This window comes from Aegilops tauschii, chromosome 2 (genome assembly GCF_002575655.3).
Source record: "Aegilops tauschii subsp. strangulata cultivar AL8/78 chromosome 2, Aet v6.0, whole genome shotgun sequence".
Taxonomy (NCBI): Eukaryota; Viridiplantae; Streptophyta; class Magnoliopsida; order Poales; family Poaceae; genus Aegilops; species Aegilops tauschii.
In genome coordinates, this window is record NC_053036.3 from 297,433,644 (window position 1) to 297,577,822 (window position 144,179).

Here is a 144,179-nt window from a genome sequence, read left to right on the forward strand (position 1 = left end):
AACAACTAGCAGTGGAATAAGTACTCAGGTGCAAGCGTAACAGAGAAGTAACACAGTCATCATGATGAAATGAAACAAGCACAGAGCACAAGTAGTGTGTAAATAGGATAAGCAGGTTGAAGACAAAGTGACTGAAGAATTAGCATTGAGGAAATTGAGAAAGTCTTCAGTCAAAGTCTTCAAACAGTAACAGACAAGTTCATCAACACATGAACGAGGAATGAAAGGCTTGTGGAAATAGAACCAATAGCTTGGTGAAGCCGATGATTTGGCAGACCAGTTCCAACTACTGTGACAGTCGTACGTCTGGTTGGAGCGGCTAGGTATTTAAACCTAAGGACACACGGTCCTCACTGTATTCTCCTTGAGCTAAGATCACACGGACCTCGCCCAATCACTCGTGGTAAGTCTTCAAGTGACTTCCAAACCTTCACAAACTTGGTCACTCGGCGATCCACAATTCCTCTTGCATGCTCTAGACCATGACGCCTAACCGTCTGGAGGATGCACAGTCCTCAAAGGTAACAAGCGTCGGTTCCACACAGGAACAATCTCTTCAGTGATGCTCAATCACTTTGGATTTGTAGGTGTTTGGGTTTGGGTTTTCCTCACTGATGATTTTCGCTCAAAGTCCTCGAAGGATGGGATGCTTGCAATGACAAGTGTCAGTTTCTCTCGGAGCAGCCAACCATCTAGTGGTTGTAGGGGGCGTCTATTTATAGCCAAGGGAGCACCCCGACATGATAAGACATAAATGCCCTTCAATGATATGACCGTTAGGTGGGTAGATATTTTGGGACAGCTGGCGCGTAGCATAGCAACGGTCGGAAATTTGAGTATCAAATTCCTCAGGGCTATCATGTTCCTCACTTGTAGGCAATCCGCACTGGCAAATTCCTAACTCCTCAATCAGAACAAATTCCTCAGAGAACAGTAGATCTTCGTCTCTGTCATTGAAGAAATTGACTGAACTGTATGAGGTTTCCAATGGCTTCACTCGAAAGGATTGGGTAGGTGTAGGATTTTGAGATAAGCATCACTTGGAAACTTTTCCTTAGTTTTACCTCGACCCCCTTTAACAATACTATGTTTCCTATGACTCAAGAAAGAGAAAATGAAACTACAAAAACAAAAGTCTTCACGCTTCATAATCCTCGCATCAATATCAAAGTCATCAAGGTCACACCAATTTCCTCACTTTCAAAGTCTTCATGAAAACCAAAGCCTTCAACTGAAGACATTCATTTTTAGGGGTCAAGTTTCATCGTAAATATCAAACTCCTCATAGACTTATAGACCTGTGCACACTCACAAACACATTAGTCCCTTAACCTATAAGTCTTAAATACACCAAAATCACTAAGGGACACTAGATGCTCTTACAATAATTCTCAAGTTATGGACCCAGTCTGTGTAGTTGCTACCATAATCTTTCAACTTAGCTTTCTCTAGGAACGCATTAAAATTCAGGGGAACGGTAGCACGAGCCATTGATCTACAACATAGATATGCAAATACTATCAGGACTAAGTTCATGATAAATTAAGTTCAGTTAATCAAATTACTTAAGAACTCCCACTTAGATAGACATCCCTCAAGTCATCTAAATCATACGTGATCCAAATCAACTAATCCATGTCCGATCATCACGTGAGATGGAGTAGTCATCAATGGTGAACATCTCTATGTTGATCATATCTACTATATGATTCACGTTCGACCTTTCGGTCTCCAGTGTTTCGAGGCCATGTCTGTACATGCTAGGCTCGTCAAGTTTAACCCAAGTATTCCGCATGTGCAAAACTGTCTTGCACCCGTTGTATGTGAACATAGAGTCTATCACACCCGATCATCATGTGGTGTCTCAACACGACGAACTGTAGCAATAGTGCATACTCGTGGAGAACACTTTTACCTCAAAATTTAGTTAAGGAATCATCTTATAATGCTATCGCCGTACTAAGAAAAATAAGATGCATAAAAAGATCAACATCACATGCAATCAAAATATGTGACATGATATGGCCATCATCATCTTGTGCTTTTGATCTCCATCTCCAAAGCATCATCATGATCTCCATCGTCACAAGCTCGACACATTGATCTCCATCGTTGCGCCGTGGTCGTCTCGCCAAATATTACTTCTACAACTATCGCTAACGCATAGTGATAAAGTAAAGCAATTACATGGCGTTTGCCTTTCATACAATAAAGAGACAACCATAAGGGTCATGCCGGTTGCCGATAACTTCTACAAAACATGATCATCTCATACAATAACATATATCACATCATGTCTTGACCATATCCCATCACAACATGCCCTGCAAAAACAAGTTAGACGTCCTCTACTTTGTTGTTGCAAATTTTACGTGGCTGCTACAGGCTTCTAGCAAGAACCGTTCTTACCTACGCATCAAACCACAATGGTGTTTCATCAAGTTTGCTGTTTTAACCTTCTTCAAGGACTGGCCATAGTCAAATTTGATACAACTAAAGTAGGAGAAACAGACACCCGCCAGCCACCTTTATGCAAAACTAGTTGCATGTCTGTCGATCGAACCGGGTCTCATGTGCGTGGACATGTAAGGTTGGTCTGGGCCGCTTCATCCCACAATACCGCTGAATCGAAATAATACGTTGGTGGTAAGCAGTATGACTATCACCACTGTGACGCCCCCGATTTGACCGTACACTATCATGCACGCAAATGTGTACGATCAAGATCAGGGACTCACGGGAAGATATCACAACACAACTCTACAACATAAATAAGTCATACAAGCATCATAATACAAGCCAGGGGCCTCGAGGGCTCGAATACAAGTGCTCGATCACAGACGAGTCAGCGGAAGCAACAATATCTGAGTACAGACATAAGTTAAACAAGTTTGCCTTAAGAAGGCTAGCACAAACTGGGATACAGATCGAACGAGGCGCAGGCCTCCTGCCTGGGATCCTCCTAACTACTCCTGTCGTCGTCAGCGGCCTGCACGTAGTAGTAGGCACCTCCAGTGTCGTAGGTGTCGTCGTCGACGGTGGCGTCTGGCTCCTGGACTCCAGCATCTGGTTGCGACAACCAGATAGAAAAGAAAGGGGGAAAAGAGGGAGAGAAGCAACCGTGAGTACTCATCCAAAGTACTCGCAAGCAAGGAGCTACACTACATATGCATGGGTATATGTGTAAAGGGCCATATCAGTGGACTGAACTGCAGAATGCCAGAATAAGAGGGGGATAGCTAGTCCTGTCGAAGACTACGCTTCTGGTCATCTCCATCTTGCAGCATGTAGAAGAGAGTAGATTGAAGTCCTCCAAGTAGCATCGCATAGCATAATCCTACCCGGCGATCCCCTCCTCGTCGCCCTGTTAGAGAGCGATCACCGGGTTGTATCTGGCACTTGGAAGGGTGTATTTTATTCAGTATCCAGTTCTAGTTGTCATAAGGTCAAGGTACAACTCCGGGTCGTCCTTTTACCAAGGGACACGGCTATTCGAATAGATAAACTTCCCTGCAGGGGTGCACCACATAACCCAACACACTCGATCCCATTTGGCTGGACACACTTTTCTGGGTCATGCCCGGCCTCGTAAGATCAACACGTCGCAGCCCCACCTAAGCACAACAGAGAGGTCAGCACGCCGGTCTAACCCTATGCGCGCAGGGGTCTGGGCCCATCGCCCTATGCACACCTGCACGTTGCGTACGCGGCCGAAAGCAGACCTAGCCTAGTGGCGTTCCAGTCCAATCCGGCGCGCGCCACTCAGTCGCTGACGTCAAGAAGGCTTCGGCTGATACCACGACGCCGGGATACCCATAACTACTCCCACGTAGATGGTTAGTGCGTATAGACCAAATGGCCAGACTCAGATCAAATACCAAGAACTCGTTAAGCGTGTTAAGTATCCGCGAACGCCGACCAGGGCCAGGCCCACCTCTCACCTAGGCGGTCTCAACCTGCCCTGTCGCTCCGCCACAAAGATCCACTTGCGGGTACTCCTACGAGCCGACCCGACTTTAGTCATCACATGTGTCATGTATATAGTATATAAGTATATACCCGTGATCACCGCCCAGGTGATCACGGCCCGATAGTATAGCACAGCAGACGGACAAGAATGTAGGGCCACTGATGGAAATCTAGCATCCTATACTAAGCATGTAGGATTGCAGGTAAAGGTATCAACAGTAGTAGCAAGGATAGGCTATGCATCAGGATAGGATATCGAAAAGCAGTAACATGCTACACTACTCTAATGCAAGCAGTATAGCAAGAATAGGCGATATCTGGTGATCAAGGGAGGGGCTTGCCTGGTTGCTCTGGCAAGTAGGAGGGGTCGTCGACTCCGTAGTCGAACTGGGCAGCGGCAGGGTCGGTCTCGTAGTCTACCGGAGAGAAGAGGGGGAAGAAACAGTAAATACAATGCAAACATAAGCATGACGATGCGTGACATGACAATGAACAGTGCGAGGTGTGTCCTAACGCGACAGTAGGTGGTACCGGCGAAGGGGGGGGAACATCCGGGAAGGTATTCCCGATGTTTTGCGTTTTCGGACAGACGGACCGGAGGGGGAAAGTTGCTAGTTCGATAGGTTAGGGAGGTGTGGTGGACGAACGGACTGCGTATTCGGATTCGTCTCGTCGTTCTGAGCAACTTTCATGTTGAAAATATTTTAATCCGAGTTACGGATTAAAAGATATGATTTTCTAAAGATTTTATTAATTTCTGGAATTTAATTAATTATTTAATTTAATTAGAAAATGGATTTATGACATCAGCATGATGTCATGCTGACATCAGCAGTCAACAGGGGTTGACTAAGTCAAACTGACATGTGGGTCCAGTGGGACCCACCTGTCATTCCCTGTTTAGGTTAATTAGGGTTTAGATAAATAATTACTGTTTAATTAATTTAAACATGATTAATTAACTTAATTAATTAAAATTATTTTTAATTTTATTTTCTTTATTTATTTATTTATTAATTTTTATTAATTAATTTATTATTATTATTATTATTATTTATTTTTACTTTATTTTTATTTTCTTTATTTATTTATTAATTTTTCTTAATTAATTTACTATTATTATTATTATTTATTTTTATTTTCTTTTATAAAACGTTCCAGTGGGCTGGGCCCCGTTGTCCAGTGGCCTAGGTGGGGCGAGGCCCACCTGGCAGCGGCCCAGAGGGGGCGATGCGGGTGCGGTTACGGGCGCGGGCGCGGGCGCCCGTTAGTGTGCGCCGCGGCACCCAGAGGGGCGCCGGCGGGCAGGGCGCCGGCCGGGGTAGGGCGAGGGCGACGGTAGTGCCGCGCGGGCACGGTAGTAACGCGCGCGGGGGCGGGAGGTACCGCGCGGGCGTCGTCCGGGGCGAGGCTAGAGGCCAACGCCGGTGGGAGGCAACGGTGGTGCGGTGCGCGCGGAGGAGCGGGGCCGCGGGGCGTAGCCACGGCGTGAGCGCGTGCGCGCGGGGGAGAGAGGAGGAGGGGGGGCCTCACAGGGGGTCGCAGGGATTCAGGGCAGCGGGGCGCGAGGTGGTCGACGGGGACGACGTGCGACGCGGAAGCAGGCCGGCGGGGAGGGCGTCCGACGAGGCGGCAGCGTCTAGGTGCGGGGTGAGGACGACGCAGGGGAGGATGACGGCGAGGCGGCGACCTGGCGCGGGGGAGGCGACGGGTGATCCGAGCGGCGGTGGCGGCGGGGTCGGGGAGGCGACGAGCACGGCGTCGGGGCGGGTCCGACGAGCGGCGGGGTCCAGGCCAGCGAGGAGGCGAGGGCAGGCCGGCGGGGCAGCGCTCCGGCGAGGCGAGGACGAGGCCGGCGGGGGCGGTCGGCGACGGGGTCGAGCGCCTCCTCCTCGATCCCGATCGGGGGAGGCAGAGGAGATATTTCGGGGGGGTGGAAGGGGGCTGTCGGTGGGGGGGGGGACTGGGGAGTGGATAAGGGGAGAGGGGGGGCAGGGTGGGCCGGCCCATTCGGGCGGCTGGGGGTTGGCCCAGTTGGGCCAGGGCCAGTGGGGTGGGGGGGCTCCCCTTTATGTTTTTTTGTTTTTCTCTTTTCTTTTTGTAATTTCTTTTTCTTTTTTGTTTGTTTTAGTTTTAGTTCTTTTTCCTTTTCTGTTTTATTTTAGTTACACTTTATTCTTAGTTCAGTAAAATATGACAATAGCTCCAAATTAGTGTTCCAAAACAAACCACTACCCTAAAAAGTTTTACCTCAAGATAAAATAGTTTATGAGTTTATAAAATATCAAAGGCATTTATTTAATAGTTTTACCTACTGTTTTAATCATTTAAGTGCATTTAAACTTTTTATAAAAATGTTGTTTCTTCACCATAACTACCTACGCAATATTTGTCACGATCCGAACATTTTAGTTTTAACATCTGAAAACTTTTGTTGTTTGCTTTTATTTAAATTTTGAATTTGTTTCGGTTTTGAACCATCGAGAGTTTATCAACAGTAACGGGGTGACGTGGCATCGTTAACGAGGGATTACTGTAGCTTAATTATCCGGGCGTCACAATTCTCCTCCACTACAAGAAATCTCGTCCCGAGATTTAGGAGGTGGGGTAAGGGGGAAAGTTCTGGTTACGAAATTATAACGGATCTTCTCGAAGAAGTTAATCCCTTTCATTGATGTCTTCAATTCTTTATTCCTATGCATCATGATGATGTTGTCGTCCTTTCTTCGGGGAACTCCATCGTACTTACGAATAGGTAAGGGGCAGCTCTTCAACGATAGGATGTTATAAGGGAAAATCATCTGGGGGGTATCCCAAGAATGAACATATGAGTATCTCTCGAGTTGAACAAATGAAACACTTCGAGAGCAGAGTAGGACAGTGCAATAAGAAGTTTCGAGCGGATAGGCAATCGTTCATTGCCTGAAACGGAGTGAAAAGGGGTTCAGAGCAACGGGAATAAGTATTGTGTCCGATACCAGAATTAATCACTTGGGACGGTGGCCCGTGAATTACATACGAGGCCACGCGCGATGAATAAATTTGGGAACAGGGGGTGCACAGGAGAGTCAGGTTTCGATCCTGTGGAACTGTGGGTTATGGGCCCACCATGTGGGTTAAAAGTAGGAAGGGCGGTGATATCTTGCACGATCATGATAGCAAGGCATGGCAGAGGGTAGCCTGTCAGTTATATGTCAGCAACATCGTCGGTACCAAGGGCGAGGGACGAAGAGAACCATTTTCCTGCTCGTTGAAATGAGGCGGACCATTAGGCAAAGTTCTCGTCCATCGGTGGTTACCGAATGTCACCAACAATAATAACAGGGTCTTACTGACAGAGTTGTACACCGAGGTGTTTACATAAGCAGGAGAATATTACTGCTTAGATCATATAGTTCACCAGAAAGGTTAAACCACACAATGGAAAGGAAAATATGATTATCGGATTAAACAGAAGAATGGAAAGGAAAATGTGTTTAAACACATATTTCAAGGTTATATCCTTCCCAAGGACAAGCTGAGCATGATATTCATGACAGGATATAATGTAGAAAACTCTTTAGGTAGGGGAGAGAAATTTCATGGCATTACCCATACAACGGTGTTTGGATAATTGAGCAGGAAACATTTAGCATTGGGCTTCAAATGTTCCTGTTGAAAATCGGAGTACCATAGACATGCTTCGAGATAGCATTGACATGGTCAACAGGTGAAGATCAGACTTTGGAAACAAAAATGATCCATCAGGAACAACTTATAGAATAAGTCTTACAATTTCCTCATGGAACAACAGCTAACCTTGCTAAAAAGGAAAACTTATAGCAATAGGTCCTCCCGCCAGGTGTGCTGGGTATCATCACCTTACCGGGTCATAAATAGGCCAATGTTATAACTCTTGGAAATATGTTCCAACCATCATATCCGACCGAGATTCAGATCTAATTGGTGTCAGGATAACTCAGACTCAGGATGCCTGAGAAGAAAGGTGCAACACAAATTGTCGAAACGACATCGAAGATTCTCGGGAGATGAACTATGGAAGCGAGTTCCGAACAAGGGTTCATTTCATCAAGGAGAGGTGAGGAGGTGACTGATTGACTCAGCGACAATCCATTGAGATTTCCAAAAGATGGATTTCCACCACTATGTGAACAAGGAGATAACATTAGCTAGATCGAATGACTTAATGATGTATGCTCGAGGAAAACATACACAGTTAAACATTGGTTGTTAGGTGCACCCGAATATGGGCTTAGGTAGAATGATCAATGTTAGAACGGTGATTCGATAACCAATGGTCTAAGAATGAAATATCGACCATAAACTTCAAAGCAATAGGGTTGCTAGAAGTTTTGAAGTCGCACATCATAGTTCAATTGTTGGTAATCAGGTTAGAAACAACACGGGGATCATAAAACAAATGGAGATGGCGAGAAGTATTACTATATCAAGAATTCTCAAGAGGTGGAGAAATTCTCACAATATCCTTGACATGAAGGACAGTAATACTTCAATGTAGAACATAACATAAGCTAGATAGGAAAGAGCTCCATATCATGATCAAGTCTGAATTGGAGTGGGGGGCAATAACGTTGCCGATGATAACACAAATCATCGAGGGGCAAGGATGGTATTTCTCATCCTGAATTTCGACTGATATCCTGGAAGAGCTCAAAATGTTGGTGCTGATCACGACACATTTGTCGAGAGATTTCATGAAGATGTAATCTATCGGCGATGACATCAAGTCAGAGGAATGATGAAAGCGATAGGTTAATGGAACCAAGGGTACGGCACAAACTTGAAATCAAGCTTGTTGTTCAAGGCGAACTAATATGACGAGGAAGATCGACGTAAGCTTAGCTCATCATCGAAAGTTGTGTTCCGGGAAGGACCGGGTAGCACAGTTAAAAAGTTTTCACGATAAGGATATAGCCGATAAGGCTAGTAATGACTTGAAGGATTATTAAAATCGTAAGCAACAAGAATTACTTAGAGTTATTGAATCGGCGTGCGGAATCGATTCACTTATCGGTGTTCTCGAGTGACTAATAACTCAGAGCCCGTGGAAAATTGGAATCAGTGAGAATGTAGCACTTGATGAAGAACTCATAAGAAGTTATGCAGTTCCATGATAATCTCGAGATACCAGGGGTAATACTCGACGACAGATCAAGGTAGAGGCTGGACTAGGGTATTGCTCTGCAGAAGACAAGTGCTCAACTTGTATGAGAAATGGTATTTAAAAGAGAACATGGTCGGAACCATGATTGAAAAAGGCCAGATCCCAGATATAAGATGAACTTATACCAATGGAACAATTTAATTTAAGAAAAGCTTTAATGATAAGATCTTCATCGGGTCCATGGGCATGAACGCAAAGTTCAAGGTCGACTCCCACTTCTTCAATGCATAACCTTTCATTCACTTCTCGCGTTCGATGAAGTTGTATGGTAGAAAATTATCTGGTAAAATACCAGAAGGGTATGGCTTGTGAAAACCTTCGGGTTCATACGGTTTTTAGGGAAGGTATAGGTTCAACCCATCAAGGCATCTTAGAAACATATACCACAAACTTCGGACTAAATATTACAAGCTCGAAAGAAGAGCATTGTTCAAAAACAGATGATACAATTTACCAAAGGCATTATATACCCATGGAAAGGCTCACAAGGTTATTCATTATGAAGGACACTGTCGGATAAAATCCAACAAAGGAACCGATAGTCCACAAGGGATCTGATGTGAGCATCGGTACTCAACCAGAGGAAGGAGAATGCAAGGAGATCTGATTATAGAAGCAACTGATTAACTCAAAGTTCAAATGCAAAAGAATTATGATTTCCAAATCATGGGGTCAGAAGCAACGCTCTGATCAAGGATGGATAAGTTGAGTAGGCTTAGGGGTACAATCGATGGCAATTTGAAGGTCGAGATCCAGCTCACGTTTAAAATGTCGTCTGAGCCGGAAGAATGAATTCTAGGATATGATTGAGGATTGCGAGCATTCGCAACAAATTGAATCAACGGACTCAAAATGATAATGACAAGAGATGCCAACAAGATTACGAGACTTATGGGATTAACCATAATGCAAGCAAACAAGAATTTCAAGAGCAATAGGCTCTTGAGGATTTCTGGAAGATCGAATAGTATTTTGAAGACTATTGTGAAATACTTGAATCAACTGGGGATGACCGGATACTGGGTAAGTGCGAGAATTATCCGTAGGGGTATTCAGGTGACAAAGAACAGCAAGGCAGTAAGCTCAAAGGATTTTTGGAACAACAGAGAGAATTTCGGGGTATCTTGTAATAACAAGATCAACTGAGAAACGTTGTATGAGTGGCGAGTATACGTGGTTATCCATAGGAGTTTATCGATGAAAGGGAATTGCAAAAGCGATGAACACAAGTTCTCGGGTTATCAGCGGAGAGTATCTTCAGGGTCTTCACGTGCAGCAGACGATCATCAGTAATAAGGGGCTCTCCGGGTGAAAGTGATAACGAGATCCTAATGTTAGATTTAGTAAAATCATTTAACCCGAATAGAAGAGAGATCAGAGTCCCAGAGTATAGGCAGGGAGTAAAATATCCTAATACCACCCAATGGCGACGTGGGCCCGTAAGACACACAGCCATGTTAGTAAAAGTTTTGTAATGTCTAGACTCGACTTCGGCCAAGGAGTGTGGAAAGGGGGATTCCTACAGGCAGTCGGCTCTGATACCAACTTGTGACGCCCCCGATTTGACCGTACACTAATCATGCACGCAAATGTGTACGATCAAGATCAGGGACTCACGGGAAGATATCACAACACAACTCTACAACATAAATAAGTCATACAAGCATCATAATACAAGCCAGGGGCCTCGAGGGCTCGAATACAAGTGCTCGATCACAGACGAGTCAGCGGAAGCAACAATATCTGAGTACAGACATAAGTTAAACAAGTTTGCCTTAAGAAGGCTAGCACAAACTGGGATACAGATCGAACGAGGCGCAGGCCTCCTGCCTGGGATCCTCCTAACTACTCCTGTCGTCGTCAGCGGCCTGCACGTAGTAGTAGGCACCTCCAGTGTCGTAGGTGTCGTCGTCGACGGTGGCGTCTGGCTCCTGGACTCCAGCATCTGGTTGCGACAACCAGATAGAAAAGAAAGCGGGAAAAGAGGGAGAGAAGCAACCGTGAGTACTCATCCAAAGTACTCGCAAGCAAGGAGCTACACTACATATGCATGGGTATATGTGTAAAGGGCCATATCAGTGGACTAAACTGCAGAATGCCAGAATAAGAGGGGGATAGCTAGTCCTGTCGAAGACTACGCTTCTGGTCATCTCCATCTTGCAGCATGTAGAAGAGAGTAGATTGAAGTCCTCCAAGTAGCATCGCATAGCATAATCCTACCCGGCGATCCCCTCCTCGTTGCCCTGTTAGAGAGCGATCACCGGGTTGTATCTGGCACTTGGAAGGGTGTATTTTATTCAGTATCCAGTTCTAGTTGTCATAAGGTCAAGGTACAACTCCGGGTCGTCCTTTTACCGAGGGACACGGCTATTCGAATAGATAAACTTCCCTGCAGGGGTGCACCACATAACCCAACACGCTCGATCCCATTTGGCCGGACACACTTTTCTGGGTCATGCCCGGCCTCGTAAGATCAACACGTCGCAGCCCCACCTAAGCACAACAGAGAGGTCAGCACGCCGGTCTAACCCTATGCGCAGGGGTCTGGGCCCATCGCCCTATGCACACCTGCACGTTGCGTACGCGGCCGAAAGCAGACCTAGCCTAGTGGCGTTCCAGTCCAATCCGGCGCGCGCCACTCAGTCGCTGACGTCAAGAAGGCTTCGGCTGATACCACGACGCCGGGATACCCATAACTACTCCCACGTAGATGGTTAGTGCGTATAGACCAAATGGCCAGACTTAGATCAAATACCAAGAACTCGTTAAGCGTGTTAAGTATCCGCGAATGCCGACCAGGGCCAGGCCCACCTCTCACCTAGGCGGTCTCAACCTGCCCTGTCGCTCCGCCACAAAGATCCACTTGCGGGTACTCCTACGAGCCGACCCGACTTTAGTCATCACATGTGTCATGTATATAGTATATAAGTATATACCCGTGATCACCGCCCAGGTGATCACGGCCCGATAGTATAGCACAGCAGACGGACAAGAATGTAGGGCCACTGATGGAAATCTAGCATCCTATACTAAGCATGTAGGATTGCAGGTAAAGGTATCAACAGTAGTAGCAAGGATAGGCTATGCATCAGGATAGGATATCGAAAAGCAGTAACATGCTACACTACTCTAATGCAAGCAGTATAGCAAGAATAGGCGATATCTGGTGATCAAGGGAGGGGCTTGCCTGGTTGCTCTGGCAAGTAGGAGGGGTCGTCGACTCCGTAGTCGAACTGGGCAGAGGCAGGGTCGGTCTCGTAGTCTACCGGAGAGAAGAGGGGGAAGAAACAGTAAATACAATGCAAACATAAGCATGACAATGCGTGACATGACAATGAACAGTGCGAGGTGTGTCCTAACGCGACAGTAGGTGGTACCGGCGAAGGGGGGAACATCCGGGAAGGTATTCCCGATGTTTTGCGTTTTCGGACAGACGGATCGGAGGGGGAAAGTTGCTAGTTCGATAGGTTAGGGAGGTGTGGTGGACGAACGGACTGCGTATTCGAATTCGTCTCGTCGTTCTGAGCAACTTTCATGTTGAAAATATTTTAATCCGAGTTACGGATTAAAAGATATGATTTTCTAAAGATTTTATTAATTTCTGGAATTTAATTAATTATTTAATTTAATTAGAAAATGGATTTATGACATCAGCATGATGTCATGCTGACATCAGCAGTCAACAGGGGTTGACTAAGTCAAACTGACATGTGGGTCCAGTGGGACCCACCTGTCATTCCCTGTTTAGGTTAATTAGGGTTTAGCTAAATAATTATTGTTTAATTAATTTAAACAGGATTAATTAACTTAATTAGTTTAGTTAATTAATTAATTAAAAATATTTTTATTTTTATTTTCTTTATTTATTAATTTTTTTAATTAATTTATTATTTTTATTATTATTATTATTTATTTTTACTTTATTATTATTTTCTTTATTTATTAATTTTTATTAATTAATTTATTATTATTATTTTATTATTATTATTTTTATTATTTATTTATTTTTATTTTATTTTTATTTTCTTTTATAAAACGTTCCAGTGGGCTGGGCCCCGTTGTCCAGTGGCCCAGGTGGGGCGAGGCCCACCTGGCAGCGGCCCAAAGGGGGCGATGCGGGTGCGGTTACGGGTGCGGGCGCCCGTTAGTGTGCGCCGCGGCATCCAGAGGGGCGCCGGCAGGAAGGGCGCCGGCCGGGGTAGGGCGAGGGCGACGGTAGTGCCGCGCGGGCACGGTAGTAACGCGCGCGCGGGCGGGAGGTACCGCGCGGGCGTCGTCCGGGGCGAGGCCAGAGGCCAACGCCGGTGGGAGGCAACGGCGGTGCGGTGCGCGCGGAGGAGCGGGGCCGCGGGGCGTAGCCACGGCGTGAGCGCGTGCGCACGGGGGAGAGAGGAGGAGAGGGTGGGGCCTCACAGGGGGTCGCAGGGATTCAGGGAAGCGGGGCGCGAGGTGGTCGACGGGGACGACGTGCGACGCGGAAGCAGGCCGGCGGGGAGGGCATCCGACTAGGCGGCAACGTCCAGGTGCGGGGTGAGGACGACGCAGGGGAGGACGACGGCGAGGCGGCGACCTGGCGCGGGGGAGGCGACGGGTGATCCGAGCGGCGGTGGCGGCGGGGTCGGGGAGGCGACGAGCACGGCGTCGGGGCGGGTCCGACGAGCGGCGGGGTCCAGGCCAGCGAGGAGGCGAGGGCAGGCCGGCGGGGCAGCGCTCCGGCGAGGCGAGGGCGAGGCCGGCGGGGGCGGTCGGCGACGGGGTCGAGCGCCTCCTCCTCGATCCCGATCGGGGGAGGCAGAGGACATATTTCGGGGGGGTGGAAGGTGGCTGTCGGTGGGGGGACTGGGGAGTGGATAAGGGGAGAGGGGGGCGCGGGGTGGGCCGGCCCATTCGGGCGGCTGGGGGTTGGCCCAGTTGGGCCAGGTCAAGTGGTGTGGGGGGGCTCCCCTTTTTGTTTTTTTGTTTTTCTCTTTTCTTTTTGTAATTTCTTTTTTTGTTTGTTTTAGTTTTAGTTCTTTTTCCTTTTCTGTTTTATTTTAGTTACACTTTATTCTTAGTTCAGTAAAATATGACAATAGCTCCAAATTAGTGTTCCAAAACAAACCACTACCCTAAAAAGTTTTACCTCAAGATAAAATAGTTTATGAGTTTATAAAATATCAAAGGCATTTATTTAATAGTTTTACCTACTGTTTTAATCATTTAAGTGCATTTAAACTTTTTATAAAAATGTTGTTTCTTCACCATAACTACCTACGCAATATTTGTCACGATCCGAACATTTTAGTTTTAACATCTGAAAACTTTTGTTGTTTGCTTTTATTTAAATTTTGAATTTGTTTCGGTTTTGAACCATCGAGAGTTTATCAACAGTAACGGGGTGACGTGGCATCGTTAACGAGGGATTACTGTAGCTTAATTATCCGGGCGTCACAATTCTCCTCCACTACAAGAAATCTCGTCCCGAGATTTAGGAGGTGGGGTAAGGGGGAAAGTTCTGGTTACGAAATTATAACGGATCTTCTCGAAGAAGTTAATCCCTTTCATTGATGTCTTCAATTCTTTATTCCTATGCATCATGATGATGTTGTCGTCCTTTCTTCGGGGAACTCCATCGTACTTACGAATAGGTAAGGGGCAGCTCTTCAACGATAGGATGTTATAAGGGAAAATCATCTGGGGGGTATCCCAAGAATGAACATATGAGTATCTCTCGAGTTGAACAAATGAAACACTTCGAGAGCAGAGTAGGACAGTGCAATAAGAAGTTTCGAGCGGATAGGCAATCGTTCATTGCCTGAAACGGAGTGAAAAGGGGTTCAGAGCAACGGGAATAAGTATTGTGTCCGATACCAGAATTAATCACTTGGGACGGTGGCCCGTGAATTACATACGAGGCCACGCGCGATGAATAAATTTGGGAACAGGGGGTGCACAGGAGAGTCAGGTTTCGATCCTGTGGAACTGTGGGTTATGGGCCCACCATGTGGGTTAAAAGTAGGAAGGGCGGTGATATCTTGCACGATCATGATAGCAAGGCATGGCAGAGGGTAGCCTGTCAGTTATATGTCAGCAACATCGTCGGTACCAAGGGCGAGGGACGAAGAGAACCATTTTCCTGCTCGTTGAAATGAGGCGGACCATTAGGCAAAGTTCTCGTCCATCGGTGGTTACCGAATGTCACCAACAATAATAACAGGGTCTTACTGACAGAGTTGTACACCGAGGTGTTTACATAAGCAGGAGAATATTACTGCTTAGATCATATAGTTCACCAGAAAGGTTAAACCACACAATGGAAAGGAAAATATGATTATCGGATTAAACAGAAGAATGGAAAGGAAAATGTGTTTAAACACATATTTCAAGGTTATATCCTTCCCAAGGACAAGCTGAGCATGATATTCATGACAGGATATAATGTAGAAAACTCTTTAGGTAGGGGAGAGAAATTTCATGGCATTACCCATACAACGGTGTTTGGATAATTGAGCAGGAAACATTTAGCATTGGGCTTCAAATGTTCCTGTTGAAAATCGGAGTACCATAGACATGCTTCGAGATAGCATTGACATGGTCAACAGGTGAAGATCAGACTTTGGAAACAAAAATGATCCATCAGGAACAACTTATAGAATAAGTCTTACAATTTCCTCATGGAACAACAGCTAACCTTGCTAAAAAGGAAAACTTATAGCAATAGGTCCTCCCGCCAGGTGTGCTGGGTATCATCACCTTACCGGGTCATAAATAGGCCAATGTTATAACTCTTGGAAATATGTTCCAACCATCATATCCGACCGAGATTCAGATCTAATTGGTGTCAGGATAACTCAGACTCAGGATGCCTGAGAAGAAAGGTGCAACACAAATTGTCGAAACGACATCGAAGATTCTCGGGAGATGAACTATGGAAGCGAGTTCCGAACAAGGGTTCATTTCATCAAGGAGAGGTGAGGAGGTGACTGATTGACTCAGCGACAATCCATTGAGATTTCCAAAAGATGGATTTCCACCACTATGTGAACAAGGAGATAACATTAGCTAGATCGAATGACTTAATGATGTATGCTCGAGGAAAACATACACAGTTAAACATTGGTTGTTAGGTGCACCCGAATATGGGCTTAGGTAGAATGATCAATGTTAGAACGGTGATTCGATAACCAATGGTCTAAGAATGAAATATCGACCATAAACTTCAAAGCAATAGGGTTGCTAGAAGTTTTGAAGTCGCACATCATAGTTCAATTGTTGGTAATCAGGTTAGAAACAACACGGGGATCATAAAACAAATGGAGATGGCGAGAAGTATTACTATATCAAGAATTCTCAAGAGGTGGAGAAATTCTCACAATATCCTTGACATGAAGGACAGTAATACTTCAATGTAGAACATAACATAAGCTAGATAGGAAAGAGCTCCATATCATGATCAAGTCTGAATTGGAGTGGGGGGCAATAACGTTGCCGATGATAACACAAATCATCGAGGGGCAAGGATGGTATTTCTCATCCTGAATTTCGACTGATATCCTGGAAGAGCTCAAAATGTTGGTGCTGATCACGACACATTTGTCGAGAGATTTCATGAAGATGTAATCTATCGGCGATGACATCAAGTCAGAGGAATGATGAAAGCGATAGGTTAATGGAACCAAGGGTACGGCACAAACTTGAAATCAAGCTTGTTGTTCAAGGCGAACTAATATGACGAGGAAGATCGACGTAAGCTTAGCTCATCATCGAAAGTTGTGTTCCGGGAAGGACCGGGTAGCACAGTTAAAAAGTTTTCACGATAAGGATATAGCCGATAAGGCTAGTAATGACTTGAAGGATTATTAAAATCGTAAGCAACAAGAATTACTTAGAGTTATTGAATCGGCGTGCGGAATCGATTCACTTATCGGTGTTCTCGAGTGACTAATAACTCAGAGCCCGTGGAAAATTGGAATCAGTGAGAATGTAGCACTTGATGAAGAACTCATAAGAAGTTATGCAGTTCCATGATAATCTCGAGATACCAGGGGTAATACTCGACGACAGATCAAGGTAGAGGCTGGACTAGGGTATTGCTCTGCAGAAGACAAGTGCTCAACTTGTATGAGAAATGGTATTTAAAAGAGAACATGGTCGGAACCATGATTGAAAAAGGCCAGATCCCAGATATAAGATGAACTTATACCAATGGAACAATTTAATTTAAGAAAAGCTTTAATGATAAGATCTTCATCGGGTCCATGGGCATGAACGCAAAGTTCAAGGTCGACTCCCACTTCTTCAATGCATAACCTTTCATTCACTTCTCGCGTTCGATGAAGTTGTATGGTAGAAAATTATCTGGTAAAATACCAGAAGGGTATGGCTTGTGAAAACCTTCGGGTTCATACGGTTTTTAGGGAAGGTATAGGTTCAACCCATCAAGGCATCTTAGAAACATATACCACAAACTTCGGACTAAATATTACAAGCTCGAAAGAAGAGCATTGTTCAAAAACAGATGATACAATTTACCAAAGGCATTATATACCCATGGAAAGGCTCACAAGGTTATTCATTATGAAGGACACTGTCGGATAAAATCCAACAAAGGAACCGATAGTCCACAAGGGATCTGATGTGAGCATCGGTACTCAACCAGAGGAAGGAGAATGCAAGGAGATCTGATTATAGAAGCAACTGATTAACTCAAAGTTCAAATGCAAAAGAATTATGATTTCCAAATCATGGGGTCAGAAGCAACGCTCTGATCAAGGATGGATAAGTTGAGTAGGCTTAGGGGTACAATCGATGGCAATTTGAAGGTCGAGATCCAGCTCACGTTTAAAATGTCGTCTGAGCCGGAAGAATGAATTCTAGGATATGATTGAGGATTGCGAGCATTCGCAACAAATTGAATCAACGGACTCAAAATGATAATGACAAGAGATGCCAACAAGATTACGAGACTTATGGGATTAACCATAATGCAAGCAAACAAGAATTTCAAGAGCAATAGGCTCTTGAGGATTTCTGGAAGATCGAATAGTATTTTGAAGACTATTGTGAAATACTTGAATCAACTGGGGATGACCGGATACTGGGTAAGTGCGAGAATTATCCGTAGGGGTATTCAGGTGACAAAGAACAGCAAGGCAGTAAGCTCAAAGGATTTTTGGAACAACAGAGAGAATTTCGGGGTATCTTGTAATAACAAGATCAACTGAGAAACGTTGTATGAGTGGCGAGTATACGTGGTTATCCATAGGAGTTTATCGATGAAAGGGAATTGCAAAAGCGATGAACACAAGTTCTCGGGTTATCAGCGGAGAGTATCTTCAGGGTCTTCACGTGCAGCAGACGATCATCAGTAATAAGGGGCTCTCCGGGTGAAAGTGATAACGAGATCCTAATGTTAGATTTAGTAAAATCATTTAACCCGAATAGAAGAGAGATCAGAGTCCCAGAGTATAGGCAGGGAGTAAAATATCCTAATACCACCCAATGGCGACGTGGGCCCGTAAGACACACAGCCATGTTAGTAAAAGTTTTGTAATGTCTAGACTCGACTTCGGCCAAGGAGTGTGGAAAGGGGGATTCCTACAGGCAGTCGGCTCTGATACCAACTTGTGACGCCCCCGATTTGACCGTACACTAATCATGCACGCAAATGTGTACGATCAAGATCAGGGACTCACGGGAAGATATCACAACACAACTCTACAACATAAATAAGTCATACAAGCATCATAATACAAGCCAGGGGCCTCGAGGGCTCGAATACAAGTGCTCGATCACAGACGAGTCAGCGGAAGCAACAATATCTGAGTACAGACATAAGTTAAACAAGTTTGCCTTAAGAAGGCTAGCACAAACTGGGATACAGATCGAACGAGGCGCAGGCCTCCTGCCTGGGATCCTCCTAACTACTCCTGTCGTCGTCAGCGGCCTGCACGTAGTAGTAGGCACCTCCAGTGTCGTAGGTGTCGTCGTCGACGGTGGCGTCTGGCTCCTGGACTCCAGCATCTGGTTGCGACAACCAGATAGAAAAGAAAGCGGGAAAAGAGGGAGAGAAGCAACCGTGAGTACTCATCCAAAGTACTCGCAAGCAAGGAGCTACACTACATATGCATGGGTATATGTGTAAAGGGCCATATCAGTGGACTAAACTGCAGAATGCCAGAATAAGAGGGGGATAGCTAGTCCTGTCGAAGACTACGCTTCTGGTCATCTCCATCTTGCAGCATGTAGAAGAGAGTAGATTGAAGTCCTCCAAGTAGCATCGCATAGCATAATCCTACCCGGCGATCCCCTCCTCGTTGCCCTGTTAGAGAGCGATCACCGGGTTGTATCTGGCACTTGGAAGGGTGTATTTTATTCAGTATCCAGTTCTAGTTGTCATAAGGTCAAGGTACAACTCCGGGTCGTCCTTTTACCGAGGGACACGGCTATTCGAATAGATAAACTTCCCTGCAGGGGTGCACCACATAACCCAACACGCTCGATCCCATTTGGCCGGACACACTTTTCTGGGTCATGCCCGGCCTCGTAAGATCAACACGTCGCAGCCCCACCTAAGCACAACAGAGAGGTCAGCACGCCGGTCTAACCCTATGCGCAGGGGTCTGGGCCCATCGCCCTATGCACACCTGCACGTTGCGTACGCGGCCGAAAGCAGACCTAGCCTAGTGGCGTTCCAGTCCAATCCGGCGCGCGCCACTCAGTCGCTGACGTCAAGAAGGCTTCGGCTGATACCACGACGCCGGGATACCCATAACTACTCCCACGTAGATGGTTAGTGCGTATAGACCAAATGGCCAGACTTAGATCAAATACCAAGAACTCGTTAAGCGTGTTAAGTATCCGCGAATGCCGACCAGGGCCAGGCCCACCTCTCACCTAGGCGGTCTCAACCTGCCCTGTCGCTCCGCCACAAAGATCCACTTGCGGGTACTCCTACGAGCCGACCCGACTTTAGTCATCACATGTGTCATGTATATAGTATATAAGTATATACCCGTGATCACCGCCCAGGTGATCACGGCCCGATAGTATAGCACAGCAGACGGACAAGAATGTAGGGCCACTGATGGAAATCTAGCATCCTATACTAAGCATGTAGGATTGCAGGTAAAGGTATCAACAGTAGTAGCAAGGATAGGCTATGCATCAGGATAGGATATCGAAAAGCAGTAACATGCTACACTACTCTAATGCAAGCAGTATAGCAAGAATAGGCGATATCTGGTGATCAAGGGAGGGGCTTGCCTGGTTGCTCTGGCAAGTAGGAGGGGTCGTCGACTCCGTAGTCGAACTGGGCAGAGGCAGGGTCGGTCTCGTAGTCTACCGGAGAGAAGAGGGGGAAGAAACAGTAAATACAATGCAAACATAAGCATGACAATGCGTGACATGACAATGAACAGTGCGAGGTGTGTCCTAACGCGACAGTAGGTGGTACCGGCGAAGGGGGGAACATCCGGGAAGGTATTCCCGATGTTTTGCGTTTTCGGACAGACGGATCGGAGGGGGAAAGTTGCTAGTTCGATAGGTTAGGGAGGTGTGGTGGACGAACGGACTGCGTATTCGAATTCGTCTCGTCGTTCTGAGCAACTTTCATGTTGAAAATATTTTAATCCGAGTTACGGATTAAAAGATATGATTTTCTAAAGATTTTATTAATTTCTGGAATTTAATTAATTATTTAATTTAATTAGAAAATGGATTTATGACATCAGCATGATGTCATGCTGACATCAGCAGTCAACAGGGGTTGACTAAGTCAAACTGACATGTGGGTCCAGTGGGACCCACCTGTCATTCCCTGTTTAGGTTAATTAGGGTTTAGCTAAATAATTATTGTTTAATTAATTTAAACAGGATTAATTAACTTAATTAGTTTAGTTAATTAATTAATTAAAAATATTTTTATTTTTATTTTCTTTATTTATTAATTTTTTTAATTAATTTATTATTTTTATTATTATTATTATTTATTTTTACTTTATTATTATTTTCTTTATTTATTAATTTTTATTAATTAATTTATTATTATTATTTTATTATTATTATTTTTATTATTTATTTATTTTTATTTTATTTTTATTTTCTTTTATAAAACGTTCCAGTGGGCTGGGCCCCGTTGTCCAGTGGCCCAGGTGGGGCGAGGCCCACCTGGCAGCGGCCCAAAGGGGGCGATGCGGGTGCGGTTACGGGTGCGGGCGCCCGTTAGTGTGCGCCGCGGCATCCAGAGGGGCGCCGGCAGGAAGGGCGCCGGCCGGGGTAGGGCGAGGGCGACGGTAGTGCCGCGCGGGCACGGTAGTAACGCGCGCGCGGGCGGGAGGTACCGCGCGGGCGTCGTCCGGGGCGAGGCCAGAGGCCAACGCCGGTGGGAGGCAACGGCGGTGCGGTGCGCGCGGAGGAGCGGGGCCGCGGGGCGTAGCCACGGCGTGAGCGCGTGCGCACGGGGGAGAGAGGAGGAGAGGGTGGGGCCTCACAGGGGGTCGCAGGGATTCAGGGAAGCGGGGCGCGAGGTGGTCGACGGGGACGACGTGCGACGCGGAAGCAGGCCGGCGGGGAGGGCATCCGACTAGGCGGCAACGTCCAGGTGCGGGGTGAGGACGACGCAGGGGAGGACGACGGCGAGGCGGCGACCTGGCGCGGGGGAGGCGACGGGTGATCCGAGCGGCGGTGGCGGCGGGGTCGGGGAGGCGACGAGCACGGCGTCGGGGCGGGTCCGACGAGCGGCGGGGTCCAGGCCAGCGAGGAGGCGAGGGCAGGCCGGCGGGGCAGCGCTCCGGCGAGGCGAGGGCGAGGCCGGCGGGGGCGGTCGGCGACGGGGTCGAGCGCCTCCTCCTCGATCCCGATCGGGGGAGGCAGAGGACATATTTCGGGGGGGTGGAAGGTGGCTGTCGGTGGGGGGACTGGGGAGTGGATAAGGGGAGAGGGGGGCGCGGGGTGGGCCGGCCCATTCGGGCGGCTGGGGGTTGGCCCAGTTGGGCCAGGTCAAGTGGTGTGGGGGGGCTCCCCTTTTTGTTTTTTTGTTTTTCTCTTTTCTTTTTGTAATTTCTTTTTTTGTTTGTTTTAGTTTTAGTTCTTTTTCCTTTTCTGTTTTATTTTAGTTACACTTTATTCTTAGTTCAGTAAAATATGACAATAGCTCCAAATTAGTGTTCCAAAACAAACCACTACCCTAAAAAGTTTTACCTCAAGATAAAATAGTTTATGAGTTTATAAAATATCAAAGGCATTTATTTAATAGTTTTACCTACTGTTTTAATCATTTAAGTGCATTTAAACTTTTTATAAAAATGTTGTTTCTTCACCATAACTACCTACGCAATATTTGTCACGATCCGAACATTTTAGTTTTAACATCTGAAAACTTTTGTTGTTTGCTTTTATTTAAATTTTGAATTTGCTTCGGTTCTGAACCATCGAGAGTTTATCAACAGTAACGGGGTGACGTGGCATCGTTAATGAGGGATTACTGTAGCTTAATTATCCGGGCGTCACAACTACCCACAACTCTTTGTGTTCTACTCGTGCATATCATCTACGCATAGACTTGGCTCATGATGCCATTGTTGGGAATCGTTGCATGGAAAACAAAAAAAATTATATGCACACGCAATAATCTATCCATGGAGGTGCATAGCAACGAGGGGGAGAGTGTGTCTACGTACCCTCATAGACTGTAAGCGGAAGCGTTTCTCAACGCGGTTGATGTAGTCGAACTTCTTCGCGCTTCAACTGATCAAGTACCGAACGCACGACACCTCCGTGTTCTGCACACGTTCAGCTCGGTGACGTCCCTCGCCTTCTTGATCCAGCAAGACGTCGAGGTAGTAGATGAGTTCCGTCAGCATGACGGCGTGGTGACGGTGATGGTGAAGTGATCCTCGCAGGTCTTCGCCTAATCACTATGAAAATATGACCGAGGGTGTAAACGGTGCAGGGGGCGCCGCACACGGCTAGGCAATTGTCTGGTGTGTGCTAGCCCCCCCCCACCCCCCCCCCCCCACACATATATATATATATAGGTGGGAGGGGGATGGGAGAGGCCAGGAGGCCCCCCAAGTAGGACCGAATCCTACTTGGGTTCCTCCTTGGCCGCGCGCCCCCTGCCATATATGTCGGAGGGGGGAGGAAAGAGGAGGGGCGAGAAAGGGAAGGGGAGGCCGGATCCCCCTTTCCTTTCTCTTCCCCTCTTTCCTTCCCCCCTGGTTCGGCCCATATGGGGGGCGCACCAGCCCCTGGTGGCTGGTGCATTTCCCCTGTTGGCCCATAAGGCCCATATCTTTGTCGCGGGGTGCCCGGAACCCCTTCCGGTGACCCGATATGTACCAGGTACCCTCCGGAACACTTCCGGTGTCCGAATACTATCATCCTATATATCGATCTTTACCTCTCAACCATTTCGAGACTCCTCGTCATGTCCGTGATCTCATCCGGGACTCTGAACATCATTCGGTCACCAAATCACATAACTCATATAATACAATATCGTCATCGAACGTTAAGCGTGCGGACCCTCCGGGTTCGAGAACTATGTAGACATGACCGAGACACATCTGCGGTCAATAACCAATAGCGGAACCTAGATGCCCATATTGGCTCCTACATATTCTACGAAGATCTTTATCGGTCGAATCGTTATGACAACGTACGCAATTCCTTTAGTCCATCGGTATGTTACTTGCCCGAGATTCGATCGTCAGTATCTTCATACCTAGTTCAATCTCGTTACCGGCAAGTCTCTTTACTCGTTCTGTAATACATCACCTCATGACCAACTCCTTACTCGTTTGCTTGCAAGCTTATGATGTGTATTACCAAGAGGGCCCAGAGATACCTCTCCGATACTCGGAGTGACAAATCCTAATCTCGATCTATGCCAACTCAACAAACACCTTTGGAGGTACCTGTAGAGCATCTTTATAATCACCCAGTTATGTTGTGACATTTAATAGCACATAAGGCATTCCTTCGGTATCCAGGAGTTGCATAATCTCATAAGGAACATGTATTTGACATGAAGAAAGCAATAGCAATCAAACTGAACGATCATAATGCTAAGCTAACAGATGGGTCTTGTCCATCACATCATTCTCCTAATGATGTGATCCTATTATCAAATGACAACTCATGCCCATGGTCAGGAAACCTTAACCATCTTTGGTCAATGAGCTAGTCAAGTAAAGGCTCACTAGGGATGCAGTGTTTGTTTATATATTCACACATGTATTTAGGTTTCCGATCAATACAATTCTAGCATGAATAATAAACCTTTATCATGAATAAGGAAATATAAAATAACAACTTTATTATTGCCTCTAGGGCATATTTCCTTCAGGATATACCTGTAGAGCATCTTTATGATCACCCAGTTATGTTGTGACATTTGATAGCACATAAGGTATTCCTCCGGTATCCGGGAGTTGCATGATCTCATGGTCAAAGGAATATGTATTTCACATTAATAAAGCAGTAGCAATAAACTGAACGATCATATGCTAAGGTAACGGATGGGTCTTGTCCATCACATCATTCTCCTAATGATGTGATCCCGTTATCAAGTGACAACACATGTCTATGGTTAGGAAACCTTAACCATCTCTTGATCAACGAGCTAGTCTAGTAGAGGCTCACTAGGGGCACGGTATTTGTTTATGTATCCACACATGTATTTAAGTTTTCGGTCAATACAATTCTAGCATGAATAATAAACCTTTATCATGATTAAGGAAATATAATAATAACCACTTTATTATTGCCTCTAGGGCATATTTCCAACAGTACCCTCAAATGTTGGCCAGCCCATCCCTCTATTCCCCCACACATCCTATTATTCTTCGACAACGTCGGCCCCAACCCGCACCCGCACCCAAACAAGTCAACCCTCGTACTCCCCTCCGCCTGTGACTAGATTGTTGCATCTTCCACGACTCCTGTTCGTTGCCGTCCGAGGCCTCGTCATCGTCCTCTGCCTTGGTTCGCTCGCCGTGCGTGGTGCGCCGTCGTCTGGCATTGTCAACGTGGTCAATAATCAAGAGGAATTAGTAGGTGACTGTACGTGGAGAGAATGACAGTAGGGACCGACTAGGGTCATGACGGTATGCAAGCAAGTGCCTCGTTATTACAAGCTAAAAAATGCTTCCTCCTAATGATTTGAAATCTGGGTCCCACACCATTATCAACGTATTGTCAATAAATGAGAGAATTACACAACGAGTGGCTGACACCAGGGACACAGCAGCTCGCGTGGTTGGTTTTTTAGTTTTAGAGATGGAGCAGGGTATCAACGGGGTTGTGCAGGGCTATGGTCCGTCTAGCCCAGGCTTTTATTATATGTTTACCACATGACGAGCCCATTTTTTTCTTTCTGAAAATGGCTAGCCCAGCTCTATTTTTTATAGAATACCCAACCAAGGCCTACTTGCTTTTCTCAGCCCTATTGGGCTGCAAATCTTTCAAGATGGTGAGGGATGTATACGCTTGCCCAGAAAATGGGCTATAAGTAGTAAGAAATGGGCTGTAAATTTTAAAAACACAACAAACTGGCAATTAGCTTCAAATATATTTTTTTAGGATTTTGAGATTTTAAATTTCAATGATTTTTTGCGAGGAAAATTATGTTGGATTTTAAATTGATATAAATTTAATTTTCAAATTAGTTTGAATGTGACTCAAAATTTCACGATTAAAAATAGTTGAGACCGCACCGAAATATGCAAAATTTTGTTGTATTTTTTAATCGTGGTCAGAATATGGAATGTAATGCTACAAGAAGAATATGGGCTCCAAAAAAATCCTTAAGAATTAGCAAATGGGTTGTAAAGTACTAGAAATAATGGCAGATGAGTCGTATGTTGTTTTCCACATATTTGAGAAAGACTTGTGGCTTGTGGGCCTACTAGGTTAACGTGTACACTTTCCTAAAAAACAGGTTGATGTCTACGCAAGTCTGTGTCAACTGAGTCAACACACGAGAGCGGTGACTATTGGATGTCCATGCAACAGCCGTCACGCTTCTTCATTCTCTGATCTTCCTGCCCCAGCCACCCAAACCAGCGCTGGCGGGACTGCCTGCTCCCTCCCCCCATGGCAGGCTGTGCTACCGCTAATGCCTCACCGACCCACCCTACTCCCACCGCATCTCCTGTTATTTTCCGGCGACGGCAGCCTCACCCGGCAGCCGAACTAGTCAGCCCTCGTACTCCCCTCAGCATGGGCATCCATTGTTGTGGCTTCACTGACTCCGGCTCATTCCCTTCCTGGGCCTCGCCGTCGTCCACCATGTTGATGTTGTCGGCGCGACATGGTTAACAAACGACAGCCATCGGAAGAGGGATGTAAGTGGAGAGGCTGGCAGTAGGGGCCCACATGGTCCAAGGTTGCACGCAAGCAAGTGCCTCCTTATTATGCGAACAAAAATGATTGCTCCTCTTGATAGCTGGGACCCACCAGCTACATCTTCGCACGAAAGGAAGTGCCTCCTTATTACGCAGGAAAAACGTTTTCTCCACCTGACAGCTGAGACCGACCAGCTACATCTTCGCATGCAAGGAAGTGCCTCATTATTACGCGCAAGGAAAATGATTCCTCCCACCGCTAGCTAGGACCCACCAGCTTTGGTGGCTGACTTGTGGGCCTACTAAGTTGACGCGTACGCAGAGCTTTGTTAAGTTAGTCAAAAAATGATTCTAGCAACAGTGACCATTGGATGTTAATCCAACGGCCATGACGCTTTTTCAACCTCTAATCTTCTTGCTCGAGCCGCCCAAACCAGCAACGGCTATACCGCCTGCTCGTGCCTCCCATGGCAGGCTGTGCACGCAGGCCTCATCGCCCCACCCTACTCCCACCACTGGCCAGGCCTTCCCTTTACTCACCCACACCCCCTGTCATTTTCTGGCGACGGCAGCCTCACACCGTAGCTGAACCAGTCAACCCTAATACTCCCCTCCGCATGGGCAACCACTGCCAAGTATTCCCCAGCTCCGGGTCGTTCCCTTCCTAGGCCTCACCATCGTGCATCGCGTTTGTGCTCTCGGTGCGGCCTGGTCAATGAACAACAACCATCGGAAGAGGAATGTACATGGTGAGGCTGACAGGTGGACCCACCGGCTACATCTTCGCACACAAGGAAGTGCCTCCTTATTACGGGGGGAAAAGGATTCTTCCCCCTGACAACTGGGACCCACCGGCTATATCTTCGGGCGCAAGGAAGAGCATCCTTATCCTCCCTGACAGCTCGGACCCACCCGGTCAAAGCGTACATAGCATTGTATGTCTGGTCACAAATGTGTACGTACATACTGGTCATTCGGTCTGTCTACCACGATGAACCGTGGCCGAGTAAGGAGCAGTAGCAATACAAGCAGTCTCGTCTAAATCGTGTACATATACGTACACCCACGCTGCAAAAAAGACGGCAATGTACGTACATACGGGAGTGGTCTCGAACACGTATAGCGATGGCATCCTGTTCATCGGCAGCCAACCGGCTGGTTCAGAAAGGAGAAACAACATCTGGTTCATCGGGAGGCACCCGACTGGGTCTGAATGCGTCCTGTTCAATGGGAGCTAACCGGCTTGGACGGAATAGCCGAAATGGGTTCTGGCGTACCACAGAACGGAGGAAACATCATTTTGTTCGACCGGCTACGGTCGAAACGGGATGATGTTGATGGGGAGGGGTGTGGCATACCACAAAATGGAGGAAACAAACTTCTCTCCAACCGCCCACGGTCGAAACTAGGTCTTGTCGATTGGGAGGGGTGTGACCTACCGCGAAATGAAGGAAACGGACTTCTATTCGTGCGCCTATGGTCGAAACAGGGTCATGTTCATCAGAAGGGGTGTGGCGTACCAAAAAACGGGACTCAACGGGCTACTGTTCATCCACCATCTACTGCCTCACTCCAGCCTCCACGGGCTACTGTTCATCCACCGTCGACTTCCTCTAGCCTCCACCGGCTACTGTTCATCCAGCCTCCATGGAGTCATGTTGATTCACCCCCAATAGGCTGGGCTGTGGCGGCCTCCTGGGGGTCATGTTCATCCAGCGGCAACCACGAGGTCATGTTCATCCAACCCCCATCGGGAACTGTTCACCCATAGCCAACTAACCGGCTTGACTCACATGTCTCGACTCATTCCATGTACCGCGTGCGTGGTTGCAATGGCTGTCGGTGTCAAAACCGGCGGATCTCGGGTAGGGGGTCCCGAACTGTGCGTCTAAGATCGATGGTAACAGGAGACAGGGGACACGATGTTTACCCAGGTTCTGGCCCTCTCTATTGGAGGTAATACCCTACTTCCTGCTTGATTGATCTTGATGAATATAAGTATTACAAGAGTTGATCTACCTCGAGATCATATGTTATGGTCTAAGACCTAAGGGTGTGATGAGTAATGTCATAATGATCTAGCGACTAGCCTGGCCTTGGCTTATATAATGTACCAGAGGCCCGGGATAACAAGAGTCCTAGTCGAATACGCCGGTGGAGAGGAGTCCTTGTCTTGATCACCAAGTCTTGTGGAATCTTCCTCATGTATACTTTGGCTGTCCGAACTGGCCCATGAGTAAATGGCCATGGGGGTCCTCGGCCCAATCCAACTGATCGGGAGACGACGTGGTGAGTACCCCCTGGTCCAGGACACCGTCAGTAGCCCCCTGAACCGGTCTTCAAGTTGGGGAAGCTCCTCGGTTCTTCCGAACTGTTCTTCGTCTTCGGTCGTCGGTCTTGAAAACTGGTTCAACAAATCTTCCCATCTTTGATCTTGAGGATTGCCGAGCTAAACCCGAAGAGTGCACACGTCGGGCATCCGAGGAGACCTTTAAGTTTTCGGTCTTTATCAATGCCTTGTTATTCTTCACGCCACACCTCGTGTTCGAAGTTGTTCCCGTGTGGCGGTGTCTTCTTGCGTCCGAGCTCCAATGCTGGACTGCATCCGAGCTCCAACGCCGGGCTATATCCGAGCTCCAACGCCGGCCTATATCCGAAGTCCAATGTCGGACTGTATCCGAGCTCCAATGCCGGACTGTGTCCAAGCTCCAACGCCGGACCGTATCCGAGCTCCAACGCCGGACAATGTCCAAGCTCCAACGCTGGACTGTATCCGAGCTCCAACGCCGGACTATATCCGAGGTGTCATAGATCACCTTGGTTCAAAAAAGTTGAAGGAGTTTAGCCGAGCTTAATGCCGGAAATTCCCTCTATGGAGCTAGCCTCTGGCGCCCGAGCTTTATGCTGGACTGCTTCCGAGGTGGTGCACTACCCCGACCGCGGGCTGATTTTTTTAATATTTTTTACTGGTGCAATTTATTCTCTGCCGAGATATATAGCCAGTATATGTATATCCAGTAGCCCTCAAGGTGTGTGTCAGTCTAAAACCCGAGATGCACCTGAAGGAAAACATGAAACCGTTGATCCTAGTAGCCCCTGAGACTCAGGTCGATGCGCGAAATCGGCCTGAGGATCAACTCCTAGCTCGGCAGCATACGTAGGAATAGAAACGCGGTGTAATATATTAGAGATAATAGTGATCGGCGAACGGGCCCTTGAGAGAGGGTCTTGAGAAGTTGTCGCAATGTATTAGCTTTACGCCAGATAGGTCCAGATGGTACCTATTGTTGTCCGAAGACGAGTTTGCCCATAGTTCGGTCAAGCCGAACACTAAGCACTCTTAATTTTCCGCATTGAACAGGCAACGCAGTAGCCCACGAGACATTGGTCGGGTGGCAACACCAGATCAGTGGATCGATGTGCCCCTTTAATATTCGTAAATAACAAGCCCGAAGCCTAATAGCCCCCAAGCCTTAATGCGGGCACGGGTGGCCGAATTAAGGATCGATATCCATAGTAAAATCATAAATTATGTGTAATGATTCTATGTATCCAAGTACTCTACATCATTAATGCTCGAATCCATATTGTACAAAACCTTTTTGACCGACCATCGGCTTCAACCTCTTCGGCCAGTAGCCGAGGAGTGTTTTCCTACTTTATAAAGCCGTTATAAGGGCAAAGATTTATGGAAAACAAGGCAATCCGGTCATACGATTTTATAAACAAAGGTACACGGAGAGATATTTTTACGTTTTAACGTAAGAAACATCTTCCAAAGAAAATAGTGCCGCTATCGGTTCCTTTCTTTGGGTCGTCATGCTTATCATGATCATGAAACCTCACCTCCAATCCGATCAATGTGGGAGGAAAATATTGAGGATTTAGTTTGAGGAAAGTTCCCGAACTCTATGGTATTAATGAACCAAAATTTTCACTTCCGTCATTGCCGACCAATGTGATCCTTTAAGACTGCTAGCTTTCGGCTTCACCCAGTTTGAGGTACTAGATCGGATGATCCGGTAGTAACAATCACAGAGGTTCTCCCTTTACCGCCTAGCCGAACAATCGGGGACGTAGGGGTAAGCATAGGAGCCAGGCAACCCAGCTTGGCCAAAATCTTAAGTCAAATCGATGCATATTTATGGCTTTATAATGATGATTACGGAAAGCAGCCCTCGTATATTAAATACAAACACTGATGGTATGTTTATTTTGACTCCATTGCGACCGTTTATCATTTGAAAGTGGCCCATCGTCGGCTTCCACCCCCTTGTAGATGCTACGTAGGGTGTTTTCGCAATAACAAAGCAACCCTTAGCCGACGTCTCGGTGCCCGAAGGCGGTTGTGTTAGCGGAAACAAGGCAATCAGATATGCGGGCCTTATAACTTTCACTTAGTCATAGGAGCTTAAAGTTGGGAGGCCAGTAACTAGCCCCCAGTTAGTGTTCGGCGACAGTCGAGGTCAAGCCATAAACACTTCGGCCAATGTTATGAATGCCATCATTTAACACGGGGTGACCTCTATCGATCTTATAGTTTAATACAGTCATCGGATCGCTGACCAGTTTACGCTTATTGTGACAGTCAGTTTTCGGCTTTCTCCACTGAGGCGCTTAACCATGCTAGCTGGAAGCACAATCGCAGTGGTTCTCCCTTTGCGCACCTAGCCGAACAAAGCAGAACGTAGGAGGCAAGCACAGGAGACGGGCAACCCAACTATTGACCAAAGACACAATTCGAAACCGATGCATATATAACAATATCCGGGAATGTTTTTGCCGAATCTCTAAAGGTGTCCGGCGTTGCACTGCGAGACTTATGCTGGAAACACACAAATAGTTTAAAAGTGCCATAGGCTTGGAAAACCAAAAAACTTCAGTAAAAACTTGACGTCCGAACTAGATCAAGTGTTCGGTGCCAATCCGAAAATTGGTCTTAAAAAATTGTGCTTTTGTCGTGCTTTAACATGACACATCCGATCTCAAGACTTCAAGCGGGTCAGCCTACGACTTCAAGCTCCTTATCCCAAAGGCGGAGTACTTCTCCGAGGCCAGTTTAGCAAACTAAACTCGAGGGCTTTTAGAGAGAAGATAGGCTATCCGGCTATTGACCATACACTCGAGTCGAAAAAGGAGCGGTAGAAAAAGACTTTGCAACGACCAAGAAGAAAACACATTTACTATAAAATAGCTCATATAAATTTTAAGAGCCCCAAGTGACTTGGGTAAAAGAATTTTATGTATAATGATTGTATGCACCGAAGTACTTATATCATATCTGTGTTCACCCGAACTTTAAACACGTCTTAACCGACCGTCGGCTTCTCCCTCTTCGGTCAAGGGCTAAAAAGTGTTATGTACTCCACCTATCGAGAATATCTATGGTGTTTCCGATAACCAGGCAATCAGGCCATAAGGCTGTAACACACAAAGCGCGCTCAGGGAACTTATGCTATATTACTGATGAAGTGTAAGAAGCATCTTCGAAGAAAATAGTACCCCCACCGATACCTTTCTTCGGCTGCTCATTGTTACTATGAGACTTGTGCAATAGATTTTTTTGTACTCATGAGTTCCGTTGTGTGCCGACCATGATTGAAAACAATAAGAGCACTAGCTTTCGGCTTCACCTAGTCTGTGGTCCGAGCTCGGATGACCCGATCGTGACAATCGCAGAGGTGCTCCCTTTACTCCCTAGCCGAACAATCGGGAACGTAGGGGTAAACACAGGAGCAAGGCAACCCAGCTTGCGGAACACTTAAGTCAACATGGTGCATATTGTGGTGTAATACACGAACAAGGAATGAAGCCATACAAGTATAATCATATGCAAGAGGAAAGGCTTCATAAAGGAAGCCCCTAAGTAAACGGGGTATTTGAATTTGTGTGTCACAAACAAAGTTTTGACACGGAACTTTGTCACAAGCAACTTTTTTCCAAAGAGTATAATGCTTGGCGAACCGAACAAAATTTAAAACTGAAAGTTTTTGAGCATGAAAGCGACTTAGCTGGTTAATGTGCTCGGTGTTGATGACGTGATTCGGGCTTGTGGCGGGACAAAGAAGCCCATTGATCTGTGACAGATCCGACAAGGTTCGCAGTCCTCGGCATGGCCGAGGTCCCGGCCTCCAAGCCCGAGGTGTCCGAGCAAGGATTTCGGCACTCCGAGGTAGTGACACGGCTCGACCAATGCAAGCCAGCAGAGTGACGCCGAAGTACCCGGTGTGGGTTAATGAAGTGATGACGAAGCCTCCAATCCAGCCGAGGTGACGTGGTATGTCAGTACGCCGAGGAGACAACACTGCCCGACCCGGATCATTTACCTGTGCACAGAAAATAGTGCAAACCGGAGATAATAGTAATAATAATAAATTAAAAAAAGGGGAGCATGATAAATAATTTATGCGAAGTAAATAATTAAAGAAATATGGCCCGTGCGCCGAACACCCGATGAGGTAGAACCCTCTCGATGATGCCGAAGTCCCCGAGGCAACCGAACAAGTCGGTATGGAAATGACCAACAAGGTGATCATGCGAGCCGATTTATGCCGATTGGGACGACGACGTCGGCTTGCCGGAGTGACCGCGTGATGAAGTCGAAGTCGATTACCTACACACATGAAATAGTGCGGTCCAAATAATAATAATAATAATAATAATAATAATATATACAATCCTTGCATAATTGCTTTAAGCAAAAATAATTTATTTAAAGAGATGTGGCCTGGCGCCGAAGCCAATGTCGATGCAGGGTGTCGGCGTAACGCGGTGAAGGCGTGAGAAAGCCTGAATTTGCAGGGCGATCCGTGCTCTAGATGCGGCGTTCGCCGAACTGCGGACAGGAAACTGACCGAACCATCATGCAGCCATCGTTAATGCGGCCATCATTGGACATACCTGTGTAGAGATGATGGAACAAACCACCGTACTAATTCCTCGGGAAAAATAAACCCAAGCAAGAAAAAATTACTAGGATTAATAGCACTTGGTTTATCTGTTGTAGCAATCTGAAGAAAGGTTACTCCCAAAATTGGGACTTGGTCCGCACACCCATTGCCTGATGGGCGATGAAGTGATGGCATGGCGATGCTGGCAAAGGTTGGCTTGCCGTGCCAAAGCCCCTGGTCCAACTAACGTGACGAAGCTGGTCGGCTAGTGACGCCGAAGTCACCAGAGTAGGTTGATGAAGAGATGGCGAAGCCCCCAGTCGAGGTGACGGGGCAGGTCGGTAGTGTGACGTTTGCAGCACCATACCAGCCGAGGTGTCGAAGCAGGTCGGCGTGGTGGACGTCGGCTTGGTTAGCCAGATTAGTATCTGGGATTTCTTCAGAGTCGTCCTCTGGTACGATGGTGCGAGGGGCGAGTCCAGCCAGGGTTGACTCCTCGTGTTCGGACGCCGAAGTCGCGTGCGGACTTGAAGCTGGATTCAGGATAAGAGAGGCAGGTCCGGCCGGAATTGACTCCGGATCTTTGGACGCGATGGTCGCATCCTAGCTTGAAGAAGCAATAATGCGGTGATGCCGATGCAGGGCGCATCATGTGACGCGGTCAATGCGTACTTGTTGAAGTGACCATGCAGCGATGTCTGGCGATGATGTTGGTGATGATTTAGCCTCCACGATCCCGAACTCTTGTTCGGCTTGCCGAGATGATGATCCGATAAGGTTGGGCTCGGTCGATGAGGCGACGATCCGTCTGGCGCAGGTCGGCAGCCACGCAGCAATGTTAGCGGACTGGTTTGACACTAGCGTGATGGTGAAGATTACCTCAGAGGAGGCATAAAATTTTATGGGCACGTGTTTAAAAACAACGCACAATACCCTAGAAGAAAAAAAATCTTTCAAAAAGGTTCTCCAATATCCCGTTCATGAAGAAACATGGAGTCACGCCGGATCCGGATTCGCGCAGAAAACAGATAGAAAAATTGGTCCACTCATCGGAAGGTTCCTGGAGTTTGAACCGTCAGATCGAGCTGAAATTTGGAGGGGTGGTAGATATTGGAATTCCGCAGCAGATGAACGGTTGGATCTTCCAAAGAACCTCTGAGCTTGGCTCTGGAGACCATGCCCTAAACTCGTCCATATTCCCGTCCAGATTTGACAGGGCTCTGGTATATCGTAGATTGCCGGAGATTCCTCCTTCGGAACTCGACGAAATTTTGCATGGTTGTTGTAGGCTTAATTCTGCACAATTCCACGAAAGGAATCATCAAAGCGATGCGCAAGGAGGTGGTGGCAGCGGATACAAGTTCGCTGTTCGAAAAAAAATAGCACGGTCGCCCAAGGGAAATGTTGATGTTGAGCCTCTGAGCTCCGAGGATAATTCCTCCATGATCTTGATAGAGATCGGAGTTGATGTTGATGAAGGCCCTCGACCAAACATGATGATCGGAGGCAGGGCACAGTCCTCGGTCAAGCCAAGGTGACCGGTCGAGCCGGTGACGAAGATGTCGACGTTGCAGTTGATCTGCAGGCGAGCCATCGATCATTTGCCGATCACACAGCGGAACTCTCAATGAAAGCACAAATGTCGGTGTCAAAACCGGCAGATCTCGGGTAGGGGGTCTCGAACTGTGCGTCTAAGATCGATGGTAGCAGGAGACAGGGGACACGATGTTTACCCAGGTTCGGGCCCTCTCTATTGGAGGTAATACCCTACTTCCTGCTTGATAGATCTTGATGAATATGAGTATTACGAGAGTTGATCTACCTCGAGATCATATGTTGTGGTCTAAGACCTAAGGGTATGATGAATAATGTCATAATGATCTAGCGACTAGCCTGGCCTTGGCTTATATAATGTACCAGAGGCCCGGGATAACAAGAGTCCTAGTCGAATACGCTGGTGGAGAGGAGTCCTTGTCTTGATCACCAAGTCTTGTGGAATCTTCCTCGTGTATACTTTGGCTGTCCGAACTGGCCCATGAGTAAACGGCCATGGGGGTCCTCGGCCCAATCCAACTGATCGGGAGACGACGTGGTGAGTACCCCCTGGTCCAGGACACCGTCAATGGCCACTGTTCACCGAGAGGCAACCCAACACCGGCTGGCTACGTCTCTCACGGGGGCTCGATCGGCTTTAGTAAGCAGCAACAGCGGTCGACCAGTCGGGTTCAATTAGCAGCAGTAGGGAAGGAATTGCTCGGGTTCAGTCAGCAGGAAAGGAATCGCTCGGATTTAGGTACCAGCCAAGGGATCGATCGCTCAGGTTCAGTAACGTAGGCAGTGCAATCGCTTGGCTTCAGTAAGCGAACACCTCGCTCGGGTTCAGTTAGCCAACGCCTCGCACACACGCGCGTACGAGAGAAACAAACAAACCATAGTGCATCGCTCGGCCCCGACCACCCAACGTAACCGGGAACTCCCCGATATTTTCCTCGCCCTTGCTTCTACCATGATTTTTTTTGTCATGGCGCATTTTCTGTCATGATTTTTTGTCATAGAAGTAGGAGCCCACCACATCTATTGTGATACGTGTTTTTATCACAATTATCGTCATAGAAGTGTCATAAGCATGACAGGAAAAGTTTTCGTTCGGGCCATAATGTCACGGATTTCACTTTTTTGTAGTGTATGCTTGAACAAAATAGTTCTCAAGGGTTACTGGAAAATATGTAAACATAGCATTGTTTTAGAAGAAGGGTTGGATACTAAAAACTTGGGCAGCACCACACTACAGAATATAGAGCTAATAGTCATAGTTGTATTGATATAATACTGAGGGTTTTTTATTTCTGTGCCCCTGGTTCCTTAGCTCTAGTCATTCATCCCACTCTGTTAACTTTTGCTCACTTTTCCCCACTCCCTTGCCCGAAACCCTCAGAACAGGTTACAACGGACGTTGTCGTCAGGTCAATGCCTTTAACCGTTAACTCTAACGAGTGGGGCCGCGTAGGGCCGAGTACACCTTTGACCGTTACCCGTATAGTTGTTTTGTATGCTGACCGTATAGGTATTCATATACGTGGGCGAATGCAACTGACCGCGGTCGTGGGGTAGCACGTGTCCATGCGACATGCCCGAAATGTCCCATCGTATAAATGAGAGGGAACCACCTCGCGGCGCATCGCCCTACCATTTCCCCCAGGGTTTTCCCCCAAATCCACTCGCTGCCGCATCATCTTTCTCTCCCCCACCGACGTCGTCTCGCTCTCCTCAACTGCCTCCACCGCACTGTCTCGCTCTCCCCCACCGCATCCTCTTCCTCACCTTCATCGCCTCCATCTGCCCGGAGATGGCCGAAGTGTTGGGGAACGTAGTATTTCAAAAATTTCCTACGATCACACAAGATCTATCTAGGAGAAGCATAAAAACGAGCGGGGAGAGTGTGTCCACGTACCCTCGTAGACCGAAAGCGGAAGCGTTTAGTAACGCGTTGATGTAGTCGAACGTCTTCGTGATCCAACCGATCAAGTACCGAACACACTGCACCTCCGTGATCTGCATACGTTTAGCTCGGTGACATCCCTCGAACTCTAGATCCAGCTGAGGCCGAGGGAGAGTTTTGTCAGCACGACAGCGTGGTGACGGTGATGATGAAGTTACCGACGCAGGGCTTTGCCTAAGCACTACGACAATATGACCGAGGTGGAAAACTGTGGAGGGGGGCACCGCACACGGCTAAAGATCAACTTGTGTGTCTATGGGGTGCCCCCTCCCCCGTATATAAAGGAGGGGAGGAGGGGGGCCGGCCAGCCTCAAGGGGTGCGCCCAAGGGGGGAATCCAACTCCTACTAGGAGTAGGTTCCCCCCTTTCCTAGTCCAGCAAGGAGGGGAAGGAAGGAGGAAGGGGAGAGCAGGAAGGAGGGGGGCACCGCCCCCACCCCTTGTCCAATTTGGACTGGGGGGCCTGCGCCACCTCCTGGCCGGCCCTCTCTCCTCTAAGGCCCATGGTGGCCCATTAACTTCTTGGGGGGGGGGTCTGGTAACCCTCCGGCACTCCGTTTTTATCCGAAACTCTCCGGAACACTTCTAGTGTCCGAACAACATGGTCCAATATATCAATGTTTATGTCTCAACCATTTCGAGACTCCTTGTCATGTCCGTGATCTCATCCGGGACTCCGAAAAACCTTCGGTACATCAAATCACATAAACTCATAATACCAATCATCATCGAACGTTAAGCGTGCGGACCCTACGGGTTTGAGAACTATGTAGACATGACCGAGACACTGCTCCGGTCAATAACAAACAGCGGAACCTGGATGCTCATATTGGTTCCTACATATTCTACGAAGATCTTTATCGGTCAAACCGCACAACAACATACGTTGTTCCCTTTGTCATCGGTATGTTACTTGCCCGAGATTCGATCGTCGATATCATCATACCTAGTTCAATCTCGTTACCGGCAAGTCTCTTTACTCATTCTGTAGTGCATCATCCCGCAACTAACTCATTAGTCCCATTGCTTGCAAGGCTTATAGTGATGTGCATTACCGAGAGGGCCCCGAGATACCTCTCTGACATTTCGAGTGACAAATCCTAATCTCGATCTATGCCAACTCAACAAACACCATCGGAGACACCTGTAGAGCATCTTTATAATCACCCAGTTATGTTGTCATGTTTGATAGCACACTAAGTGTTGGGGATATAATTATTAGTATGACCCGCCCAGGAGGGGCCGGTTTATACTCATGACGACTCATGAAGCCCAAGACAACTCCTGGAGACGGCGGGTTAGTTAAGGGCCCAAGGCCCAAAAGGCGACTTAAGGCCCATAGAGATAAACCGCCATATATGTGTAAACTTGTACTATAAGGCAGGAATAAAGAGAAACCGAGCCGGACACTATTTATGAGCCGGCCGGGACTCTATGAGCCCCTGGGCATCGACCTCTGTATATAAAGGGATGACGCGACGGCGGTTCAGGGCAAGTAACATCAAATCGAGAGGTAGGTCAAGCGGATTCGCTCCCTGGTTATCGAGACATACATAATCCCACTCAAAACTGGATCGTAGGCTTTTACCTTCACCGCAAGGGGCCGAACTAGTATAAACCTCGTGTCCTTTGTCCCGATTAACCCCTTCTTGCTTCCTAGTTGCGATGGCTCCACGACTAAGTCCTTTCACTAGGGCATCTGCCGTGACAATTCCACGACAGTTGGCGCCCACCGTGGGGCCAGCGCACGGTGGGTTTGAGTTCTTGAAGGGCAGCTTTGAAGGGCTCAGGGGACACGCTGTGGGACGGATGACCAAGAGTCGTCGCGGCAAGCTCTACATCGACGATGCAGGCTGGGGCCCCAACGCCGGCTCAATTGAGTACGGGTACCGGGTCCCCTTCGGCGGAATTCACGTCTTCATCGGCCGGATCGGCGAGCCAGGCCCTGAGCCGGACATCTGCACCGACATCGTCGACACGGCTTAGCGTGCGAGACCCGCCCAGGCTCCGCCCGCCATGAAGCGTGCCTTCATGGGATGCATCCATGGAGGAGAACTTCTTGAAGGATCCGTATCTGGCGGTGAGACAGCCATCTATTCTGACGGTGTGTCGTCCATGGGTGAGACGGATTCGTTGTATCAATTACAAGACGGCGGGCTTGGGGGCTGTTCCGATGGCAGCAGTATTCCGGACTCCTTTGAGCCGCCAAGCAGAGTAGGGATCTTCATGGCTGGCACTCAACCAGGTCAAAACTCTACAGCTGTGGCAGCAATAACCTCCGGGTCAGCGGCAGCCGGGGCAGGAGGCCCTGTGCGCCCACCGGCTAAGGTGCTGATTGATCTCACGGATAGGCTGACAACCGTGTTAACCGCCACAGTTAATCCGGCGGATCAGGCGGAACATGATGCAGAGGTGGCTCAATTGCTTCAGGAGATAGCGCAAGCTAAGGAAAATCTAGCAGCTGAGGGCGCCAGATTGGCCACAGAACGGGCAGCTTTGGATGCTCGAGCTCAACAGCTTCAATCAGAAGCGTTCCAGCTTATGATGGATTTAAACGCATCAAATGAGGTCATGAGGAGAAGGCACCAGAAGTCCCAATCCCGTCTGCCTTTGATTTACGATCCTAGAAATCTTTTTTCGCACACCCGGTGCAGGTCCCAGTAATCCACCAGAGGTAAACCCGGCTGCGACACCCGGAGCTGGGGCGCCGGTTCAACCACGGGTGACGGAACCTCCCTGAGTGAACACTGCTCCGCCTCAGTACGTGCCAACCCCACCGGGTCATTATTCTAACCCGCTGGAGAACATGATCGTTGCGGCGGCTCGATTGGCGGCTCTCCCGGTGGAGGGCGACTCTCCGACGGCGGTTGAAACACGAAGGGTCAGAGAACTTCTTCAGACGGCTCTGGTGCAGCAGGAGGCATACTCTTACAGTCAAGACAGGATTCATTCGATCCCTCGTCCAAGCCGGAGCCCGAGTTACAGCAGGCATATGGGCTCGGCGGCAGTTTCAAGCAACGTTCGGCGCCGTGATCAGCCAGGCGGACGAGACCCGGCGCGAGATGGAGCCCCTAACTTGGCTAACGAGGATAGAGCACGCCAAGAGGCTGAGCGGGCGGCTCAGCAGGCGATGGAGCAGGCGACTTACCAACCTTTTCCGGTTTATCCAACGACTTCTATTGAGGCAGGCACGACCACGAGAACCGGAGGTGTCCCTTGCTTAGTACCTGCACTGCGTAATGAACATTTGCCCAAGGATTTTAAGGGCCTCGGAAGGTGCCTAACTACACGGCCGACTTACAGCCCGGGGCGTGGATTGAAAGTTATGAGATGGCCATGGAATTGCTGGTGGTCAGTGACGTGGCAATGGCCAAGTACTTCACTATGATGCTGGATGGAACGGCCCGCACTTGGTTAAAGGGACTGCCACCTAATTCCATTGGTTCCTGGGCTGAGTTAAAGGCCCGATTCATTCAGAACTTTAAGGACACATGCAAGCAGCCCATGTCGATTGTGGACTTGACTAATTGCAAGCAAGAGGAAGGTGAGTCCACGACCCATTGGGTGCGCCGGGTGAAGGAAATAATACATTCATCTGATAAGATGGATGCCGGCTCTGCAGTCTTAATGTTGGAGAAAAATTGCCGTTTTGAACCTCTGAAATAGAAGCTGGGGCGGCTCAAGCGTGATTGTAATGACATCGGCCAGCTGATTGCGGCTCTGGTTAAATACGCCGATTCTGATAGTACCAGGATCCTACGTCTGATGAAGAGAAGACAGGGAAGGGAAAGAAGAACGGTAACGCTAAGGGTCTTCAGCATAACCCGCCAAATCAAGGAGGCAATAATAAACGTAAGGCTGATGGTAGCTCGGAGTTTGTGGCGAATACACAGGGCAACAATCAACGACGGAAGGGGAGGCCACCTCCTCGGTCTGGCGGGTCAGGTCCCACCCTTGAGCAGTTGCTGAATGAGCCTTGTCCAAGGCACGGCACCCGGGAGAAGCCGGCCACTCATATGTGGAAAGACTGTACGATTATGAAGGCTTTCAAGAATTCTAACATGTTCGACGGCAATCACGGGCCGGGCGGTGGCTCAGGCGGCAGCGGTTTTCATGGCCCGAGCGGCGGCTCAGGTGGTGGCGGCTTTCATGGCCAGGGCCCCCAAGGTCACCAAGGTGGTTATAATCAACAATCTAGACAGGGAGGTCAGCAGCAGCAGCAATCCGGGTATCAGAGTAACCCGAAGCAACTGAATAGTGGACAATATCTTATGTTCACCACCAGTCTGTGCAAAAGGGACCAAAAACTTCATAAGAGGGCCATGAACGCTGTCGAGCCGGCGGTCCCTCGTTATCTGAGATGGTCTAAGCAGCCTATCACATGGAGTAGAGAGGATCACCCTCCCCGGGTTGACAACCCGGATCACTTGGCCTTAGTGGTGGCAGCTCAAGTTGGTGGATACAAATTCACAGAAGTGCTCATGGATGGAGGCAGTAGCATCAACACAGTCTATTATGAGACCTTTCGTCGCATGGGATGGACTGATAAAAATCTCAAGACATCCAACACTGTTTTCCATGGAGTAGTGCCTGGTAAGTCGGCGTACCCAGTGGGTAAGATTGAGCTGGAAGTAGCCTTTGGGGATGAGCATGATTCCAGGGCTGAGAAGTTGACCTTTGAGGTGGTCAAAATCCGGAGTCCATATCACGCATTGTTTGGGCGGCCGGCTTACGCAAAGTTCATGGCACGGCCGTGTTATGTTTACCTGCAGCTCAAGATGCTGGGTCACAAGGGCACCATCACAGTGCATGGGAGCCGGAAGATAGCCTTGGAATGCGAGGAAGGTGATGCTGCTTATGCTGAATCTGTTTGTGCAACAGAGGAGTTGAAGTTCTATAAGGACAATGTTGACCCGGCGAACATGACGTCCTTGAAGAAGCCAACCACGGAACACGAGTCGGTAATGAAATGTAAGTCGGCCGATGACACCGAGCTTGTTGATTTTGTTCCAGGCGACTCATCTAAACAGTTTAGTATCAGTGCCAATCTGGATCCCAAATAGGAAAGCACGCTCATCGAGTTCATCCATGAGAACTGGGACATCTTTGCATGGAAACCTTCTGACATGCTGGGTGTACCAGGAGAACTCGTTGAGCACACTCTTAATATTGATCCAAAATTTAAGCCGGTCAGGCAGTTTCTTTGGCGGTTTAATGAGGAGAGGCATAAAGCTATTGGTGAGGATGTGGCTCGGCTCTTGGCGGCCGGGTTTATTGTTGAAGTTTTTCACCCAAAGTGGTTGGCTAACCCGATGCTTGTTCTCAAAAAGAACGGCACCTGGCGTATGTGTGTGGATTACACGGACTTAAACAAGGCTTGCCCAGCTGATCCTTTCGCTCTCCCTTGTATTGATCAAATCATTGATGCTACGGCAGGTTGTGAGCGTTTGAGCTTCTTGGATGCTTATTCTGGATATCATCAGATCAAAATGGCAGTTAAGGACCAGGAGAAGACGGCCTTCATCATTCCGTTTGGAGCCTTCTGTTATGTGTCTATGCCTTTTGGGCTTAAGAGTGCCCAGGCGACTTATCAGCGATGTGTACAGAACTGTCTCCACAATCAGATTGGGTGCAACGTTCATGCTTATGTGGATAACATTGTGGTGAAGTCCAGAGAGAAGGAGACCTTGATAGATGATCTGAAGGAAACCTTTGATAATCTCCGGGTCTACAAGATGATGCTTAACCCGGCAAAGTGCGTTTTTGGAGTGCCAGCTGGCAAGCTTTTGGGTTTTCTGGTCTCTAACAGAGGCATTGAGGCTAACCCGGAGAAGATCAAGGCAATCACCTCTTTGGCTAACCCGGCGTGTATCAATGACGTTCAGCGTCTGGCGGGCCGTATTGCTGCTTTAAGCCGGTTCATAAGCCGGTTAGGTGAGAAGGACATACCACTGTACCAGATGATGAAGAAGACAGACAATTTCGTCTGGAGTGATGCTGCTAATGCTGCCTTTGAAGATTTGAAGAGACAGTTGTCTGAGCCGCCGGTCCTTGCTGCTCCTATTGATAAGGAGCCCTTATTGCTGTATGTGGCTGCTAACACACGTGCCGTCAGCGTGGCCATTGTGGTGGAGCGCAAGGAGGCTGGAAAGGAGCATCCGGTTCAAAGGCTGGTTTATTATATCAGTGAGGTGCTAATTGAGTCCAAGCAAAGGTATCCACATTGGCAGAAACTTGTTTATGGGGTATTCATGGCAAGTTGGAAGCTTAAGCAGTATTTCCAGGGTCACCCCATCACTGTGGTCTGTTCTGCTCCTATGGGCGATATCATTCAAAACAGAGAGGCCACGGGACGAGTCGCCAAGTGGGCCATTGAACTTGGGCCTCATGGTTTGAAGTATGTGTCGTGCACTGCTATTAAATCTCAAGCACTGGTGGATTTCATCAATGATTGGACAGAGCTGCAGATGCCTGAGGAAAAGTCGGACAACACATATTGGACTATTCATTTTGATGGGTCCAGGCAATTGGAAGGCTCGGGGGCTGGAGTTGTTTTAGCTTCCCCTCGAGGTGACAAATTTTGTTATGTGCTCCGGTTGATGTTTCCGTGTACTAACAATACAGCTGAGTATGAGGCCTTTCTCCATGGCCTTTGGATGGCTAAAGAGATGAGCTTAAGCCGGGTAAGGTGCTTTGGCGACTCAGATTTAGTGGCTCAACAAGTATCAGGCAAGTGGGATTCTAAGGCTCCCCTTATGGCGGCTTATCGCCATGAAGTTGATGCCATTGCTGGACACTTCAAGGGTTACCAGGTGGAACACATTGATCGAAGAAAGAACGAGGCAGCCGATGCTTTAAGCCGGCTGGTCTCAGCGTAAGCCGGTACCACCTAACACCTTTTTAGATGTTTTGCATAACCCTTCTGTCAAGTTACCTACAGAGGTAGACTTGGTTGTTCCTGACCCGGAAGCACAACTGGTGGTGACTCTTCACGTTGTCCCAGACTGGACAGTGCCATATTTGGCTTACATGACTCGGGGCGTGTTGCCTGAGGACGAAACCTTGGCCAGGCAGATAACCCGGCGGTCTAAGTAAATGACGATTGTCAATGGGGAGTTACATCATCGTAGTGTCACTGGAGCGTTTCAACGTTGTGTCTCTCCTGAGGAGGGTCAAGAAATTCTTCGTGAGATTCATGAGGGAGATTGTGGCCATCATGCCGGTTCAAAATCTCTTGTGGCAAAAGCTTTCCGCCATGGTTTTTATTGGCTGACGGCTCATGCTGATGCGGAGGATCTAGTCAGTAAATGTGATGGTTGCCAGAAATTCTCACGACGGGCTCATGTGTCGTCTCAAGAATTGAGGATGATTCCAATTACTTGGCCGTTTGCAGTCTGGGGACTTGACATGGTTGGGCCTTTCAAAGGGTCCAAAGATAAAAAGACCCACCTCTTGGTGGCGGTTGACAAGTTCACAAAGTGGGTTGAGGCAGAGCCAGTCAGTAAGTGTGATGCAGCCATGGCGGTTCATTTCATGAAAAAGGTGATATTTCGCTTTGCTTTTCCACACAGTATTATAACTGACAATGGTACTAATCTGTCTAAGGGTGCCATGGAAGAATTATGTCAACGTGAGCATTTCCGGCTTGATGTTTCATCAATAGCTCACCCCCAATCCAATGGGCAGGCTGAAAGAGCCAATCAGGAAATCTTGAAAGGCATCAGACCCCGGCTTATGGTTCCTTTGCAGCGGATGCTGGGTTGTTGGGTGGAGGAGTTGCCTTCTGTGATATGGAGCATCAATACTACACCTAACAGATCCATGGGTTATACGCCTTTCTTCATGGTTTACGGTGCAGAGGCGGTTCTACCGAGTGACATCCGTCCTGACTCGCCTCGTGTGGCGGCTTATGTTGAAGCTGATAATGAACAAGCCCGTCAGGATGCACTTGACCTGTTGGATGAGAAGCGTGACTTAGCAGTAGCCCGCTCGGCGATTTATCAACAGGACCTGCGTCGTTATCATAGCCGTCGGGTTAAGTCCAGAACCTTTCAAGAAGGTGACTTGGTGCTCCGGCTCATCCAGGAACAGTCTGATGCGCACAAGCTATCCCCACCTTGGGAAGGACCCTTTGTGGTCAACAAGAACCTGAACAACGGGTCATACTACCTTATCGATGTTCGAGAGCACAAAGACTCACGTAAGTCGGAGGAGGAGACCCGCCGGCCATGGAACATTGCTTATCTTCGGCCTTATTACACTTGAGCCACCGGCTCTCATGATGTACATATTTTGCGATGTATATATTATGATAAATAATAAAGCAGGACCTCTGTCCTTTTCATCCTCAATGATCATATGTTCTTATCATTCTAACCATAAACGACCAATTGGGGGCTGAACGTATCTGAATCTAGCTTAACTCTCTTGGTCTGGCTCATGATCGTATTCGAATCTAGCCGTTAAACCTCATGGTCACTAGGGGGCTTCCTGTTCAAACATAGGTCGTATTTGAACCAAAGAGAACATAGCTGTCGATACCCTTTTGATCGGCACACTGCCAAACTCACTAGGGGTCTTCTTGATCGTATCCGAATCATAGCTCAACCCCTTTTTGGGTCCGACGTTGATCGTATTCGAATCAGCGTCGTTAAAAAACTCTCAAGGTCATTTGGGGGCTTCCTGTTCAAACATAGGTCGTACTCGAACCAAAGAGAACATAGCTGTCGGTACCCTCTTGATCGGCGCAACGCCAAAGCCACTGGGGGCTACATGATCGTATTCAAATCCTAGCTTAACCCCTTTGGAATGGTTTACTGATCGTATCCGAATCAGAAGCCTCAAAATTTTGTTTATTTCTTCTGACGTTTTCTACAAACAGTCTTTTTTGAGTTTGTCTTAAGAGTTTTTTGATCCTGTAGAAAGCGTATAATGGGTAGCTTCTATTTAACCCGGCTTGGCCTTAATCAATAAGTCGCCAGCATATAATAGTAATGATATGTGTGGAAGTACCGGCTTTTACAGGATTGGGTTGTCACCCTTAAACTGTTTGGGTCACATAAACCAGCAGTATTAAATCAAAGGATCGCAGGTATGATATTATAGTTATATTTCAAAGCTATAATTGATAACCGGCTTATCTATGACTCTTTTTCATATTCTGGGTTCTATGTAAGATATATGACCCGCCCTGAGGTAAGCCGCCAAGGGAATTGTGATTTATTTTGTATGTAGGACAGTTTAAAAGCTTTCTTAAAGCATAAGGAAAACAGATGATAAGCATAATATGGATGAATATAAGATGGCGGCTTAACAGTATTGAGCACCAAACACGTGCACGAAGGCACGGCAAAACCAAGTTATGTCTATCCTATTACATGACTCCCCGAGTCCAAATGATTAACATTGTTTTTTCAGCAAAGTATAAATATGACCCGCCCGCCGGATCAATTGTGTTGTTGGCCTGAAGCTTCCAGATCATCCCTTTCCGCTCCTCCATCCTGTTCCCTGTCCTGGAAGGTTGATGATGACCAGTCAATGCCAGCTTCATCATAAATTAATCTGGCCGGGTCAACTTCAGGGGCAAAGGTATGCTTACGAATTGGAGGGATCAGGCTGATCACTTCATAATGCGGCGTTGGAATCCTTCAATTTTTAGCGTCATAACCTGGATGACACTTGGTAAGATCCGTGTCATCAGCAATCAGGGTCGCCACAGGGTGTATTTCCTTAACACAAGTGGTGAAGTCCTCCTGTCCAAAAGGTGTGCCGTCCTCCTTTAAGCTTGGATACCCAATGGCGATGTCAGCCGGGTCTAGCTCCGGTAGCCACGCCTTGGCCCGGCTTAATGCAGCTACGGCTCCGGCTCTCGCAGAAGATCGCCCTAATTCCTTAAACTCTGAGGTAGCACAGCAAGCCGCTTTAATACATCTGACAGGAGAGTGGGAACTTCATTTGACAGGGCCACTGCGGCTAAAGCACGCTGAGACCTGGTGTAGAGTTGCTCCACCAGCGTATAAACCGCCTTCAGCTTTATCAACATGCTTTGGTTCAGATTGAAACTCCTGGGCCCTACATTACAATGTTAGGTGAGTTGATGACAATATTATGCTCATTTGACAGACTCACATATCTAACACTAGCAGAATAGCTTACCAAAGATTGCTGAGACCATCTGAGATATATGGCGTTTTAAACCGGATAGTTCGGCGGTCGATTCTGCAAGAGCCGCCTCTGCCTTCTCAGCTCGGTTGATCAAGGCGCTCTTTTCATCAGCCCAGGCCTTCCTCTCCACTTGAAAGCCTTTTTTTAGTTTTTCTTGTTCAGATACGCTGAACTCAAATTTGGAGTTGGCTTTTTGAGTTCCAATCTCCTGAGCTTCTAGGCGGTTCTTCAAGTCATATATTTCCAATTCAAATTGACTATTGGTGGCCTGTACAAATACCGGGTCAAAATCAGGATTTTCATGAGGCAATATTAAGTCCCAAGTCTTTTGCAAGTAATAAGACTTGGCACTTGGGGACTAATGTATACTGAAGAATTTTTGCTTACAGTGGCGGTTCATAATAGTAAGTCCCAAGCACTTTGCAAGCAAAGATACTTGGCACTTGGGGGATAATGCATATTGCGGTTACAAAGCGTTTCATTTACTTCAAGCATGATAAGGACCGGCTCAAACATGTTGTTTAAGCCGGCCCTTGGGGACTACAGAATAAGCCGGGTTTTTTTCCGTATCTTAAATTCACACAAGTTACTAATATTGCTAAATTTGTTTCTAAAGTCTACAACATATTCATCATAAGCAATAGACTTGGGGGCTGGCATGGTAAGGATAAATGAATGTGGAGAAAAGGTTGTACCTCAAATTTCTGATACATTTGCTTCACCATATCAATTTCGGTGTCACGACTGTTGTGCACTTGGCTCATATAGCCAGAAAAGACTTCGCCAATACTCATGTGAGTATACTCAGTGACGTCAAATTTAACCCGGCGGCGTTCCAGAAGTTCATCCTTGGCAGAACATTTGGCCAGCACGGTTGGTCTCCCGGGCTCAGTAAAGCCGGTCTGATTTCAACATCAGCATCTTGAGGATCATCCGTCCTGGCAAGGCTAGGGACTTCCGGGTTTTCAGAACCATCGACGGCTTGCTCGACAGGTGGGTCAGCAGTGGGCGTCGGTATATCATGAGCTGGCTCAGGCGGCGGCTCATGAGTGGAGGCTTCAGGGGCGGCCGTTCCAAGTTCCGGCTCATTTAAGATCGGTTCTTCAGCCGGCTTGTTCTTCTTCGCCCTCTTGCTGGGCTTTGCTTGGCCACTGCATAAAATCAAAAGGTCAGTACAAGTGTAGCAAATTGAAATGAATACAGGATAAGCAGGTTATCATTACCCTGGAGCGGTTTTAAAAGCCGGCATATTGGACTGCATTGATTCGCCGGAAGAAGGTGAAGTTTCCTGATAATTTGAGTCAGAAGAATTGAGTGGTTGACGAGTGAGACCCGCCAAAGGATAAAAGGGATATAAATCGGAGGTGACCTCGTTCCGAGGCTTTCTTGGTGCATTGGGTAAGCCGGAGGAGAGTTCTGCATCTTTACTGGTCCGGGTCTGCCTCCGGCTCTCATGAATCTGCCGCTTCGAAAGAAATTGAGGATCGTGATAAGCTAAGGGATGTGAAAATCTTACTTTCCGGGCTACTCTTCGGATTTTCTGTCTTGGCAAAGGCTCGGAGTCGGAAGAAATGATAGTTACCTCTTCAGCTTTTCCATGACTGGTTCCCATGTCTTCCTGCTGATAATCAGTGTCAATAAGGTAATTAAAAAAGGAGCCAAGAGAGTCAAGGGCTACCTCTGACTCAGAGGTATCTTCTAAATGGAGCAAATCTGAGGCGCTGGGCTTGTTCCCCTTCTTGCAGCGGCTTTCCGGGCGGCGTTCTTGGCCTTTCTGGATTTCTTTGCAGCTTCATGATCATATTTAGCCTTCCAAAATTCGTCAGTGGCCTATGAATTACAACAAGAGTTTTGAGTAAAGATAAAACCTTCAAAGGTGAAAGTAAAAATGCTTAAATTAGTGGCTTACCGCTAGAGCCGGATTAGCTTTGCAGAAAGGACTTAAACCTACTTTGCCATAGTCTGCCAGGCTCTCATTCAGGAGTGACTTTGTCATATCATCAATGACATCTTCAGGTAAATCATCAGGGCTGTGCCGCAAAGGTTCATTCTTCTGGCCTTTGTAGTCGCACATCAAACCAGAGTGGCGGCTCAATGGGATAACCCGCCAGGCAAGCCAAACCCGGACCAAATCGATGCCATTTAAGCCATTCCCCAGAAGAGCCTTGACTTTACTTATGGTGGGGGCAAGTTTCTGGCGTTCAGCAGGAGACGGTTTATCCGGTAGAGGATGAGTGGATTCGAGGCGCAGGGCGCGAAAGCCGGGCAGAGGGTTCTCACCAACGGAGAAATATCTTGACAATAGAACCATGTCTGGTTCCAGTCCTTGGGGTGACTCGGTGGATCGGCATATGGAAAAATGCAGTCTCTCCGTCGCTTAATTGAGATCCCACCAAGTTCCAAGCTAGGCGTGTTGGCACGTTTATTCTGACGGTTCAAATAAAGTAATTCTCTGAAGAGCAGCAAGTTGGGTTCTTCTCCAAGGTACACCTCACAGAACACTTGGAAATTGCAAATATTAGATAGGGAGTTGGGCCCGATATCTTGAGGCCGGAGATCAAAAAAGTGCAGGACGTCTCTGAATTTTTTTGAGCCGGGTGGAGAAAAGCCTCGGTTCATGTGGTCAGTAAAAACGATGGCTTCTCCTTCTTTGGGTTGAGGCTTTTCCTCTGTTGGATTAGGAGCACGGTAGGACATGACCTCCTTCTTTGGCAGATAGCCAGTCTTCACAAAATCAGCAAGTGTGCTTTCTGTGATGATGGATTTGACCCAATTGCATGTAATGGGTGATTTGGGCGCTTTCGGCGGCATTATGAAGATGGAAGCCTAACAAAGAATGAAATTGCCGGTTTAACCATAAGCCGGAGGAAAAATTACAGTACACATTCAAGATGGCGGCTTAACAGGGCCTAATGGTATATGGCTAATTATGTCAGATCATTTAAGCCGCCATAAGCAATTAAGTTATTTTGAGCCGCCATGTGCGGTTGAGATTATCTATTGAGCATTTCAATTTAAAGCCGGTGGTGTGAGCCGCCATGGCTAGGTGGATCTATCAAGATACAGACATCGACTAAGTGTTTGAAAACAAGTTTCACAGATCGTAATCATTTTTTCGGATCAACGGATGCTCAGAAAAGGAAAAATATTCTAGACCTAACAAACCAATATAGAGGAGTTCATCAGTTCTAAAGAGGCCTTTGTACAAGAAAAGGGGATCTACTAGCATCTGAAATGCATGCGAAACAGCTACCACATGAGTTTTATATTTCTTTTAGATCAAAAGAGGGTGCGGTGGAGAAACCACGAAGAATCCGTGATGAACAGCGAAGAACACAGAAGAACTCGCAAACCCTAATGTGGATCTAAGGTGCGGAAAGGTAGAGACTTACGGACGCAGATCTACTGCGGAGGATCGCCGCCGTTCTCTGGACAAGCTCAGGTTGATGCAGCGGCCGGGGTCGAGGAAGATGAAGCGCGCTGTGGCGGCGGTGGAACTCGAGCAGCAGTGGGGCCGCGAGAGGAAGAAGACGACGGAAAGGGGGAGAATGAAGAAAGACCAAGTCGTGCCTATTTATAAGGAAAAGACTGGTAAGTGGGCACGAAAAATGAGGAGGCTGAAAGTTATGGGTATCTAGCTGGTCAGGACGCCTCGATTCTCGTGATGGTTATTAAAGATAAGGATCCGTTGAGATATGTTGGATAAATGAATTAATGACAGATGACGTCATGGCGGGTCATGGCAAATCCAGAAGATGACGTCATGGTGGGTTATAAATTTCCGTTCGACACAGAACAGAAGATTTTTTCTAAGGTGATGAAGATTGACATGAACTAGTTCAAATCAATCTGGGGCCTAATGTTGGGGATATAATTATTAGTATGACCCGCCCAGGAGGGGTCGGGTTATACTCATGACGACTCATGAAGCCCAAGACAGCTCCTGGAGATGGCGGGTTAGTTAAGGGCCCAAGGCCCAAAAGGCGACTTAAGGCCCGTAGAGATAAGCCGCCATATATGTGTAAACTTGTACTATAAGGCATGAATAAAGAGAAACTGAGCCGGACACTGTTTATGAGCCGGCCGAGACTCTATGAGCCGCTGGGCGTCGACCTCTGTATATAAAGGGACGACCCGGCGGCGGTTCAGGGCAAGTAACATCAAATCGAGAGCTAGGTCAAGCGGATTCGCTCCCTGGTTATCAAGACATACATAATCCCACTCAAAACTGGATCGTAGGCTTTTACCTTCACCACAAGGGGCCGAACCAGTATAAACCTCGTGTCCTTTTTCCCGATTAACCCCTTCTTGCTTCCTAGTTGCGATGGCTCCACGACTAAGTCCTTTCACTAGGACATCTGCCGTGATAATTCCACGACACTAAGTGTTCCTCCGGTATTGGGGAGTTGCATAATCTCATAGTTATAGGAACATGTATAAGCCATGAAGAAAGCAATAGCAATAAACTAAACGATCATAGTGCTAAGCTAACGGATGGGTCACGTCAATCACATCATTCTCTAATGATGTGATCCCGTTCATCAAATGACAACACATGTCTATGGCTAGGAAACTTAACCATCTTTGATTAACGAGCTAGTCAAGTAGAGGCATACTAGTGACACTCTGTTTTTCTATGAATTCACACATGTACTAAGTTTCTGGTTAGTACAATTCTGGCATGAATAATAAACATTTATCATGATATCAGGAAATATAAATAACAACTTTATTATTGCCTCTAGGGCATATTTCCTTCAGTCTCCCACTTGCACTAGAGTCAATAATCTAGATTACATTTTAATGATTCTAACACCCATGGAGTCTTGGTGTTGATCATGTTTTGCTTGTGAGAGAGGCTTAGTCAACGGGTCTGCAACATTCAGATCCGTATGTATCTTGCAAATCTCTATGTCTCCCTCCTTGACTTGATCGCGGATGGAATTGAAGCATCTCTTGATGTGCTTGGTTCTCTTGTGAAATCTGGATTCTTTTTCCAAGGCAATTGCACCAGTATTGTCACAAAAGATTTTCATCGGACCCGATGCACTAGGTATGACACCTAGATCGGATATGTACTCCTTCATTTGCTGCTTCCGAAGCAGCTATGTACTCCGCTTCACACGTAGATCGCGCCACGACACTCTGCTTGGAACTGCACCAACTTACAGCTCCTCCATTCAATATAAATACGTATCCGGTTTGTGACTTAGAGTCATCCGGATCAGTCTCAAAGCTTGCATCGACATAACCATTTACGACGAGCTCTTTGTCACCTCCATAAAAGAGAAACATATCCTTAGTCCTTTTCAGGTATTTCAGGATGTTCTTGACCGCTGTCCAGTGATCCACTCCTGGATTACTTTGGTACCTCCCTGCTAAACTATTAGCAAGGCACACATCAGGTCAGGTACACAGCATTGCATACATGATAGAACCTATGGCTGAAGCATAGGGAATGACTTTCATTTTCTCTCTATCTTGTACAGTGTCGGGCATTGAGTCTGACTCAACTTCACACCTTGTAACACAGGCAAGAACGCTTTCTTTGCTTGATCCATTTTGAACTTCTTCAAAACTTTATCAAGGTATGTGCTTTGTGAAAGTCCAATTAAGCGTCTTGATCTATCTCTATAGATCTTGATGCCCAATATATATGCAGCTTCACCGAGGTCTTTCATTGAAAAATTCTTATTCAAGTATCCTTTTATGCTATTCAGAAATTCAGTATCATTTCCGATCAACAATATGTCATCTACATATAATATCAGAAATGCTACAGAGCTCCCACTCACTTTTTGGTAAATACAGGCTTCTCCAAAAGTCTGTATAAAAGCATATGCTTTGATCACACTATCAAAGCGTATATTCCAACTCCGAGATGCTTGCACCAGTCCATAAATGGATCACTGGAGCTTGCACACTATGTTAGCACCTTTTGGATCGAAAAAACCTTCTGGTTGCATCATATACAACTCTTCTTTAAGATATCCATTAAGGAATGCAGTTTTGACATCCATTTGCCAAATTTCATAATCATAAAATGCGGCAATTGCTAACATGATTCGGACGGACTTAAGCATCGCTACGTGTGAGAAGGTCTCATCGCAGTCAACTCCTTGAACTTGTCGAAAACTTTTCGCAACAAGTCGAGCTTTGTAGACAGTAACATTACCGTCAGCGTCAGTCTTCTTCTTGAAGATCCATTTATTCTCTATGGCTTGCCGATCATCAGGCAAGTCAACCAAAGTCCATACTCTGTTCTCATACATGGATCCCATCTCAGATTTCATGGCCTCAAGCCATTTTGCGGGAATCTGGGCTCATCATCGCTTCCTCATAGTTTGTAGGTTCGTCATGGTGAAGTAACATGACTTCCAGAACAGGATTACCGTACCACTCTGGTGCGGATCTTACTCTGGTTGACCTACGAGGTTCGGTAGTAACTTGATCAGAAGTTTCATGATCATCATCATTAGTTTCCTCACTAATTGGTGTAGGAATCACTGGAACTGATTTCTGTGATGAACTACTTTCCAATAAGGGAGCAGGTACAATTACCACATCAAGTTCTACTTTCCTCCCACTCACTTCTTTCGAGAGAAAGTCCTTCTCTAGAAAGGATCCATTCTTAGCAACGAATATCTTGCCTCCGGATCTGTGATAGAAGGTGTACCCAACAGTTTCCCTTGGGTCTCCTATGAAGACACATTTCTCCGATTTGGGTTCGAGCTTATCAGGTTGAAGCTTTTTCACATAAGCGTCGCAGCCCCAAACTTTAAGAAACGACAACTTGGGTTTCTTGCCAAACCACAGTTCATATGGCATCGTCTCAACGGATTTAGATGGTGCCCTGTTTAATGTGAATGCAGCCGTCTCTAAAGCATAACCCCAAAACAATAGCGGTAAATCAGTAAGAGACATCATAGATCGCACCATATCTAATAAAGTACGATTATGACGTTCAGACACACCATTACACTGTGGTGTTCCGGGTGGCGTGAGTTGCGAAACTATTCCGCATTGTTTCAAATGAAGACCAAACTCGTAACTCAAATATTCTCCTCCAAGATCAGATCGTAGAAACTTTATTTTCTTGTTACGATGATTTTCCACTTCACTCTGAAATTCTTTAAATTTTTCAAATGTTCCAGACTTATGTTTCATCAAGTAGATATACCCATATCTGCTCAAATCATCCGTGAAGGTCAGAAAATAACGATACCCGCCGCGAGCGCCAACACTCATCGGACCGCATACATCAGTATGTATTATTTCCAACAAGTCTGTTGCTCGCTCCATTGTTCTGGAGAACGGAGTCTTAGTCATCTTGCCCATGGGGCATGGTTCGCAAGCATCAAGTGATTCCAAAAGCCCATCAGCATGGAGTTTCTGCATACGCTTTACACCAATATGACCTAAACGGTAGTGCCACAAATAAGTTGCACTATCATTATTAAACTTATATCTTTTGGCTTCAATACTATGAATATGTGTATCACTACTATCGAGATTCAATAAAAATAGACCACTCATGAAGGGTGCAAGACCATAAAATATATTACTCATATAAATAGAACAGCCATTATTCTCTGATTTAAATGAATAACCGTCTCGGATCAAACAAGATCCAGATATAATGTTCATCCTTAACGCTGGCACCAAATAACAATTATTCAGGTCTAAACTAATCCCGAAGGTAGATGTAGTGGTAGCGTGCTGACGGCGATCACATCGACTTTGGAACCATTTCCCACGCGCATCGTCACCTCGTCCTTAGCCAATCTTCGCTTAATCCGTAGCCTCTGTTTCGAGTTGCAAATATGAGTAATAGAACCAGTATCAAATACCCAGGCGCTACTACGAGCATTAGTAAGGTACACATCAATAACATGTATATCAAATATACCTTTCACTTTGCCATCCTTCTTATCCGCCAAATACTTGGGGCAGTTCCGCTTCCAGTGACCAGCCCCTTTGCAGTAGAAGCATTCAGTCTCACGCTTAGGTTCATACTTGGGCTTCTTCACTTGAGCAGCAACTTGCTTGCCGTTCTTCTTGAAGTTCCCCTTCTTCCCTTTGCCCTTTTTCTTGAAACTAGTGGTCTTGTTGACCATCAACACTTGATGCTCCTTCTTGATTTCTACCTCCGCAGCCTTTAGCATTGCGAAGAGCTCGGGAATTGTCTTATCCATCCCTTGCATATTATAGTTCATCACGAAGCTTTTGTAGCTTGGTGGCAGTGATTGAAGAACTCTGTAAATGACACTATCAACCGGAAGATTAACTCCCAGCTGAGTCAAGTGATTGTGGTACCCTGACATTCTGAGTATATGCTCACTGACAGAACTATTTTCCTCCATTTTGCACCTGTAGAACTTATTGGAGACTTCATATCGCTCGGTCCGGGCATTTGCTTGAAATATTAACTTCAACTCCTGGAACATCTCATATGCTCCATGACGTTCAAAACATCGTTGAAGTCCCGGTTCTAAGCCGTAAAGCATGGCACACTGAACTATCGAGTAGTCATCAACTTTGCTCTGCCAGGCGTTCACAACGTCTATTGTTGCTCCTGCAGCGGGTCTTGCACCTAGTGGTGCTTTGATGTCTACTACAAAACCTTCTTCTTGTAGACGTTGTTGGGCCTCCAAGTGCAGAGGTTTGTAGGACAGTAGCAAATTTCCCTTAAGTGGATGACCTAAGGTTTATCAATCCGTGGGAGGCGTAGGATGAAGATGGTCTCTCTCAAACAACCCTGCAACCAAATAACAAAGAGTCTCTTGTGTCCCCAACACACCCAATACAATGGTAAATTGTATAGGTGCACTAGTTCGGTGAAGAGATGGTGATACAAGTGCAATATGGATGGTAGATATGGGTATTTGTAATCTAAAAATATAAAAACAGCAAGGTAGCAAGCAATAAAAGTGAGCGTAAACGGTATTGTAATGCGTTGAAACAAGGCCTAGGGTTCATACTTTCACTAGTGCAAGTTCTCTCAACAATAATAACATAATTGGATCATATAACTATCCCTCAACATGCAACAAAGAGTCACTCCAAAGTCACTAATAGAGGAGAACAAACGAAGAGATTATTGTAGGGTACGAAACCACCTCAAAGTTATTCTTTCTGATCGATCTATTCAAGAGTCCGTAGTAAAATAACACGAAGCTATTCTTTCCGTTCGATCTATCCTAGAGTTCGTACTAGAATAACACCTTAAGACACAAATCAACCAAAACCCTAATGTCACCTAGATACTCCAATGTCACCTCAAGTTTCCACGGGTATGATTATACGATATGCATCACACAATCTCAGATTCATCTATTCAACCAACACAAAGAACTTCAAAGAGTGCCCCAAAGTTTCTACCAGAGAGTCAAGACGAAAACGTGTGCCAACCCCTATGCATAAGTTCACGAGGTCACGGAACCCGCAAGTTGATCACCAAAACATACATCAAGTAGATCACGTGATATCCCATTGTCACCACAGATAAGCACATGCAAGACATACATCAAGTGTTCTCAAATCCTTAAAGACTCAATCCGATAAGATAACTTCAAAGGGAAAACACAATCCATTACAAGAGAGTAGATGGGGAGAAACATCGTAAGATCCAACTATAATAGCAAAGCTCGCGATACATCAAGATCGTACCACCTCAAGAACACGAGAGAGAGAGAGAGAGAGAGAGAGAGAGAGAGAGAGAGATCAAACACATAGCTACGGGTACATACCCTTAGCCCCGAGGGTGAACTACTCCCTCCTCGTCATGGAGAGCGCCAGGATGATGAAGATGGCCACCGGTGAGGGATCCCCCCTCCGGCAGGGTGCCGGAACAGGGTCCCGATTGGTTTTTCGTGGCTACAGAGGCTTGCGGCGGCGGAACTCCCGATCTAGGTTATGTTCTGGGGGGTTTCTGTATATATAAGAGGTTTTGGCGTCGAGAACAAGTCAGGGGGTTTCCGGGCTGTCCACGAGGTAGGGAGGCGCGCCCAGGGGGTGGGCGCGCCCCCCACCCTCGTGGGCAGCCCGGGACTCTTCTGGCCCATCTCTTTTGCTTGGCCTTCTTCTGGTCCAAAGATAAGTTCCGTGAAGCTTGAGGTCAATTGGACTCCGTTTGGTTTTCCTTTTCTGCGATACTCAAAAACAAGGAAAAACAGAAACTGGCACTGGGCTCTAGGTTAATAGGTTAGTCCCAAAAATCATATAAAATAGCATATAAATGCATATAAAACATCCTAGATGGATAATATAATAGCATGGAACAATCAAAAATTATAGATACGTTGGAGACGTATCATGCTTCTAGGACGTAATTCTTCTGTGCAGCAATGAGGATAATCCTCAAGTTACGGACCCAGTCCATGTAGTTCTACCATCATCTTTCAACTTAGCTTTCTCTAGGAACGCATTAAAATTCAATGGAACAGTAGCACAGGCCATTTATCTACAACAACATAGACATGCAAAATACTATCAGGTACTAAGTTCACGATAAATTAAAGTTCAATTAATCATATTACTTAAGAACTCCCACTTAGATAGACATCCCTCTAATCATCTAAGTGATCACGTGATCTTTATCAACTAAACCATGTCCGATCATCACATGAGATGGAGTAGTTTTGAATGGTGAACATCACTATGTTGATCATATCTACTAAATGATTCACGCTCGACCTTTCGGTCTCAGTGTGCCGAGGCCATATCTGCATATGCTAGGCTCGTCAAGCTTAATCCGAGTATTCTGCGTGTGCAAAACGGGCTTGCACCCGTTGTATGTGAACGTAGAGCTTTTCACACCCGATCATCACGTGGTGTCTCGGCACGACGAACTGTCGCAACGGTGCATACTCAGGGAGAACACTTGTACCTTCAAATTTAGTGAGAGATCATCTTATAATGCTACCACTGTACTAAGCAAAATAAGATGCATAAAGGATAAACATCACATGCAATCAATATAAGTGATATGATATGGCCATCATCATCTTGTGCCTTTGATCTCCATCTCCAAAGCACCGTCATGATCACCATCGTCACCGGCTTGACACCTTGATCTCCATCAAAGCATCGTTGTCGTATCGCCAACTATTGCTTCTATGACTATCGCTACCGCTTAGTGATAAAGTAAAGCAATTACATGGCGATTGCATTTCATACAATAAAGCGACAACCATATGGCTCCTGCCAGTTGCCGATAACGGTTACAAAACATGATCATCTCATACAAAAATTTATATATCATCACGTCTTGACCATATCACATCACAGCAAGCCCTGCAAAAACAAGTTAGACGTCCTCTACTTTGTTGTTGCAAGTTTTACGTGGCTGCTACGGGCGTAGCAAGAACCGTTCTTACCTACGCATCAAAACCACAACGATTTTTCGTCAAGTGTGATGTTTTAACCTTCAACAAGGACCGGGCGTAGTCACACTCGATTCAACTAAAGCTGGAGAAACAGACACCCACTAGCCACCTATGTGCGAAGCACGGCGGTAGAACCAGTCTCATGAACGCGGTCATATAATGTCGGTCTGGGCCGCCTCATCCAACAATACCGCCGAATCAAAGTATGACATGCTGGTAAGCAGTATGACTATTATCGCCCACAACTCTTTGTGTTCTACTCGTGCACATAACATCTAAGCATAGACCTGGCTCGGATACCACTATTGGGGAACGTAGTATTTCAATAATTTCCTACGATCACGCAAGATCTATCTAGGAGAAGCATAGCAACGAGCGGGGAGAGTGTGTCCACGTACCCTCCACTACAAAAAAAATACACTTCCGTGATGGTACGTGTTTGTCACAGTAGGTCACGTTTTCTGTCATGCATGTACATCCATGACAATTTTATGACAGAATCAAGATAGTCATACCTGTGCTGTCGTAGAAGTGTTCCATGACATTACCAAAATTATCATCACGGAAGTGTCCACTTCCATGACGATAAATCGCGCGTCACAGAAGTGCTTTCGTCAAGGGTGACCAACACGTGGCATCCACCGTAACGGAACGCCGTTAAGCTATCGGGTCCGGTTTTGGATCCGATAACCCGTTAACAGCCCCGACCGATGGGGATTTTCCACGTGTAAAATCATCATTAGCTGGAGGAAACACGTGGCGGCTCACCGTTGGGACAGATGTCATCCACTCATTGGACCCAAAGCGCCTATGAAACGTCGACACGTGGCACGGCCCAATAGAGGCCCATTCCTGTGAAATGGCCGGCCCGTTTGACTTGGTCAAAAGGTGGCGGGCCGGCCCACGGCAAGCCTGTTAACGGCCTGTTCGCATATAGCCCATTTACAGCCCGCTAACCGAGGGCCTGTTTACGGCCTATCTGAATTAGGCCTAGTAGCGTCATCTGGGCCGTCCAATATAATTCCAGCCTATTTTAACTTCCGGCCCATGTATGGCCCATGACATATTTCGGCCCATATGAGTCCCTCTGTAACTCTTGGCCCATTAATGGCCCGTGGTGAAACCGGCCTGTAATGAACAGTGTATCTCTTTATACCCATTAGCGGCCCATTATCCATTGGGTCATTTCCAGCCCGTGTTACCTTTCGGCCTTCTGAGGGCCCATTTATTCTTGGGCTCATTTCCAGCATTCGGTTACTTACGGCCCATTACTGGCCTTTTCTGCTTGTGGGCCAAATTCAGCCCGTGGATACAGTCGGCCCGTTTGTGGCCCATTAATCTGTTGGGACATTTTCATAGCATCATCAAATACGGCCTATTAACGGCCCGTTATGGTCAGCCCATAAAACGTATGATTTCTACTCTAGCCCGTTTACGACCCCTTATATGGCCCATACAAGGCCCATAGATGAGACGGCCCGTAGAAGGCACATGGATCCTACGGGACGTAGAAGGCCCATTGCCTCGACGACTCATAGAAGGCCCATTGATCCGACGGCCCATAGAAGGCCCATGGATCCGACGGCCCATAGAAGGCCCATGGATCCAACAGCCGATGGAAGGCCCACGGATCCGATAGCCCATAGAAGGCCCATGGATTCGACAGCCCATAGAAGGCCATGGATCGCCCGTCTCGTAGATGGCCCATGGATCGTACGGCCTGTGGAGGGCCATGGTCACTACAACGTTTGGGCGAGTTGGCCCCCGTTTGAACGATATAGGATATTCAAAGAATTATCCTACTCTATACTATCACCTCTAAAAAACATACACTATACAATAAAGAGACTAAGGCATAGAAACTAGAATAATCCTACACTATACAATAAAGAAATTACAGCCGATTATACCCACTGGGCATTATGGTTTGGCACGAGTGATAATAAAGCATACACAAACAACAAATTACATACACTGGGCAAATACAGCTCATACATCATGGACGCGCATCAACATAACTTACCATTTGAACTATAATCTCTTCAAAAAATAGGATTGGCCGGATTTAGATAGCACAAATTTCAGTCTGCAAAATATCCAATTCCTTCGTTGTTACCTCAGTGTCATGTTTCATTTTTTTTGACTCCTGCATCTAATACCTGCATGTCCATTCTCAACTTGTTGATTGTACGTTCAGAATCATGTACACGTTGTCTTGCCACCTCTAGTTGATGCTCGAGAACATCAGCATGTTCCATTCCAATCCATAATCATTCGGTAACGGCCATGCTGCACTGCTCGCAGATCTTTGTGTTGATGTCACTTCATCCTGAAATGTTTCTGTAAGTACACATGACTAGGGCAAAAATATAGTTACAACAGTGAAGCGAGCAAGACAGACTATTTTGTACATGGCAAAACAGGACTAACAATGATGTTACATGTTATGAAGCATAAGTAGGTGATATTTTAAAAATTATAAAAAAAAGGTAGTCTGTGCAGCCTGCATACAAAAATCTCTCTTAGCTCACCAGAGGAGCATCATGTTGGGGCCCAATCCAAAACACGGACAAGTTACATATTTAGACAGCACGTTGCGTAGAAGTAAGCAAGCAGTTGGCCATTCTGTAGCTCAATTAAAGTCTTAGGGAGCATAATGAATAGCAGAGGACTTCATACAAACATACTACAGCAAGCAAAACTATGCAATCATTAGCCTAGTATAAACTAGATTGTGAGCCTCATTCAATAATAGTTGGTTAATAGACTTCAAAGCTTCACGCACACTTCGGCAGAGTAATTAAATGGTAAGGCCTTTAATTATGTCAACTAATAATTATACAAGTACCCAACATCAGGCATCATTCTTTGGGCATCAAATTAATTGAGGACAAATAAAGCAATTGAAAAGAGCAAATTAACTATGCCTAAAACAAACAAGGAATTGAACTGTTGAGTTGGATACAGTGACCCTTAACAGGTTGAAGAGGCTCAGCGCAGCTCCTACTTCTCTTGCAAGGCTCCTTCCTAACATCTTGTACTTGGAAATCCTCAATCTTATCTTCATTGCACCCCCTCTGCAAGGTGGCACAAACTAGTTACTCGTCTCCTTGGAAGATAAATATGCATACTTTCCAGTCTGTGAACACAAAAGGATGAGATTATAACAAAACAACACCACATAATGAAACATGCCGCATCTCTTGCACTTGCACACAATGAAATGAGCATTTACTATGTCTGCACTATGTAAAAACTAGGCATACCTTCGAACTGGATCTCCAGGTACTGTTGGAGAGCCTACTTTAGTGTACAACCAAACCTTTATGTCACCTATGAGTTGGAAAAGGCCCCAGTACAACAGCCCTTAGTGTTTAAATCGTTGACAAGCTCTGTTAGAGTGTTAGGTCAAGAACAACAAGTAATCAAAGCAAACAGTCCTAGTATGGCTAGCTGATGCAAACAAGCAATTGAACATATGTGTGAGCAAATCTTACATATCAAGAAAAGAAGCAAAGAAGGAGGCTTAAAGACCATCACTTGACTGACCAAATTTAAGGGGCATTTAAACATCATGTGCAACGTATGAACTAACATAAACATTGCATATTCCAGATTCTACAATGGAATGCACATGTATTAGGTTATGCCATGTATGATGATGCCTAAATGTACACTATAGCAGGTAGGAGTGATTCATCATTCCACACACAATTGAATTGCAGGTTAAGGGCCAGTTCTATTCCGCCTTTTCAGGGCTTATTGTCAAAATAAGCCATAAAAGATGTAAAGAAGTCATTTTTGAGTTATGGGCTTGTGCTTAACTAATTTTGCTTTGGAGGGGGCTGTTTCGGGTAGAACCTCACTAAAAATTGAAGGGAAGGGGAATAGTGAAATGACTCTGTTGTCTGCCTATATTACAGTCAAAATGCAACTGGTGATGCCCACATCACACCTCACCCTCAAGTAAAAACAAACACGCAAGCATTCATTGCCCTGCCCACTTGCATCTCCTCTCCCCTTTCCCTCTACCTCAATACCCTGCCTGCAGCACTAGGGTTCCTCTAGCAAGCCGTCGCCACTGGTCCCATCTGGCCTGGTCCCCGACGATGCTCTGTCCAGCTAGGCTACATGGCCGGCGGGTAGGGGCAAATCTCCCTGGCTGCTCCTCCCTCTGGTGTCGCCCCTCATTTTCATGGTCTCCAGCAGCTGCTCCACTGTGGTTCGTCCAACGCACTACTCCGGCAGGCGCTGCACAACTACGGCTTATGCCACACTGCGGCAGAAGGCACCTTATTCCCCCTCCCCACCTCCCAGACCGTGGCCTTGAGGTGCTATTGAAGAATGAGCTCATCCAACAAGGTGAGGATCTCCTCTGTTTTTTGCCAAATTTTCATTCTGATCCACTATACGATGAATTGCTATGAGCTGCTTCTGCTGCTGCTATATGATGCATTGCTATGAGCTGCTCCTGCTGCTCCTATATGATGAATTGCTATGAGCTGCTGCTATATGATGAATTGCTATGAGCTGCTGCTGCTATATGATGAATTGCTATGAGCTGCTGCTATATGATGAGTTGCTATAAGTTGCTCCTGCTGCTGCTGTATGATGAATTGCTATGAGCTGCTCCTGCTGATGCTATATGATGAATTGCTATGAGCTGCTCCTGCTGTTGCTATATGATGAATTGCTATGAGCTGCTCCTGCTGCTGCTATATGATGAATTGCTATGAGTTGCTCCTTCTGCTGCTATATGATGAATTGCTATGAGCTGCTGCTAGTATATGATGAATTGCACGCTGCTGCTGCTGCTGCTGTATGATGAGTTGCTATGACCCGCTGCTTCTGCTATATGATGCTTTCAGGTGGTGCTGCTATATGATAATAACCAGCCACTTGGACCATCAAATTTCAATAAATAATTGTTCTTCATTTAAATGTGGGTCATGCGTTTTTCGTTTAAATTAGGCAATGGGATCTCTATGGAAAACATTGACCAAAGTAGATTGTGCCAAGTAGATGGTATCTTTGTATTTGCATTTTGAGCAAATAGTGAAGGTCTGTTTTCCTATCATATTAATTACTGCACTGGGTTCCATTTGTGATGTTTGCAAGTCAAATTAATTTTCATATGGGCAGCAAAATGAAAAAATATAATGCAATCTAGACTTTTCACTAATCATACCAAAGATAAGCTGAAAACGCAATGAAAAGAACTGGTTGGCTTATTACATGGAGCTTATATTCACAGGTGCTTATTTTCTTATGATAACTCGTAATAGTTGTCCCTAAGAAACTTGGCCAATAGAACTGACATACAAATAACATGTCATGATGATTGCAATGGAGGAGTGACGTACCATAGCACACTGTATAGGCTCACCGCTGGCTCTCCTTTTTTTGCGATGTTCCATGAAATTGCCACATACATCTTGTACTTTTTCATTGTGTAACCCTATCTGCAAGTTCACACGGCTAATTTCAGACATCTCTATATGATAATACATTGCATATCCCTTGCGCATATTTAAACCACCAATTAATGATTGTGTGTGTAGCATAAACTAGTCATGACTCTGTGTGCTGGACTAGCAGGCACTCTAAGGGAGCCTAATGTAGTGTACTGTAATTCCTACATGCCACCTACGATTTTGTGTAATGTACTGCCTCTGTTCCTAAATATATGTCTATGTAGAGATTCCAGTAGGGACCACATACAGATGTATATAGATGCATTTTCGAGTGTAGATTCACTCATTTTGCTCCGTATGTAGCCTATAGTGGAATCTCTAGAAAGACTTATATTTAGGAATGGAGGTACGAGGTAGTATCATGTATGACATCTACATATCTAATTTAGCAGCCAGTAGTAGAAATCATCGTCTACACAAAGGGATTACTGGTCGAAAATCCTAGCAAAGCACGCTGGCAGGCACAGAACAATATAAGAGAGAGAGACACACTTACAAGATCATAGCAATGCCTCGGTCCAGGATCTTGGTTGGCCAAGCTGTTAGATCTAGAAGAAACATCGTCCTTGTAGTTTTTGCCAGCTGCATAATAGGTAACAACGACCTGTTAGTATATTTGAAGTACATCGGGCAGGTGATGCTGGACGGGTTTAAAGGTGACAAGTACCTAGGCCGTGGCGGGTGCTTGGCATCTTGCCAGACGGTGGGAATCAGGTTAGAAACATCAAGGGTGATGACGTTGCGCTGGCTGTCGGGGTCCGGTAAGGAGATCTAGAACCGTGGAGTAGGGTGTTTGTGGAGCGGCTCCGGTAGGGTGGACTACGGTGTGGGCGAAGCGGATCTGTGGTCGTGGACGAGGGCGTAGGTGAAGCTGCTCCAGTGGTTGGGTTAAGGATGGTGTCGACGATGCGGATCTGCGGCCATGGACGGGGCGTCAGAAGCTGCTCCGGTAGGTTGGATGAGGGTGCGAGGAAGCGGATCTGAGGCCGTGGACTTGTGAGTTGGCAAAGCGGCCCCGGTAGGGTTTAAAATGGTATAGGCGAAGCTACTCCGGTGGGGTTGACGATGGTGTCGGCGAAGCGGCTTCGGTAGGGTTGAGGAAGGTGTCGGCGAAGAGGACCAGAGGCTGCCGACGGGGGCGTCGGTGGGGCGGCTCGGGGGGGTGGACGAAGCGTCTCCGGTGGGGAGTACGAATGAGCCGCTGCAAATGCGCTGCGGTTGATGAGAGTACCGGCGAAGCTGATCCGGTGCCGTGGACAAGGCCGACACTGAATGGGTTGTGGTACAGTGGTGGATGAGCAGTCTACTTGTTTCTAGGGGAGGTGGGAGGGTTAGATGCGGCCGCGGAAGCAGATCCGGCGAGGTGGACGCCGCTGGCAGTGAATGGGCTCTGGTACGCCAGTGGATGAGCAGTCTAGGGTTTCGAGAGGGGAGGGGAGAAAGGCCAATGAAGTATGGACGACGTGATGTGAGATGCTCTGGTGTTGTGGAGTTAGTCGTTTTTGCTGGAGGGGAGAGGAAATGGGGGTGCCGTGTAGTGGGGGCAACCGGAAGTTACCAAAGCAGCCCCGACCTATTATGTAGATGAGGGCGGTATTGTAATTGTTGGTTTCCGTGCATCAAGGACAAAAGGGGAATTTCTCATGCTAAAGACTAAGGTGGCGGAAATTTTAGAAGGAGGCAGGAGATTTTGCCGCCCGCGGGATCGTTCGTATCCAGTTTCAACTAATTTTGGACCGTGCTAGCGGGAAGGTCATGCGAGACTGTGTACACGGGGCACGCGTCAGCAGTTAATAACTGGTATGAAGTCCACTCCAGAAAAAAAGACACTAACTCGGGATGATGCGCCGATAACTTGGACGTTCACACGGGCGCGGCCAATCATACGGGTGTAGTGGCGCGTTCACAAAAAAAGGGATCAAATATTCAGCCTATGTATTTCTCGTATAAATAGATAATTTAGTGCAATTGGTTATTTACTTTAAACATAATGCATTGACGTGTTAGTGTAGAGGCGCACAAAAAGAAATGGATATTGTAGTCCGCTACTTAAAAGTGTTACCTCATATGATTACATAGCCTCCATTTCATAAATTGCGTACCCGTTGAATTCATATATGAATATTACATATATTACTTCATAATAGAACCTTAATCATCCAAGACTAATGATTTTGAATGCAAGAGTAACAATGGTGCATGTACATGATAGCTACATTGGTTGTTTGAAGAAACATCACTGTAACTTTGGCATGCACAACTGAAAAGGTTTATTTAAATAGAAAAAATGTGATATGTGAGTGTCCAATCTTTATAGCGTTGAATCGATATTGTACCTTTGGCCACGATACGAAGTAGATATTGATTTATGTTCAAGCGATGCACCTCCACGATCGCTAGATAGTGATACGTGAATGAATTGTGCAATCTCTCTCACACGCATACATATCTCATTTCCCTGTGGGCATCGGAATCACACACGCGCACTTCGTGTAATTCTCTCCCTCCGTCAAGGTTAGAATTCGTCTTTCTACCCCGTTCTACAAGTCTCTCACACAAAAACACACACGCTCTCTCTGTCGAACACGCCCACCCCTTTAATTCCGCCCACCCACAGCCACTAATGTCTCAAAGTATAATAATGTCTCTCACACATATGCCTAAGGTTAACTCAAGTTCCGGAACCATATGAATACATACAATGGGATTCCAGTAGAGCACCTTTTGTTTTGAGATTTCGCTCTCTCTCTCTCTCCCTCTCTCTCTCTCACACACACACATGCGCGCACACACACGCATTGTTTCTCGCTTCATTTTTCCGGCACTTGCATGCACACAATTTGGTTTATCTTCGTGATGCTTTAAGTATGCCTCGCACAAATGCTATCTACCTATCCCTTAATATAGCTAGATATGTGTCACACAAACTCCTTCTCCCTACTAGCAAGATGCCCATGCGTTGCACCGAACATCAAGATGCATTTGTATGAGTAGTTTATCTTTTGGGAGAAAAGGATGAACGAGGGAATGCCTTATTTGCAAATGCGGAGAGGGTGTGGGTATCTTTTTGCAAAATTGCCACAATTTCCTTCCTATCCGTCAGGTATAAATCGGATGGCCTATATTGCAGGATGGCAGGAACACCATCATCACCAACTCTGTTTTTTTATAAGAGTAGGGATATGTAAGTGTCACTGCCCCCCCCCCCCCCCCCCGCCGACACACACACCCACACCCACACCCACACAACCACACACACACACTTCCCAACACCGAAGGAGTAGGGTGACACCTCGATCTTGGTACTAATCTATCGACTGGCTTCTCTCTCAAACACACACACGCACACACTACCTGACACCGAAGGAGTAGGGCGGCACCTCGATCTTGATAGTAATCTATCTACTCCTCTTTCAAACACACACACACACACTCGCTAGTTGTGCCTCTGTGCCTACCGCGCACACTCTCGATACATCTTGCTCTCCCTCCCCCTCCCCCCCCCCCACTCCAACAATGACAGCAGAAGGGTGACAACTCGATCTGATCGTAATCTGTCAATTGGTTTCTCTCTCGAACATTGTGTCTCTGTGCCTCGCTTAGTAGCCCCCTCGATATGTAGACTTCTCGCGCGCGCACAGCTGTAGTGACGATGACGCTGAACCCGGTGTGCCTCGTTTTTACCGGCCTCATGTGATAGTTTTCACCCTGTTTTCTGTTAATTAACAAGGCAACCTTTTCTTTGTTACTACTAGTGAATCTGAAATCATTCAGGACAGACATAAAATATATCACTTCAACCCAATTATCGCAGTAACTATTTTAAAAGAAACTAGCTAGATGCCCGTGCGTTGCACGAAACATCAAGATGCATTTGTATGAGTAGTTTATCTTGTGAGAGAAAAGGATGAACGAGGGAAGGCCGTATTTGCGAACGTGGAGAGGGGTGTGGGTATATTTTTTGCAAAATTGCCATAGTTTTCTTCCTATCCGTTAGATATAAATCCGACGGCCTATATTGCAGGATGGCACGCACACCATCATCACCAACTCTGTTTTCTACTCCCTCCATTCCTAGATATTTGTCTTTTTAGAGATTTCAACAAGTGACTACATATGGAGCAAAATGAGTGAATCTACACTCTAAAATATGTCTACATACACATCCTTATGTGGTAGTCCATTTGAAATCTGAAAAAGATAAATATTTAGGAACGGATGGAGTATAAGAGTAGACATGGAGATATATCTCCAGCATGGTCTACAACAAAAATGTGCTGGACTAGTTAGCGTCGGATGCTCGCAACGCGATGACATGAGTTTGAATTCTGTCTTGAACTTTAGATTTTTATATTATATATTACTTATTTAATATATACTTCTTTCGCTACTGTACTGACAGTGGAACCCACAGAGTACTTAGAATACAAGATTAAGGATGGACTTGTTTCTTTTTAACTTTCTGTACGAAGCTGTAGCCACCCTGCAAGTCACGTGTACATTGTACATACAATTAACTTTTTATAGAGGGACAATCATACACGCAATTAACTCAAATGGATTGGATGTCACTCTATTATTTCCAGCATAAGAGCATCTCCAACGGCAGCCGGCAAATTTCCTCCTGCTTCCTTCCGTGGAGGACGACATCAAACTCCAGCGGCATACATTTTCACAACTCTAACCAACCAGATGAAATTCGTGCAAACACGGACTGATTTCATATAAGCATGAAGGATTTCGTATAAAAAGCCGGATCTTCATATAAACATGATGGATTTCATTACATTTACATGAACTAAGCGGTGCCAATCCGGCTCTCTTGGTATAATTAATACTCCCTCCGTCCGGAAACACTTGTCCTAGAAATGGATGTATCTAGACTTATTTTAGTTATAGATACATACAATTTATCCATTCTTAGAACAAAAATTTCCCGCCAGCTGGAGAGGGAGTACATAATCTAAATGGCTGCACGCGGATCCCTTTGTCTTCCTCATGTCCGGCAGACACTTTGCGGGGTCGACGAAGGTCCTCGGAAGAGACGAAGAAGCAAAGAAACCACCTGAATGCGCAGTCGTTGCCTCGACGGTGGCCTTCATGGGACCCAAGTGGCGGCGGCCTCCCGTGTTCTACTTCTCCTCGATGATGGTGGCGGAGACGGAGAAGCTGGCCACCGACTCGTCGCTCTCCACGCACCCGGCTTCTGTCTCTGCCTGCATGGCGCTGCCGCAGGCACGGGAGGCGCGCCCATAGACACGGGAGGCGCGGCACCGCAGACACTGTGGCGCGGTACGACGCGGCAGCGACGACGCCCGTACCGGTGTGCTCGCCACCGTGCCGGCGTGGAGCAACTCGCCACTCCTCATCGAGCTGAACTGGAGCAGCGAGTTGCTGAACCACGCGCCTGCTTGGGGCGGCAACTGGCTCCGTCGGGCCAAGCAAGGTTGGTGAAGCACCGAGTGGCCTCGCCCGTATCGGGAGGGCTCGGCGGGCCACCCAGTCGGTTAATATGCCGGAGAACGCCATCGGAAGAGTGGAGAAAATGGTGAAGGAGGAGATGGGGGGAGCGGCGGAGGGGTGCGATTCTTGCCCGCTGTCTGTCTGGCCTCGTGTAAATAGAGGGCGGACGGTAGGAGCTTGGCCGGCGTCTGGCCTCGTTTAAACTAAGGGCGGACGGGAGGAGCTCGGCCGGTGTTGCGTTTAATTCCGGCCCGCTCATGAACGGACGTGTGGCCGGAGTAGGTTTCTCGGTTTGCATGCGGGTTTAACGGAGGGGTTTGATGGAGGCGAGGAGGCGTGTTCAGCCAGGCGTGCAGCGGGCGGCGTAGTACTATTCGATTTGACAGCGGGTGGTGCAGTTCCCGATACGGCTTTAATGCAGACGAGGGAGGGAGTAGCGGTTCCCGAAATGTTGAACGGCCAATGCATCCTCCTTCAATTAATGCATGAGGGAAGTAATGGGAGGAGGACCAGGAAAAGAGGCTGCACGATGTGAATGCAACGCAGTTTGCCCTCATATAAAGGTGCCCCTCCATTCCAATGCATCTACCACATCGTACGCACCTAAGCATTTGCCTAAGCACCTACACTAAGCGCAAACACTACAAAAAAATACACTTTCGTGATGATACGTGTTTGTCACAGTAGGTCGCGTTTTTTGTCATGCATGTACATCCATGACAAATTTATGACAGAATCAAGATAGTCATACCTGTGCTGTCGTAGAAGTGTTCCATGACATTACCAAAATTATCATCACGGAAGTGTCCACTTCCATGACGATAAATCGCGCGTCACAGAAGTGCTTTCGTCAAGGGTGACCGACACGTGGCATCCACCGTAACGGAACGCCGTTAAGCTATTGGGTTGGGTTTTGGATCCGATAACCCATTAACAGCCCCGACCAATGGGGATTTTCCACGTGTAAAATCATCATTGGCTGGAGGAGACACGTGTCAGGTCCGCGTTGTCATAGGTGTCACTCATCCAATGGGCGAGACGCGCCTATGATATGTTGACACGTGGACCGGCCCATCAAGTTTAAATGGGCCGGCCCAACTAAAGGCCCACAAGATTTGCGGACCATAATGGGCCGGCCCAGCTAAAGGCCCACGAGATTTTGCGGACCATAATGAGCTAGCCCAGCTAAAGGCCCACAAGATTTTGCGGGCCATAATGGGCCGGCCCAGGTAAAGGCCCACAAGATTTTTGTGTGCCATAATGGGCCGACCCAGGTAAAGGCCCAAAAGATTCTTGCGGATCATAATGGGTCAGCCCAGCTAAAGGCCCACGAGATTTCGCCGACATTAATGGGCTGGCCCAGCTGTAGGCCCACAAGATTTTGAGGACCCTAGTAGGCCGGCCCATTAACTGGCTGCCATGTTTTGGGCCAAATGACAACCCATATTTGATCCGGTCCATTAATGGCCTACCACGCTCCGGGCCTAATAGTGGCCCATATGAAATCCGGCCCATTAAAAGCCTACCACGTTCTGGGCCAAATTACGACCCAGATCAGGTCCGGCCCTTTAAGAGGCTTTGGGCTCAATTATGGCCCATATCAGATTCGGCTCGTCAACTGGACACTATGCTTTTGGGCCCACTTGCTAAAGGCCCACTTAGTAATTCGGCCTGATATTAGTTTTGGCCTGTTAAAGGCCCGCTTAACATTTCGGCCCTATATTAATTTCGGCCTGTTAAAAGCCTGTCATACAGTTGGGCCTGACTACGGCCCGGTTTGCATCCGGCCTGCTCGCAGCCGATATCTGATTGGGCCAAACAAGGACCGAGACAATTTTGGCCTGTTAAAAGCCCGTGATTTGATTCGCACAATCATGGGCCGGGGTTCATTTTGGGCTGCTGCCGGCCCGTGAGCTGTTCGGCACGTTTCAGGCCCAACCTACATCGTGATTGCATGATGGCTCGATTATGTACCGTAATTTTACGGTTTGGCCGGTTTACTGCGAAGACAGGATATATATATATAGTAAAATAACTGCAGCATCGTGAATAAGAAAAAATCTAGACTATACAGTAAAGAAATTACGGCATATTACATCCACTGGGCATCAAAGTTCGCCACTATGATAATAAAGAACAAGCAGACAGTAGATTACATACACTGGGCATCAAAGATCGCCACCAGCGCAAATAAACACGCCGACAAAATAATATACAAAACCGACAGCACTTCAATAGAGTTCAAGAAAGGTTAGCCTTGCTGGGGAGCTGCAGGGCAAGCAGCTGAGCAAGATGATGAGATTGCGCTTGTTCAACACTTATATCTTCCTCACTCTGAAAGATAAACAAGCAGACAGATGACAGGTTTTGCACATAAAAGTATCAGTGCTGACAATTCATCACATTTCTTACTAACGAATAAAGTGACACAGTTTAAAATTGCATTAACACAATATGGTATTGTTCAGGTCAAGACATGGCAGGAAATGACATTGTGAAGGAGTTGGCAGCTTCACGACACCACTGGATTACAGATCAAGAACTCATAAGCATCAATGGTTAGTGTGCTGTCAATTTATACCATTTCAGATTGGCAAATAAAGAGATGGTTTAAATAATAGTAGAATGATATGACATTGTTCATAGTTAAGACATTGCAGAATATGACATTGTGCTGTAGTGGGTAGGTTCACCACACCACGATTACGGATGAAGAACAGAAGCATACATGCAGTGCAAAAGAAGATCACTTGCTCTGTATAGTTTAATTTACATGGTACGAAGAAGGACCTTGGTTGTACAACTGAAAACTTAAATTGAGAAAGGACAAACTTTGTTTATGAACTACATAATAAACTTTAAACAAGCAATTTGATGCAAACACCAAAATAAACAGCTGTTGCAGTCATGCCTAACCAAATATATACAACAAAGTTTGAAGGCTTGAGATGGACAAACTTACATTATTGGTGAAGACAGGCTCTATAAAGGCCTTGTCCATGCTGATGGGGGGCAATTCAAGAAGTTTACCACAGAATCTTCTTCAAAAGCATTGCCTTTATTCTACATTTTGTTAAGAGTAAATATAGATGTGATAATATACGAAAAAATGGAGAATATTTAAGATAAGATGAAGAGTGATGCTACATAACCAAGTAGCTATAAATGTAAGTGCAGCGATACAGGCAAAAGGTACAGCCAAGAGCAATGCACAGCTAAACTTCTTCAGTACCAACCTTATGGTAAGAGTAAATGTAGTCTGATGTGTAGAAAATGGAGGGCAAAGGAAAATAAGCTGCAGAGTGATGGTACATGAACAACTACCTGTCATTATAAGTACACTGATAAAGGACAGCATGTACTTACAAGAACAATGCAGAGCTAAAAAAACATTGGCATTGGATATATTCTACACTAATGTAACCATTCATACAGATCAGATAATTTGGAGCGAACAATTGATAAGCAAGCTATCATGCATACTGCTGTCACATAATGAACCAGGTATGTACGCAAGTACAGTGATACAGGACAACATGTACTAACAAGAGCAAAGCAGCGGGCAGCATATTTGCGATATCCTGTCGTTCTTATCAAACCAGAATTCTTCTTCGAGCAGATTTCCTGCAAAAAAGATCCGTAAGGCACATGCGGAAAAGTAGAAGTTCAAATTGTCATCTGATTTCATAGACAGTACCTCATCCTGGGAACGAGACCAGTGCATAACAAGGTTTTTCCATTCAATGTCTTCTAAATTTAGCACAGGAGACTTCACCGAAAATTCGTTTATAGACTTGCCATCAAAGTGTGATTTCCTCAGGTAACACCGATACTGCTGCAATGCTTCCTTGAAAAGCACAAGCAAGCTTTGCTCGTCATGACTATCCAGATTGACCCTCGCCTAGTTACAACAATGTAATGTAAATCATTGATGTGTTCAATCAGCAGAAAACAGGAAAATAATAACCATGAATAATAGCACTTACACGTAAGTTGGACAGGAAGATGTGAAAATGGTGTTTGTCTTCACAATAATCTTCCCATGATGGGAATATATGCACGTAGTCCCTAACAACATTGAAAGCATTGTCTTTTAAACTGGGAATAAATGGAATGGGGTTCCAATCTGCGGGAATTGGCCATCTCTGCAGTTGGGATAGGTCTTCGGCCGGTGGACTTGTTGTACTTTTTGCTGGAGTGGGATTTTTCTGTGGTACAGCTGGTGCTATGGCAAATGAAATCGGTATACCTTTTGCTGGAGTGCAGGTCCTGTGTGGTGGGGCTAGTGGTGTGGCCAGTGAAGTATGGGTACAGTCTGCTCGAGTCGGTCCTACGTTTTGTGTCACTGGTTGTACAGCCAATATAAGTGGGGTGTTGTCTGATTTCTCCGGCACCACCATGTTTTTCAAGGACTTTGCTGGTGCTCCTTCAGGTTCGGCAATCACCCTCTTCCTTTTTGATGTCTGATGCACAAGAACAGCATTTGAGTGGAAAAACATGGTATGATGACAGATGGAATATGTATTGATAATGGATGGGCATGGCATCTCGACATATATGATGAGTAAACTAAGCAGATGGCGGTGCAACAAAGTAGAAGAAATGCAAGACAACATATGCAAGATACCCTCAATCAATAAAACATTGCCAAATTAGAACAGGCACCTTGATGGGTGAACAGGATAGGCCATCTGCCTTTGACTCCTCGAGGTTAGAATAGTCATTAGGATCATATTCTGAACAAGAATCAACAGGTGGGGAGCGTATGAGTTTCATTGCATCCAGAATGGCACTCAATGCCTTGGTGCCAATTTTGTAAGTCATTGCAGTGTTTAGCTTCAAGAGTGGACTGCTGCTAGTGCGACACAAAGCAGCTACACAGATCATAGTGTAGATATAACGGGAAAACCTTAAGCATCAGAGTAAAATCAGCAAAGTGGAACTTGCTGGAATATATGTGCTAGTATTGTCGGTACGGCTAGAAAGGCTTCGGATACCAGCTCTCTTCAAGTGAAGGTGCAGTACTGTTAATATCAGTGTAACTCTCAAAGGCGACACAGCTCCCCGCATTTCCTTGCTATTCTTATAGGATTCAAGTGGGCAGGCCACTACAAATCCTATTCCTATGTTTACAAGATCCTACGAATCAAAGAGGCTCAAGGTGTCCATCACAACCGACCGTATAGACCTCTACACTGCAAATGTCCCTGCTCATCTTCAGTACAAGGAACATACTGTACTACTATCATACTCCCTCCGTTCCAAAATATAAGGTCTTGGTAGAGATTTCCACTATGGATCACATACAGATGTATCCAGATACATTTTAGAGTGTAGACTCACTCATTTTGCTCCATATGTAGTCCATGGTGGAATCTATACAAAGACTTGTATTTAGGAACGGAGAGAGTACATATTAAAGAAGAACGGAAGAGGAACATGGTAAAGAAGAGCAAGCAGATTTTGGATAATAAAATGTTGGTTGCGTAGTGCCCACACATGATGAACCAGAGCGCATTAAGAATGCAACTCCCAGCTGTCTCTCGACCATTTCAGGCGGTTGGATGAAGATCCTACGTCTCCTAACCCTTCTTCTTCCTCGTCTCTGATTCTTCCAATACAGAACACCGCACGGGCCGCCGGCCGGACCATCGGCCCCCACCGTCTGTGTTCCTCCGCCACCCCCACCCCCACCCCCGCCCCAACCCCCACCCGCGTCGAGTTTTCTTCGTTCGGCGAGGCCCCACAACCACCCGAGCCCCTTCGATCGCACCGGCGAACTCCGGCGAGCTCTGAAAAATCGACTGACCCAATTTTGAAATTTAGTCTACTGTGATTTAACTAGTGTGGAATATAAAAGGGGCAAACCATAAGCATTGGGAGTATAGTGTTGAGCGTGCCATGGCGGATCTGAAGGTGCAAACCGGACAAAGGCAACTTCGCAACCAAGACAAGAAATCAGAGTAAAGCAGTGGCGATCTATTTTCTTGCTGTGATAAATAAGTTGAGCAGATACGAAAGAGTACCGCCTCTGGTGCGGCGCCGTATACGCATCTGCTGAGAATTTGACGGTGCTGCAGTAGCAATGGCTATCGGCAGCGTGGAAGCAGATCTAGGAGGGTAGACGGTGGCGGCGGGGCGCGGTGGACGAGACGGTCGTAGGAGCGGCGCCGGCAAGGTGGACGACGGCGGGGATGAAGCGAGACGACGGGATGCAAGGATCCCGGTCCGAAGCTGTGGATGAGAGAGGTCGATCTCTTGTAATGGACGGCGGCGTCGGGGTATCAGCTCCGGCATGGTGGAGGAGGACGGCGGTGGATGGGGTGGCGGACGGCGGCGGACGGAGGACGGAGGAGGGTGGGGTGGAGAGGGTGTTTTGGCGCCCACGGAGTACGAATGGGGAAAAGGGAGGTAGAGTGGAAGGGGGAACCATGTATTCAGGGCGCGCTTGTCTCAAATGCGAGGAAATTTACAAACTTAGCCCCCGTTTCAAATTTCTACTACATCACAGCAACATTAGTTGGTTGGGGATACGACGGTAATCTCGCATACACCGAATATTTGCCGACGAGAGTTTGTTTTTGGCGCCCACCGTGTATGAATATGAATCGGGGAGGGAGTCGATTTCGGCCGAGGACACACTGTGTTTTGGCGCCCACCGTGTATGAATCCGGGTGAGAGGCGGTTACGTCATGTTTGGGTGAAATTACAAACCTACCCCTATCGAAACCTATAGAAATCCAGCAGATAGGCTTTGCGCGACAGAGATAGGCAGTACTGATTTCCATCTCGCAGATTTTGGTTTCGGGCGGTTACTGCGACTTTCCCCGCTTCGTTCAAATTTTGCAGAGTGCACGTTTACCGTGCCAACTCAATTCGAATCCCGTTTGTATTCTATTTTTTTTCGGGCGGGATCCATTTTCAACTGGAATTACATTCTATATACATCATTTTTTTATATATACTTTCAAAAGCACAACACCATTTATACATAAATATGGTTTACAAATGGCATGATCTCAGATTCATAAGGTTGTATCCATCAATTTGGATTTTCAACTATTTGAAACCACTTTATGTTGAAATCCAATGTATGCATTCCTCTTTAACTGTCTCCAATTAATGTGTGTTTCATGCGGGTTTTTTTTTACTTCTCAAACATGTATAATGTGTTTCACACACGCAACATATAGTGTAATCCCATTTAGACATTAATTGCATATAAACTATGCATTGTTTGTAATTGAAGAATCTATGGATCACCAATATTGATAAACTATATAACATTACACGTGTGCCAAATTCAAATGAATATGCATGTTTGATACACCAATTTGCGTTATGATATTATCGATGTCGTGATCTCCAGTTTAAATATTTGAATCCCCTTTAATCCAGATATTCGTCTCATATAGCTATCGCTCATGCTTATATAGGACTATCTCTCTGGACCTATACGCGTTCATCGTCTCTCAGGTATCTCTCGTGCTACCTGTATGTCGACGATGATCTTTTATCTTCGTAACACACTGACGGTACTCTCTCCCTCGACCTTCATCACTCTATCTCTCTCTAAGTATATCTCGCTCCCTGCTATGTGTCTCTAACTATGATTCTCCATGTGGAATCTCTTTCTCTCACACAAACACAAAACTTTCTCTCCCGGGGTCTCATTTCTCTCTACTATTCCCATGTGTGCCACTCGCACACCCCTCATACAGAGATGTCTTTCGCTCCTTAGATATGAGAACCTACGACTCTTCCTCTTCAATATCTCTTTCTCACACACAAACACAAACTCTGTCTCCTAGGGTCTCATATTTCTCCATTGTTCTCTTGTATGTCGCTCACACACACCCTCTCTCCCTAGAGATATCTTGCGTTCCCTCGTATGTCTCTCTAGCTATCACTCTCGTTGTGAAATATCTTTCTCTCTCGCAGTCACAAAACTCCGTCTCTCTGGATCTCATTTCTCTCTGATATTTTTTTGTATGTGACTCACATGCACCCTCTCTCTATCTCTCTCACACCCACACACATAACCGAGCCTTATGATCCACTCGACTCCTATCTCTAATGCACACTAGCTAGCATCTTTATCTTTATATTTATCTGTTTCTCCATCAACCTTCTTTCTCGCCCTCACTCTTGATTCCTATCACGCACACTACATATGTTTCTCTCTACATGCAGTCAAGTGCCCTCTCACACACATATATAACTTCACCCTTTGAACCACCCGACGGTCATCTCCAACACCCAAACTAGCGGATGTCCCTCTAGCTAGCATCTCCATCTCTGTATCTATCTGTAGTTTCTCCGTCAACATTTCTTTCTCGCACGGAGTCTTGCTTCCTATCACCCACACTATATATGTCTCTCCACACATATGCACTTATACGTTGGTCTCTTTTGCACAATCGTTGCGCCTCACTCCCTCTGCTCGCATTAGATGCATGCTCCAGCCCACGCCACTATCTCTTAAAGACAAAAACACATGCTCAATTGTCAGGCCTTCTTCCCTGCATTCTCACATGCATGCATATTGTCATACCGATCCGTCTCTCGCATGTCATTGATCTTATGACTTATGTCTTCTTTCTTTTATCTCGATCATGCGCGCGCGCACACACACACATCCCACGTATACATGTATACCTCTCACACATGCACGTTCAAGGTCTCTATGTCTCCATACGTTTAATTACCCTCAATCCTAACGCCACATCGAACTCTACACAGGTGTGGGCTTACAGGGCTAGGGCTCATAAACCCTTTCTTTCATTCATCAAGGGGTCGGTCACTTTTCCGGGCCGGGATCGAGAAGTGGAAGTCATAAAAAAGAGATGTTTCTCTTCGCACCTCATATCAAGAGGAAAGGTAGCTTGTCAAGCTGGTCTCACTATTGGAAATTCTAGCTTTCTTTTTTTTTTCACCGGATCGTTCTCCTCTTTTGTGCACATAACTTCCGCCTGGATGGGTAAAACACACACTCACACTTAACAATCTCCTTCTAGCTACCCCCCTGCCGCCTCTCACTCTTCCCCTATATCCCCGAAACCAATAAGACCATCCCTTTGTTTAATTCCCGCCTACATGCACCATCGATATATAGTAGTCTTCCTCGGTGTCTCTCGAACAAACACGTTCTCTCGATGTCGACTCCTCTCGCGCGCACACACCTTCTCTTCCCTCTCTACGGGCATTTTCTCTCTCGCACCCCATCGTTGGTGGCCTCTGCCATACACATCACCTCTCTATGATGAAGCCATGCACACTTAAATTACATCCTCCACAGAGGACCCCGCGACACACACACACACACACACACACACATGCGCGCACACACACACACGCACGCACCCCCCCACACACACACACGCACACTAAGACTCCATCTCTCTCTCTCACACACACACAAACACACACACAGACACACACACGCACCCCCCTCCCCACACACACACACTAAGACTCCATCTCTCTCTCTCACACACACACACACAAACTAAGACTCCATCTTTCTCTCCTCTCTCTCTCACACACACACACACACCACACACACACTAAGACTCCATCTCACACACACATGCTCTAAGTGGAGCATTTGTTCCTACCACCCTTCATCCAACCTTACCCGTATGATAAACAATCACCTTTATTTACTTGCATAACATGGACAAATTCCACTTTACTTTAGTAGTCAGCAAATTTATCATCTGTACCCTTATAAAAAACGAGTTGGCGGTGATGGTGTGCCTGCCATCTTGTAATACAGACCGTATGATCTATATCTGAGGATAGAAAGCAAACTATGATAATTTTACAAAAGATACCCGCACCTCTCTCCACATCATTATCTCCCGCAACCTCATTGCTCAGCAATTAAAAAAGGAATAAGTCTCTGGAACAATCTAGCATGCATGGTGGCTTCTGCCGCCTGCCGGCGCCGTCCATCCCTATGCCTCCGCCCATTCTGACCACCAGGCACCACCACGCTCCACTCCTCCTCGCCTTATCTCTCATCTTTCATTTTTTTCGATGACATTCTCGAGATACCAGTTTTCCGATAAAATTCTCGAGATATCATTAGTTTTTACACATGGGATTACTCCTGCATGCGTCAATCACAACAGGTGTTCTGTAAAAAAAATGCATATTGATGTTCCGTGCAATGCACGAGAATCTTGCTTGTAATTATATAACGCAAATCACGAGCAGGAAGTGACATTTTTTTGACACAACCACGTTAACATGGCCACGTAAATCACTAGCTAAAGTAAATACAATTATACGTATATCCCGATGCAAAAGGTTGAGTACATGTCCGAAGAGTAGAGTCGCACACACGCACTCTGTCTCTCAGAATCTCTTTCACACACACACCAGTTACGTGACGCCCAGTTAAGCAGACACGTATGTTACAATTTGTGCACCCGCGGGTACACGTGATGCTGCGCATTTATTTAAGCCAGAAGGCGAACCCAAACAGTAGCTGCATTCATTCCCCTCCCGCCGCCTCTTCTCTGGTCGCCGTCGCCCGGTAGCCATGGGCCGGCCGAAGGTAACCACATACGCCATACTCCCGCTGGAGTGGCGCTTTAATATGGAAATTTTAGTGGTCATCCATGCATCTTTTTGTGCTAGCACTCCTATATAAGGGTTGACCGGTCGCTTCCCACGGACGTGCGCGGGCGGTGGAAGAGGAAGGAGAATGGAAGCGGGCTGTGGAGTAACGTTTTTTACCACAATTTCTTAGGAAACTGAGTGCAATAATTGAGTAGTTTTGCAAACTACCAGTACTACACCTGAAACGGTTCAAAACCTATACTCCCTTGCCAGCGCGCGCTTCCCGCGTGAAACGGTCAGCGTCGCCCTGGAGCGTCAATGCTGCATTAATGCCCGGCTAGAGCGGAGGCGACCTCTCATTGGCGCCGGCTTTGAAGGGGCGCGACGGCCGAGAGAGCGCCGCTTCCCAGTGCACGCGACTGCTCCGCGTCAAGACTGGCCATAGGCCCTGTTTGGATCCATGGGTTAGAGTTAGTTTGAGCTAGTTGGGGCTCAAATAGCCCTAAAGTATCCAAGCATGAGGGTTTAAATTGGAGCAAGTTGCACCGAACCCACCAAAAAAACTATCCCACCCAAGAGGTGCTAACTGGAGATAGTTCTCATTGGGACCACTGAAAAATCACTTTTCTCTCTCCATGAAGTGCATTTATTGTCAATCTAACCCTGTCACCCGAACACCTCTTTGGCTACAGTTAGTTCAGGGTTAGTCATGAGTTAGTCTAACGTCTAGCTAAGTTAGAGTATCAAACAGGAGCAGTATAGGACATGCAAGTTGCTCAAAGCATACAGGCAAATTCGTACGTGAAAGGATTTTTTTATTTTTTAAAACGGAACGTGGAAGGAATTTTTTTTAGAATGCTCTTGGAAGATGGTACTGGGAGACACGTCCCCAACAGGAGTGTTTTGGCCTCCCTCACCCTCCTCATCTCCTGGACCATCTGGAATGAACGTAATGCTAGGGTGTTCCAACACAAAAGTGCTTCGCCGCCTATTCTTCTTAACACAATCCTTGAGGAGGCCAAGCTTTGGGTTACAGCTGGTGCAAAGAAACTAGGGCCTATTGTATTTCGCGAGTAGTTCGCATGCCGTGTTTGAGGTGGTCGCTGTAAAACTCTAATCTACTCTCCCTTATTTAATAGATGAGGCAAATCTTTTGCCTTCGTTTCGAAAAAAAATAGTTAACCGACCTCAATAGACGGCAAAAACGCCAGCCCGCCGCACTTTCATAGAGACGAGGAGGGAGAAGCAATACAGGCTGCTGGATTACTAGAGATAGGTGTCGCACGGAAGCCAAGAAATATGGTGATAGCGTGGGTTAGCCATGTACTAGTATGATGTAACTACACTGGGTTGCCGTGTTTCGTACTCTTCCAGTCCACTGTGTAGATGATTGGTTAATTTTATATCGCTGAATAATATTAAATATTATGAGTGCAGACGCTCCACCACGAGGTTCCTTGCTCCTTCTCGGTTGTCCGGAATCTATGTTCTTCCACTCTATTTTTTTACGTGAGCTTTGTTCATCCTTTTGCCAACACGCGAGACATCTAGCATCAAGGTGCACGTGTTATGCAAGGATCGTTCCATCTATATGAAGAACACGTGGGACTGGAACTACGAGACGGACATGTACCCAGGAGTGGACGTACGAACCTGAGTAATGTAGCATAGTAAGTGAAGTAGAAAGGCACAAATGGTATGAACATGCGTGGCATATAGGGTGTGTTTGGTTGCGTTCTCGTCTCAGCATAGTTGTTCCCTCTTCATGCATGCTCAACTCAACACCCCTCTTAATGCATGCTCTCTTCATGCATGCTTCTAGTGTATTTGTGCTAAACTAGTGTGGACTCATGCACCCTCCATACACTCTACCAAACGCCCAAAAGTAGGTCGAGAAGGGAACTCTTGGGCGGCATTAGTCTCTTACTACGTACTACCACTAAATGTTGTACGTGCAATGCATGGTGATGTTATGGAGTACGTGCCTAAGTACTCTACTACTACTATATTAGTTGGAGGCACATATTAACTTTTATATTTGTTTACGTGTATGCCCCGAGACCTTCCAACTAGACGTGTCTTTCTCTCCAGGTCGCACTTTGTATCGTTCATACCACTAAGTACTACTACGTGTGGTCTCCGACCCAGAAGTGGAGACGCTCTACCACGCTGTTTTTTTTACGCTGGGCTCTACCACGTTGTTCATGTCCCACTCCTTCCGCTGACATGTGGGACATCCAGCACGTGCCGTGTTTGGCACCCTTCGTCGTAAGAGTTGAAACGCTAGCATTCATCAGAAATAAAAAATAATTATAAATCGACAGTGATACTATTTTTTTTGCGAACCAATCAGCAGCGATACTATACCACGCGGTTTCCTTGCTCCTCGATATCGGAAAGAATACTTCCGTTCGCCAACATGTGGGACGTCGACCATCCTGGTCCACTTGCCATGCACGCAGAACTCCAAGGGAGAGTCACCCAGGTCGTCGCGCCGCAGTAACAATGACTAATGAGCCGTCAAATCACAGGCCCTCTTCCCACTTTGAAGTTGCTCGGACGAAGGAACCATCATGACTTCGTTGAATTCCGCTTCTTGAAGAAAACTATTGTACCAGCAGTACTGCTAGCTACAGTAGTTACTCCAACAGAGGCCTCCTTTCATTCATAGGATAGGAATATGAAAATCATAGGAAGTGAGATGACATGCATCTCAATTCCTATAGAGAAAGAGATGCCATTTGATGCTTAGGATAGGAATTTTTCCATTTAGTCTAGGCTAATGTACTGGTAATTTGCTCTAAAAACTACAGTAGTAACTAGTAGTATTGGTACATGCTCGTACTCATACACAGACACACACACTAACTACTAGTACTACTACTTCTCACATGTTGGCCAGACGCCGTCGTTCTCCTTCCCGGCTTTGTCGGCGACACCCCACCGTGCTTGGATCTCCGCCGACCTCTCCGCAGCAGTGCGTGCGTCCTTTTCTTTCTTGCGGCGGCGGGCCTCTCTTTTCTTGAGTGCTTTCTGACTTTTCCGCACCCTCTGTGCGGCTTTGGCCGCCTCTTGCTCTACCGCCCATTCGGCCTTGGCATCTTCAAATTCCTCCCACATAGTTGTGAGGTCGCGAGCGGCGATGAACTCGGCACGGCGGGATGCCATCGCTTCCCTACCATTTTGTGTGCGGTCGTGGGCGGCGAGGAACTCGGCGCACCGGGATGCCATCGCTGCCTTACCGGTTAGTGTGCGGCGCGGTGGCATGAACGATGGTTGGTGAGAGCTCTGGGGTGGAGTGGCCGGGCAACCGTATAGTGCATTGGTTTGTCAAGAGCTCAAGGACAGAAGACGAAGCAAATTTGGATTCCCCTTCAATCCTAGTCATTTATTACCGAGTAAATGCATTGGCGGTCATCGAACTTGTCTTGATAGCTCACTTTGATCATTGTATACAAGATATGGTGATTATACGGTCACTGGCTCAGCATATAGCTCCGTATTTGTCTGGTTGACCAGTCAAACAGTCCGAATGCGCCTCATCAGCTCGTGTTATGTATCTATCTACGCGGGCCTACCTGTCAATGGAGGAAGAAATACTGTAAAAACCAAAATTATGTGTATGTGGGGAATCAAACCACGGACTCGTTGCTGCAACGCACCCTCGTCAACCAAATGAAAATGAAATACTTCGCGTCAGACACTCACGCTCACACTGTCAAAGCATGCTAATGCATGCACGTCGCCCTCTAAATCAAAGTCCTGCTCATGGCGCAACGCAAACGGCGAGCCCATCACCTGCGTGCCCCGACGGTGCCTGACATTACTGTTTAGACGTTTGATGGAGGCCTACGCGAACGCCGAGCATGTATTCACCTGGCTCAACACCAACGGTCATACTTGGACCACCTTGCTCATGTATATCGTCCATCACAATGACAATCTATAAAACAGCCTAAGCTAGAGAGGGTAGTATGGTAGTATGGTACGGAGTATGTACTATCGTGAGCGACCGATCTTAGTGCCACTACACACCGAAACCCCTTCCATCGCTAGCGCGCGCTTCCCGCCTGAAATGGTCACCGTCTCTCCAGAATGTCAATGCCGCATTCACCGGACTTAACTGCATGTGCAATTGGTGTGTCACTGACATGCGGGCCAGATGCCCATTGGGCCCACATGTCAGTAACCCAAACGCATCTGCAATTAAGTCACTGAAGCAGCGTCCGCATTCACGCCCGACGAACCTACTTCGGCGCCAGTTGTCCATCCGTCTGTCGTGGCTCATTGCCATTCGCCCGCTATATTAACTTGAGCCCCAGCTCCCAGCCATAGCCAAAGACCCACACTTATTCTCCTTCGGTCCCTTCCTTCTGTCGGCGCCACTTCAACCATGGCCTCCTGGCGCTCCGAAGCTCTCTTGGACGTACTGTCGTAGGAGCAGACGAGGGACATTGGCGGCTCCGCTCCGGGCGCGCTCCAAAGCTCTCTTCGACGTACTGTCGCAGGAGCAAACGAAGGAGATCGCCGGCACCCCCCGGCCGCCCTTTGCCGCCATGACCACGAAGCCGGCGCGCATGCGCGGGCGCAGCCGGCAGTGAGGAAGAGTAGTACACGGTAGGTCGCCGCCGCTCTGGTCCCGGGAAGGCCACCGCTACTCCACTCAGTCGACGCCAAGCTTGGTGGGGTAAACATCGGCGACCGATTAGCCGCTTGACGGCGACGTGGAGGCGGAAATCTTCAAAACCTTGTGCTCCGGAGGAGGAGGTTATCGAGGAGGATGAGGAGGAGGCAAAGGCAATGGCCGGCTTTCTTGGGTTCGTGGTCGGACATGGTGGTCGGGCGCCGGCGATCGTTTAGATTAGGTTTATAGTAGGTTTTAGTACGGTTTGTGCGAAATATGTAATGAATTTCGTCCAGTTTGTAGGAAAAGTTTTCGAAATGTAATGAATTTCATCCAGTTAATTTGAAATTTGCTTTGTTTGCACGAATTTCGTCCGGTTAGTTCATATAGTTGTCGAAAGGTATGCGGGCAGCATCGGATGGCATACATCAGTGTCCTCGGACAGATGCCGGTGTAAATTTGTGGGCCAGCGCTGGAGATGCCCTAACTATCATGCTATAATTGCTAACAATCCTCCATTATTTGGCAGGGAACAATTATCCCTCGATCAAAATCAGATCCGCGGTGTTTCGCACTCCTCCCGCGTAAGAGTGTAAACTCTTGCTTACATAAAAATGGAGCAAGTGGACGGCACTGTAGCACGTCATATCACTCGAACTAGCCCGCCTAACGAGCGGGAAAGCACCGCCCTCATCATTTTGTTCTAGAGTTCTATCGATCGATCGCGCGAAAATGTTATGCTTCGCAAGTTCTAAAGGAAAAGGCGGCACACTTACGACTCGTACGCGTCGCAACCCCGACAGTCCGGCTCGCACGCCGCTCACCAGAGGGGACACGCGTTGTCTTGTAATTTCACTGACATGTGGGACCGTAATTGAATAAACCGTCGATAGCCGAAATCTAATCGCTCGGCGGGCGTCGGCTGAGAAGAGAGAAACGGGGGAGGGAGAAGAGATCGCCCGCCCGCCGCGCACGGACTCCAAGAAATATATGGTGATAATGTGAGGTGGACCATGCTGGAGTCTGGACCGCTTCCGGAGCCCGCTCTCACCGCCCTGGCCCCTCAAGACGCCAGCTTCCCACCGCATGCATGCATAGCAAGTAGTACTCCTTATGTTGAGGAGAGAGAGGCATTGACAAAGTCAAGGAGTGGGCTCTGCAAGAGCCCGTCTCTACACGTGCTCCTAGGTATAAAAAAATAATTCTAAAAAAGGCATAAAAACAATTGTGTCTTAAAAAAGAAAGGTAAAAACATTTGAGAGGAAAAAGATAGAGAGAAAGTGAGAAAAAGCTGTAACCTGGGCATTACATGAGGAAGGAGGGAGTGGTGCACATGCCAAGTTCACTGGGCTGCCGTGTTTCACACTCCTCCGTCGTAACAGTGGAGACAATAGCTTTCATCAAAAATAAACAATGAATACTCATTGCTCGTCCTCTATATCGGAAAGAATACTTTCATTCGCCGACATGTGGGACGTCGACCATCCTCGTCCACCTGCCATGCACAAAATTATCCTGGTCTACCCCGGTCGTATCGCAGGCCCAACCTTTCCCACTGTAAGTTGTTCGGACGAAGGAACCATCATGACTTCGTTGAATTCCGCTTCTTCAAGAAAACTTACTGTACCCGCAATACTGCTACCACACGCGAAGACTGGACGGCACTGTACCACGTCATATCACTAAAACCCACTAGGCCAAACTAGCCCGCATAGGTCATCTATTTTGGAACAGAGGGAGTACGTCTCTGCACTGCTATGATTTTGTGTTGCACGTTCTCTGTACTTTTGCTACAATTTTCCTACCCTATGAACCAAATGAGGCCTGAATGTATGTCGACTATTGTCTGATCGATCGCTAAGCCTACAATTTTAGGAGCTAGGGCTATTGGTCGATCGACGAGGGATAAGTATAAGCGTACCACGAGCTCATCAGCCCCAACGTTTCTCTTCGGTGAGTGTTTTGCAAGTACTATAGCTCGCACAGTAGCTAGCCTACTAACACCAAGAATCATCAAACAAGCCCTGCTGATATGATAAACAGTTCAAACTTACATCTAAGCATGCCATATATTACATCAAAAGCCGGTGAGGATACATCTGTTTCCATAACTCGGAGAGGGTTCGCATGATTCATCGCATGATTCACTATCAAACAAAAGTAGCAAGATCCGCCCACACAAGACAGTGCACTAGCCCTAAGATGGTTTGATAACACGCATCGTTCTGGTAATTAAACACAGGGCAATGCAAACTACCCTGAAGGATTAGCGCGACCAACTATTTCTTGTCATCGATCTCTCGGGCAATGACCACAGCACGGACAGCGGCATGGGAATCAATTTCTGGGGCGATGTCCACAGGATTGACTGCGACATCAGAATCGATCTCTGGGGCGATGTCCACAGGATGGACAGCGGCATCGGAATCGATCTCCGGGGCGGTGCCAACAGGACGGGCCACTACATTGGAATCATCAAGGACGTCCACCGGCACCTGCACAACCCTAACATATTAGCAAGCACATTGCAAATAATCAAAAACCACAACTATGGTAATAAGCCATTATTTTTTACCTTGTGCAGCTCACCGAGGATCTCATCCCTCCGAGGGCCATCTCCTCGTCCTCGATGGGGGCCATCACCTTGCCAGGGGAATACTGCTTCTCAACGGCGACTATCTCCTCAAACTCGGTCTTGAGCCTCACATAGGTGGCAATCAGAGTTCCTGGGGTAGGCACGGTGGGGCCCTTGCTGCCAACTTTCTTTAAGGAGTTCGTCCGCCAACATCCTCAACTCTTTGGCCAGTGCTTGTCTCTTGGAGTTCTTCGTCTCCATGGGTTGGCCCGCCAACATGGTCAACTCGTTGGTCGGTGCTCGCTTCCTGGAGATCGCTGTCTCCAGTGGGTTGTCCCCCGACAACTCTTTGCCTAGTGCTCCAGGATCCATCAATGAACTGACAAACAAAAAGCAATCAAAAGGAAACCACAATCGCAATGAAAACAAGAAAAGAATAGGATGTGAGAATCGGTCGGTGCTTCGCAAACAGAAGATTCTTTGAATGAAAATATAGCAGCATAACTGATTCGCCCACCTTTCCTTCATCGGTACAGAAGAAAAATGGCAGAAGTGAGTAGCCTGGAGTGAGGTTTTCTTCAAGAAAGGGAAGAAAGGGCTTGAACGAGCGTTCCAGTGAAATGATGGTTGCTTCGTCCAGTCCAACTTGGAGGCCACCTTACCACTGCTGGTAAAGGTGTGGGTTTTGTGATATGACGGGTCATGACGCCCGCACTGGGGTGACAGGTGATTCTCGACTGTAGCACCTCGCTGTGATTTGGTGGATGGCACGCAGGCCTGGATGCTTTGAAATGTCCCGCATGTAGATAGAGCGGCTAGTCATATAGGAGTGCTCAATATTGTGCACCGCGACCAAAGCGGAGAGGAAAACGAGAGAACTACGTAATTCATGCATGAGTTTAATTAGGGTAGTTTTGTAAAGTACGAGATACATTCCTCCAATCGCAAAATGCCTTGGTTCATGAGATTTGAGATTTGAGCCCTATAAACCGGAAGGGAGGGAGTACTGCACACGGTGTAGTCTAGTCACTTGTTGAAATCTCTAGAAAGGCAAATACTCCTTTCCGGTTTACAGGGCTATACTACTCCCTCCGTCTAGGTGTGTAAGTCATCTTACGAAAACCAAATAGTCCCAAAACACTTAGGCGCGGTGCATTAACTTCTACCTTGTTTCTTGTTTCTTGACATATCAACCAATAAGAGATGAGAGGTGTGCATGCTTTTAATGACTTGCAATGGCTAGTTCATTGCATGCAATGCTAATAATTAGCAAATAAACATTGGTGACCCCAGGAGGAAACGGTGCTAAGCGCGTGGACCTATGGAGAATGAGTATCAACCAATGGATAATGGAGTTTAATTGTTAAACAATAGCAATTTTGTCTCATGCAAGAGCCTGGCTAGTACTCCAAGGAACCGCACCACGCGAGCGTTCGCAACTGCCACATTCGGGTTGCGCTTGGCTCTTCGCCTCTTCGAGAAGACGAACAATGATGTTACTCCTACTTCTAAAGTATCGAATCCACTGTTGCATGTCCGTCCACCTCATGCGGGAGGGATGGCGTGTAGCAAAAGCTTCTACTTACTGCTCCTGCCTTTGTGTCTATGACAGGTGGGCCCAACAGGTGGTTGGCCCTCCTGTCATGCAGCCAAAGGCAGGTGCAGTTAAGGCACCGGAGCTCAGTCCGCGAGGGAGAGGGCATTGTAGTAATCAAATTTCTCGGTCTTGTACGAGTTGACGCGACACATCAAAGCACTGCACTCGATATAAGTCTTTTTACACATTTCAAATGGGCTACTTCGTATGTAGGAGTAGACATATTCTGCTTCGTATGTAGTCACTTCTTGCAATCTCTAAAAAGACTTATATTTGGAAACGGAGGGAGTACAACGCATGCATGCTGTGACTTTCCTTTTGATACTTGCATGTGTTGATTTGATGCACCTTGCCAAATTTTGACTATAAATTTAACTAACCAAATTTTCATGCATGTCACAAAAAATTATGGGGCTGTTTGGATTGTGACTATGTTTGTCTTATGTTGCCACATTATTTTTCCCACACTTGCCACACTTGCCTAACCTGAGTTGCTCAAATTGTTAGACACACTTTGGCTTGCCTAAGGGAATCTTGCCACAATTTTTGTGTCTATGACATGTGGGGTTCACAGCTAATAAAAAAAATTCTTGTCTTAGGTGTGGCTTATAAAAAAGACTTATATTTAGGAACGGAGGGAGTAGAAAATATAAATAATAATGCATGTTGGGGCAACCCACGTTTCCGCTAATTTTAGCCATGGGCTTGTTCACAATTTTTACGAGGGGGTGGTTATTCATTTAATGGAGGGACTTGTAGTACCAGACTTAAACGATACAAAGTGTGACCTGGCACACCGTAACACCACTTGGAACAAGCGGGTAGCTATCTCAAAAAACAATCAACAACTAAAAAACCGCGACCTGGCATGTAGTAGTACACAATTTTAAACGATTGTTTTGATGGAGTGAAAAAGGAAAACTACCCCACTACGTATATATAGCCCGGAGCCTCCGCGCTTGCTTGCTAGGGTTGCTCTATTCACACTCTCTCATCCTCTCCAGATCTAAACAAGATAGGGGTAGTAACACTGTCTTTCTCCCTTCAAAAAACACTGGCTTTCTATCCTCACCGTTGGTTACAGATCCGGATGTATCCCCCTCCGCCGGTGAAGGGGAGGAGGGGCAGCGTTTAGGCCGTCATCGACAGCGAGGGAGGAGACCCACTGCCGGCCGCACCGTTACCTCTGGCCGAGCGCCGGCGCGGGAGGTCCTCTGATCCCTTCGTCGTTGCCTGTGGGCGGATCCGGCCTCCCGCCGCCCACCTGTCCACATCCCGACGACCTTCAGGTATATCTTCGTTCGAAACCGCCTTAGCTCTACTTCCCCAGCTCTCTACGTCGCTGCATGTGCATCATTTTCTACCTCTCAGCCCCTCTCGATCGGATGGTCCAACGTCACATTTTTTTTCTTCTATTGTTAGAGGTAAAGCTACTTCATGGAGTCGAATCTTGTACTCCCTCCGTCCGAAAATACTTGTCATTGAAATGGATGTATCTAGATGTATTTTAGTTATAGACACATCCATTTTGATGACAAGTAATTCCGGACGGAGGGAGTACTTGGTTCAAACAAGAAATAAAGTGGGGGTGGGGGAATTTAGTATGTACATCGGACTTGGTACAAACAGGAAGGAAAGGGGGTGAAAGTAGTACAGACTGGTCATCCAACCGGTCTCTTGGTCGAAAAGGGAAATATAGGGGTAACGTTGTACACAGTGGTATGACCAGGACTAGATTTGCTATCCACACATAGGAGTAGGTGGCTAGAGTGAACAAAAATGGGACCAACCCAGATATGTTTCTTGGATGTTTGTTTCTCGGGGCAACAAACTATGAATCACCACTTTATGCCCCTGTTTATGTACATGGTGCTGGACTGCTGGTGCACCCACTGTCCCATGCCCTTATACCAAATATTTAGGCTCCGTTCGGAATAAAGGGGCAGAAAACATAAGTCTTGATGAAAATAGAGGAATAGGAAAGGAATGTAGGTATAAAACTATGGAATAGCGAACCGGAGGAAACTCTCAAGAGAATGTGTTCAGATGGACTACGAAATGTACAGATTTGTTTTTTTAGAGTAGCATGCTTGGCAGTATGAGATGCTATTTGTTTATTCAGCTGCACAGTGACTACTCTTGTCCTCACCTCACGTACCACACATAGGTTGATTTTTTTATTCCGGCAACATAGCACAGCAACCTGTCTAACGCATGGCAGCGAGCGCCTGCCTCGGGCTTCCGCCCAAAAAATGAGTAGCGCGTGGATGTTTCTAATCCTATGGAATCAGTACTACCAGACCAGCTTTCCTATGAAACACTATTCACCTTTCTCGTGTTCCGAACGGTTGGAAGGGAAAGAATACCATACGAATTATGTTCCTACGAAAATCCTGCACCAAACCTGTGAACCGAACGCAGCCTTAGTTGTTCTTAATCTAATGTCCCTGGTAAAAATGAAGCCATGCCATTGTTATAAGCCATGACAAGTTTAGCCAAATGTTTTTTCCTGTAATTGTTTGAGACTCTGACTGTTTCCTCTGTGCCTTTTTGTGCAAACAGGGATATCCAATTCACCTGGTTGCTGTTGTGACCTTTTGGTGCACTGCACAAAACTCTTCTTAGAAGAAGTGACTTTTGTGCTGTTTAACTGGAATGTCAGAATGGAACAGTTGGTTCATTTTGGTGGAACTGCACAAAGGGAGATCTGTGTTCCAATCCTCATCATCCATATTGGCGCCATAACCTTCCTTTAGGTAAGAATGATATTTAATGCATGTGTTCATCTCTATTTTTCGACTGCCATGAGAAAATAATGTTGTTTTTTAATAGTACACTTGTACTCCCTCACTGACAAAACCAATTCTGAATTAGAAGGCCAATCATGTACTTGGTTTCACCAACTGGTGAGGAGAAAGAGAAACAGAGCATGAAGAGGAAGAAGAAGAAGAAGAATAAACAGTGCCAAGGCGATCTTGCTGAAGCCAGAGGCCTCAGTCGAGGCCATTCAAGGGCTCCGGCAACGACTACCTTACATGTGAGACGATCCTCCAGGGAGCCCTTCCACTTCTGCTGTCTCACTTAATTAATTAGGAGTACTTAAGTACAACTAATTTATTACTGCCTAATTTTCCTGTTGGAGTTAAACAAATCTTTAGTAGGACCCTATGCTGAATCATGTACGTGTGTATGTTTGTCTATGGAGGTGAATCATGTGGTGGAGCAGGGAGGGAATATTATTAGTGTCATGACATAATAGTGCTATTGTTTTGCATGTCAATTTACTGCCATTGGTTCAATGAGTAAATGTTTTGCGTATTGTCCATCATGAATTTGATGCTACTGTTTGAGTAATACGCTAATGTCTTCCTATCCTTTCTCACTAAGCTAATGAAGGTTTGACCTTGTTCCTACTTGTGCAAACAGGGATCATGTTGTGCCAATCATACATTTTAGTGGAACTACACAAGACAATACAATGAACTATATCCCAGCCAGTGCTTTAACTCTGCTGGAAGTTCTTGATAATCTTTCGATATAATCTCAGCACTGGTAAACAAAAGTGATTTCAACCATACATTTGAAGTGCACAAAAATATATACTATTGTGTGATTCGAGTGAGTGCTTTATCATCTCTTATGGGACTACATGAATAAGCTTTTTTTCTCAGGTTGGTACGGGCCTAAGGCCTTCATCCATATTAGTTTGCTGTCATCTCTATTTGTATCGTGCTACTGTCATGAGAAACTCCTTTATCTTTGCACGTTAAAGTTTTGCAACCTATGATAAATGGCAATGCTTTGAGTGTTGAGTTGAGCTAATTGGCACTGATTAAATAAACTAATACCTCTCTTTAAGCAAGACTACTATGTTGCTAACTTTACCCATTAAGATAATGAGGGTGCTTCTATTTGTTAGTGTATGTTTCATCAACAAGTCCCACTATTACAGTAATCTCACTCTCTCAATATATGTGCCAACAGGGATGCTCGATTTTGGTGGAACTGCACAAAAACTTTGGGTGCTTCATTGCCTCGACAGCTTCCATCCTTTCCTGTTAGTCGCTAATCTCCGCTTGCTTTCTTCCTTTGCTGTCAGTCGCTTGGCTTATCTCGGCTTCCAGTCAAAGGAAATAGTAATTGATATGCTACCTCACACAGGTTGAACTGGTCTTTATCCTGATTATTGTGCCTGTCATATGTATTGGTAATTTGGTATTGTGCTACTGTTTGCCGATTTCATAAAGGAGTAATTTGGAGCCTGAACTCGCAGGCAAATCATTACATCAGGTGATTTCAGTAGAACTGCACAAAATGATCAGATGGACGGGTACTTATGCTGCTGCTATGTACTCCAAAGTTCACTCAGACAAGCATCGATGTTGACAAGAAGTGCCCATATTCATTCGAGTATCAACCGGCATTAACCAATTGTCAAACTCCAAGTATTAGGAGAGTGAATGCCAAAAATATTGCTTGGTGCATAGCCCAGAAAAACGCAGTCCAGTCTTTGGTCCCAACTTGTGCCTTTTGGTTATCGGCACATATGGTAGCGAACTATATGGCATGGAGTCTAAAGATTCCAGACAAGTTGGTTGACGCGTATATTCATCTGGCACTTAATCAGTCTGCACGCCAAGGATGCTCCATTTTAGTTGAACTGCACAAAAAAATTGGGTGGTTCATTTTCTCAACCGCCTCCTTTCTCGTCTGCAATGTAGAATTTTGGCGAGATACAGGACCAAGATGAGCCAGTAAACTAGTTGGATGAAAGTAGTGGCCAAGTTGCTCAAACCTCCCTCGGCACGAGGCCACTATTTGAGGATAAACCTACAAGCAAAGTTCAGATTGTCTGTGCTGCCTCTTATGTACTCGACAATTTACTCATACAAGAACTAATTTAAGCAAGAAATACCTCCGATTGAACACCATTTACCAGTCTGTACCCTAGGTAATTAAAGTTTGTCCATGGATCATATTGGCTGTGATCTCAATCATTTGGATGCATAAACATACTGAACATGTGTATATCTGAATCTTTTTGTGAATTATGTATGAATATTGTCGTGTGATCTATCAATCATTTGGATGCATAGATATGCTGAGCTTGTGTATATGAATCTTTTGAGTTGTTGATAGTGAATGTTGGCTATGAATATGAACGTGTCCTGTGAACCTGAGTTTGATATGAATGTTTACCTTTTCTGTTGTATTTGTGTGTGAACTTGTTAGTATGCTTACTGTGGGGTATAAAACGCAGGTCTCTTATAAAAGTAATGTTGTGTCCAATTTATGTTTTCCCTTCTAACCACATTATATATATTTATATTATTACTATTATCGTATATTTTATAGAGACTTATATATACATTATAAAAACATCCCACGTGTTATTAACTTATAAAAGTAAATGTTTAACGGAAGTTGGCAAGGAAAATCCTGGTTGTTTTTGACTCACAGGCAAGGAAAATCCTGGTGATTGCGTACAAAAGCTTGCGAAGATTTTAAGGACCAATTTAATAATAACGCGCTCATTTTTTTTTAGCAATAACTCGCTAATTTCTTAATTATATATATAAAAAATGTGCCTCTCCGGTTTATTCTTTGATATTAATTGCTCCTTCTAACATAACATTATATATATAACGAGCCCACCTAATACGTGTATTTCAAGGAAGTGCAAATGGGCTGGCATTTCTTACAAAATATAAATGGGTCTGATTGACGCGAAATTATTTGTTCACCCAGCCCAGCAAATGGACTGTACATTCTAGAAAACATGGGTTCAATATATGCCACATTTTTGCAGGCTGACATGTGGGCTAATAGGTCGAAGCCTACGCAGGGCGTTGTCAACTTGGTCAACAAATGATTGTGTCATCCACAACCATTGGATTTATATCCAACGGCCAGCATGCACCTTCAATCTCTCGTCTTCTTCCTCCAGCGTCGCCGGGACCGCCTGGTCCGGCCTCCGACAGCTAGCGGCTCTGCTTAGCACGCATCGCTGTGAAGCGCTAACCCACTGCCGGCCAGGCTATCCCTCCACCCCTCGACACCTCCTGTTATTCTCCACAGACTACAGCCCCACGCCGCAACAGAACCAGTTATAACCCTTCTCCTCCTCTCAATCTGTGACTCCACTGCCGCGTTTTCCCATCTCCGAGTCGTTCCCGTCCGGGGCCTCGCTGCGTTTGGTGCGGCGTGGTCAACAAACGAGAGTCATCGGAAGAGGACTGTACGTGGAGAGCCTGACGACTGGGACCCACGAGGTCCATGGTCACACGCAAGGAAAGTTCCTCCTTATTAAGCTGAAAAAAATGTTTCCTCCACCTGACAGCTGGGACCCACCGGCTGTATCTTCTCACGGAAGGAAGTGCCTCCTTGTTTTGCAAAAAACATTATTCATCCCGTTGACAGCTGGGACCCATCAGATTTGGTGACTGACTTGTGGGCCTACTAAGAAGACGTGTACGCACGGCTTTGTCAACTTAATCAACAAATGATTCTAGCAGCTGGACCGTTGGATGTTAATCCAATAGCCGTGCTCCTTCTTCAACCTCTGTTCTTGCTCCTATCTCCCGTGGGCGGCACCGCGGCTGTGCTGCCGCGTACCCGAACCAGTGAAGTTTCCCACTCCTCTCCATCTGCGACTCCACTGCCTCGTCTTCCCCATCTCCGGGTCGTTCCAGTCTGGGTGCGCTCGGCACGGTGTGGTCAACGTGGTCAACAACCGAGAGTCATCGGAAGATGACTGTACATGAGAGGCTGATAGTGGGGACGCACCACGCCCATGGACGCATGCATGCAACGGAATGCGGCAAGGTCAACGTGGTCAAGGAACGACTTCCATCGGAAGTATACTGTACGTGGAGAGTCTCAGCTGGGTCCACGGCCGCAGCAAGTAAGTGCCTCCTTATTATGCGGAAAATAATGATTCCTCCAATTGACAGCAGGGACCCACTGGACGGGCCACCGTATTTTGTGAAAAAAACGTTTGCCCCCTCACTGCTGGGACCCACCTGACGGGCCACCGTATTTTGCAAAAAAAAAAATCCCCCCACTGTCAGCTCGGACCCATCGGAAGTGCCTCCTTACTACGCACAAAAAAATGAATACTCCCCCGGCTAGCTGGGACCCACCTTGGTGGGAGGCTGACTTGTGGGCCTACTAAGTTGACGGGGACGAAGGGCTTTGTCAACTTAGTCAATATGAACGATTCTAGCTCCAGTGACCGTACGATGTCCATCCAACGGCCGTAGTGCTTCTTCAACCTCTGGTCTTCTTGCTCCAGCCGCCCAAAGCAGCGCCGGTCGTGCCGCATGCTCCTGCCTCCCGTGGCCGGCTGTGCTGCCGCGGAGGCCTCACCGCCCCCTACTATTCCCACCGCTGGCCAGGCCCTGCGGCGACGGCAGCCTCACACCGCAGCCGAACCAGTGAACCCTCGTACTCCTCTCCGCGCGGGCTTCCACTACCGCGTCTTCCCCGGCTCCGCGTCGTCCCCTTCCTAGGCCTCCCCGTCGTCCACCGCAGTGGTGCTCTCCGCGCGGCGTGGTCAACGTGGTCAAGGAACGACTTCCATCGGAAGAGTACTGTACGTGGAGAGGCTGGCAGCTGGGTCCATGGCCACAGCCCAGTTTTTTGTGATTTGCCAAGTAAGTCGCTTTGTCAGGCCTGTTGGGCTGCAAATCTTTCAAGACAAGGAGAGCTTTCATTCGGCTGGCCGAGAAAATGGCCCATCAGTAATGAGAAATGAGTTGTACATTTTTAAAACACATCAAACCGGCAATTAGTTTCAAATATCTTTTTTTCATTTCAAGATTTTAAATTACATTAATTTTTATGCGTGGAGAATTTGTTGGATTTTATATTGATATACATTTATTTTTAAAATTAGTTTGAATGTGAGTCGAAATTTCGGGATTAAAAACAGTTCGGACCGCACCGAAATATGCAAAATTTCGTATAATTTTTTAACCGTGGCCACAATATGGGCTGTAATGCTAACAAAAAGAATATAGGCTTCAAAAAAAACCTTAATAATTAGCAAATGGGCTGTAAATTATTAGAAATAATGGCAGATGGGATGTATGATGTTTTCCACAGATTTGAGGCTTTCCTAAAAAAAGGTTGACGCACAAGCAGTGACTGTTGGATGGCCATCCAACGGCCGTCGTGCTTCTTCAATCTCTGCGCTTCCTACTCCAGCCGCTCAAACAAGCGCCGGCGGGACTGCGTGCTCCCTCCTCCCCGCGACCGGCTCTGCTGCCGCGCAGGCCTCACCGCCCCACCGTACTCCCATCGCTGGCCTAGCCATCCCTCTACTCACCCACACCTGCTGTTATTCTCCGGCGACGGCAGACGAACCAGTAAACCCTCGTACAGTCGTACTCCCCTCCGCGTGGGAAACAACTGCCGAGTCTTCCCTGCCTCCGTGTCATTCCCTTCCTAGGCCTCGTCGTCGTCCACCGCCCTGGTGCTCTCGGCGCGGCCTGGTCAACGTGGTCAACGACCGACATGCATCTGAAGTGGACTGTACGTGGAGAGGCCGATAGCTGGATCCACGGCCGCATGCAAGGAAATGCCTCCTTATTACGCGCAAAATAATGATTCCTCCACCTGACATCAGGGACCCACCGAAAGGGCCTCTGTATTTCGCGAAAAAAACGTTTCCGCCGCTGACAGCTCGGACCCACCAGCTATATCTTCGCACGCAAGGAAGTGCCTCCTTATTACGCACACAAAAATGAATACTCCCCCTGTTAGCTGGGACCCAGTATAGTGGCAGGCTGACTTGTGGGCCTACTAAGTTGACGGGGACGGAGGGCTTTGTCAACTTAGTCAATATGCACGATTCTAGCTCTAGTGACCGTACGATGTCCATCCAACGGCCGTAGTGCTTCTTCAACCTCTGGTCTTCTTGCTCCAGCCGCCCAAACCAGCGCCGGTCGTGGCTCGTCCTCCTGCCTCCCGTGGCCGGCTGTGATGCGGCGGAGGCCTCACCGCCCCCTACTACTCCCACTGCTGGCCAGGCCATCCCTCTGCTCACCCACACCCCCTGTTATTCTGCGGCGACGGCAGCCTCACACCGCAGCGAACCAGTGAACCCTCGTACTCCTCTACACGTGGGCATCCACTGCCGCGTCTTCCCCGGCTCCGCGTCGTCCCCTTCATAGGCCTCGCCGTCGTCCACCGCCCTGGTGCTCTCCGTGCGGCGTGGTCAACGTGGTCAAGGAACGGCTTCCATCGGACGTGGACTGTACTTGGAGAGGCTGACAGCTGGGTCCACGGCCGCAGCAAGGAAGTGCCTCCTTATTACGTGCAAAATAATTATTCCTCCATCTGACAGCGGGGACCCACCGGACGGGCCACCGTATTTCGCAAAAAAAAAACGTTTGCCCCTGACTGCTGGGACCCACCAGTTACATCTTTGCACGCAAGGAAGTGCGTCCGGGCAAAAAAACGATTCGCCCCCTAACTGCTGGGACCCACCAGCTACATCTTCGCAGGCAAGGAAGTGCCTGACAGTCGGGACCCACCTGGTTGAAGCGTACGTAGCGTTGCCATTCTGGTCGCGAACGTGTACGTACATATATACTGGTGGATGTAGAGGAGCGCACATGTCGTAGTAGAGGCGCGTACGTGTCGTAGTAGAGGCGCGCACGTAGCATGTACACGTACGTACAACGGCCAGGGTGGAAGAAAGAAAATACGGCCACGTATGTGTACATACGGGCGGGGTCTCGAACGCCTACTCGCGCATACGTACGGCCAGGGCTCGTGTACATGGCTGGGTCGGAACAGAGAAACAGCGTCGTCGTCGTGTTCATGGGGAGGCAACGGAATGCGTCGTGTTCATGGGGAGGCAACGGAATGCGTCGTGTTCATCGGGAGGCAACGGAACGCGTGGGAGCCAACCGTCTGGGTCGGAACGGAATGCGTGGTCGTGTTCATCGGGAGGGCTTGGACGGAACAGGCGGTGGAAATGAGGCCTGGCGTACCGCACAATGGAGCAAACGGACCTCCTATGTTCAAAACGGGGTCCTGTTGATCGGGAGGGGTGTGGCGTACCGCAAAATGGAGGAAACGGACCTCCTACGGTCGAAACGGGGGTCCTGTTGATCAGGAGGGGTGTGGCGTACCGCAAAATGGACGAAACGGACCTCCTACGGTCGAAACGGGGGTCCTGTTGATCGGGAGGGGTGTGGCGTACCGCAAAACGGACGAAACAGACCTCCTACGGTCGAAACGGGGGTCCTGTTCATCGGGAGGGGTGTGGCGTACCGCAAAACAGGACTCCACGGGATACTGTTCATCTCCACCGTCGACATCCTCCAGCCTCCACGGGCTACCGTCGACCTCCTCCAGCCTCCACGGGCTCCTGTTCATCCAGCCTCCACCGCGCGCTACTCCACCGGCTACTATTCAACCACCCCTCCACGGGCACCCCTCCACCGTCTACTGTTCATCCAGCCCTCCACACCACGGGGTCCTGTTCAACCACCCCTCCACGGGCACCCCTCCACCGTCTACTGTTCATCCAGCCCTCCACCACACCACGGGGTCCTGTTCATCCAGAGGCAACGCCACCACTCACTGTTCATCCACCCCCCCCCCCCGCAACGCTCACTGTTCATCCCAGAGGCAGCATCGATCGGCTTCAGTTAGCAGCAGTAGCAAAGGAATCGCTCGATCGGGTTCAGTTAACAGCCATCGATCGATCGCTCGGGTTCAGTAACGCATAGCCTGCAGTGCAATCGCTCGGGTTCAGTTAGAGCCAACGCCTCGCACACACGCGCGTACGTGTACGAGAGAAACGCGCATCGCTCGGCCCCCGACCTCCCACCATAACCGGGAACTCCTCGAAATTTTCCTCGCCCTCGCTTCTACCACGGTTTTTTTGTCATGGACGGCCCAAAGAATGTCATGCAGCTGCGTCTCCGGCCCGCCCAGGACGAAAAGCCCATTTTTTGTCATGATTTTTTGTCATAGAATTAGGAGCCCACCACATCTATGATGATACCGGGTTTTGTCACAATTATTGTCATAGAAGTGTCATATGTATGACAGAAGAAAATTTCGTTCGGCCCAAAATGTCACGGATGTGTCTTTTTTTGTAGTGAAAACAGCTCACTCTAGACCCATGGCGGCGATGCGCGCGAGCGGCCAGCGGCTGTGCCAGATGGTCCACGACGTCGGCCTGCGGCATGGCGTCAAGGATCGTCTCCGGACGGTGTTGGAGACTGGCTGGTGGATGGCTGCCGTCGATGCCAACTACGACTCTTAGTTGGACCAGATGATCATTGCCACCACTAACAAGTTCACCGTCCTCAAGAAGCTCGCGGACGACATCGCCGTACTCCTCCAGCCCGTGCGCCCGGGCTCCTCATTGCCTGCCACCCTAATCGGCCTCCATGGCCGGAACCTCTTTCAAGCACTGGTGGCCCTGCGACTGCCCGCCGATGCCACGAAGAATGTCCACCTGGAGGTCGCGCTCGCCGCGAGGCGCCTCGCCCTGCAAGAATTCATCGACCTACACATCCACGTGTACGAGCAAATCGTGTACATAGGTATCTACAAGGCCAGTGAGGACGCTACGATGTTGGCCTTCCTCAACCGGCTGGAAGCCTTGGATGCTTTTGCTGAGAAGCACCTCGACCTCGCCACAAAAGCCGCCGCTCCTTAGCCGCCGGTCGGTGGCCCGGCGCACTAAGTTGAGGAGGAGGAGGTCGTACGTTGATGGATGCATCTTTCTTCTTGCCTTCTGTAACCACCACTACGATTGCATCATCATCGTGGCCTTAATTCTTATTGTGTTGTTGCATTCTCATTCCAGTCAATATCAACATGTGTGATCCCTTTGCTTAATTATATGCATCACTGTAACTAGTACTCCATCCATCAATTTATAAGTTGTGCTTACCTTTTCCATCAACTTCGTGCAACGCGCGGGCATCTTGATAGAAACACTAGAACATGTCGGACCGCGTGTGACTAAACCGACGATGCGCCAACCTAGCTACTACGTAGCCTGCTTATCTGGCGGAAATAGCCCCGCCCTAGCGTTTCCAATCGTTATTTCTATCTATCGATCATGCCAAGGAGCAGAACCAAAATGTTACAATTTATACATGTTTCTCTACTCCTACTCCTATAAAAGACTCAGTTGGTGATGGTGGTGTGTCTGCCATCCATCATTTCTGAACATTAGATCTGCATCTAACGGCTGTGAGGTAAGTTGTGGCATTTTCGCAACAATAGCCCACTTCTCTGCTCCAATTTGCAGAAAACCCCTTATTATCTTGAAAGCAACCACATCCCTCCCTCACCTCATCAAAACAGCCTGAGAAATATATTTTGAGTGAAAAGTACTCCCTCCGTTCCTAAATATTTGTCTTTCTAGAGATTTCAATAAGTGACTACATACGGAGCAAAATGAGTGAATCTACACTTCAAAATATGTCTATATAATCCGTATGTGATAGTCCATTTGAAATCTCTAAAAAGACAAATATTTAGGAATGGAGGGAGTAATATATTAGGAGTACATCAAAACAAGAGTGATTTCTTTCAAGTTTGTGAACAAGTACTACTATTCTACTACTTTGGATCCGTCGCAACGCACGGGCACATTGCTAGTAAAAGGAAAAGGCATGCCGCGTTCACGTCGCATTCCCCCCACACACGCCTGGGAATCGGGAGTACTCCAAGGCCCGTCCGGCACGACACATAGCTTAGGGAAGGCGTGTTGCCTAGCATTTTCACTTTCATGTGGGATCGCCGTTGAGCAAACAGACTATTGGCAAACCGCACCCCGCCCGCCGCCGGGTTGGAAAACAGAAACGAGGGGAAGATCTAGCTGTAGCACGGAAGCCAAGAAATTTGGTGTTAGATGAGGCTCGTTGATAGAGTAGGAGCATTCCGTACTACTCTACTCCTACTAGTACCAAGTTTGTACTACTATACAACTAGTAGGTACGTGCACGGCACAGCATCGTAGGAACAAAAAACGGGAAGATCTTGCTTTGGGTGATTTATCTTTTTTCAGTCAACGTAGTATGAATAATATGATGTGGGGGCATCCATGAAGCTTATGTGGCTTGGTTGCATGGCTACGAAAGGTTAGAAAAAATAAATAGATAATGTGTTTAGAGTGCACTCCACTAAACAGATATACTTTGGATCCATTGCAACGGGCTGGCACATCTATATCTATACCCCCTATATAGTGTGTGGATAACTTTGAAAGTTGGTCGTTGGATGAAGCCAATCCGACGGTACAAAGATGGCAAATCCGAGCACTACTGGCCGTTGTATATCATCTACATTCCACCAGATTCTGCCACATGTAGAATCTAGAAGACTCCATGGTTGAACTTCATTCATGACTACCTTTGCCACAACTAAGCTTAGGCAAAGTGTGTCTGCCACAAAAAATGTGGCTAACAAAATGGCCACCACAAGTGTGGCAAGATTTGGCAAGAAGTTGAGTCTATGACATGTGGACCATGTAGCTAGAAAAGTGTGGCCAGCCACAAGTGTAGCAATGAACCAAACACATGCCTGGTGTGTTTGGTAGGGTGTATGAAGGGTGCATGATCGCAAGAGTTCCCTTCTCGACCCACTTTTGGGTGTTTGGTAGAGTGTATGGAGGGTGCATGAGTCCACACTAGATTAGCACAAATACACTAGAAGCATGCATGAAGAGAGCATACATGAAGAGGGGTGTTGAGTTGAGCATGCATGAAGAGGGAACAACTATGCTGAGACGAGAACGCAACCAAACACACTTGTGGCACGCCTAAGCTTAGGCGTGGCAACCTTAGGCTGCAAACAAAACCATAACTTTGAAAGTTGGTCATTGGATGAAGCCAATCCGACGGTACAAAGATGGCAAGTCCGAGCACTACTGGCCGTTGGATATCATCTACATTCCACCAGATTTTGCCACATGTAGAATCTAGAAGACTCCACATGTAGAAGAATAATGCACAAACCACCAGAATCTCATGCATGCAATGCACGTGTACCTTACTAGTAGTTGGTAGTAGTAAGAAACAAATTCCGGGTTTGGCACGAGCTCGTACTGCGGGAGCACCACAAGGCCTGCCGCGGGAGTTACATTTCCCTCTCAGGGCCCACGGGACCGAACTTCAGTGGCTTAGTGCCCGACCTATGAGTCAATGACATGTGGACCTTAAATGCGGCTGGCCCACATGTCATTCTCATGGTGGTGGTGTGGTTCGCGACTCACTCGTTCGAGATGAACCGGCCGGTGGTGGCGTGGCCGTGGCGAGGGTGCCACAGTTGGGCATCGGGGCGTTACGAGGCGTAGATGGCCACACCGGCGGGTACTACCTATAGTACAGAAGTACTCCAGCTGAGGATTGATGCCCGGGACGAAATGTGTCACAGCCGCTGGATGAAAATTCGATGGTGCGGGAGTACGAATCGAAGCACAGTAGCGGAGCAGGCAAACCGCGTCCAATCGGGTGTGGCTGTGGTAGAAAGTTGATGGTCGCCGCAGTTCAGCTGGCCCGCATGTCATGCACACAAAGGCAGAGGAGCAGTGGGGCCGAGAGGGATGAGGCGCACGTCGGGGGGATGAGGATCCCCTGACGTGAACAATCCTATCATTCTATCACTGACATGTGGGACCCGCAAGTGTGGTCCACCAGTCAGCGAAGGAAAGGCAGGGTAAGGCAGTGATAGCTACGTCAGAGGGTCCATGTCCACGTCGGGGGACGTCGTTCTTATAGGTAGGGTTGGACCGGCGTCGTGGGAATCGCGTGTGGGTGTGGCAGTGGTAGAAACAAGAAACCTGATGGTCGCCGTGGTTCAACTTCCATGGACAAGTTGTCATGTCTGCTGACACATGTATATCAAAACTAGAGTGTTTATATTTCAAGCACGTGAACAAGTATTATTCTACTACTTTGGATCCATTGCAACGCACGGGCCAGCACATTGGTAGTAGTAGTGTCTATCTCTATCTCTAGAGGCCTTCCCTCGTTCATCCTTTTCTCTCACAAGATAAACTACTCATACAAATGCATCTTGATGTTCCATGGTGACAAACCAGGGGACTTGTTTCGTATGGGACACATCCTACGATATACTCCCTCTCTCCCAGTTTATTTGTTTTGAATCTTTTCGTTTTATAAGTTTCAAATTCAAATTTAGAGGGGCAGTGGGGCCGAGAGGGGTGAGCCGCAGGTCGGGGGACGTGTGGTGTCATGGGTTCGTGCGGCGTCGTGGGAATCGCGTGTGGCTGTGGTAGAAACTTGATGCTCGCCGCATTTAAGCTGGCCCACATGTCATGCACACAAAGGCAGAGGGGTGGTGCGGCCGAGAGGGGTGAGGCGCACGTCGGGGGACGTGGTGTCGTGGGTTGGAGCGGCGTCGTGGGAATCGCGAGTGGCTGTGGATGAAACGTGATGGTCGCCGTAGTTGAACTTCCATGGACAAGCTGTCATGTCTACGAACACACCCATTGCATACCGATCACTGGAAGGAGTAGTAGAGAGAGCTAGGCGGATAAATAGTTCCTTATAGTCAAGCGGACCCACACTACTACTTGTTCCAAAGACATGCACACCATCGAAATAGTCCATCTATATCAATATACATAGAGAGGGAATATTTTTTTTACAAGAGAGGAAATAGTTCATCCATCCATAATGCCCTGCTGCTGGTGCAACAGCATCTTCTTCTTCTTGTTCTCATTTTCTGTGGGAGACGGCTTCGCAACAAGCTCTCTGGACCTTGCAGCTATCTCGAAACTCACACGGGCATCGAGGGCAGCATATTTTATCCGCTCGTACGTCAAGGGATAATTCTCTCCAGACAACCTTAATGCCAGCGTCTCGTCACCCATCTGAAGATTTGTTCCGAGCACAAAATTTGCTACGTCGAATAGGGATGGTGTCGGTTTATCACAATCTTCTACATGAATTTTTATTCTGGTTTGTAGGTTAGCGATGCTTTTCAAATCAAGGTTGTACGGCTCCAACTTCTGTTTGTCCCCTGCGATGGCTGCCCCACAGAAGTATATGTCCTCCCGAGACAAGATAGCGTGAAGATCACCTGGTATGGAGGGCGCGTGTATGATGTGGTACACCAAAACATCATCTTCGAGGCACAGCTGAAGGACAGCGGCGCGTTGGATCTTCCCAGTGGCACGCTCCGTGTACTCTGCGTCAAGACTGATGACATTCATCTCCACCTTTTGGAGGGAGTTGGATACATTATTGATTCACTTTCGAACAACCCTTGGGTGGTCGGTGACTGTGGCAACTATGCTCAACGAGCCTTCGACGAGGACATGTTGGACGCTAAAAACCTACATCTCGATCTCTTTCGCCATTTGGAACCGCTGGACCGGAGGGCTATGGTTTGGAGAATTAGGATTAGATGGCTAGTCTAACTGAAGAAGATGATTATTTATAGGGGCTTCAGAATTACTCTAGGAGGATGTGAAGAGGTTAAAACAATGTGAATGCAGTGTGGTTTGGATGCAAATGAAGATCAAGGAGTAGTGAAAAAGCCGAGGAAAATCGGTTCCCGATGGAGAAGTAAATGGGAGAAGTTATGCGCATGCACGAGTAGAGCTGCGGTGGTTTGACTGCTGCATGCAATGGATTGGACGGGCTCTTCGGTTGCCTTTTCTCTCTCCCACGCGCACAGAATGGCCCACTTGTATGCTACAGTTTATTGGCTGGAGTCTGGTTGCAGCTACTCATGCGTATGCTAATTAATGTTGTGAATGCGGGGCATGGAGGGAAATGGGCGCATGCAAAAGGGTATATATGCAGACTAATTAGAGAAATACTGAAAAAAGTTATGCGCAGACAAAAGAGGACCGGAGGGAGTACTACTCATGTTCCTACTACGGTTAAGGAATATGCGGTTATCCTCAAAAAAGAAAAGTCCTTCTTCGCGCTTCCGCATGCACGAGAATTTGGTTCTGCTCGCAATATGGATGATAGCTGGAGGATGAAGTGAACCCAGAGGCATTCTAGCATGGGAGTGTACTCATGTTCCTACTACTCCTACTAGTAGTAGTAGTACAACTGTGGTACACTTGATGGTCAAAATACTATTATTCATCCGGTCCTCATAGTGAAGTCACAAGACCCTGCTCCCAAGGTGACACCAGTCCAGGCGGCGTGTCCGGGTTACCAAAGTCAGCCTCACCTTGTGCACTGTGCAGTCACTGTCACCGACGCTATATAGCATGCCTCGCCTCGTCTCCCTCTCCCCTAGCACCACTCCATCTCCATCTCCGTCTCGCCGGAGATCCTGAGGTCACTCTTCATTATCTCACTGTGCCCCCGCATACCCTCACCTCGCTCGCCTCCCCTAGTACCACTATTCCTCGCTAGCCGCTCCAGCACTGACAGCCTTCTCCCCCGTAAATCAAGCCCCCCAAAACCCCACCTTCCAAACTCCACCATGGCCGAACGCGAACCGCGTAGGATCCATATGAGCCACGATTGGAGCAATCTCCCCAGTGACGTCCTCGACCTCTATTGTTCGTGTATGGATATGTTGAGCGCCCTGCGGCTGGTTGCATGCTCGAGGGTCATGCACACGGCCATCATCGAAGCGAGGCCAAAGCTTTTCAAGACACCCTGCTTGCTGCTATCTGGTCTTGCGAGATTGGCTCACCATGATACGGAGGCGTACATGATGCCCTCGACTTCAATCCGATCTCCATTAGCCGAAACTTCTTTGCAGGTATGTAGTGGGTCGCCGTACATCATTTCCCTCGACTTCGATCTGATCACCATCACCCGAAACTTCTTCCAGGTATGTACTGGGTTGGCATGAACTCCCACTCGATGGCTGCCTTCAGAGAAGACGGTAAAAAGTTGGTGCTCGTAAACTTCCAGACCTCCCATGAGATTATCCTTCCTCCGTTGGATTATATAGAGTTTTACCATCGCGGTCCTAGTCATCTAGATTACCATGTCAGTTGGACGGACCTTGTTTTGCAGAAGATTGTAATCTTCCAAGTGCCCACACGACATGCGAATTACGCAGACTTCAAGCTAATTGCCTTGTTCGACCGCGGACTCGCCCATCTTTACGCCGGTGCCTTCTTTAGCTGGAGACAACTCAGCTCGCGGTGGATCATCGTCAAAGCTGATACACACTTCTGTGATGCTATTGAACACAATGGCATCATCTAGACGATCGACAAAGCAGATGGCACCACGTATTGCTGGGACGGCGCGTGTAAGTTGTTTCCGTCTCATGTTAATGATGACACCATGACACTGTTTGAACCTTTTGTGATGATTGGCATATCCCTGTTTGAGCAGAATTTGAGTAGAACTATGGCAATGTATTAGAGACGCCGGCAATCAGCTATATCTGGAATGAGTTAATTCATGCGATTGTGATCATGTCATTACAGCCAATTTGTACCCCTGAATAATCAAACGGTTAGGAATATATGTATATTCTCCTTATTTTACAGTAATCTATATACTACTACTAAATATGAGTGTGTATCAATGGCCATGTTGGTTTCCTCATTTTCATGATGTAGAAACATGCACCACACTGTTGGTTTCATCTAACCATACATTAGGGAAGTAAATGTGCATATGGAGAACTGTATATTTGGAAGTAGTGAAATCCTGTAATGCTTACCATGTGTACATACCTATATTCGCCCTTCAGCAATCAATGGCTAGAATAATATCCTCAAAAAATATTTGCCCACAGAACACGAGTATATAACAATGCATGGTCTGTTAGTTACCTTGAAGAATTTGTTTGTGAGGACAGAACATGATTCCATAACATGCATGACATGGTAGTTTCCTGTGAAGAATCGATTGCGAGATAACATGAGTATAACCATGCATGGCACTTCTATATTTTCGAACCCAGTATACATTTCCCTGTATTTTCCTCCCAGTTCCAACAGGGACATATCAATGTTGTTTCTTGCATTATCCTACTCGTACTATGAACAATGCTGATCTTACATTAACAATGCATGTCCTTTTTGATATGATGCAGTGTCCCTATAGTTACTACGCTTTGTAATCACACCACCTTTGCCAAAAACAGGGAAGCACAACTGGTTCCTCGCTCGATCAGACGACGGCAAAAGACTGATGATCATTCGGACACATGAGCCGGAAAAGTTATATTGCAAAAACCCCACTGTATACAAGCACCGTGAAATACGTGAGTATCCGGACAGTGGTTGTTATGTCTATGAGCAGGATACCAGCTTGTTGGGGCCTTCAGGATTTTTTAGTTGGAGGCGGGTAAACAGCCTTGGTTCACACTCTCTGTTTCTCGGACTCAATTATCCAATTAACCAGGAGATCATCGTTGGCAAGGACCTTGATGGCAGAGAGGCTCTGTTTGCTATGGAAAATTGTGTCTACACGGCGAGCCCTAGGAGTTCGGGAGCAAACTCCCCTGATTGTCAACGATACAGCCTGCAGCCAAAAGAAGGTGAGAATGACAAAGGCATCAGGATTAACTTTGATCCTTGGATGTCTCAATTACGACAGGCAGTGATGTGGTTCAAGCCTTCAGGTTGATAGGTAATTGGGCTGTTGCGTCGAAAGGGTGGAGTACTTGTGTCTCCGGATCATTGGTCGCTGAAGCGGGGCTGCAAATTATGATGGTGTTGGGTCATCTCTTCGAATGACTTTGTTGTCTTTGCTGCTTGTTCTGGATGGGTAGTTCTTTCTTGTGTTATGCATATTCCTTGTCATTTGGTCATCCTCGTCTATGTCACTCTTACTATGTAATAGTTGCCTCTGTTTAGAATGTCATTCTCGTCTGGATCACGAGAGTCTGAGCGCTGCAGATGGGTGTGTTTTGGTGGTGTAGCAAGACTTCTTATGAACTATCATGTCTTGCTGTTTATATCAGTAGTAGTCACTAGTCAGTGTTTGAATGTTGTATATATCGTTGTTTAGAACTGTTTATTGTCTCGAACTACTGGTGGGCTAAATGAGGGCATCACCATTCTCCAGTGTTCAGAGTGTATCTCATTTTTTCAAGTTATATAATTTGAGGTTAGTGTCTTTTCGATGATGTACACTTGTTTGGGCCAGTGAGGTATCGTTGAATATGGGCCGAGTAGTAACGCAATGCCAAACAGGTCAATTATGACTCTCAGGCCGGGCTCTCAAAAGATCCTCAAAAAAAGGCCGGGCTCTCCAAAAAAGAAAGAATAAGGACTCTTAGGCCGACATGTGGGCGCCACCGGTGTTTTCGTGCGCTTGCGCGCCGAGAGCATATTGGCTCATGTTCAAAATTCAAGCTACCTTTTCATCCCCAATCTCCCGCCCCTCCCCCACCTCTGGAATCTCGATTCCTACTCCAGTTCCCCCAAATCCCCCTCATGTACTCCCTGTGCTCAAGCTCACTATCATGTCATCGGTCAACGCGGATCTCCGAGCCAGAGATCCTGAGGTCTGTCCTGCCTTCGGCCGCTGCGTGCTGTCGCTCAACAGTGGCATGGCGGTGCTTGACGACCAGTTTGCCGACAAAATGCTGATGGTAACCATCAACGGCGACCGGCCTCCCGTCTCGCCGGACAACCTTGTCAAAGCTCTTGGCATTGCGCACGGCATCCAAATAAGTGACTTGCTCGTCGAAGTCTGTCCGCCACCGGCTGATTTCTTCGTCAGGTTCCGGACAACTTTCGATTGCAATCGTGTGTTCGAATCTTCCCGGCGTTTGTTATGCGATGGCGCGCTGGTGAGCTTTGATCGGTGGCACCCAGGATGGGGCTCGGTGCCCTCTGAGCTTGAGTTTTTAACAAAGCTTACCTTCCACGGCATGCCTCGACGTGCTTGGAACAGCGAGTCCATGAATGAGCTTATCAACGACCTTGGAGGTGAGCTCGTAAGTATGTTTGTTCCTCCAGACAGCTGGGCTCTGATGGTTATGGCATGGATGAAGAAGCCGTCCACCATACCGAAGGTGATTGGTGTTGAGATACCGGTGCAGGAACCGGGGTTGTACTATTCATCGCCACCAAGGCCGCCGCGGACCATGTTAGGGATGTACCTGTATCGAGTGTTCGTGCATGTCGAAGAAGTGGTCAATCCATCAATCGAAGTCATGTCGTCGCCGCTGGTGCCAGGGTCCGTCGACGACGTCCATTACAGGAGTCAACGTCAGACTTTCCCCGTGTTGCTCGGAATGATGGATGGCACATGGCCTACTCCATCGCGCGGCGGAGGCCACTGCTTCTTTGGGAGAAGAGGCAGGGCTGGCTGCCTGGATGTGCTCTAATTTGAGGTAACAACTGAATCTTGTCAGATACTAGTTAAATCCGAGCTATGGGTGTGAAACACTGATGTGCCAGTACATTTGATTGTGACATGTTCTAATTTTGTACCTGAACTTTTTTTAGAAAGGGTTGTATGTCAACTTAATGTGCTAGCAGAACTTATTGTGTTGTTTGTCTGTTTTCTTTGCACAGCATTCAAGATATTTCCCTGTCATTGATAAAGACGATGAACCGTTATGTACGAGTTTGTTGGTTTCAACATAGCCCTACCCGTAGCGATCCACTGCTTCCATCCTGATTGTGCCGCCTGCGTGAAATTTTTGTATGCAAGTTCAGTGTGCTATGATGTTCTATATGATTGTGTCAACTATATAAGTTTTTACTGAGCATCACCAATGCATATGGCTGAAAGATGTATTTACGAGCATCGACCGATGGGTCTCTCTCTCTCAGACACCCACACACACGCACACACGCACAAGTGGGACCTGTTGAATTATTTCTTTGCTCGTGACAACTTTTAATTAGGTTCCACTGTAATCTAACATTTTTCTTAAGTTATTAAATGAGCTCAGTGACTTCAAAAACTTGTACAGAAGCCTTGTTTGGGCCTTTCCGGCGTCGCTGAATGTGGGCTAAGTAGCCATGTTAGGTTGTACTGTACTACACAGGCCTTTTGTTTCAACATCAGCAATGCAACTGGGCCGACAGTTGTACACAATATCCGGGTCAACTTGTTATTCTCCACCCCGCTGGGCTGCAAACTTTCCTAGGAGGTACGCATTAGGCTTAACAAGAAAATGGACTTTAAGAAATAATAAATGGGATGTAATTATAATAACTGGGCAGTAACTATAAAAAAATGCACCAAACGCGTAATTAGTTTAAAAATATATTATTTTTAGAATTTGAAATTTTTTAATTTCATTACTTGTTGCGCGCGCAATATTTCATTGGATTTTAACGTAATACAACTTTATTTTGAAATTATATTTAATCTGACTAGAAATTTCGGATAAAACTATTTCGGATCCCATAAAAATGTGGGAATTTTTTTTATTCTGTTTTGAGCGGTTGGTTGAAATTATTAATCGTTGTCCTAGCTAGAAAATGGGTTGTACTTTTAACAAACTGTAAATGGGCTGTAGTAAATTCCATTAGAATTAAAAAATGGGTTGTACATTCTTAGAAATCGCAAATGGGCTATATGTTCTCTGCCACACACTTGTGGGCCTTCTAAGTTGACGCGTCCCTTAAAAAAACTAAGTTGACGCATATGCAAGGCTTTGTCAACAACACACGGTTCTGGCAGCTGTGGCCGTTGGATGTCCATCCAACGGATGTCGTGCTTCTTCTTCAATCTCGGATATTCTTGCTTCCGCCGCCCAAAAAATGATTCCTCCCCCTGACATCTGGGGCGCACCGTTTTGGAGGCTGACCTGTGGGCCTACTAAGTTGATGTGTACCAAGGGCTTTGTCAACTTAGTCAATATAAACGATTCTAGCTACAGTGACCGTACGATGTCCATCCAACGGCCGTAGTGCTTCTTCAACCTCTGGTCTTCTTGCTCCAGCCGCCCAAAGCAGCGCCGGTCGTGCCGCGTGCTCCTGCCTCCCGTGGCCGGCTGTGATGCCGCAGAGGCCTCACCGCCCCCTACTACTCCCACCGCTGGCCAGGCCATCCCTCTACTCACCCACACCCCCTATTATTCTGCGGCGACGGCAGCCTCACACCGCAGCCGAACCAGTGAACCCTCGTACTCCTCTCCGCGCGGGCTTCCACTGTCGTGTCTTCCCCGGCTCCGCATCATCCCCTTCCTAGGCCTCGCTGTCGTCCACCGCCATGGTGCTCTCGGCGCGGCGTGGTCAACGTGGTCAAGGAACGGCTTCCATCGGACGTGGACTATACGTGGAGAGGCTGACAGCTGGGCCGACGACGGCAGCAAGGAAGTGCCTCCTTATTACACGGAAAATAATGATTCCTCCACCTGACAGCAGGGACCCACCGGATGGGCCACCGTATTTCGCGAAAAAAACGTTTCCCCCCTGAATGCTGGGACCCACCGGACGGGCCACCGTATTGCGCGAAAAAAAGTTCCCCCCGCTGTCAGCTCGGACCCACCGGAAGTGCCTCCTTATTACGCACAAAAAAATGAATACTCCCCCTGCTAGTCGGGACCCACCTTCGTGGGAGGCTGACTTGTGGGCCTACTAAGTTGACGGGGACGGAGTGCTTTGTCAACTTATTCAATATGAACGATTCTAGCTCAAGTGACCGTACGATGTCCATCCAACGGCCGTAGTGCTTCTTCAACCTCTGGTCTTCTTGCTCCAGCCGCCTAAAGCAGCGTCGGTCGTGCCGCATGCTCCTGCCTCCCGTGGCCGGCCGTGCTGCCGCGGAGGCCTCACCGCCCCCTACTATTCCCACCGCTGGCCAGGCCCTGCGGCGACGGCAGCCTCACACCGCAGCCGAACCAGTGAACCCTCATACTCCTCTCCGCGCGGGCTTCCACTACCGTGTCTTCCCCGGCTCCGCGTCGTCCCCTTCCTAGGCCTCGCCGTCGTCCACCGCCCTGGTGCTCTCTGCGCGGCGTGGTCAACGTGGTCAAGGAACGGCTTCCATCGGACGTGGACTGTACGTGGAGAGGCTGACAGCTGGGTCCACGGCCGCAGCAAGGAAGTGCCTCCTTATTACGCGCAAAATAAATATTCCTCCACCTGACAGCGGGGACCCACCTGACGGGCCACCGTATTTCGGGAAAAAAACGTTTCCCCCTGAATGCTGGGACCCACCAGCTACATCTTCGCACGCAAGGAAGTGCGTCCGGGCAAAAAAATGATTCGCCCCCCTGACTGCTAGGACCCACCAGCTACATCTTCGCACGCAAGGAAGTGCCTGACAGTCGGGACCCACCTGGTCGAAGCGTACGTAGCGTTGTCATTCTGGTCGCGAACATGTACGTACATACTGGTCGATGTAGAGGCGCGCACGTGTCCTAGTAGAGGCGCGCACGTAGCATGTACACGTACGTACAGCGGCCAGTGTGCAAGAAAGAAAATACGGCCACGTACGTACATACGGGTAGGGTCTCAAACGCCTACTCGCGGATACGTACGGCCAGGGCTCGTGTACATGGCTGGGTCGGGACGGAGAAACTGCGTCGTCGTTGTGTTCATGGGGAGCCAACCGGCTGGGTCGGAACGGAATGCGTCATCGTGTTCATCGGGAGGGCTTGGACGGAACAACCGATGGAAACGAGGCATGGCGTACCGCAGAACGGAGGAAACGGCCTTGTGTTCGACCGGACACGTTCGAAACGGGATCCTATTCATCGGGAGGGATCTGGCGTACCGCAAAACGGAGGAAACGGACCTCCTATGATCGAAACGGGGGTCCTGTTGATCGGGAGGGGTGTGGCGTACCGCAAAATGGAGGAAACGGACTTGTGTTGGAGCGCTACGGTCGAAATGGGGGTCCTGTTCATCGAGAGGGGTGTGGCGTATCGCAAAACGAGACTCCACGGGATACTGTTCATCTCCACTGTCGACCCCCTCCAGCCTCCACGGGCTATTGTTCATCCACCGTCGACCTCCTCCAGCCTCCACCTGCGACTGTTCATCCACGGGCTCCTGTTCATCTAGCCTCCACCGCGCGCTACTCCACCGGCTACTGTTCAACCAGCCCTCTCCACGGGCTCCTATTCAACCACACCTCCACGAGCTACTGTTCATCCAACCCTCCATCGTCTACTGTTTATCCAGCCCTCCATGGGGTGGTCCTGTTCATCCTGCCCTCCACGGGGTCCTGTTCATCCAGCCCCAACCGGCTCGATCGATCGGGGTCCTGTTCATCCAGAGGCAACACCACGGGGTCCTGTTCATCCACCCCCACCGGGAACTGTTCATCCAAACCCCCCCCCCCCCAGCAACGCTATCCAGAGGCAACACCATGGGGTCCTGTTCATCCACCCCCACCAGGAACTGGTCATCCAACCCCCCCAGCAACGCTCACTGTTCATCGAGAGGCAGCATCGATCGGCTTCAGTTAGCAGCAGTAGCGAAGGAATCGCTCGATCGGGTTTAGTTAACAGCCATCGATCGATCGCTCGGGTTCAGTAACGCGTAGCCTATAGTGCAATCGCTCAGGTTCAGTTAGAGCCCAACGCCTCGCTCGGGTTCAGTTAGAGCCCAACGCCTCGCACCCACGCGCGTGCATGTACGAGAGAAACGCGCATCGCTCGGCCCCGACCACCCACCGTAACCGGGAACACCCCGATATTTTCCTCGCCCTCGCTTCTACCACAGTTTTTCTGTCATGGACGGCCCAAAGAATGTCATGCAGCTGCGTCTCCGGCCCGCCCAGGATGAAAAGCCCATTTTTTGTCATGATTTTTTGTCATAGAAGTAGGACCCCACCACATCTATGATGATACCATGTTTTGTCACAATTATTGTCATAGAAGTGTCATAAGTATGACAGAAAAAAAATTAGTTCGGTCCAAAATGTCATGGATGTGTCTTTTTTTTGTAGTGCTCGTAGACCGAAAGCGGAAGCGTTTAGTAACGCGGTTGATGTAGTCGAACGTTTTCGTGATCCAACCGATCAAGTACCGAATGCACGACACCTCCGTGATATGCACACGTTCAGCTCAGTGACGTCCCTCGAACTCTAGATCCAGCTGAGGCCGAGGGAGAGTTTCGTCAGCACGACGGCGTGGTGACGGTGACGATGAAGTTACCGACGCAGGGCTTCACCTAAGCACTACGACAATATGACCGAGGTGGAAAACTGGGGGGGCACCGCACACGGCTAAAGATCAACTTGCGTGTCTATGGGGTGCCCCCCTCCCCCGTATATAAAGGAGGGGAGGAGGGAGGCGGCCGGCCTCAAGGGGCGCGCCCAAGGGGAGGAATCCTACTCCCTTTCCTAGTCCAACAAGGAGGGGAAGGAAGGAGGAAGGGGAGAGAAGGAAGGAGGGGGGGCGCCGCCCCCACCCCTTGTCCAATTCAGACTGGGGGGCGCCACCTCCTGGCTGGCCCTCTCTCCTCTAAGGCCCATGGTGGCCCATCAACTTCCCGCGGGGGTTCCCGTAACCCTCCCACTCTGGTTTTATCCGAAACTCTCTGGAACACTTCCGGTGTCCGAACAACATGGTCCAATATATCAATCTTTATGTCTCGACCATTTTGAGACTCCTCGTCATGTCTGTGATCTCATCCGGGACTCCAGACAACCTTCGGTACATCAAATCACATAAACTCATAATACCAATCGTCATCGAACGTTAAGCGTGCGGACCCTACGGGTTCGAGAGCTATGTAGACATGACCGAGACACTGCTCCGGTCAATAACCAACAGCGGAACCTGGATGCTCATATTGGTTCCTACATATTCTACGAAGATCTTTATCGGTCAAACCGCACAACAACATATGTTGTTCCCTTTGTCATCGGTATGTTACTTGCCCGAGATTCGATCGTCGATATCATCATACCTAGTTCAATCTCGTTACCGGCAAGTCTCTTTACTCATTCTGTAGTGCATCATCCTACAACTAACCCATTAGTCACATTTCTTGCAAGGCTTATAGTGATGTGCATTACCGAGAGGGCCCAGAGATACCTCTCCGACAATCGGAGTGACAAATCCTAATCTCGATCTATGCCAACTCAACAAGCACCATCGGAGACACTTGTAGAGCATCCTTATAATCACCTAGTTACATTGTGACGTTTGATAGCACACTAAGTATTCCTCTGGTATTCGGGAGTTGCATAATCTCATAGTTATAGGAACATGTATAAGCCATGAAGAAAGCAATAGCAATAAACTAAACGATCATAGTGCTAAGCTAACGGATGGGTCATGTCAATCACATCATTCTCTAATGATGCGATCCCGTTCATCAAATGACAACACATGTCTATGGCTAGGAAACTTAACCATCTTTGATTAACGAGCTAGTCAAGTAGAGGCATACTAGTGACACTCTGTTTGTCTATGTATTCACACATGTACTAAGTTTCCGGTTAATACAATTCTAGCATGAATAATAAACATTTATCATTATATAAGGAAATATAAACAACAACTTTATTATTGCCTCTAGGGCATATTTCCTTCACGAAGCTCGTGGCGACGCCGGCGCAGCGGCCGGAAATGTTGTCAGGCTGCAGGGTGCGGTGACCGCGGATGTCGGCGGCGTCCAAGGCGGTGCGGGGAAACTCGCAATCGCTGCGAATGTGGAGAAGGAGGTGGCGGGCTCCACCACAACGCTGCAGAAGGTGACGGCGTCGAGCGGCGCAGTCTATCCCGATACCCCCGATGCGCAGCCTGGCGAGGAGCAGGAGGTATTTGCACTTGCTTTGCTTTAGGATATTAGCTTGTAGAGTGTTAGGCGATGGATCTCGATCTGAATTCTCACGCTCACAGGGTAGCTTACAGAGTTACACTTTGTCTTGTGGGAAGGGAAAGAAGAAAGCAAAAGCAAAAAGGAATGCCATGCCGTGCCGTGCCGGTACCTGATCCAACTGGATGACTCCTCTCTGGCTCCACTTGGCCTTAAGAAGGATTCACCCACTCTGGACCCACAAACCTGCGGTTTGGGTGCCTGATCCTAGGTGGACGCCTGATGACGCGGTCTTGGCCCTGATTGGTTCCCTCTTCCCTTCCCGAAGCCACGCTGGCTACCTTGTCGATGCTCGAGTTGTTGCCGCTTCTCCCTGAATCAGGGACGCTGACATCCCCTGCTCCTTGAGAGCACGCTTGTCCCCAAACTGCTACCATAGGAAAGCGGTTCTTGAGAGCCAACGCGTCTTCCCACGATGCGTCCAACAGCTCGGAATCTGACCATCGAACCAAGTAATGTTCTCGTCTCCCCGACGGTGTTTGACGCCAGCGCTTGTTCAGGAGTTCCACTGGACACAGTTCAGGTGACTTCAAGCTTGGCAAGATAGTCGAGGATGCTGTACCTGGTGACAACGCTCGACGCAGCTGGGACACATGGAAAACCGGGTGCACTCGCGATCCCTCCGGGAAGTCCAGTTCGTAAGCCACAGGATTGATGCGCTTGATGATTTTGAATGGTCGAAAGTACCTGAATGCCAGCTTGTGGTTGGATCGACGATGCACTGATGATTGCACATATGGTTGCAACTTGACGAATACAGCGTCCCCCATAGCAAACTCTCGTTCTGATCATTTTTTGTCGGCCTAAACTTTCATGAGATGCCGCGCACGGTGCAGGTGTTGCTTGAGGACCTGTTGCATGGTCTTCCTTTCCTCTAGCCATTCCTTCAGCTCTGGGATCTTGCATACTGACACGGCCTCTATTCCCCAGTGTCGCGGCTCATGCCCATACAGCGCTTGAAACGGAGACATGTTCAAGGCTGAGTGGTGACTGGAATTGTACCAAAATTCTGCAAGAGCCAGAAACTGGTTCCAGTGGTTGGGGCATGCGTGAATGAAACACCGTAGGTAGATTTCCAAACATTGATTGACCTGCTCAGATTGACCATCCGTTTGCGGATGGTATGGAGTACTCATATTGAGCTCTGTTCCAATGCAGGCAAACAACTCACGCCAGAACTTGCTTGTGAAGACTGGATCCCGGTCTGATATTATGGCTTTTGGTAGGCCATGCAGCTTGTAAACGTTGTCCAGGTACGCCCGAGCTACTCTGGCCGCGGTGAATGGGTGCTGAAGTGGGAGGAAGTGAGCATAGCGGGTGAACTTATCCACCACGACTAAGATGCAGTTTGCTCTGCCGGATTGTGGGAGACCATCGATGAAATCCATTGTAACTACTTGCCAAGCTCCTTCAGGCAGAGGAATTGGTTCGAGCACACCTGGATACTTGACCCTTTCTGGCTTAGCTTGTTGACAGACTGCACATTCTTGCACATACTGCCGGATTTGCTGCTTCATTTTAGGCCAGGCGAACAATTTGCGGAGACGCCGGTAAGTCACAGGGAAGCCGGAATGCCCCCCTACCATGCTGTCGTGGAAAGCTCGCAGCACTGACTACTGAATTGCAGGCGAGCCTCCCAGCCACAAGCGCTGACGGAAATACAATAAACCATTAGCAACAGAAAAGCGTCCTTTCGGGTCCTCTTGGTGTGAGAACTGTTCAAGTGTTGTACGCGCATGCTCATTACTGGAATAGTTGGCCCAGATATCCTCAATCCAAGTAGGTTGACACACTGAAATGGCCATGGCCTGTCCCTGTTCGTGGCGACGACGAGACAGAGCATCTGCAGCACTGTTAGTTGTCCCTTGCCGGTAACAGATTTTGTAACGCAACCCCAGTAACTTGGTAAATGCCTTTTGCTGCCAAACTGTCGATAGCCTCTGATCATCCAAATGGACGAGGCTACGCTGATCTGTCTGTATCAGAAACTCATCATGGTGTAAGTATGGGCGCCATTGTTCCACGGCCATAAGTATTGCTAAGCATTCCTTCTCGTAAGTAGATAAACTCTGTGCTTGGGAGCCAAAGGTTTACTCATGTACGCAATCGGGTGTCCCCCTTGCTGTAATACTGCTCCAACTCCATAATCACAAGCATGCGTATCAATAACAAACTGCTTAGTGAAATCCGACAAGTGCAAAACTGGCGCAGAAACCAGGCCCTGTTGCAGTAGCTCGAAAGCCTTGTTAGTTTCAGCAGTCCACACGAACGGGTGCCCCTTTTTGAGTAAATTGAAGAGAGGTCTGGCAATGATGCCGAAATGCTTGACACATTTTCGGTAGTAACCTGCCAATCCAAGGAAACTACGCACTTCTTTGCTGTTACGAGGCACAGGCCAGTTTCTGATAGTTGCAATCTTCTCCGGATCCATTGAAACTCCTCGCTCATCAATCACATGCCCCAGGTAAGCAATCTGTCGATGTCCGAATGAACACTTGGATTGCTTTACTTGCCAGTGATCTCGTCGGAGTAATTGCAGCACTTGACTCAGATGTTCCACATGCTGTTCCAGTGTTTTACTGAAAACTAAGATGTCATCGAAGAAGAGGATGACACAGACACGCAGCAGGGGTCTCAAGGTACAAGTTACAGCGCCTATGAATGTTGGTGGAGCACACGCCAATCCAAATGACATGACTAAAAACTCCCAGTGGCCCGAGTGCGTAGTAAATGTTGTCTTATACTCCTCTCCTTCTGCTAGTCGTATCTGGTGATAACCTGCCCATAAATCTAGCTTGGAAAACCAACATGCTCCAACCAATTCATCTAGCAATTCATCAATGATTGGTACCGGGTATTTACTGACCAGTGTCATTGCATTCAAACATCTGTAATCCACACATAATCGCCACGTCCCGTCCTTTTTCTTCACAAGTAACGCTGGCGAGGAGAATGGGTTGGTACTCTCTCTAATGATACCTGCATCCAGCAGCTCTTTAACCTAATGCTCTATCTCATTCTTGAGCTCTGGTTTATGTCTGTAAGGGCGCTGATTGACTGGTTGCGCGCCCTCCATTAGTGGGATTCGGTGATCGCAAGCGCGTCTCGGTGGGAGCCCTTTGGGCTTTTCAAACACATCCGTGTACTGCTCCAATACTCTGAGAATTTCCACTGGAATGTTCTCCTCTTGCGCTCCCATTTCACTGACAGAATTCAGATGCACAACATAAGCAGCAGAGCCCTGCTTACATGCAGACAGGAGTTCCTGAGAAGAAATTGCAGAGCACTGGTGTTGCTGTTTAGTGACTGCTTGTAAGTCCACTAGTCCTTGCTCTGTGGTCACGCTCATGTGCTGAGCTTCCCAATCAATTTGCATCGGGCTGTGTTTCTTGAGCCAATCCATTCCTAGGATTGCGTCATAGACTCCCAGGGATAGGAGCTTAAAATCTGTGAAAAACTCATGCCGCTGAGTAGACCACTGGCACTGCGGAATAAAGTTGTCACAGTGTAACACTGACCCGTCTGCGACTTTAACGCGACAGGCCTTCGGCAGTTTGCACACCCCGGACAAATGAGCAGCCATATGCAGGTCCACAAATGACGACGAACTGCCAGAATCAACCAGGAGTGACATCTCTTTGCCCTGTATCCACGTGTGCAGCTGCATCACTCGCGGCCCAGACGATCTATCGACTGCTTGCTTTGAGATGGTGCAGAGATTATCCTCGTCCAAGGTTGATTGATCCTGATCGACCTCACTTCGCGTCTCCTCTGTTGCAAATAATTCCAGCAATTCCTCCACCACATGCATCTGAACGGTGGAAGGACATGTATGCTCTTTGCCCCATCTCTCCCCACACTTGAAGCAGAGACCGCGAGCTCTTCTGAAAGAGCGCAAGGCTGTGATCTTGTTGTTCTCTGTCCCTGCCCGCGCTGCTTCTGTCCCCCGTCGATCTTCAGCGCTAGTTGTAGGCGCGGATGGACGGGCAGCGCTCGGAGGCGCCACTAGAGTACTGGCCGTCACAAACCGCGGTGCTGGAGAACGCGCTGGCGCCGCGTGCTTGACCAGCTCCCCGTCTGCTACCTCCTCCTGCAGCAGCGCCAGGGAACACGCCGTGTCGAGGTCAGGCGGACGCTGAATGAGCACCACGGCCCGTATGTCCGCCCGCAGCCCCTCGATGAACCGAGTCAAGAAGAAGTAAGGATGTCTTAGTTCTGAATAAGACATCATATGATTCATCAGAGTTTCAAAACGTTCGATGAATTCTGCTACTGAATCCGTCTGTTTAATAGCATAGAACTGACGAATCAGGAACTGGTGTTTATCGCGGCCAAATCGAGTGCACAGCAGCGCCGTGAATGATTCCCATGCCAAACCCGCAACCTTGCGTTGCACCGACTGCAGCCAAATGGCAGCCGGGCCGGTGAAATTCAGAATTGCCATGGGAACCCAGTATGATTCCTGAACCGCAAACATCTGAAAGTACTGTTCTGCTAGCGTCTTCCAAAGCTGCGGATTCTCGCCCCCAAAACTGGGAAACGAAATCGGCGGGGGTGCCTGCCCCATCGCCGCCAGTACTTGAGAAGAAAATGGAGAAGTATTCTGAGACTGGATCATAGCCATACCCGTGACCGGGGAATCCGTCGGCGACTCGAAGGTCGCCGTCGGAGATCCCCCTGGTTGCAGTGACGCGCCGTGGCTTGATTGCCCTTGGATCTCGCGCGCAACCGGTGTAGTCACAGGCGGCAGGGATCCGGTTGATGGTGGAGTCGGCGCGGGCGCCGCTGATGCTGCCTGTAGCGTCGCGACGGCAAATTCGAGCTGCGCGAACTGCGCCTCGAGTTCCGGCTTCCAGGAGACGAGAGCGTCGATCCGGGTGGTCTGCGCCGCCATGGCCTGGAGGATGGTCTTGGTATCCTCCTCTTGCCGGCGAGCGTGAGCGATGGCCTCGTCGTTGAGCTTGTCGAGGTACGCCTTCAGCGCGGGATCCATGTTGGCGATGAGGAAGTCACGCGCCTGCTTCTGGCGACGGGTTTCCAGCGCGAAGGTGGTGTCGTCGGCGGCGGTGGAAGGGTGGTGGGTGGCTATCTGATACCACGATGTTAGGCGATGGATCTCGATCTGAATTCTCACGCTCACAGGGTAGCTTACAGAGTTACACTTTGTCTTGTGGGAAGGGAAAGAAGAAAGCAAAAGCAAAAAGGAATGTCGTGCCGTGCCGGTGCCTAATCCCATTGGATGACTCCTCTCTAGCTCCACTTGGCCTTAAGAAGGATTCACCCACTCTGGACCCACAAACCTGCCGTTTGGGTGCCTGATCCTAGGTGGACGCCTAATGACGCGGTCTTGGCCCTGATTGGTTCCCTCTTCCCTTCCCGAAGCCATGCTGGCTGCCTTGTCGATGCTCGAGTCATTGCCGCTTCTCCCTGAATCAGGGACGCTGACATAGAGTTAGTTGGATTGGTTAGATTGTGGATTCATACGGTAGTTCAGATGGTTTGAGTAGTTGGTTTGACGGATGGGTCGGGGTTTTCTGTATTGGGGGATGGGGGTTTTTGTACTAGGGTTTGTTGGATAAATTCGTTGCAAAAATGCTAGATAGATCTGTTTATTAGATGTGCTTCAATGCTACATAGATGTGTGCTTATTAGATTTGTTTCTAATGCTCACAGATTGGGGATTTTAATGCTATAGACATGTATGCTTATTAGATTGGGTCCCTATTAGATTTGTTTTTGAATGCTACTCAGATTGGGGTTTTGAATGTCATATGCCCAAATGGAATCCATTTATTAAGAAGTTATTTGATTCATTAGTATATAAATTTGTCCACAATATGTAGTTATATTAGCTCTGTTGTTCAATGTGTGTGCATGACCAATGATCAATGTGTTATTTCAATGTCATATTGGGGTTTTGAATGTCATATGTAGTTATATTAGATTTGTTTTTGAATGATACTCAGGTTGGGGTTTTGAATGTCATATTGGGAGTATATTAGCCCTATGATCAATGTGTCATGTGTGTATATCTAAATTTTCAATTGGCTACTAGTGATGGATGTAATTGTATATTCAGGAGGATGATGGTTGGGGGGAGAGGAAGCTGGCCGACTACGACCCGTACAATCCAGAGTTTAGTGACGACGAAGAATATGAGGTAAGCCTATCCCTTGTTCAATTTAGTTCCTTTGACATGGTGTATATGAATCTATAATGTATTAATGCAATTCATTCATGTGTGTAGTATGATTCTGGAGATGATGTGTACAAAGGCAACCTCGCGTCCTTCACAGCCAAGGAGGTGGAGAAGATCAAGGCCAAGGGAGTTGCTTCCTTCTACAACCGCAAGATCAAGAAGTGGCACTGCCCCTACTGCACCACCAAGCCAAAGCCAAAGGATGGCCGCTTCGATCACCTTCTGTCTCATGCAGAGAATTTAGCAATCCGCGGGGAGGACTACATGATCAGGGGGCAGCATGCTGCCCTCGCGAAGCCCCTGACTCTGGCGTGATGTGATGATGTGATGCTGTGATGAACTGAATCTTTATCTTTTGGGTTACTTTGGGTCCGGTTACTTTTGGTAAACTAAATGTGGATGTTTATGGTGTGAATTGAATCTATGGTGATGCTAGTAATGTATTATTCTATCTATATCTGTTTGTCCTTATATTTGCGTGTGGTGTATAGTTAGTTCTGTTTAGATGTTGTGAACTATGAGTTTAGGTGCTGCAATGATCACACATGTTGTTTCAGTGTTGCTTCACTGATCACTTCAATGTTGCTTCACTGATCACACATGTTGTTTCAGTGTTGCTTCACTGATCACACATGTTGTTTCAGTGTTGCTTCACTGATCACACATGTTATTGGTCTCATGTTTATTAGTCAAATCAAATGCATGCTTTTTCCCACCAGCATGTTTCATTATCCGATGTTTTGAACTGACATTCGACAGGACAGTATAAATTCAAGAAAATGCAAAAAAAAAACCTTGGCAAACTATCTATGTTTCTGTAGGAGATCATGTGTGCAAAATTTGAGGTGATTTAGAGGAGGTCAAAGAAATTTGAATTTGAGAAATGTGCTCCAAAGGAGCTCCCGGGCTACGGTAAACAGCCCATTTGTAGACAAGTTTTTTTGGACCTACTCTAAATGAGTCACATGTTTTTTATTAACACCTATTCAATCTATATAGTGTAGATTCGAAGTCTCGCTATTTTTTGAATTAATCTTCATTTTTTTACATTTTCTTTTGAAAAATATGCTTTAATATAAAAACTATTAAAAACACGTTTAAAATATGAAAATGGAAAACTAAGTTCAGATCCTTCTTATTCACTTTGAAATAAAGCTTTGGTGATTTTTTTGATTTTTTTTAATCTTTCAAAAACAGAAGGTAACCCTACCTCATCTCCTTGAACTCTATGAAATCTTGTAGGTGATAGCTCATATGTGTGAAGGTTTTCTCATGAAAATGACCATAGACCAAGTTTATGATTTTTGGTTGGTAAAATGTCACATAAGACAACATTGTGCGCATGCTTTATTTTTTTCATTTTTTTAGATTAATGGTGCTCATTTGACCTCAATCGTGCCAGCTAGGGTTTTTTCATGAAAAATACCATAGACCAAGTTTAGTATTTTTCCTCATTAGTGTGTCTTATAAAACGACGAACGGTGAAGGTTTCATTTTTTCAAAAAAAATTAAATTAGTTATGCTCAGTCAAAGCTTTCGTAACCCCGTTGACCAGCTCAAAACCCCTCTAAACCCCGAGGGGTTTCGCCTAACCCTAGCTTCGAACGCCAGCCGTCCGATCATACCCTGGCGCCAAGCGACAGCCCTCAGATGTGGTCTTCTAGAACGAATTCGGTGGGCAGGCTGCGTGCAGGCTCTGGGCCGTTGGATCACAAGGACGGCTCCGCATCGTTGGATCGTGGGGCGATCCTGTTGGTTGTGCTCGGCCGCTCGCCCACCACTGACTCCGCGAAAAAAAACATTGTTATTGGGCCCAAAAGGAAACCAAGCTCTGGTTGGGCCGTCGAATTGCGTTGTTTTTTTGTGAATGTGTTGGCTCTGTTTTTTCGCATCGTTTGAAATTACACAACAATTGACATTGCATAGAAAATTTGGTTCTTTTTGTTCCATACAAATGCAAAATTACCAAATTTATAAGGGCTAAATTTATTTCTATCATGCAAAATGGCCACAAACTATTCAAAAATGGGTCATTTTGCATTTGTATAATGGCCACAAGCCCTCTATTTTTTTATCATGCAAAATGACCAAATTTATAAGTGCCAAATTTATTTTTATCATGCAAAATGGCCACAAGCCCTTCAAAAATTCTCTCTTTTTGTTCATATAATATATATGACCATGGATTCCCACGCGTGCAATTAGCTTCTTTTTCTTCTTCTTTTCAAACCACCATTTCCCAAGCGTGTACACTCCCGATGCTGCGGTGGGTTTGAAAATGGGCTACTTCACATTTGACCCCGTTATTGCCACGGCCAAATAACACGTAGCACTACGGCTATTTAAGCCACCCTCTGCCTCTGCCAGCTCCCACCCTCTGCCTCTGCCATCCCTCATCCATCTGCCCTTCTTGCTCTTCAACCCCTTCTTCTTCTGCACATCCCTCAGCCATGCAGTACACCGGACCAACCTACCGCTTCCCACCCACCGTGCTGGAGAGGCTCTACCCTACCGGCGTGTACGTTGATCGCGCACTACGTGTGTGGGCGATATCAAGGCTGGGGACCGCAAGGAACTTCACCGAGTTCTTCCTCGCGTCCGGCTACCACCACCTCCCGCGGGGTTCTCCAACGATGTTCCGCGTCGAGGAGGTCATCCAAAACTGGGTGGTGGTTGCTCTCCTTGCCCACTTCACCAACACATTCGACGCCTTCAACCTCCTCGGCCGGGTGTTTTTGTGTGGCTCCGAGTTCATCGCTTTCACCACCCACAACAGGTTCACGGAGTACACCAACATCTTCCCCACCGCGACGCGCATGCACACTCTTCCGTACCCCATCGACAATGCCCCAGAGGAGCAGTGAAAAGGGTGCCCGGAGGAGGAGCGAGGTGGAGAAGGCGGCGGCTAGGGTTATAAACCATCTACTTTTTTTTAGTCTATGTTATGTTAAGTTGTAATTGAACTATGTTGGAGTTGCTATGGGCTTGTTGGCCCTTTTATTAAGTTCTATTATTAAGTTTTCTATCTATTCTATTATTAAGTTCTTCCTAGTTTGAACTATGTGATCGTGCTATGGGCTTGTTGGCCGTATCTACATATTGGGACTACATATTTGTTGATTGTTTTCTTAGAGAGCTCGGCTTGTTAGTAGGGTTCCCTTGTTAGTAACCACCTAGTGCATGCAAGCAAGCTTTGTTAGTAGGGATGAATGAGTAGACCTAAGCAAGGGAGTGGCTCTTTTTTTACACAAGCCACAAATATGTAGCCACCTAGCTAGAAGAGAGGAACCAGCGGCAGTGACCGTCGCTGCATTCGTGGCGGCCGGCGTGCAAGAAAGCTGCTCAGTCAGTGCATCATGGCGGACGCATCGGCGCATGCAGGCTCGGTCGGCGCATCGTGGCATAGTGGCATCGGTGCATGCAGGCTCGATCGACGCATGCAGGCTGGCTTTGCTGGGTGCATGCATAGCAGGCTTCTGTCCTGGCGGCGCGCGTATACGTTTAATGCAAGGGATGGCCCAACGAAACCACGGCCCAACGGTTGAACAGCGACACCACCCAACGCGGCCCCACTTGTCAGGTCCAAGGGACGACATAGTCCAGCGTGACCCCACTAGTCAGAGTTAACGGTCAAGCCTTTGACCCGATGCAACATCTGTTGTGACCAGTTATGAGGGTTTCTGGCAAGGCAGTGGGCAAAATTGAGCAAAAGTTAAGAGCACAGGGATGAATGAGTAGAGCTAAGGAACCAGGGGCACAGATGTAAAAAATCCCTAATACTGATGGGACTGCATCAGGTGCATGATCTGACCATCGAAGGTCCAACCATTGTTTCCTCACTTTTTTAATCCTCTTCTCTCATGTGTACTCCTTGAAGAGCTCCAGCATTCATGTCTCATAAATTAAGCTCCAAGTCTACAACCATGAATTGCAGTGCATTAAGCTACTGTAAACTAACCGACTCACGAGTCGCGCCCACCGGGTCCATGATGCCCACAAAGCATGGGTGCGACCTCCATGATGTCCAGCAACGTCAAGCGGGCCGGCCGAAAAGGTGTGCGGCCTCCGCAAGGTCCAGGCAACGCCGAGCAAAGTAGGCCGGCTAGGGTTGCAACTTCTGCTTATCAGCAAGGGCGAGCTAGCGGCGCAAGCAAATGGAGTGGCCTCCACACTATAGTGGCAATAGCGAGCAAGTAGGGTAGCGGAAAACTAAGCGTGTGGAGATGGGGAAGAGAGGGGGATGTGGACCTTCGGAGGAATCGTGCGGGGCAGCATCACAATTTGAATTTTGAACGAGGATCCTAAGCTGAATGAGGCAGGAGGGAGGGGACTGGGGGAGTCAGGCGGCCGTAGGGGAGAGGAGGACATCCCAGGAGGTACTGTATAGTAGAGAAGGACATCGGGGAAGGGGTCACTTTTTTATAATGAAGAACAATCCTGGTAACCATATTAATTTAGAAAACCGTAGTATTCCTATAATATGTAGAAAAAACTGAGCTATCAAACGGGGCCTAAGTGAAGAGGGCCTAAGAAAATTCTGAAAGATTTGGTGTGCACGATACTATTCCATTACATGACTTAAAGGACTTATGCGGCAATTCTAAGAACTACAGGGTCCATTTGTAAATAAAAAAATCCCGACTAAGAGCATCTCTATCAGACCCCTTAAATCGCTGACCTGTATCGCGCATTTCCAGTTCGTGGAAAACGCGTTTTGTGGGCTCGTGCGGGCTGCGGCCGAACAGACCCCGCATAGCGGAACTGTAAAACAGAATATTCGCTTATCAGAATTTGACACATATCTCACGTATGACAGTAATATGAATTCAAATAGCATAAAATGTGAATATTATGAATCCAATTTACAATGATTATTCAAGTCCGCGAGTAAAACTAATAATTCAATACAACACTTGTTCCGAATACAACAATGGTACCGATCACACATGAATTAAATGAAATGGATGTAAAATTGGCCGGTGCCCAATGCGTTTGGCCATGCCTCTAGCAACGGTGCTCAATGAGATCTCCCTGGAGCTGATATTGGGTGTTTGCATCTTCAATCTGCCGGTATGTCTAAAGGAATGCTTGTATGCGGTCAGGGTCTCTAGCTAGTTTCACACGGCTACCGACATTGTCATAGAAGAACTCCAAGTTCAAGTCCCTCTCATCTTAGATGATCATATTGTGAATAATCACACAACATTTCATGATGTTGCTCAGGGTTTTCTTGTCCCAAAAAATGAGCAGGATCACGAACAATGGCTAATCTAGATTGCAAAACCATAAAGGGTATTTCTATACCTTTTCTCGCATCCTCTTGCACCTTTACGAATTCAATATGCTTTCTAGTTTTGGGCTTTTTTATGCTCTTAGCAAATGTACACCAAGAGGGGTAAATACCATCTGCAAGATAGTACCCCTTTGCGCACTCATGCCCATCACCGTGAAGTTGCAAGAAGGAGCATCATCACTAGCAAGTCTAGCAAACAAATGAGACCGTTGCAACACATTGATATCATTGAGAGTACCCGGCATACCAAAAAGCCAATGCCAAATCCATAAATTCTCGGATGCTACGGCCTCTAGCACAATTGTTGCATCATGAGACTTGTCACAATACTATCATGCCATGCCTTCGGGCAGTTTTTTCAAGTCCAATGCATGCAATCAACGCTTCCTAGCATGCCGGGCCAACCTCGCTTCTCATTTCTTGCCATGAACTTTATTGTGTCTTCCTCGTTGGGTGCACGAAGATAGACAGGACCAAAGCCGCGGATCATCACTTTGGCAAACCTATGCACAGACTTGATGACCCACAAGTATAGAGGATAAATCGTAGTCCTTTTCAATAAGTAAGAGTGTCGAACCCAACGACGAGTAGAAGGAAATGGCAATCGGTTTTCAGCATGGTATTTTCTGTAGGCACTGAAATTGTCGGTAACAGATAGTTTGATAGCAAGGCAATTGGTAACAAGCAAGTAATGGTAATGGTAACAAAGGTGCAGCAAGGTATCCCAATCCTTTTTGTAGCAAAGGATAGGCCAGAACAAACTCTTATAGTAAGTAAAGCGTTCTTGAGGACACACGGAAATTTCATCTTGTCACTTTCATCATGTTTGTTTGATTCACGTTCGTCACTTTAATAATTTGATATGTGGGTGGACCGGTGCTTGGGTGATGTTCTTACTTGAACAAGCCTCCCACTTATGATTATCCCCTCTCGCAAGCATCCGCAACTACGAAAGAAGAATTAAGAATAATCTAACCATAGCATAAAACATATGGATCAAATTAGCCCCTTACGAATAGCGCATAAACTAGGGTTTAAGCTTCTGTCACTCTAACAACCCATCATCTAATTACTACTCCATAATGCATTCCCTTAGGCCCAAAGATGGTGAAGTGTCACGTAGTCGACGTTCACATAACACCACTAAGGGAAACAACAACATACATATCATCAAAATACCGAATGAATACCAAATTCACATGATTACTTATGACAAGACTTATCCCATGTCCTCAAGAACAAACGTAAATACTCACAAAATATATTTATGTTCAAGATCAGAGGGGTATTGAACAACATAATGGATCTGAACATATGATCTTCCACCCTATAAACCAACAAGCATCAATTACAAGATGTAATCAACACTACTAGCAACCAACACGTACCAATCTGAGGTTTTGACACAAAGATTGAGTACAAGAAATGAACTAGGGTTTGAGATGAGATGGTGTTGCTAAAGATGTTCATGAAGATTTGTCCTCCCACGGTAAGAGGATCATTGGTGACGACGATGACTTCAATTTCGCCGTCCCGGAGGGAAGTTTTCCTGACGGAATCGCTCCGCCACAGAGCAAAAGTGCTCCTGCCCAAGTTCCGCCTCAAGAGCGACGCTTCATCCCGAACTCTTCCTTCTGGTTTTTTTTCTAAGGCAAATGGCATCATATAGGTGAAGATGGGCCCCGAAGGCCTGCCAGGATCACCACAAGCTTAGGGGCGCGCCTAGGGGGCGTCCCCAGGCTTGTCGCTGCCTGGTGGGTCCCCCTCTGGTACTTCTTTCGCCAATAATTTTAATACATTCCAAAATAATTCTCCGTAATTTTCAGCTCATTTGGAGATGTTCAAAAAATGCCTCCGATGTAGCCCTTTCCGGTCTAGAATTCCAGCTGCCGGCAATCTCCCTCTCTATGTGAAACTTGTAAAATAAGAGAGAAAAGGCATAAGAATTGTATTATAAAGTGAAATAACAGTCCATAATTTGATAAATATCAACATAAAAACATGATGCAAAATTGACATATCATGACTCAATTGTAGTATCTTTGCCAATGCGAAGATACTCGTCGGCATAGTCAGTCGGAATACCATATGCAATCACAGCATAGCCGTAGAGAGTTATTATAGGCGCTAAAACCCAACAAGCCCGCGGTGTTTCTCCTTTGAGTAAAAAACCGGCAATTGGCATCACAAGCTTGCACAATTTTTACGAAGAGTGATCGGCGCATTTGATACCTTCTCCGAAAGAGGTGTAGCAGATAGGTTGGATTATCCGCGAAATAGTCTTGCATCAACATCATATTCCCGAGATGACAGTTGCGAGGGATGCAAAGACGGCAGATGGTTGAACCTCGCCATTTCTTGTGGTTTCGATCCTCCACCTCCTTCATGGCCAGGACAGCCACGACCATCTACTAATGATGGTGCTCAAGCATCAATTCCACGTCTGAGTCATCGGACGAGGATGAATCCTTGAGCAAAAATTGCTCGCACGGGCTCAAATCCATCTAAAAAAACCGCATCGAAGCTCGCATCAACAAAATTTTTGCGGTCGAGCTACAAGGGGAAGGAAAGGGGCTCACTGGGGCGGCGGCGATCGGTGGTTGCTCGGCGAATCCGGGGAGGGGAACGACCAGTGGCGGCTCGGCGAATACGAGGTGGGTGGCGGCTCGAGGCGGTCGATCCGGAGCAGCGGTGACCTCGCAGTGGCTCGGCTCGTCGGATCCGGGGCGGGCGGCGAGATTCCACTAGCGAGAATGGCCGAAATCGCAGGCGACGGTGGTGGGCGGTCGCGGGAGGAGATGTGGGGAGCGCGCGCACTGGAATGTCCCTCCCACCAACCGCCTTCACGGGACACATGGCACCAATGGGGGGCTGGGTTTTCGCGGGTCGGAGGGAGGGATTTTACCGTGTCCCTCAAATTTTTTTACGGGTCGCAGGCTTTTAAGGTTTTCACTTTTTCGCTCAATACCGTAAACTGGAGGTTATTTTACGGGTCAGCGATTTAAAAGTCTGCTAGAAATGCTCTAAAAACTAGCAAACTCGTTTACGGCTCACTTTTTCTCCTGAGATCACCACGTATCTCTATCTCGTCTCTCTCCCGACCTCACAAAGAGAGAGAGAGACCACGGATGCCAGGAAACCAAAGAGAGAGAAACAAGAGAGGGCGCGTCCTCCCCCTCCTGCGCCCGAACTAACTTGAGCATATTCCACGCCGGGGTCCCCTCCCTCCCACATAAACGCAACCCTCCTAGGGAGAGAGAAAGAGAGGACATAGGACATCATGTGTTCTTGACGGGGAGTCCAATCCAATCCAAGGTCAGTTGTGGATTCTTCCATTTCCATTCTCCGTTACTGGCGTACCGCAGAACGGAGGAAACGGCCTTTTGTTCGACCGGCTACGGTCGAAACAGGATCCTGTTCATGGGGAGGGGTGTGGCATACCGCAAAATGAAGGAAACGAACTTCTCTCCAACCGCCTACGGTCGAAACGAGGTCTTGTTGATCGGGAGGTGTGTGGCGTACCGCAAAACGGAGGGATCGGACTTCTGTTTGAGCGCCTATGGTCGAAACGGGGTCCTGTTCATCAGAAGGGGTGTGGCGTACCGCAAAACGGGACTCCACAGGCTACTATTCATCCACCGTCTACTGCCTCACTCCAGCCTCCACGGGCTACTATTCATCCACCATTGACTTCCTCTAGCCTCCACCGGCTATTGTTCATCCAGCCTCCACGGGGACGTGTTCATTCACCCCCAAAAGGCTGGGGTGTGGGGGGCTCCTTGGGGTCATGTTCATCCAGCGGCAACCACGAGGTCCTGTTCATCCAACCCCCACTAGGAACTGTTCATCCACAACCAACTAACCGGCTTGACTCACCATGTCTTGACTCATTCTATGTACAGCGTGCATGGTAGCAACGGCCACTGTTCATCGAGCGCGAACCCAACACTGGCTGGCTACGTCTCATAGTGGGCTCGATCGGCTTCAGTAAGCAGCAACAGTGATCGATCGGTCGGGTTCAATTAGCAGCAGTAGGGAAGGAAATTCTCGGGTTCAGTCAGCAGTGAAGGAATCGCTCGGATTTAGTTAACAGCCAAGGGATGGATCGCTCGGGTTAAGTAACGTAGCTAGTGCAATCGCTTGACTTCAGTAAGTGAACGCCTCGCTCGGGTTCAGTTAGCCAACGCCTCGCCACACACGCGTACGAGAGAAACACGCAAACCATAGTGCATCGCTCGGCCCCGACCACCCACCATAACCGGGAACTCCCCAATATTTTCCTCGCCCTTGCTTCTACCATGATTTTTTCCGCCGTGGTCCAATTTTCGTCATGAGTTTTTGTCATAGAAGTAGGAGCCCACCACATCTATGATGATATGTGTTTTTGTCACAATTATTGTCATAGAAGTGTCATAAGCATGACACAAAAAGTTTTCGTTCGGGCCATAATGTCATAGATGTCACTTTTTTGCAGTGTATGCTCGAACAAAATAGTTCTCAAGGTTACTGGAAAAATATGTAAACATAGCATTATTGTAGAAGAAGGGTTGGATACTAAAAACTTGGGCAACACCACACTACAGAATACAGAACTAATAGGCATAGTTGTATTGATATAATAATGATGGGACTATATCAGGTGCATGATCTGACCATCGAAGGTCCATCCATTGTTTCCTCACTTTTTTAGTCCTCTTCTCTCATGTGTACTCCTTGAAGAGCTCCCGGATTCATCTCTCGTAAATTAAGCTCCAAGTCTACAACCATGAATTGCAGTGCATTAAGCTACTATAAACTAACTGACTCATGAGTTGCCCCCACCGGGTCCATGATGCCCACAAAGCATGGGTGCGACCTCCATGATGTCCAGCAACATCAAGCGGGCCTGCCGGAAAGGTGTGCGGCCTCCACAAGATCCGAGCGACACCGGGCAAAGTAGGCGGGCTGGGGTTGGAACTTCTTATCAGCAAGGGCAAGCTAGCAGCGCTAGCAAATGGAGTGGCCTCCACACTATAGTGGCGATAGCGAGCAAGCAGCGTGACGGAAAACTAAGCTTGTCGAGATGCGGAAGAGAGGGGGATGTGGACCTTCGAAGGAGTCATGCGGGGCAGCATCACAATTTGAATTTTGAACGAGGATCCTAAGCTGAATGGGGCAGGATGGAGGGGACTGGGGGAGTCAGGCGGCCGCAGGGGAGTGGAGGACATCGCAGGAGGTACTGTATAGTAGAGAAGGATATCGGGGAAGGGGTCACTTTTCTATAATAAAGAACAATCCTGGTAACCATATTAATTTAGAAAATTGTAGTATTCCTATAATATGTAGAAAAAACTGAGCTATCAAACGGGGCCTAAGTGAAGAAGGCCTAAGAAAATTCTGAAAGATTTGGTGTGCACGATACTATTCCATTACAAGACTTAAAGGACTTATGCGGCAACGCTAAGAACTTCTGGGTCCATTTGTAAATAAAAAATCCTGACTAAGAGCATCTCTATCAGACCCCTTAAATCGCCGACCTGTATCGCGCATTTCCAGTTCATGGAAAACGCGTTTTGCGGGCTCGCGCGGGATGCGGCCAAACAGACCTCTCATAGCGGAACTGTAAAATAGAATATTCATTTATCAGAATTTGACACATATCTCACATATGACAGTAATATGAATTCAAATAGCATAAAATGTGAATATTATGAATCCAAATTACAATGATTATTCAAGTCACCGAGTCAAACTAATAATTCAATACAACAGTTGTTCCGAATACAACAATGGTACCGATCACACATGAATTAAATGAAATGAATGTAAAATTGGCTGGTGCCTTTATCAATGGTGCCCAATGCCTTTGGCCATGCCTCTGCCAATGGTGCTCAATGAGATCTCCCTGGAGCTGATGGTGGGTGTTTGCATCTTCAATCTGCTGGTATGTTTGAAGGAATGCTTGTATGCGGTCAAGGTCTCTAGCTGGCTTCACACGGCTACCGACATTGTCATAGAAGAACTCCAAGTTCAAGTCCCTCTCATCTTAGATGATCATACTGTGAAGAATCACACAACATGTCATGATGTTGCTCGGGGTTTTCTTGTCCCAAAAAATGAGTAGGATCACGAACAATGGCTAATCTAGATTGCAAAACCTCGAAGGCTCTTTCTATACCTTTTCTGGCAGCCTCTTGCACCTTTGCAAATTCAATATGCTTTCTAGTTTTGGGCTTTTTAATGCTCTTCACAAATGTACACCAAGAGGAGTAAATACCATCTAAAAGATAGTACCCCTTTGTGTACTCATGCCCATCACCGTGAAGTTGCAAGCAGGAGCATCACCACTAGCAAGTCTAGCAAACAAATGAGACTGTTGCAACACATTGATATCATTGAGAGTACCCGGCATACCAAACAAACAATGCCAAATCCATAAATCCTTGGATGCTACGACCTCTAGCACAATTGTTGCACCACGAGACTTGTCACAATACTGCCCGTGCCATGCCTTCGGGCAGTTTTTCCAAGTCCAATGCATGGAATCAACACTTCCTAGCATGCCGGGCCAACCTCGCTTCTCATTTGCTGCCATCAACTTTATTGTGTCTTCCTCGTTGGGTGCATAAAGATAGACAAGACAAAAGTCGTGGATCATCACTTTGTCAAACCTATGCACTGACTTGATGACCCACAAGTATAGAGGATCAATCATAGTCCTTTCAATAAGTAAGAGTGTCGAACCCAACGACGAGCAGAAGGAAATGGCAAGCGGTTTTCAGCAAGGTATTTTCTGCAGGCACTGAAATTGTCGGTAACAGATAGTTTGATAGCAAGGCAATTGGTAACAAGCAAGTAATAGTAATGGTAACAAAGGTGCATCAAGGTAGCCCAATCCTTTTTGTAGCAAAGGACAGGCCGGAACAAACTCTTAGAGTAAGTAAAGCGTTCTTGAGGACACACGGGAATTTTATCTAGTCACTTTCATCATGTTTGTTTGATTCACGATCGTTACTTTGATAATTTGATATCTGGGTGGACCGGTGCTTGGGTGATCACTACTGTAGGATGCTGCTAACGCGACACTACGATGAGAGACCCTTCGACGAAACTGTGTGCGATGCAATAATCGCAAACGGTGGTGTAAAAGAACAGTCAAAAAAGGTGCAAAACGTTTGCGATGGCGGAGCCATCAAACACAGTTCAGATTTTAGTTGCATGTGCGATGCAGGGCATACGGTTCAGTTCAATGAACTATTTGCGATGAGGCGGAACAAAAGAAACTAGCAGCCAGATGAAGGCATGTGCGATATACAACATACAGTTCACTCGGATGATCTGTTTGTGATGAGGAGGAACAATAGAAACGGGCAGCTAGATAAAGGTGTGTGTGATTGTGGGCATACGCTTCAGAAGGATTAATTGTTTGCGATTAGGCAACAGACCAAGAAACGGGTCAGCCAGATCAAAGTGTCTGCGATTGATGGTATACACTTCACACGGATGAACTGTTTGCGATTAGCCACAACAAACTGAAACAGTTAGATAGATCAACGTGTGTGCGCTAGATGGACACACACATTCTAATTAAAAGAAGCATGTGCGATGGTAATAATGAGCACGCACGGTTGTTGGAACAAGACGTGTGCTGACTTTGCCTATTGCGGTGCACCCTATGGTGCAAACACCACATACGCGGCCGAGAAGGTGTATGTACCCACATTACGCCTTCCGGGAATAGTGCCGCACTTATAACCGTCAATAAATTTTGAGCATGCGTCCCGTCACATTTCAAATTGCAAACCTGTTCACACCGATCAAAACCTAAACGGTTTCCCACTTAGGAGCGTATTAGTACTCGGTTATAAATACTACTACTCCAAGATGACTGCACATTCCTCCTCAACTCCTCATCCACAAAAACAAACAAGTCATTCATCATCGTTCCCTTGCGTCTGCCATGGCCAGCGTGAGTTCTGGGTCGAGAGATTGCCACCAGGGAGATGCGAGCGTGGAAGCGGAAGCACGAGAGATGTCCCGCCTCGCCGCGAACGCAGCTGGCATGTCCCGTCGCGTGGCCATAGCAGCACAGAGGTCCCGCCGCGCCACTGAAGCAGCATGGAGGTCCCGCCGCGCCGTCGATGCAGCAGACTGGTCCGGCCGCGCCGCGGAAGCAGAAGAGATGTCCCGCCGCGCCGCGAATGCAGCAGAGATGTCCTCCCACACCGCGGCAGCCTGGGAAAATGTCTAGCGGGCAGGCGAGGACTCTTACAGGTGCATGCATGCAATCGTCCATAGCCAGATGGATCAGATCTCCGGCTGAGCGAGGGTGCAGGACAACATGAAAGCTTCTTTTGAACAAGCTATCGGCGTCATCCGGCAACTAAATGAGAGCAATGCGAAGCTCCTGGTCGAGCGTGACCTGCTGAGGCGAAGATCGTTAGAAGTGCGGAGCAGCAGGAGGAGACCACTGCCTTGTTGAAGAGGACCGACGTCATCGTCGAGAAACTTATGGACGAGGATGCCATGCTGCGCATCGAGCGCAGAAGGCTGGTGGCAGAATCCGTGGATGCTCTCAAGCAGCATCTTGAGGACAAGAAAGAGCTCATCGCCGCTCGCCGCGGAGACTAGTTCCCGCGGCCTGCAGCAACGCATCAAGAAAGTAGAGATTAGCGAGCCAGATTGTTGTCTTCCTTCTTCTTTTGTCCTTGTGTATTTCAGGTGTTGCCGTATGTGGCTTTTTTTAATTGTGTTCCTAAATATGTAAGACAATTATTATCCACTGTCATCGTCCTTATATTCATCAGTCTTGCTATAAGTCGCAGTCGATGTTATATAGGTCTGTCGGATCTTACATCAAGATCCATGCAAAACTTTCTTTTCAGATTTTCATTCTTCTCTCTTAAATCTCAGTCCAGTGAGACATATAGCCACGCCGTAGAACAGGGTCTCGGGCGCCATTAATGGAGACGTTGGGAGGGAGGTGCGTGGCGGGTAGAGGTCAAAGGGCTCTCCTCCCAATGAGCACGCGCAGGGGTCTGATCGCACGCCTCCCGTACTCAAATAGCTACCCCGCACGGCACCTCCTAGCCAATAAAAAAAGGGGATGCGTGGCGACACGTAATTGGTAAGTAGAACACCCACTGTTTCAATAATACTTGTGTTTCTGATTTGTAACGTGACAGCACTTGTTCCAAAATGACTTTGTTAATTGTTAATGTGTGCGCCTTTGCAAATCGGACAGAAAAATTACCACGGCATGTTGGTGCCATGTCATGACACCATGCCAAGTTTCATGATTTTCAGACATGTTTTGGATTTACAGGAATTACAAAACCAAGTTTCTCAATCTTTCCGGCCGAGCCACGACGCCCAGATGTTTGAATTTCATTCCCATTTCTTGCATGGGACCTAGAAATTCACCCAAGGACACACATGTGATTTTTCAACCAACTTTGGTGCACTGGAGCATGTGCTTGTAGTTCAAATTTGAATTATGCACATTAAATGCCCAAAAACTCAATTAATGTATAAAAAGGCCAAACGAACTCGGAATAATTCCAAAATTTAGCACGATACTTCTATTTGGTCTAATCTGCCTGTGTAAAAAAATTAAGGCGGGAGAAGGCAGTGTACGTATGTCGTTACGCACACGGAGGTGACACGCTCCCTCTTGGAACCACGAGCCTTCTTGAGGGAAGCTCCGGTTTGCTAGAAGCTTACACCAAAGCTTGTCCCAATTCGGCCAAAAAAAATACCACAGCATGTTAGTGCCATATCATGACACCGTGCCAAGTTTCATGATTTTTAGGCGTGTTTTGGATTTACAAGAATTAAAAAACCAAGTTTCTCAATCTTTACGGCCGAGGCACGACGCCCAGATGTTTGAATTTCATTCACATTTCTTGCATGGGACCTAGAAATTCACCCCAAGGACACACATGTGATTTTTCAACCAACTTTGGTGCACTGGAGCATGTGCTTGTAGTTGAAATTTGAATTATGCACATTAAATGGCCAGAAACTCAGTTAATGTATAAAAATGGCCAAACGAACCCGGAATAATTCCAAAATTTAGCACGATACTTCTATTGGGTCTAATCTGCCTGTGTAAAAAATTAAGGCGAGAGAAGGCAGTGTACGTATGTCGTTTCACACACGGAAGTGACACGTTTCCTCTTGGAACCACGAGCCTTCTTTAGGGAAGCTCCGGTTTGTAAGAAGCTTACACCAAAGCTTGTCCCAATTCGGCCAAAAAAATACCACAGCTTGTTGGTGCCATGTCATGACACCATGCCAAGTTTCATGATTTTCAGGCGTGTTTTCGATTTACAGGAATTAAAAAACCAAGTTTCTCAATCTTTTCGGCCGAGCCACGACACCCAGATGTTTGAATTTCATTCCCATTTCTTGCATGGGATCTAGAAATTCACCCAAGGACACACATGTGATTTTTCAACTAACTTTGGTGCACTGGAGCATGTGCTTGTAGTTCAAATTTGAATTATGCACATTAAATGCCCAAAAACTCAATTAATGTATAAAAAGGCCAAACGAACCCGGAATAATTCCAAAATTTAGCACGATACTTCCATTTGGTCTAATATGCCTGTGTAAAAAAATTAAGGCGGGAGAAGACAGTGTATGTATGTCGTTTCGCACACGGAGGAGACACGTTCCTATGCATAGGGGTTTTGTGAGCAAACAACTTATGGGAACAAGAATCAACTAGCATAGGAAGGCAAAACATGCATAACTTCAAGATTTTCAACACGTAGAGAGGAAACTTGATATTATTGCAATTCCTACAAGCATAAGTTCCTCCCCCATATTAATTTTCAGTAGTATCATGAATGAATTCAATAATATAACTATCACATAAAGCATTATTTTCGTGATCCATAAGCATAGAAATTTTGTTACTCGCCACATAAGCAAATTTATTCTCATCAATAGTAGTGGGAGCAAACTCAACCAAATAACTATGAGATTGAAAATTAAAATCATTATGACAAGTTTCATGGTTATCATTATCAAATATAGCATACATGTCATAACCATAATCATCATAGATAGCAACTTTGTTGTCATAATCAATTGCAACCTCCTCCAAAATAGTGGATTCATCATTAAATAAAGTCACGACCTCTCCAAGTCCACTTTCATCAATATAATCATCATAAATAGGAGGCATGCAATCATCATAATGATTTTTCTCATCAAAACTTGGGGGACTAAAAATATCATTTTCATCAAATATAGCATCCCCAAGCTTGTGGCTTTGCATATCGTTGGCATCATGGATATTTAAAGAGTTCATACCAACAACATTGCAATCATGCTCATCATTCAAATATTTTGTGCCAAACATTTTATTGACTTCTTCTTCTAACAATTGAGCACAATTTTCTGAACAATCATTTTCAAGAAAGATATTATAAATATGATCAATAATATGATGCAACCTCAATCCAGTTTTTTATGTAGTTTTCTTTTATAAACCAAACTAGTGATAAAACAAGAAACTAAAAGATTTAATTGCAAGATCTAAAGATATACCTTCATGCACTCACCTCCCCGGCAATGGCGCCAGAAAAGAGCTTGATGTGTACTACGCAACTTTATTCTTATAGACTCGTGTTGGGACTCCAAACGTAGAGTTTTGTAGGAAAGTAGCAATTTCCCCTCAAGTGGATGACCTAAGGCTTATCAATCTGTGGGAGGTGTAGGATGAAGATAGTCTCTCTCAGACGACCCTGCAACCAAATACAAGAAATCTCTTGTGTCCCCAACACACCCAATACAATGGCAAATTGTATAGGTGCACTAGTTCGGTGAAGAGATGGTGATAAAAGTGTAATATTGATGGTAGAAATATATTTTTATAATCTGAATAAATAAAAACAGCAAGGTAACAGATAGTACATGGGCACAAAAACGGTATTGCAATGCTTGAAAATGAGGCCTAGGGTCTGTACTTTCACTTGGGCAATCTCTCAACAATGCTAATATAATTGGATCATATAACCACCCCTCAAAGTGCGATGAAGAATCACTCCAAAGTTCCTATCTAGCGGAGAACATAAGAATAAATTGTTTGTAGGGTATGAAACCACCTCAAAGCTATTCTTTCTGTTCGATCTATTCAAGAGTTCATACTAAAATAACACAAAGCTATTCTTTCCGTTCAATCTATCCTAGAGTTCGTACTAAAATAACACCAAAGCAAATTCATATTCATAATACTCAATCCAACACAAAGAACTTCAAAGAGTGCCCCAAGATTTCTACCGGAGAAACAAAGACAAGAACGTGCATCAACCCCTATGCATAGATTACCCCAATGTCACCTCGGGAATCCGCGAGTTGAGTGCCAAAACATATATCAAGTGAATCAATACGATACCCCATTGTCACCACAAGTATTCAATTGCAAGACATATATCAACTGTTCTCAAATCCATATAAGTATTCAATCCGATAACAACAAAATCTCAAAGGGAAAACTCAATTCATCACAACAAGATAGAGAGGGGAAAACACCATATGATCCGACTATATTAACAAAGCCCACGATACATCAAGATCATGACATCTCAAGAACACGAGAGAGAGAGAGAGAGAGATTAAACACATAGCTACTGGTACAAACCCTCAGCCCCGAGGGTGGACTACTCCCTCCTCGTCGTGGTGGCCGCCGGGATGATGAAGATGGCCACCGGAGATGATTCCCCCTCCGGCAGGGTGCCGGAACAGGGTCTAGATTGGTTTTCGGTGGCTACAGAACCTTGCAGCGGCGGAACTTCTGATCTAGGTTCACCCCGAGGGTTTTCAGAATATTTGTGAATTTATAGGGTAAAGAGGGGGTGCGGGAGGCCACCAAGGTGGGCACAACCCACCTGGGCATGCCTGGGCCCCCAGGCGCGCCCTGGTGGGTTGTGCCCCCCTCGGGGCACCCCCAGGTGCTTCTTTGGCCTATCCTGGGTGTTCTGGTCCATAAAAAATCTCCAAAAAATTTCGCAGTGTTTGGACTCCGTTTGATATTGATTTCCTGCGATGTAAAAAACAAGCAAAAAACAGCAACTGGGACTGAGCACTGGGTCAATAGGTTAGTCCCAAAAAATGATATAAAGTTGCTATAAAATGATTGTAAAACATCCAAGAATGATAATAAAACAGCATGAATACTTCATAAATTATAGATACGTTGGAGATGTATCAGCATCCCCAAGCTTAATTCCTACTCGTCCTCGAGTAGGTAAATGATAAAAGAAATAATTTATGAAGTGTGAATGCTAGCAAAGTGCATAAGTTTGATCAATGATAATTTCAATCACTTTTCCTAGCACCATAACAGCAATTCTTTCTCATAAAATTTCTCAAGTTAAAGTAGGAACCAATTCACATGTTAAGGTTCAAACAATGAAATCTCTTGGAACTCAACAACCTATGTTCTCAGTCACCAAGCAATTGCAATTCAACTTATTCAACAAAGTCTAAGTAAGAGCTCCACATACTCAACCATCTTATAGTCTTCTATAATTGCTAACACTCACCACATACACACGAGCAAAACATTTCAACCAGACACAAAGAAAGATAGGGGCTTACTGTTTTGCCTCCCAACGTATTCACCTCAAGGGTGATGTCAACAATAATAACTCATGCTACCCATATTCAACTGGACATATGTGCCTAGATCTTTCCTCACCACATGAAAAGAGAAAAATAAAAAGGAATACAGAGAAAAACTTTGACTCTTGCATGAAAGTAAATACATAAAAGTAAAAGATAGGCCCTTCGCAAAGGGAAGCAGAGGTTGCCATGCACTTATTTGTTTGTATGCTCAACCCCTTAGTGCAAAAGAACGTCACATTATATTGCCCCTTATGATAGCAACCTTTATTATGCAGTCTGTCGCTTTTATTCTTTGCCATCACAAGTTTGTACAACACTCAATTTTCTCTTACACTAAATGATCTAACACTTTTAGAAGCAATTTTTATTGCCTTATTGCACCGATGACAACTTACTTGAAGGATCTTATTCAATTCTTAGGTAGGTATGGTGGACTCTTGAAACTAAGATTTGGGTTTATGCGTTTTTGGATGCACAAGTAGTATCTCTACTTGGTGCGGAATTTTTGGCTAGCAAAGATGGGGGGCAAGCACCACATGTTGAAGGATCTATGACAATATAACTTCTATGTGAATATGAACAAACATAAACCATTACATTGTCTTCCTTGTCCAACGTCAACAATTTTGGCATATAATATTTTGATGGGGGCTCACAATCACAAAAGACTTCCAAGATAGTGTTTTTGCATGTGAAAGTTCTCTTCCTTATACTAATTATTCATGGCTTGCTTGTATGACCAATATTGTGATTGTCAAGCCTCAAAAGATTTCACTTTCTAAACCCAATGTGAAGCTACCACTAGGCATGATATGATTTCAACTTCATGACATTCAATTTATTCAACAATTTACTCATAGTATATAAGTGAAGCACAAGAGTAATCCATAGAAAAGAGCTTCGTTGACGGGATGTGAATGCCGCTTACTTAGCCTCCCTGGCAACTATTTGAGGACTCTATTTTATTTTAAAAAATCAGATCTAAGTACTTTATTAAAACAGCAAGCCAAACAAAATAAAATGACATTCCAAGGATAGCACACATCATGTGAAGAAGCAAAAACTTAGGCTCAACCGATACTAACCGATAATTGTTGAAGAAGAAAGGTGGGATGCCTACCGGGGTATCCCCAAGCTTAGACGCTTGAGACTTCTTGAAATATTATCTTGAGGTACCTTGGGCATCCCCAAGCTTGAGCTTTTGTGTCTCCTTAATTCCTCTCATATCATGGTTTTCCTAAATCTCAAAAGCTTTATCCACACAAAACTCAACAAGAACTTGTGAGATAAGTTAGTATAAACCAATGCAAAAACTTTATCATTTTCTACTGTAGCAAATCACTAAAATTATTATTCAACATTGCATACTAAATGCCTCTACATATTTAATATTCCTATCCGCAAATAGAATCATTAAACAAGCAAACATATGCAAACAAGGTAACCATAACAGCAATCTGCCAAAAGAGTACAATCTGTAAAGAATGCAAGAGCATCAATACTTATTCAATTTCAAAAGTTATGAAAAATTACCACCCTGTAGAAAATTCATTAGAGCTTATTTTGCAAAAAGTTTCAACATTTTATCACATTCCCACTTTTCTAGGGAATTTTTGCAACATCGATAAACTTTCTGTTTTGAAACAGAAACATGTAGACTTGCAAAATAAGCATGGCAAAGGCTATACTTGAAATTTTTATTGAAATAAAAGATACAAAAAATTATTCTAAATAACATCAATCAAATTCTAACAAAATAAAATGATGCTCCAAGCAAAACACATATCATGTGACGAATGAAAACATAGCTCCAAGTGAGGTTACCGATAATGTTGGAGACGAAAGAGGGGATGCCTTCCGGGGCATCCCCAAGCTTAGTTGCTTGGATATTCCTTGAATATTACCTTGGGGTGCCTTGGGAATCCCCAATCTTAGGGTCTTGTCACTCCTTATTCTCCTCATATCGACATCTCACCCAAAACATGAAAACTTAAATCACACAAAACTTAACGGAACTTTGTGGGATAGGATAGTATGATAAAGGGAAAACCATTTCACTTTGGTACTGTCAAAGACAAGATTCATAATTGTTCTCACACAATTCCTACTGTAGCATATCATTTCCACAATTTACATTGAGCAATATAAGCCATAGAAACTAGAAAACAAGCAAACTATGCATTGAAAACAGAATCTATCAAAAACAGAAAAGTCTGTAGTAATCTGTACTCCAACCATACTTTTGCTACTCCAAAAATTCTGAAAAATTAGGACCACGTGAGCAATTTGTATATTAAACTTCTGAAAAAAAGATCAACTCAAAAGCACTCTTATGTTAAAAATGATAATTATTTTCATGAGGGTAAAAGTTTCTGTTTTTCAGCAAGATCAAATCAACTATCACCCAACATGATCCCAAAGGCTTTACTTGGCACTTTATTGAAACAAAAGCAATTAAAGATGATCAATACAGTAGAGTAATCATGTGAACACACAAAAACAGTAGGTAAAAGTGTTGGGTTCTCTCCCAACAAGCGCTTTTCTTTAATGCCTTTTAGGTAGGCATGATGATTTCAATGATGCTCGCATAAAAGATAAGAATTGAAACATAAAGAGAGCATCATGAATCACATGACAAGCATATTTAAGCCTAACCC